Source organism: Tetrao urogallus (genome assembly GCF_951394365.1).
Source record: "Tetrao urogallus genome assembly, chromosome: 2".
NCBI lineage: Eukaryota > Metazoa > Chordata > Aves > Galliformes > Phasianidae > Tetrao > Tetrao urogallus.
This window is the reverse complement of record NC_136814.1, coordinates 12,106,639-12,237,655: the sequence shown is the minus strand read 5'-3', so window position 1 is coordinate 12,237,655 and position 131,017 is coordinate 12,106,639. Positions and strand designations below refer to the sequence as shown.

At 38.6% G+C, this 131,017-nt stretch overlaps 1 protein-coding gene across 2 annotated transcripts; it reads right to left on the bottom strand.

Annotated features, from left to right (window-relative positions):
* Positions 1-27,765: 27,765 nt before the first annotated feature.
* On the bottom strand, positions 27,766-99,858 carry TASP1 (taspase 1; the record flags this gene model as incomplete). 2 transcript variants are annotated; one of them, XM_079532506.1, is made up of 13 exons in its annotated part: positions 27,766-27,858; positions 38,895-38,968; positions 42,390-42,500; positions 49,918-50,028; positions 65,809-65,887; positions 66,632-66,751; positions 69,604-69,710; positions 81,611-81,690; positions 88,460-88,544; positions 89,943-90,063; positions 96,715-96,783; positions 98,507-98,575; positions 99,709-99,858. In XM_079532506.1, the coding sequence occupies 13 exons, from the start codon at positions 99,856-99,858 to the stop codon at positions 27,766-27,768; spliced, it is 1,269 nt and encodes a 422-aa protein (XP_079388632.1). The 2 variants fall into 2 exon arrangements, with proteins under 2 accessions (XP_079388632.1, XP_079388633.1); XM_079532507.1 differs by having other exon boundaries at positions 98,507-98,574; positions 99,714-99,858.
* Between the last annotated feature and the right edge of the window lie 31,159 nt (positions 99,859-131,017).

Genomic DNA, 131,017 nt, shown 5'->3' with positions numbered 1-131,017 from the left:
TCTTTTCTCTTTAAGTGATTTCATGACTAATCATGTTTAAGAAAGGAGATTTTTTTTTTTTTTTTTTTTAATTTACTATAAACCCTCATCAGCAACTGGAATCTTTCTGTTTCAGGCCAAGTCCTCACTATCAACCTGGGGCAGGCCTGCAGCAAAGGAAAGTTGTGGTTTTTCCAGAATCAGTCCCAGGGCAGTGGTCCCACAGCTCCACATATGTAACTACAGCTGGCAGGGCCAGTGTCTATACTGGGGAGCAGATCTTCAGGGCAACTACCTGTAAGCTAAGCATGCATGTTGGAGGACTGAAGCCCACTATTTAAATATGGAGTGTTTGTTTTTTCCATGATAGGAAAAGCGGAATACACATTTCTAAGTAAGTTCCCTCAGATAGAGCATGCACCCAGCCCTTTTCTTCCCTTTTTACCATATGCTGAGGGCACAGTATCCTACAGAAGAAGTTGTTCCTTCAAGAAGCTATCTGGGAGGAACTACATTGAGTTAAAACTTCATTTTATTTTATTTTATTTTTTTCCAAAAAAAGCTAGCATTGTTTTTGTAAAGTATTTATTGAATTATAACAATAGCTCACATATGGGATGTGTCTCTAACGTAAAAGGCTTCAGTAGGTGGAACGCAATTGCCAAGAATGACTGTTGTTAGGTAGAGATTCACTTCCAAATTTTTATAAAGCACACGTTTACAGACATGACCCTGTAAAGAAGCAGCTGATACCTGCATTTTTATGAAAGATAAAGATTACACCACAGGTAAATAAATATTTACAGTTCCATCCCATAAAAGTCTGTCTTGCTGCACATCAGTAATGCTTTCATTCGGAAAGCTAAGGGTAAACGTCACTAGAGAGATGTGTATCTTCAGATTGCATGCTCTGATGCCCAGATGAACTCTGCAGCTGGATCTGCACACAGCAGTAAAGCCAATCTTGCATTACAGTCAGTATTTCTTAACTAAAAGACTCAAGACAGCCACAAAAGACAACTCCTCTCACTCTATATGTGAACACATACATACATACTGTAAATCTCTGCACTAGCTCTGCAGGCCTTTCAGGTACAAGCTGATTGCAACTTCCTGGGCAGACACATGCATCTCCTCCCAGCATTACCTTATATGTAAGAAGTCTGCTGAGTGTGGGAAGCATCAGGATGGCGGTCATCTGCCCAGGTGTCACAACTCAAAGGGCTAAAAAGCAGCCCAGGCATCAAACACCCACACAGACCAAAGGTGCAGGGTGTGCACTGCAAAACTACTCCCAGCCTGCCAGATCTACTTTGATAAGCTGCAAAGCCATAGCACTGCACTTATGCTCCAGATATCCAGAAACACAGCAGCCCATGCAAAGCTACTGCACACACGCCACAGCTAAGGTACCAAGGGAACTACACCCGCTGGGAATCTTGGCCAAGCCATCCGATTCCCGAGATCCAGGGAGACGTGGCTATGTTTTAGCACTAACTGGTAGCAATGCAACATGGCTAGTTGAGCAAGAGGGTAAACATGGGGATTGCCCCTTAATTTTTATAGGAACCAGGTTTTTGTAAATTCTTGCAAGGATGTATGAAGGATCCCTTAGCTAACTGAGCCAGTTAAATTGATAGCAGATGGATGAAAAGCAAAAGCAACTCCAGGATCAGTCACTTGCTAGAGGGGGCAGGTATTTTCTGCAGTATGGCAGTAGATACCCTCTTTTTACTTCACTTAAGTGTGTGGGTGAACAACAGGCTCAGGTTTCTCTGGGAGGGCAATGAGAGGGCACTCACAATTCTTGAAATATAAAACATCCCTTCATTTCAGAGATTAGTAAATTATGGTGCTATTGAGAGATGTTACTGTACCATTGAAACCAAACATAACAAATAAAGTGTCAAGGAAGAGGACAAATTATTCTACTAAATGAAATGATGCACAACATTTCAAGTCTTCCCACTCCCTTTTTGCCAAGGCTGGAAGCACTAAAGGAGCTGAAACTGCTGATAAGGACATACCAGTTTTTTTTTTTTGAAGCATTAGTCTTGGAGCAGAGATCAAGAGAGGACTCACACTTCTGCAGTCTTAAGCAATAGTCTTCATTAAAAACAAAGCTAGTACTGTTTTGCAATAAATTATATCCTTTCAGGACAAGGCTGCTTTTTCCTTTTCCAATTTTTTCTCTTAATTTAGTGTCCAACAACTGACACTATACCTGGAATGACTTGGAACAGCAGAATTTAGCTAAGTGCTGGAGATTTCATGGCCAAATTTGGCTCCATCTCCTGAATTCCATGTTGAAATAAGACCTTAGGAAGACTTCACAGTCACCCATTTCCAGGTAAAGGCCAGTAGTTAACAGAAGCTGCTGTCATGTTTCTGACATAGCACAGAGCAACCACCATATTTGAAGGCCCAACCAAAGACAGGAGGGGAATTGAAACAAGCAGAACTACACAAGGCTTACGGTATCAATGAGAAATCTTCATGGCATCTACAGTGGCCATCCCAAAAAGAAGCTTAATGTACAGATTTTACATCAGTTTGCTATATCTGAACAGTTCTATTTACTTATTTCCTCTCAGCAAAACCAGAGCAAGGTATTATCTCCTGGCTACTCATTCCTCTGTGCTACCTTTCCCTTGAGCCAGCACAGTTGTTGGTGCACTAAAAAGAAAAAGGCAAGTTATCCTCATTACCTGTAATGCTGATCTACCAACAGCGAGATCACCGCATGGCCTCAGAGCCAAGCTGGCAGGAGTGCCTGAAGCTGGCACTGCTGCTGAGAAAGATGTGTGGCACAGTGCCCTGGGGCAGCCATAAATGGATCAAGTGTGTACCTTTGATGGTTAAAAGGATGAGCAGGCCTGCCTTCACATTGCCTGAACAGCTGCTGAACAGCTAAATTCCACTACCATAACCCGCAGTGATGCATATGGGTTATAGGACAATATAGCGAAAAACAAAAACACACACATTCACAGATCCCTGCAGTTCTGCATTTCTTACCAGCTGCATTTTCCCTCCCTGCTGTGCAGAATGGTTTGCACTGTCAACACAACACATTCTTCAGAAAAATGCCAGGGAGTTCATAAGACCGCCTTTTCCATTCATAGCCTTTTCATTGTGATTGTAGGATTGGTTTCAATGAATAACTGATGCACCTGACACTTCTCCTAAGTGGGGCCTGCTGACACCAGCAATGATTCTGTCACTTTTCTGCATCCCCAGCAGTGATGCCCTCCTGACTGCTTTATGGGCAAGGTGGCTCCTGCTGCCCAGGGCTGGATGAAGCTTTGGGTTTGTCACAGCTGAGGCTGGAACAACAGTGGGACAACAGCAGAAAAGGTTCTTGCCCCATGTGAGGGGCAATGGCACAGTCAGTTTCTCTCTTTCTAATCACAGAGGAAGGTACAAAGCAGAGAAGAACAAGCTCCAATCTCACCCTGCACTTGTGCAAGCACAGCCACATCCCTTCCCCTGCCCACACTTACAGCACAAGGGCAGGAGTGCACTTGAGGGGGAGACTAGCAGTAAGCACCAGCATAAGGAGGACAACTTGTCCACAAACCAGTGTGAGTGCAGTGCTGTCTGGCTGCAAGGCACTGATGTGACAGCTGACAGAGCATGTGTTTTTCTATCACCAGTTTCTCCTTCCTTTGTAACTTTTAATGGAAAAATGTGTAGGCAGTTTCCATTATGCCTGCACTGTTCCAGACAAATTAAGGGGTTGGCTAAGAAACCACTGGCTTCATATTTCATAAATAGTACAAACACATACGTATATTTTTATATGAATGTAAATGTATTTAGGATATCCTCTAGCCACACACTTTATAGCAGCACGTTGCAGCACCTGCAGGAACAGACCTTTGGAAGAGCCCTTCTTCTCTTGGAGTGTTCAGGGAATGGGGCTTTTTTGCATGAGGGAGAGCTTCCCAGGGAGAAGCCATTCCCCTGGCAGAAGCCATTCTTCAGCCCTGCCTTTTCCTTACTGAGCAATAGCTTTCTTCATTTTTCCTTCTCAGCAGCAGTGCTAAAGCCATGTGTGCCTTTTATGACTGCGCTGATTTTCTATCAGTTTAAGAAATCATGCATACTTTCCGTAGTTGCTCTCTATCACACAAAGGTTGTGGGAGGGATTTTAGCCACACAGAAGATTTTCGTTCATTAAAATGCACAATTTATACTCAGAATGTTACATTCTAGAAGCAATCGCTATATGGTACAGGTTAGATCAACCAAATCTAACAACAAATTATGGTGGCTCTAGCTTGAATATTTCCTTTTTAAGCCTGGGCAAGCAATACTACATGTGTTAAATATCAGAATTTGCTGAGAGACTAATAGCCTGTGTTAAAAAGGAGATGAGAGCAGCTAATCCGGCTGCACAAGGGGTGATCAACAAGGCCGTGGAGTGCATCCAACACTTCCAGGCTGGCAACAACACTGTAAGCTGCAGAAGTCTTTTTAACCAGAGCTTAAAAAGGAAAGAACAAAACTGATAGAAAGCAGGAGATTTTTCCTCCCAAGTATAACCACCCGTTTCTCCAAAATAACTCCTTTTGCAAATTCTCCCCAGCTTGCAGTAGGCATATAGCTGCTCTACAGCATCATCAGAGCCAGAGCCCCCAGAGAAGCTCATCACCTGGTGGTGAGGCAGAGAAAGCAAACAGCAGCAGCCATCACCACACAGGACATCCACACACCTAAGGGTGCCACGAGCTGCTCCCTATACCAGTAATCCCTGCTTTCTGCTTACAGCCCCTTTTTCAGGTAAAGCCAGAGGCCGCACTCAGAGAATACTGCTGTAACGAGCTAGGACCTCGTCTGGAAAGCTGCTCCAAAAGACACCACATCACCCTGTTTGCTGCTCACATGGGAGACAAGTAACACTTTCTCACCCTATCACTACCTTGCCACTGTATCAGCTTTGCACATCCCATCTGTAAGCTCTCTGACAGTGCAGATCAATACCACCACAACAGCCACTGCATTGCCCTGATTTATCCTGAGACACTTCTCATGCCTGATTTTTTAATTTTTTTTATTTTTTATTTTTTTAATTATTATTATTATTTTTTTTTTTTTTAAGTGGGAAGAGGCTTTACCAGACCTCGTGCTGAAACCAGTGTATCTCTTCTGGCTGAATTCCAGCACAAAGAGGGTGCTTCATACACAGGGGCTCTTTCACGTTTGATTGCTGGACTGAGACCACATTGTTGTCCAGCTCAAGGGAGGGGGAAAGCAAAATCCATACAAATCAGGAAAGCATTAGGTAAATTTAGCTAAGAATGCATCTTCTTACCCAATGGAGCACTATGCTGCTTCATTTAATTAGCCTATCCACAGGAAGTCAGAAAGAACAACCCGTGATACCCTCTGTGCTGAGAGGAGTACAGTCCCTGGGCAAGTCAAAAAAGGAGAACGTAGTTTAAGTCTCTCCAAATGCCAGCACTCGTTCAATAAAGAAACATGCATACATGAAAGTAATGTGTGAAAACAAACCCTGACTGATCAAAAAATATTTGCACACTGTCTTTGATGACACACAGCTGGGAGGAAGTTTTCATCTGATAGAGGGTAGGAAGGCCATACAGAAGGATGTGAATAAGCTGGATCAATGGGCTGAGGCCAGTTATATGAACTTCAGTAAGACCAAGGGCTGAGATCTGCACTTTGGTCACAACAACCCCATTCAAAGCTTTGGGCAGAGCTGCTGGAAAGCCATGTGGAGTACAGAAATCTGGAGGTGCTAGCTAACAGACAACTAAACATAGCCAGCAGCATGCCCAGCTGGTCAAGAAGGCCAATGTATCAGAAATAGTGCCACCAGCAGGAGCAGGAAGCTGATCATCCCTCTGCACTCAGCCCTGGTGAGGGCACACCTCAATTACTGTATTCTGTGTGTTGGGCCCCTCACTACAGGTAAGACATCACATAACAGTGATGAGAGGGATTAGACTTAAGCCATGCCAGAGGAGGTTCAGGCTGGATATTAGGAAAAATTTCATTTCTGAAAGAGTAATCAGGTATTGGAGCAGGCTGCCCAGGGAAGTGCTGGAGAAAGCACCCTGGAGGTTTTCAAGAAACACATAGCTATGGCACTGAGGTACATGGTTCAGTGGGCATGACAGTGATAGGTTGGTGGTTGGACATGATGATCTTAGTGATCTTTTCCAACCTTAATGATTGTATGATTCTAAGATTCAGATCTGCATGAAGTGAGCAAAATGGTGGTTCTGGCAGTGAAGGATTGGTGGCACAGCCAATGAAGGAACAGGTCACGTGGACCATATCACATGCTGACAGGAAGAATACTTGGCATCTAAACACAGTATGACACAGTAAGTGATCCTGTCCTTTATACAGCTACTTTTTCCATAACAGCCTTCTCCTGTAGAGGGAATGGCACAGACAGACATTGCAACACACTGATGCAGCCATGGGCATTGAAGGGCTTGACATCTACACCTCTGCTCCACGCCAGCAAGCATGAGCAGCATGGGACAGGGCCCTCATCCTCTGAAGCCAACAGCAAGGATTGATTCATCTTTATTCCACTCTGCTGTTTCGGGAATTGAACTCTTTACCAACAAGAAGCGAGTAAACATTTTCCATTCCCTTCTTTTTCTAGATGTTGAGCAAGAGTAACTTGTAAATTGCTTCCAGCGACTTCAAGACAACAAGGGAACAAACAACTATCAACAAGCATTACACTCGTTGCTTCACACGAAAACAGTTATGAGAACGAAGGGATCCTGACAGGCAATTGGAAAACATTCCTTTTTATGCTAATTTTATTGTATTTTAGACCAATTTTCCGTTATTTAATATGTGCAATGTAATGAAGACTTGGAATGCCTTCTTTTGCCATAGTATTTCACACCCAAGGCCTCAGAGCACTTTTGTGAATCAAACTCAGCAACAGTTTTGCAAAGCAAATGGTCTAGGAAGCAAAGAACTGGAAATGGCAGTTTTACAGTTGTTGGCAGTCATGAAGGAGCCCGTAACAGAACTAAAGCAGTGTATTGGTACTTGGCCTTCCTAGTCCCTTCTGAGGCATACATCAGCCCAAAATCCTCCAGGTCTCCATCTGGGTCTGCAGCGCCTCATCCGCATGCCCATGCTCAATCACTCCACAGCAAAGACAGTAAGTCAGGAAGGAAGGAGAGATGACTTCATCGCAGGAGAAAAAGCAGGGAATGGCCAATGAAATGCTCTGTACACGTTGAACCAGGGGGCTGAGAAGGGCAACTGCAGCTCCTTTATCACCCTACACCACTATTTCATATTTCATCATGGCAAGGAGACAGCTATCTTGGGGCCATTGCTCACTGGACCTAACTGGGACCATCAAGTGGCTCCATTCTCAAGGACAGTTCAGTTCCCATGGACAGGCAATCCTATTGCAAAACCAGTTGTAACTGGTGCTGTTAGACAAAGAGCTCAAAGTCTGGGCAAACATAAAGGCTGTGCTGCCTCTTGGTGATCCCACACAAACACACATGGGTGAGGCTTTGAGTACTTCCATGCACTTGTATATAACCATAGGCAATGGTAATGCAAACTTCATTGGATTATTGGCACACAACTGAAGGGCTCCAGGGAACTGCAAGCTTAACTATCCCCATAAAGCAAAACTCATACAACCCCTTCCCAAGAGCATTCCTCCACTGTGGGCATAATTTCCAGACAAAGCAGGGATGGACCTAGTGCCTGTCTGCACATACATCCTGTCTCACACAAGTGCTATGTTAAAAACACAACTGAGTATCAGCTGATGCTTTTTGCAAGCAATACAGCCAGCTCCTGCACACCTACAGGGCAACTGGCAGGCATGGGCAGCAGCAGCACAGCCAGACCCAGTATGGTTTGCCACGCTCTCTAGCCTCTGCACATTCATATGCCACAGTGCAAAGCTTCTCTTAGAAACACATCACAAGAGTTCCAGTAAGTATAAATGATCATAAGCTGAATACCTCTGCAACTTTAAAGAGTGAAAATTCACATCATCTTTGTGCGTGTGATGATACCAACAGAATTAACCTGCCCAAAGTCAGGACAGGAAAGAAGGGTTGTGGCAAAACTGGGAGCTGTCCCTGAATCACTTTTCCCATAGATATCCAGTTCAATTCTAAACACACAAGCTGTACTAGTGTTTGTGATGGTGATATTTTCTAAGATTTCAGTGATGATATTTCATTTCCACCATCACTTCAGACCAAAACTGAGCAGCTCCCACGCTGTGCAAGGCAAAGCATGTGCCTGTATTAAAAACTCCCTGAGCCTTGAAGTAGCACCTGTATGGGCCGCCCATACCTTGATTGCAAACAGGCAGGTGCACGAAGCCTGCAAAGGCACCTGTTCTAGGGGGCTCTCAGGAACATGCTTGATGATTCAGTGTGCCACATCCAGGAGGGCTTTGTTCTCTGTGGGGGAGGGGAAGAAGCTGCCTGTAGAAAGCACCAGGGAAAGGAGACAGAACAAAAACCTGCAGACGATGCTGCTGAGGCAGCAGGAATGTCTTCATCTTGCAGGGGAACCTGATCAAGCCCCTACAGGGTCTGGAGGGAAAACAAAAAGCTACGGATTAAAATCAGCTTTGGGGACAGCCATATCTGTACATTGCCATTGCTCATGTTTCTACCCAACAGCTGTGAGCTCCTCCAGCAGCATAGGTAGGCCCTCACAAAGGTGCCCAGGGGTCAGATGCGCTTTGTTCTCTCTATCCAGACTGTCTCATGTCCTCACCCCCTGCCTCTAGCTAGATATGCTCACTGTTGTGCTCCTGCCAGTCCTTGCATTGACCCTGATATTAATACATTGATTCAAGTCAGGAAGCTGATCCAGCTGAAACCCATAGCAAGAAAAAAAACAGCTTCTAGGAGAATGCAAGTATTACCTTTGAACACAAAAACCTTCTTCATACGTTTAAAAAAGAAAAACATAAAAGAAAGCAACAGAAGCATCTTCATATAAGCCTCCTTTTAACTTGAAGAAAAGTGCCACAATAGTACTGACATTGTAACACCAAAATAAATAAATAAATAAATAAAATAAAATAAAAAAATCAATTGTGCCTTTACTAAAGAAACATCAGACTGTATGGAATTCATCATTGGTTTACTCTTGAAATAAATCAGCTGGTAAAGTTATGATGTGACCTACTTTAACTTGTTGTTTTGAAACTTGATGAATATGTGAGATTGTTCCTGAAGCCTGGAAAAGGAGAAGGGGAAAAAATGCAGGCACCACATCCAAAACTCTGCATTGACACGTCATCTGCTTCTACATGCTACAGAAGGCACAGCTATAGCAGTCAGCAGTGCTACCAGTGTGAGGAAAATCAGGCTGCAGCAATCTTCATGAGGGAGCCCAGTCCATCATCCTGCTTTAGAGCTGGTCAAAGAGAGTGCTTCTGGCAGAGATTCGTTCTACATATTTGAGAAACTTCCACTGGGTTTGCTCCACACCTGAGCAAGCTATCTTCTTCTCTGGCAGGTTTTTGCATGACCCTTCTTCCTTTCTACTTCAAAGGCTGTGCACTCTTTTCTACAGTAATGGACACAGAGAGCAACACCATCCCTTCCTCCTTGCAAACACGCTCTATACAGCTAAAGGCTGTTAGTTGTATTCTCACTCCCTCAGTTCTTATTTTCCATGAAATGTAATGTTCAAACTTCCACAAATATATACTTGTTTTTTTTGTCCCCGCTCACACCTGCTCCAACAGACTCCTGGCTTGTGTTCCAGTTTCAGTGAGTGCATCTCCCCTCTACCACCCTGTCCTTTTGAGAACTTCCTTTAACTGCATTACCCGCATTTTCTCCATTTTATTATTTTTATGGCTTATTATTATACTGGCTGCCACATCCAAAACAGAAGTTAGGTAATAGCACTATGCGGCCCCATCAGAAACCCCAATTCTCTCTTCGCTCTTTCCCAGGTAAGATGTGGAAAAAGCTCCACAAGAAACATAACATTGCACAAGGAGAGAATGTTGCCCAAGGGCTCCAGAAACCCAGAAGCTTGGCAGGTGTGCCTCAGTGCTTTAATTAAAAATATTTGATAGATTTAGAAGTCTGTTGATTGATTTATTTGTTTATTTTGGAGGGAGAGAGAAGTTGATTATATCTACCTGGGTGTATTTATAGCAGCTTAATTTGTTTTTGAGATTTCATATTCTCTCTGATTTGATAAGCTTGTGGCCCTTTAATAAGCTGAAGTACTCAGATACTTATGACAATCTGGCACTCAGATTGTTTGCTTTAGCATTGCAGATTGCACAAGAGACATGAAAGGTTTCAGTGTAGCTGGAAAGTCACTTTTGATGAAATCACCCATCGCTCCAGGGAGTGCATTCTTTACAATTTGTGCATACTGATGATATGTGTCTTCAGATGCATTTTGGCATCCCTGTGCCATTTTCACAAATCCATCTGGGACTCAGGAGCAAAGCAAATGCACATGAACATGAGGAAGACAGAGCTGGCACAGCTACCAGGTGGATTTTCTTTAAGGAACCTAAATTGCTTGTTCATTTTGCTGGCAGAAAAAGATAGGAAAATGAGTGTTCCTATTCTTGATGAACTTTGTGATATTGTTAAATCCTTCAGACAACATAACTCATAGCAAAGCTGTGGCAGAATTCCTTTGCACTTATCCACAGCGTGGCTTTCCCCCAAAACACAGATCTCCGCCTTCATTCCATACATAAAAAAGTTGACCAGATGAACAATAGCCCTAACTTTAGAGACAAATCAGAACACTTGCTTCTATTTTCTTGCTTCCAATCCTGCCAGAATTTGTTGCGGCCCCCACTGGCTGTATAGCTTTCCTGCACTAAAACATATATATTTAAGAAGATTCCATGCTGTGAAACAGATCAGCAGTTGAATTCCAAGGCGAGTTGGTCAGGTCATGCATTGTGGTTTGCCATGCAAACACTGAAGAGATGACAGAAATATTGCCCTATACCTATCAATGCCCCTGGGCAGCAGCAGAAGCAATTCCAGAACTGCACCACAGCACATCTGTGACAGATCAGATCAGAACAAGGAGTGGGTAACTGAGTTCTGACCATCCACACCAGCCCCCAGCACCTTCATCAGTGTGAGCACAGATTTAGACAAGGACTGCAAAGCATCATTAGATGCTGGCTTAGCATTTATTATAGAAAAGAGCAATGAATCACTGAAGTAGCGATTTGAAGAGGAAATCCTTAGATGCAATAGAAAGATTTTGTGCTTCATCTCCCCCCTCCTCAAGTATTTCAGCAGACAGACAGAGGATTTTCCTCAGCAAAAACAATAACTATGTTCATTGAAGAAAAGAAAATGTGGAACAGGAAGACCTGCATTCCTTGCATGAAAAATAAGAGTGGTTTGTGCCAAGCACATTTTTCAGGAACAACTCATCCACATGCAGAAACGGCTTCTGTGATAGTGTCAGGATCAGAGAGGCCCATAGCAGTGCGCCATATAACTGACAGATAGGGAAAGTAGAGAAACGTGGCTTAGTCTTCATTTCTTCCAAAGGTTGCATTATCATTAAGCCTCTGACTCATATTTGAATGACTCATGCCTTCCCCAGTCCTTGCTCTCCCTTCTTTGTTGAACTATAACTTATTCCTAACTGTACCATTTCCAGAACTTCTGATACTTTCTGTTTAAGAGACCCCCTGAAATACACCCTGACATCTTCAGCTCTTCAGGGCAAGGATTTGAAGAGCTTGCCTTGCAATCTCTTAAGCACATGCTTAACTTCATATATAGGTGTCTGAGTCAATTAAGCTTAACAAAGTTAGGCTTAAATATAGTCTTGTAGTCTGGACAACCATACATTTTGGAACTTTAATATTTTTAGAAGAGCTAGAGGAGGAAAAAAAGAACCGAGAGTATTTGCTAATATCTCCTAGAGAGGAATAAAATCACAAAGATACCAGCCTCACATAGAAAGCAAGTGCCCACATTTCACCACATCGGCCAAAGATAACGTTTGCCATCTTCTAGCCGACTACTACTGTTCCCAGTGCAGAGACCAGTGGAGTTGCAAACTTTCCAAGTCCCCCCCAGCCCCAAAGGCACCAGTGCTACCACTTTTCCCACGCCCAGCAGTTTTGCTCAAGTCGTACACGGCAGCACAGGGCATTGCCTCCATTAAACAAAGGTGCCACGACTCTCTTCTTTCAATTGTGCAAGATCTACTGGACACACAGGACAAAACCAAATGCAGAATAAAGATGTCAGCACACCAAAACTTTTGGCATGACCGAACAGCAGAGCAGGCAGGCACTTGTGCATGTCAGCCTACTGCTGGCATGCGGTGAGGCTTGCTGCACTCTGGCAAGTGGAGGCGGGCATTTGGCGCCAGCCAAAAGAGCTGAGACTGAGCTTCGCCAGTCTTCCAGTGTAAAAACACTCAGCTCCCTCTCAGTGATTAAAATGAATGAAGAGCAAGACTGTTTGGATAAACATCAGCCAAAAGAAACCTTGGAGGCAGTTAGAAGGCTACTGCTTCATACAATATAGACCATGTTTCCAAATACAAATATTACACTTGGCAAAGACGCTCCTTTGCTTCATGAGTTATGTTGCATTTTTTGGTTATGTTTAAGTTTGTGCAAGAGGTATAAATAGCTGGACTGGTATTAAATGAGCTTTTCATTTTTTTTCCACAAAATATCAACAGGGTCCCAACTTCATGGAACAAACACACACTATATCCTTGTGCCTGAATTTTCATTGCTTATTACAGAAAGTACCATGTAACTGAAAAACAATGTTCAAGAGCCAGACGTGAAAAATACAACTTTCCTATATGAAGTCATTTGAGAAAACTGTCTGGAGAAGGGCATTTTGTTCTCCAAATAATTTACATATGGGCATACATGCTTATTTGCCGCACAGAATAGCAATTAGTTTCCGCTCATGCTATGCTAGGACATGACAAGCCTCATGCCAAAACTGAGAATAGCATAGACTGAGTTATCTGATTTTAGTCTCCGGACACAAGTGCTCTGGTGTGTTGCTTTGCCTGTATCATGCCTCTAGGAAACAACAGGATTTCACACCTTCCCCACTCATGTGCCAGCAAGGCAGTGGGGCAGGCAGCAGGACTTTGGGAAGAGCCTGTCACCTGGCTTGGATCCCATCCTCCCAAAAACCATTGTTAATAAGCAGTCCTCATTAGTGACCTACAACCATGACACTGCACTCTGCACCGCATGCAGCCATCTCCTTCAGCAAACCTCAGCAGCCACCCATGCTTCTCCATCTAATCATGATAAGATATTACAGCCTGGAGGCCCATAAGGCCACTGTAAATCTGCCAAAGTTAACTTGAAATAGAAGTGCACCTGGGATTGAGAAGTAATTTTTCTTCAGTGAGAGGGAGCAAGGTGTTCTAGGTGGTTTTTTCAAACCCAAACAACTGCATAGCAAGCACAAAACATGTCAATGGCCAAATGGTGCTTTTTTTTTTTTTTTTTTAAATTTGCTTTTTGATAAATCCAGAAGTACATTAACACAAGAGCCCAGCAGGGCCCTCACTACCTGAATCCCCAGCTACAGAGTTCCTGGCCATGTCCAGGACCCAACACAGAAGCTATTAACACAACAGCAATTTCTGGCTGATGTAACCAACTCATACCTGAGCAGACCAGCAAACTACTTTTAAAGATGGACATAAATTGAACTACCCAGCAATGATGTAACACTCGATGGTTATCTAAGACAATCGTTTAGAAGAGTTCAAATATACCATTAGGTTAGCATTGCAAAGGACTCCAAATAACACAAAGAGCTGGCTATTTCCACTGAAAGTCAATATTTACTTCTATTAAAAAAAAAAAAATAAAATAAACCTTCACAAGTATTTCAGAGGTGTTACAAGACCACCACACCAACAAAGCAGACATCAGCTGAAAATAGGAGTGTATGGTTAATCTTTCTGCAGTATTGCAGATTCCCAGCATATGCAAACCACATACTATATGCTTATAAGGAAATAGAAATGAGGGGCACACAAACCTATGTGTTAAAACAAAGAGAGAACAGCCTTAAGTTGTGCCAGTGCAGGTTCAGGTTGAGTGTTAGGAAAAATTTCTTCTCAGAAAGAGCAGGAAGGCATTGAAACAGGCTCCTAGAAACAGCACTGGCATAGAATGACAGCAGAGAAAGGCTGTATTTCTGTCTCATATAAGTTATGCCAGTTTGGAGTTCGAGCTATTTTAGAGTCCTGACAAAAGGCTAGCTAGAAAGCTATGACACTGTAGCCCACTTATCTTTGTATTTTCCTACCACAGCTCACTAAGAGTGTTTGCCAATGGTCCTCAGAACATCCTGTGCAGATCCGAGTTCACATTGAAGAACAAACTGAAAACAAAGCCATTTGCTCCTCTCAACCAGCGCAGCTTTGCTATAGGCAAGAACCTCTCATCAGAAGCTGATGAGTGTGCATTGTAATACAATTTATAAATAGCCAATTTATAAATAGCTCATTGAGGATTCTTCCTGTTATTTCCCCACAAACCAATACGAGAAAATATTGACCACCGCTGATACAGTGGCTGGTGGAACAGAAGGCTTTTAAAAAGCCCCACAGAAATGCTGGCAATTTTAGCTTCTGACATCACTCTATGGGAGTTGTTCAGCATTTCTGGAAGTGTCTGACCAGAAATATCCATCCTATAGCAGCGTGGCCAGTTTCAACTGAAAGGCCACCATGTATCTTGTAATCAAAGTTTTGCAACATCACTTTGAGTTCATGTTTCACTGTGAGAAGCAGTCTGTGTTTTAGCCAGCATGACGATCCCCAGAAAACATATTTAGAAAAAGTTAGACCTACCGAGCTTTGTACTCATTTTCTATGAAAACAGTAACTTCCAAAACAACGGTGTGGGACAAAGTAAACACATTATGGAAAAAACACCATTCCCTGCATTCACTTATTGCTGCTCTTCATTTGGAAAAACTTGTATTTTTAACTCTGCACAATTAGTAGAAGGTAGTGAGCCATAAGCTGTCATTAGATGTTGCCAAGCCAGCCAATGTTTCATGTCAGTAAGCAAAAAGGGGGTGGAGAAGTGCTGAACAAACAGAGTGGGCAGGGGTGTCTTCTGCACTTCAGTGCTGCTCAGTGGAGTGGAATCAGGGAAAGCCTGTGCTATTGCACCAAGTGTTGGTACTATTTCTACACAGGTGCCTTGGGCCCCTGCCTGGACTACGAGATTAGTTCAGTAATCTGTTCTAGCACAGTTAAACCCATTAAAAAGATGTTATTTTAGACAAGTCTTCCATAGCAACATCCAAGAAGTTCAACATTCAGTAAATTGAGTCTTTGTATAAATTACTTTGGCTAGTGAGGCTCTTCTACTACCCAGCCAGATACCAGCCCACACAAATCCACAAAATATACAAGCAATAACAGCAGAGCAGCAAGAGACCAGACTGCAGCAAGTAAGGATTTGCTCAAACACAACTATACAGGCACAGAGATAAAAGAGGTAGAAGGAGAAAGAAAAAAAAAAAAAAAAAAAAAACCAACAACCAAAAAAAAAAAAAAACCAACTACTTACCTTCAGAAAGCTTCAGAGATGGAGAAATCACCAGAAACCTACCCTTACCTCCCCCTGCTAGCCCTTAAATGAAGTCTGGGAAGGGGTGGAACCTAACTCGTTGCATGCACCTGTGCTCCTCTGGGTTGACCCCACCTTCCTGCCAGGTGCTCAATCACTGGTTCAAGCTGTGAATCAGCATTTCTGCAACACCTGCTGTTTTTTGCTCTTACAGCTTTGTCTTGCACAGAACTATATCCCTGTAGAAGCTGAAGTTTGGAGCCCTCCTGTCTGACTGCAGTTGAGGGAAGGGACCTAAGCCGCCTTCTGGAGGCAATACAGGCATGCAAGTGGGTCCACTGTGGTGTGCAGGAGGAAGCGTGGTCAGGCAGATTTGTGTGAGCTGCACTGATGTGGACATTACCTGTATAAACTGTACAAGCTCTGTGCTCACCCACAAGCAGTGACTTAGACATCTTCTCAATAAAGCCCTGGAAAGGTTTGTGACACCTGCCCAATGTTTGAGCTGAGTTCAGACAAACTTCCCTGCATTTGTACAGAGAAACCAAAATACTTAACCAACACTCATCTCCCCTCCTCCAAACTGCCCACAAAAAACTACCAGAACGTCTTCTAAAATTAAAATCTTATTTGTGTGCAGGGGAAAGAATAATACTGAAAAAGATTCAGGAAAATGCACAACGTTATGATGTACGCAGAAAGCCTTTGCAAACACCAGTCTTGGTTTTTGTGCAGCAGACAGGACAGCCCAATGAGGGTATGTTGCTGTTCTCTACATTCTGTCACAACTGTATTTACGGTAGTAGCAACACTACTAACAATTTTGTTTGTATTTTCCCATTCATGCTATCTTCCCCTGCTCCTTACTCCACTTTCACCCCAAGTCCAAAATTACCTATTTACTTTGAAGCCATATCGTAAGTCCTACTTTCTCTCCTCAGCTAAGACCATTCTGTTAAGGAAGAGTAAAACCTTAAATGTGCTTTGACTTTTATTTTTATGCTCACTCTAGACTGAAGAGAGTCCATCTCTTCAGAGTTTCATCTTATTTTCTTAAGTGTAAAAGTACTATTATATTAAACACATCCATCAAAAGATATTCCTCTTTCACCTGCATATTCTCATCATTTAAAATCTTTCTAAATGACCTATAGAACTGCTGACTGTGACATAGGCATAAAAGAATATGTGATACACAGAGATTTTATTTTAAGTCATCATCTAAAGATAGAAATAGAAAAAAGGTACTTCTCTAAGGAGTCAGTGGCTCCACAGACAGACCTGAGGTTTTTCTTCCCTACTTCTCTGTGTAAAATAAACAGATGAGAGCAGCCCACAGCCTCCTTCCAGCACAAGGTCAAGTCTCCGTCAAGAACTGGATGTGGGACTCATGTTCCCTTGTGTTTGTGTTGGCAGTTGTCTTTCAAAGGTGAGAAGTTTATTCTGAATGGGAAGGGACTTCTCCTTCATACAAAGATATCCGTCTGGACAGGCACCAGTGTACCATGAGCTGCCATCACTTGTGCTCCTCTAGCTGTTGCAGATTATGCATCACCTGAAGGCGATTTAGAGATTTAACCACAGGTGGCTCTGGAACAGTTTACAGTGAAGCCCTGCTGACCGTTACAGGCAGGCATGAGGTTTATTACACAGTTTGGAAGAAGTTTTCCTGCGTAACTCAAAGGCATCATTTAATCTAGGCTGAACACTTGCCCTCTTTATCCTCCTGAAAACTGTTCTTGTTTCTGCAGCAGGGACATGCTTTCATTTAGGTTACCCAGGACTAGTGGTCAAAACGCTCCCAAAGGCCTTGTGTTGTGCAGAGGCGGTCAGTGCTATGAAAAACACAGGAGCTGAGTGAGGGACAGGCATGGCCCCCAGGATGCCTGATAGCTCTCATGTTTCTGCACCTCCCACCATCCCACGGGGCCACATGGCTCCAAACTCCAACATGTTCACAGGTTAGTGGCACTTCTTACAGGACAGCATACAGAGCATTAGGCAGCTGTGATTTAGAGGGTGAGGAAGTAATGATTTATAATAACATTTGAAGCAGGTCATTAAATATGACCCCCTCATTGAAAACCCCATGCCGAGCAAGATATTTTCTTGTAAATGATTTACCAGCAAGCTTTTCATACTTCTGCCTAGTAGCTTTTCCACAACCATAGTCAGACTCGCTCACATTTCCCAAGCCACGGTAGTGCTTTTTCTTCAAAATGAGAAGACATCTCAAGCCTGCAGCAAATCAGTCTGGGTAGCTCAGCAAGCAGGCAGAATGGGGGTTGTTTCAAGGATGTAGCTGCTTTCTCTGATCTGATCTTCATTTCATTACAAATACAGCCAAAAACTTCTGAAGTGAAGTAGTTCCAATTTAGGTTTTTCTCTTTATCCCCACCTACAATGTGCTCTGTCAACTTGACTCCTCATTCTTAGTTCCCAACATATCATCCAAGCACCTACCAGAAACATGCCCACCATTAAAACCGACTGTTGTCTCTTTGCAATTCAGTTCTTTGGAAGAGATTAGTCCTCAAACATATGGCCACGATCATCACAGTCACAGCTGTAGAAGTGTAGAGCATCCTGCAAGAGGCTGGAAATTGCTCTGCAACATCAGGCAGCTGTGAAATCATGAAGGAAACCTACGGCAGTTAAAGGACAGCAGAGCCTGCCTTCCAACATGGGAATGTGGCAGTGGAATGGGGGGAAACTGTTTTCTTATTCTCTTGTCTTTTAATTCTCAAAAGGAAAGCGGGTTTCTGTAGCTTGCTAATGACTAGACCAGTGTCCTTCTTTTGATTGTTGCTGCTCCTCCTTGGGGTGGCTGTGCCTACACCCAACTCATGCCAGAGTGCAGCAACAGAATGCCCTGAGGTGTTCCCAGTTCAAGGCAGAGAAGTCTGGAAATCTGAAGTGACTGCCACATTGTTCACATCCCACTCTTTAAAGCCTGTACCATGAATAATTTATACTCATGCCCTTCTGAGAGGCATAATGTTTTGCAGCATTGCATAGTCCAACCCAAATCTTGCTGAAGTTCATGGAAGTAATCTATCTTGGGTTATGTCAGCTCTGGCCCAGGCTTCAGTCTCCAAAGGACAATCACAACTGAAGATAAGCAAACAAAGGGCACAGTGTTTTGTTTCGTTTTTTTAAGTATCATTTTTCATCCATGTAATTAGAACTGTTTGTTCGCAAATGAGGCTGGATAGTATTGCATGCTGCGTGTGACAGCATGAGAAACCAACTGTTTGTACTCATTTAGCTAGTACATTTCTTTTCCCTTCTGTGGAGGTGAAAAAAAAATCCTCTGCCAAAAATCAGAATACTCTCATCATAAAGATGTGCTGCTTTCTGATACTCTGAACATCTGATGTTCCTTACAGAAGAAAATGTTTAAAAAAAACAAACAAAACAACACCAAAGAATAAACCTGTAGAATGAGGACAGACTCATTCTTGCTTTAGGACATTGATTTAGGATCAGGATACATGTAAGAAATGTCAGTACTGAAAATACCCACACCTTGATGTCAAGCACTGGATACTCTGTGAGCCTGTTCATACCTACACACCAAGAACAGTGGAATAACAAAATATTTTCTAGAAGGCTGGTAATTATTTCTTTGAGACAGAAACCTGTATGAACAAAGCAAACCTTTTTGCTTGTGAGCATGTTTGTAATCTTATTATTTCTAATAGCTCTGACTTTGGACAATTACAAGGAAATGAAGCTGTACCAATCAATGCCAGCACAGTGCAAGCTCTGCAGCTGCTCCTGCACGGTGACAGCCTTGAGCCTGAGACAGCCACAATCACCAGAGAGATGGCTGAATTTACTGGTGCTCAGCAGTGGGCTTTAGGTCCTTAAAAACAGAAGGAAGTCTGTATTGAACTTAAACCTGAGCAGCACTTCCGGCAGAGACCATGACATGGAGGCTTAATGCTGAAGAATCATTCCCAGCATGGTAGGAGAGGAAACATGACAAGGATTTAGGTACCAGCACACAACAACGGGCTGATGCTCTGCCCTGCTCACACTTCAGCCCTCAAGCACGCTAGCAGGATGGAACATGGAGTAGCACGGTGCCATGGGATCACGTGCGTTAGCTCAGATACTGAAACGGTGCCCAAAGGACCCTGTAACCGAGTGCGGTACCGCCCTGCGGCCACGTCGGACATTGCAATCTCCGTGCGTTGTAGAATGTCTTTTTCATCTATGTATTTATTTATTTTCTATGGAGACGTGGTGCCAACAGATGGAGCTGTTCAGAGCAGAGCCTACTCTATTTGGCAGAGCACGGAGGAAGCTGTAGACAAGCATGGAATTCTAATTATTAAACATAATTAAAGATGAATCATCACCAAGCAGGAGATACACTCTATTTACTATGCTAAAGTGAAAAAATAAGCTTGTCAACAAAGCTATAGCCCAGGACGGGGAAATCCCAGCTCCTCGTGTGAGGATGTTCACTCCCATGAGGCTGGAAGGGCTCATCACACCCTTGTCAAGCAGAGGTTTGGAGCCTCGCAGGCTCAGCTTGCACAGCTCTTGGTGCAGCACTACCTCACCAGGGAGCACAATGGGAGGAAAGAGCCGCTATCAACTGTTACAGCACTTCTTCTCCTGGCAGGACAGACCGAAATCAAATGTCCTCGGTATCCTTATTTGTACATCACAAGGTAAGAACGAGGTCTTGCAGCCTTTTTTTCTGTTGAAATACAAATAACCAAAAAACAGAATGATGAGGAAATCTCAGTTCTCACTTGAAAGACACCTTTGGGGTTTTTCAGGGTGAGGAGAATTCATTTAGTTATCAGGTAGGGGAAAAAGACTTGTGTCTTCTTTCCAGACACAGGAAAGACTTCAATGAAGAAACAAAATATTTAGTCTTTCTGTTATATGTCCTGTTCCAAAGATCTATTCTATCTATATTTATACAATGGATGCAGAGTTTGTCATAGCTTTTTTTAATTACCTGAACACTGTTCTTAGCAAAAGGATCGCATGTGCAACAACGGGGAGAGAGAATTTGCCAAGCAGAAAAACTAAACTTGACCACTTCAGAAAGCAGTTGTGGTTCCTTCATCATTCTCATCATCTGCCCTGCTACCAGCAGTCTCCAGGGTTGCATTGGCTTCTTCACACACTATTCAGTGTAAGACTTGCCATATCATATAATAGATTATTGCCAATTATGAAAAGTCCGGGAAAAAAAAAAAAAAAAAAAAAGAAGCAAATTAAGAGTTTAAAATCAATTTTTGCACCAACCTAACAAGTTCTTAATCATGAGTCAAACTGCTCTGGAGCGCACAATGGCGGTTGAACGTGAGGGAACAGAGATTAGTACTTAAGTATTGAAAATCCACCCTATTTCTTCAGAGATCTGAACACATTCAGGTGCCACATCCCTGCAGGGTCCATACAGACACCCCTATCTGGGTTTGTCATCTCCCCAAAGTAGCAGCATCTTCACTTTAAATGAGTTTCTGTGCCTTTAGAGATGTTTAAAGTGAAAATAATTTTATACTAGCAAAACAAAGAAGGCATCTTTGTTTCAGAATCAAAAACAATTCCAACAAAAGAAATACCAAAGGAAGAAAACAGAACTAGTTCATACCTCAACTTCTAACTGATTCACAATTTGGCCAAGAAAACAATTCATTTGCTTTCTGCCCCTCGCATATTGTTTGTAATAGTAAAACTCCCCCTAGGTTTTTGTTTACTACTTACAGTTGGCACTTTCCTTACTTCAAGTTCTCTTCTAATTTAGGCAATTCCCTCACGCTGGTCAAGATTCTTGAAACTTACCTGAAAAAGTTCATGTGATGTGCAAAGAGCACATCTAAGAACGATGCTTTTTCTATCCTTCCGTTCTCCTCCCTGGAGAACGAAGTGATTTACAGCTTTCTAATTGTAACTTCATTTCAAATCATGTATCATAGCGCCTGCTCTGCTGTGCCTGGCATTTTCTTCTGGTTAGCTAGTTTTCTTTCACAGAAATTACACAATGCATTAATACACTAAGCATGGGGTTTCAAACCATCTCCCTCCTCTCCTCAGACACACACAAATTGTTGCTTTCAAAGGTCTTCATGTCACAGCGCTGACCGTTAATTACCTCAGGACCTGGCATGCTCTTATCTCCCCACAGAGTTCACCGCCTTTGGAAAGGATTAGAATCCAAACTTCAGAAACAGTTTCTTCATCGGATTGAGAGCTGCACTTCACTAGACTCAATTCTTGCAAAATCAGGCAAAGAATGTGATTTTATGAACATGTCAATTTTATTTTTCCCCAACAAAATTTGCAGTGCACTGTAGCAGTGATTCCCTGAGAAGGACTGGAACAGAATAAGAGCTATATCCAACAGAAGTGCTAATCACAGTGAGCACAAAGAGAGGGCAGCTTCACTCTGTAACTAATATAACAATAAAAGGGTTATCCCACCTTCTTGCAACCTACCAAGCCTGCAGCTGCCAGGCCCAAAATGCAGCTCACTGATCCAAAAGAGAACTGAGCTACCACAAGAAATGGTCACCTGCAAAACTTTGCAGGATTTGGCCCTGAGAAAGTTCTAGGTGCAATATGCATGTGCAGTGCACTGCTTTGTTTCTTGCTTCCCCTCAGCAGGGATGGAAATTCAGATGAAATTAGGAGGCGGAGATCACTTACCAAGCACCATCACCAGCAACACAGACTTGGGTAAAAGGCTTAATAACATGTGGGCAGTGAAAATATGTTTGCTAGTGAGAACAGCAGCTTCCCTCAGCCTGCTTCCTCTCCACACTTACCCAGCTCCACGTGGGTCCTTCTCGCAGGCTGCAGCTCCCCGTGCCTGGAGCACCCCATCTCCCCTCACCACATGCCTTGCTGCTTGGCGCCATTTTGTGCTTCTCTGAGCGCTGCTGAGGGAAGCATCTCACCCAAGATGGCGCCCTCAGAACTTTCCGGAAGTGACCCAAAATGTCTAACAACATTTCTATTTCAGTGGTAGTAAGCACAGACTTTACAATCCAGGCTGGTATGGTGGTTTTTGGCACTTCACCCTGAAAATGGTGGTTTTGCCACTGGTAAGCTGGATAAAGCAAAACCAAATCCTTGCTGATGTTTGTGCTGTAGCACACAGTGTATTCCATACTACTCCAATACCTCTAAAGGGAAGCAAGAATTGTAAAAATTATCCCCTTTACAAAAAATATTTAAATTATAAAAAAGTGCTGAAAGTCCTTGGCTAGCAAAGAGTTCCATCTGCAGCAAAGTTATAGCGGGACTTCCAACTGTTTAAAGGAAAGACTGCACGTTGATTCTTTCACCTCACTTCTCAAACTCTGCACACCCACTAGATATTCCCAGATAATCCAGAAAAACAAGCATCAGTCATCCAAACACCTTGCTCAATCTCATTTCTGAAGTCTCCAGCGTTAGCGTTAAGGGACTTATAATGTTCGACTCCTCCGAGAGAAACACTTCAAAGACTGACATCCTGGCTCTGCCAAAGCTGATGGCTGAGCTCCTAATGATTTCACTGGAGACACGATCTCATTTCAAACATTTGCCTTCAACTAGGGCTTTCTGAGAATTGCATTTTAGCAACTTCACAAGGCCTTTGGTTTCAGAGCTGAGGTAGCTTCTTTCTATGTAAGTACATGGATGTTTACACCAGTGTGATGGAATGTAATACACTGGGCAACACTAGCCTAAATATCTATTACAATATATTGTAATTGACTGATAGAATCCCAAAGGGGTGGGGAGATGCACCTCTGCACAAGCTGCAGAGCTCTTCTGTTAGTCTGCCTGGATGATATACTCCTGCACCGTGTGCACAGCAACAGCCAAGTGTGTCCAACACTGCAGAGTCTGACGGGGGTTAACCACACAAGGGCATGCCACCCGTAGTCCTCTGCAGGTTTATACAAACTCCAGCTGAGCATTCCTACTGTCTTCTCCGCAGGCTAGTTGGAACCTGCCCTTCCATATCACCCCCAAGGGATGGGTGATCATAGTAGCTTTTGGTGCAGGTTGGTTTGTCTCAAGCTTCTTATATGCTATTTAAGAAGCAAGATAAAGCAATTACTTCAAACTCTTTTAGCCTGGAAACCACGCTTACAGACTCATGCTATCTGTAGTATCTGAGGGCTTCCTGCCTTCCTTAGCCTATTTCTACAAATCTGAAGAGGACCACAGCTACTCATTGCCTACACGCCTGCACAACTTGCATCCTAGGAGTTACTCTCATCCTTGAAACCAGCAGCCAAGATTCAGGAGCTACTTAACCCACCACAACATGTGTGCTCTCTTGTACAGTAATGCATGTTGACACTGGGGGCAGGAGAGTTGGCTGAAGGTACTGCAGCATCTGGAAACTGAGGAGTCTGGTCAGCTGGCACTTCTGTATTGGGATGGAGAGCACGGAAAGGAGAGCATAACCTTGCAAGGAATTGTGAACTTAAAAGTTAGTAAAAGAGCGCAGGGCATAGGAGGTAAAACACATGTACTGCATTCCCATCACACAAAAGACTTCTGAGGCAATCAGAGGTGTTGTGGTCAAGATACCATAGGAAAGCAAGTCTCACCATGGCTGTTGCTTTCATGTTCACCATTTCATATGGTTTGCTTAGGCACATGATAGATGTTTATTGGGCTCAAATCACTATTAAGAGATCTAGCTAATTTTTATGGGGATTTATTGCCCAGGTTCGGTGAATGAATGATGAATACTGCATCACTATTGGTCCTTAGACAATAAAACCACTCCTTAACTCTGTACTATCCTGTAATGGAGCAAATGATCAAGCATAGGGCTATTAGAGCAGAACAGCCTCCAACCTCCTACAGTTTTCTGTTTTAAATAAATAAATAAATAAAATTTTAAAAGGAGCAAAAAGAAAACAGCTCTTATTTATCAGTTGTGCTATCTATAGAGCCATTAGAAATTATGGTGGCTGCACCTATTCCACTTCTAATACCATAATACTGAGTGGTTTCGGACTCCTTATCCAGACTCTGCTATTAACTTATATTTTAGTTAACAGCAGTTACCACAGCCTTGTTAATACCCTTGATATTTTTTAACTGTCCTCGCTTCCTCCTTCTTCATCCCCAGCATCTCCCATATCAACCTTTACAATTTCAGTGAACTGGGCTCCCACTTCCTTGCCAGTCAAATCACTTTCATCTCACACCCTTTCTAGAGATCAGTTCGTAAGCAGAGAAACACACTCTTCGTACCTACAGAATACACAAAGTGGAATTCAAATCACTACTACACTTTACTGTGAGGGGCTATTACAAGCTTTTAGAAGTAAAATTTATTATAACAGATTAGTGACTACTCTGGCACCAACTTGTCTGCTACAAAATAACCAAGGACATGTAATTGTGTGTTTGAGTACAAAATCAAGAGTATTCAAATTGTTTGTATTTATATGTGTTTCATCTGGTTATCCTTCCTTTATAATTTTAGACAGCTACTGCCACCAACTGTGTAATTTCCTCTTGGACTGTATCTGTTTGTGCCAGTGGCAATGGTTACTTGTCACGTACAAGAGTTTACAGATCACTTCATTGCTAAGTGTCTATCCTCACCACTTACTTTTCATTAAGCCCTTTTGAAGTACAAAATAGACCTGGAAGCAGAATTAGACCCACAATTAAGGTAGCTTAAGAGCTCTCATTGGCTGAAGGGGGAGTAGGATGATAGGAAGCTGTGCTCCTGCCAGTCTTCATGATTACTGATACAGAAATGCAAATGTCCTAAGACAGTTTTCTTCTCATGAGTATCAAAGGTATAAAGTCAGCTCTGTACCTGGTCTGTGCTCTGTACCTTTCTTGTGATTCTCAGGACAAGAATATCTTTTTCCTGTAGCCAGACAGAAGGAAAAGTCGGACAATGAAAAAAGACACAGCTCAAGTTCAAACAATAACACCTGCATAATTCCACAAAGAAGCCTGGCTTTTTTCCACAAAAGTTGCTTAGGAAGTAATTGATTGGAATATTACATAGAAATGAAAGCAAAAGAAAAGCTAAGCACACTGATTTTTGAGTTATGATTATATATACATACATATGCATATGTACGAATACACACAGAAATAAAATTCTGAGATAGCACATGGGAAAAAGATCATAAATTGCTATCCAGGTCTCCATAGCAAGACATTAAGCAAGTAAGTGGAAGAAACAACTTATCAATTTACACATTGCACAAGCCCTTCTGCATTCCTTGTTACATAAAAGTGAATTTATGCCAATGTTTCTACAAAGGCAATACTGAAAAGCACTTGAATGGTTATCTCCACCGCTTTAACTTCTGCAAAAAATATGCCATTTTCAAATGTGGGTACACAAACTCACAAGAATTATAACTATTCTTCACACATGATACAGTGCAGCACCCACACAATCACTTAATGTTATACATTAGAGAAATTTCAATGGCTCTGACAACTAAACTTCATTGTTAGAACATTTCTGAAGTGCTGTATTCTGCACTGCCAAACCTTAACTTGTGTAAACCACTACACTCTTTCACCCTATCAGACCAGACTCCGGCTGTACCTCCAAGGATGCAGATGGACACCTTTGCACAAACTACTTTAGACAGATGCATTCCACTTTTTGGTTTCCCAACCTGAAAAGCTTGTTTCATATTATCTACAAGAATTCATAGAAATATCTTAAATTATAGGATTACACTGATGTCATGATTAAAAAAAAAAAACAAAACAGACAAATAAGAACATATCTCAGTGTATTATTTAACATAAGAGTGAAAATGAATTCAGGCTACTAAAATAATGTATTAAGATTTTTATCCATGAAACATTGGTACTACAATCAATGCAACCATTTAATCAGCAGTCGAGTAGGTCTGTTATAGGCAGGCACAACATTACAAAAGAGGATAGTACAATGCCCAATTAAGCAAATACAGTCTGAATACCTATTCATCCACTATTTCTGAAAACAGAATTATCAAATATCCACCAGGGAAAAAGATGAACTAATTTAATTTTTCTTTGGCATACTTATCATGACAATGAATTAATTACAAAAGTCTTCTATTGCTGCCAGTGCTGTAAAGAAAGAAGTACTGAGTGGAAGATTGTATGTGAGAAGTCACTTTTAGGACGCGGGCGATCTGGCTAACATATCAGAACTGGTGACAAAAGACAGTTCAGCTCCCAACGCTTCACAAGGCAGACAAGCTTTACACTGTTTTATACTGCAGTTTTGTTGAAGGTATAAAAAATTACAGTAAATTTATGCACAGTACATATATATTACACACAGTTATATAAATACCCATGCTGTGGCTGGACTTTAGGAAGTTGCTTTATCTGTAAGAAAGCTAGTATGAGAATTCCCAGCATCCATTCAATACACATTGCACTTTGCATCCAGTAATATGCTCATTTCTGTACCTCTCTTAAAAATAGATTTAAAACAGAAGCAAAGAATAATATTGAATCTTTCCATAAACTTTGTTTTCTTATTTACATTGTAATATTCCATTATACATAAAGACTGCATTATTACGATACATTATCTTCATATAGCATTTTGTAATAGATACAGCTTGAAGCTATTAACATCTTAGTTTGGAAACAGAGATATGACTTATAAGATCATTTAGAACAATTCTAGCCTTAATTTTGCTTTAGTTTGTTTCACTGAAACCATTCTTTGACAAAAAAAAATCCTCCTTATTGGGGAGGAAAAAAAGCAATCCATGTTTAAACCACCACTGGATTTCCTTAAACCACTGAGAAACTTTGAAACCATAATCGTTTTTGCATACTTATACATCCACTTCAAAGGCCTGTTCCTTTTAAATTTAGAACATGAATGACAATTGTGACCACATATTTAAATTATTATTTCGTTTTAACTTTCAGATATTTCTCAAACATAAAACAATGAGAACGTAATCGCTAATCATATATAATCTTTGTACAACTGGGAAGAGGTCCTATTTTATCAGGGAAAAAATGAACATGCACACACTCCCATTCACAGAGTGAGAACATAAACTACAGCAGCACTTGTCTCAAGTTATGGAGCACATGGTGGCAATATGGTGTATAAAGCAAGAGTAGAATTTCCAACATTTGTTAAGACACACAAAAAAAACTTATTGTAGAAAACGTCATTCACATTCTTTGCAATGAAGTGAGGAATCAGCTGTTCAGCTTTCTGGGCTCTCCAGTCGGCAAACTCCTCCTTCTATTGCTACGGACTGTCCTGCCACCGCTCCAGGAGGAAGTCTTGAAATGTGAGTCTGTGGAAAAGTCAAGAAAGTGTTACCAAGTATGACGAGACGCAATATTATGCAGGATACAGAACAAGCTTGCAAGGATTGAACAATTCACCTGTTCAATGACTGCAGTCCAAAGGACAAATGACAAAGAAACTAGAAAAGCTGTAAACAATTTGGATTCTTTTGCATTTTGTTTGTCTTAGCGTTTAACACATGAAGAGAATGACCATGACAGATGTGTAGAAAAAGTAAACTGAATGACTCAGTTCACCAAAAATAGAAGAAAGAATTATTCTGCATCAAAACAAAAGAAAAATAACTGAAATTCCATGTTTATTAGCCCATTCCTGAGGAAGATGCAAAGAAAATCAGCGCTGAATACAAAAGTATGCTTTAGAAAAATTCTAGAAAAAAATATTTGTCAGAGATGAACTCATACTTCACAGTACATGGCAACTGCAATGATGAAAATATATATAAAACAGTACCCCAAAACCAATTGTGTTTCTGTCAAAACACTTCTGCATTTTCCATGGAGAAAACTTGCTTATGTTTTCATATGCACTGTTAATTTTGAGCTAAGCAGAGACATTTTCAGATATATTGGTTGCTTTAATATAGGTCAAGGCTAAATCAATGTTTAACCAAGGCAGTGAAAAGACTCAGAAGCATGTTTCTACAAACTTTGTTGCTTCCAAGTTTCAGAGCTGCTGAATGGGCTCTGGTAAAACATAAAAAAGAGCCTTACGAAACTCTAAAATGAAGTAGGGCTGAAAATGGCATTTATCTGGGTTTGAGGCAAAAGGTGTCACCAGCTCAAGCTATGCTACAGCCACCCCTCTCACTGAAGCAGGAGCACAAGTTATGCATTTCATTCAGGTGATTCATTAATGCTCCAACAACTTGATGCTTAGGCAATTAATAAATTAGGAAGAATGATTCCTGCTGTGATACAAAGCTCACAACAGCAAAGTTACTGGTGTGAGAAATTACAGCTTTCTCTAAGCACAGTCAACTATATATTTACATTTTTGTATGTACATTATTCCATTTAAATGGTTTAAGTGGTGAAAAATGTATAACAAGCAACAAGCAATGGGCTGTAAGGGAGTTGGAATAAATGTCCTTCAAGGACCCACTTCCAACCCAAACCATTTTATGATTCTGTGATGTTAAAAGTCCCACAAGTGTAACTTGCATCAACTGAACAGAAAGATATTTGATACTGTAACCACAATTCATTGCACCCCAGAGAGGTTTCGCCTCTTAGATACAACTTCTTTCAATTCCCTTCTTGATAAGGGTATCCTGGTTTCTGCTCGTAGGTGGTCATGTTTTCAGTTAAATTACAGAATGATATTTAATTAAAAATATTTAAAGGTTTTCATTTTACTGCTAAACATTGAGCTGTGGCCTTTGTGCTTGATATATGAACATCTTCCTTCTTTCAGAAAAATTTTGGTATTTACTATTTCAAGAAAAAAAAGATCTTTTCAAATCCCTTAGCTTCTCTTAAAGGTAATTGGCAACTTTATAATTTTGAAGATATTTTCTCATAAGTTAAAACAAAACAAAACAAAAAACAGAGAGAGAGATAAAGAAAGACAAATAAAAGAAGGGTATTTTTGATTCTTTAGGCCAAAGGACTGAAGACATTTTTCCAGGCCTACGAACATTTCTAAATGAAACGTGGGATAGGATGAAAGCGTAAAAACAACATTATTCCAGGGGCACCATAGCCATCTTTCCTCCGTGGACAAATGCCACGCATTGTTCAGCGAGATTCCGCAATCAAAGCAAGCCTGTGGTCCAGACAAAATCAAGCATCATTTGTAAGTGAGATTGCTTACACAGTGATCTATCAGAATTATCAGCAGAACACAGCATCGGAGCAACAAAAAGCGCAGAGGCACAAAGATGGGGTCAAGAGGCATAACAAGAAAACACTACCAAAATAGAAGAAATATTAGCACTAGTGGGATTATCACCAATCTTATAATTAATTTTTTCCATTATAACTACAACAGATCTTACTTTGTGTAAATTAGCTTTTTCACCAAAATGGTTGGACTCGATGATCCTTATGGGTCTCTTCCAACTTGGGATATTCTATGATTCTAGGATTATTAATTCACTTTTTGCTCGGGCTTGACTTAACCCACAAGCCAAAGTTAAACGCCTAGTAATTTTTTGAAGTTAGATATGCATAATATCTCAGTGAGATCTTGAGCAAGGAAAGGAAAAAAATCCAAGAGAGGAAAAACAGATATTTAATGTCTATCAGTGTATTATCAAGTACCTACATTTAAATAGATGTCCAAAGCATGTTTCCTATACAAAAACATATTTCGTGTAGAAGGAAAAATGAGTTATCATCTATAAAGAGTCCAGCACCATATAGTAGCACATGTACACTTCCATTTACAGGAACATCCAAGCCACACAACAAAGTCTTTCTTAAAGCCTTTAACTGAACCTTTTTATTTGCATACTTTGTATGACCAAGCAAACACAGACAGTGTTTTACACTGACTTTTTACTTTCACTATTGTCTGTCGTATGTAGTGCAAAATCCAGATAGGAGATGACAGTATTTAAAATTTGTTAATTAATAAGTAGTATCAAAGGATAAAATTAACATGTCAAGACAAATTCAGATTAACTTCCAAGTGCATTCTTACAATTATATCTCCTTTGTTCCTAGCCATAAGAATGAACTTGAGTAAATAAAAATAAACTTCAAAGAACACTGAAGACATTTAAAATGCAACCACAGAACTTATTTGTAATGTTTGTTATATTTCAATACCCCCAACATCATATTTTACATTAAGACCAGATTGCACAATGTATTAGACTAAGACTGAAAATATAAGAATATATTTTAAAATACAACAACAAAGAAACAAAAAAGAGAAACATTGGAAAGCTTTTGGTTGAATTTGATTAATACATCAGCTTTACAATCTGAATGAGCCCACATCTGGAGAAAATTGAACAAAAATAGGAAAAGAAGAATTTTTTTTCAGAACTAATCCTCCATCGAGCTTCAAGGAAGCCTCTCCTTGAGGAAAAAGGAGCATGTGGAGGAAAGGTAGGTCAAGAATGACAAGGCTATCCAGATCTTTGGCTCCATAAATAGAAATTTTACTGTCCCTGAGAAAGTGTTTTGATTTGTTTCACTAGGGAAAAAAGCGAGGTTAGTGAGGGCCTTGTAGAAGCAGAGAAGACAAATGCTAGATTAAGTACTTGATTTTTTCCCCCCCACCTACACAGCTCAACCAAACTAGGAAGCCATCAGATACCGAATCTTGGCGTGTGTGGACTTGCCATCAAAAAACTAAATAAAACTAAATAAAAAAATTAGTCCCTCTTTTCCATCTAACTAAAATAAAATGGTGGAGCAACTAAATCCCTCAGCCCTGCTTCTACAGACACTGCCTGCTGAAAGTTACTGTCTCTCAGTTCCTTTTGATGTAGGCTGGAAAGCTTCCCATTGCCCAGTAAGTCCAAAACTAATCAGTCATCCTGCCTTGGAATAAGTGTTAACTGCTACAGAGACAATATATGATTTCATCTTTTCATCAAGAACATTTGATCAATTTTTAAAGTTACACATATTTTGTATAATTTTTAAAAAATACTACAAGTTATGCCAAGACTTACTTTACTTCATGTCTCTCAAATAAATTGTCTGAAACATATTTGAGGCCAACTAATATCAAAAACTTTTCTCCTTCAGTGGTTAAAGACCTAGTTTTCTCCTTTTATTCACATTAGTTTGTTACAACAGCTTTTTTTTTTTTTTTTTTTTTTTCCATTAAAAGCATACATACAGTGTAGAATTAATATAATACATAAGCCAAAAGACAGACAACTCTGCATGAGAAAACTGAAGGCAATCAAATGCTGCCAAGAGAACAGAGTACAACTACCAGATGGCAGCACATTCAGTTCTTAAGCAAGTCAAGGGAGTACTTCATGTGTTTAGTTTTCTTATTACATGCTCGGGATGTGCTTTGGATGGAATAATTTATAAAATAAACTTTTTCCGTTCATTACACTATTGAGATGAAATATAATGAAACAGAGACTGAGGAGGTCATGTATAAGGGCTGGTCCAAAAGTAATGCCTCGTATTTAATTATGATGGCCCACAGCGTCAGAGGTGGATGTTGGTGAGATGGCACTAGAAGTTGAACCTTCCCACCAATATCCTGTTACTGTGCAAGGATGGCAGCAGAGGGGCAGTGAGACAGAATGGTGCCTGACATAGAAGCACGTATGAAGCAAAGGCGTGGAACTGAATTCCTCCATGCAGAAAAAATGGCACGCACTGACATTCTTCAATGCTTCTGAATGTTTACGGACAGCAAACAGTGAATGTGAGAACAGTGAGGTACGGGTGGTGCATTTCAGCAGTGGTGACACAAAAGTGAAGGATCACCTCTGCTGGTGCATATCTTTACAAGAGCAGAACGCAGGCTCTTGTTCATAGCTAGAAAAAATGCAGAACTCATAGAGTCTGTGTTGAAAAATAGCATCTTGTAGCTGAGCATTTGCTCTATTAAGTAGTACTATTGAGCTCTATCCATCATAGTTTCCATGAAAATACATAGGAGGCATTACTTTCAGAAAAACTTAAATATTTAATTAAATCACTTTGAATCACTTTACTCCTTAAACAAAAGGAATACGAAATCCATAAACTGTTTAGAATCTCAGAATCACTCATAGGTCTACCCACAGATTGTTTAGGAAGCTAACAGATTTCCTAGCTCAAATTCATCCCATGGATCAAATGTATTATTTCACACAAGTTGTGCATCTATAAACTTCATACTATAATGCCTTAGAAAACAATGGCAGTTCAGAAAGTTGAAAACCAAAGCATTTTAACCTCTTCATATGATTCATAGAAGTATTTTATCTGAAGCTATGTACCAACTAGTGGTCTAATCAGTTCACCACTCCTGGCTATTGTAGAGATATTCTAAAATAGTGCCATATGGTTTAAAATGGGATTTTTACTGATGTGAACTGCAGGTGCTAAGTCAGCTTGTTATATTTATATTTGCATACCTAAATATATAAAATCATCTACTCTGCTCCATCCTAAGATATGACAGTCAAATACAAAGAAAGTTCCAGAACTTTTGGCTTCATGAAAGAACTCAACCAAAAACATTGAACTTATCTTCCCATCTCAAAGCCCATAATTTCCATGATGGTCTACATGCCTAATATTTTAATTGGTATCTCAGCACTGAAGGTTTTTTCCAGCAAGTATAAATATCTTATTTTTGTGAGAGAACTGGATGTCCTGCTGTATGTGAAGTTATTTTCAAGTAAGAACCTCTGAATGATTCCCCTGTCTCCAGACAAGAGTGAAGATTAAGGGGGAAAAAAAAAGTGTAACAGTGACATATACATTTCCTCTCTCATGAAGTCTGTAGTCTGAAATGAATGACTAAACTTTTTGAATTAGTATTTCTGTTAACTAACCAGGCTTGTTAATTTTTTCCACTAATTTTCAAATTAGAATTTGGATTCTTCCAGTATGTATTTCTTCACCCAGTGAGCACTGGCTGGCTGCCTTCCTCCACAAAAAGGGCTCTCAAACCTTTTACTCACAGAATAAAATACAAATGCTCATTATCAGAAAACTCACAACAGTCTACAGACTACAATCAGTGTTTGTCATAAGTATGACTTTAAACATAGAGGAAAATAATTTTGCTAAACTTTACAGAGTTAACAAAGTTGAGCAAATCTGATTATAACACGTAATCTCAACAGGAAGAGTGAATTGGAAATGATCTCCCTGTCCACTTGTTTCTTCATATTGAAACATGAAATTAGCTGTCAAACATAAAATTTCTTTTACATATTACAACCACAACATTTGGTGAATACAGGAGTTGTTGCTGATGGATGTTTTCAAAGACAGCATGATACTCCTCACTACTGTTCCCCTCATCTGGCAAAGCAACTTGAATTTGGTTTACTAGAAAACTGAAAGAAGGGCATATATAATCTTGCAGTATGAAAACCTGCATTATAAAGCTTATTAATTCATGAACTGTATATGTGCCAAAGATTTACACTGGCAAATGAATCTGCATTACATTAAGCATCACATCCAGAGTTTTGGAAATTAGTTGTCTAGGTCATCTGGCTATTAGAAAAAATAAAACTTATGAAGCTGAATTACAATGATACCTCAAAATTATTGCAGAATTTGTATAATAGCAAGAGTAAACAGCATCTATACATTTTAATATGTGACCTATGCATATCTACTAAGAACCATACTAAGCTGACAAACTACTTCAAATATAGATAACACAGGACCAAAACTGCCCATTGTTGGTATTAAGATTAGATTTTTCACTCAGTGAAGGCACTTGTCCTTAAAACACTATTGAAAACATAGCAAGGAAGTCCTGTTTACAAGTAAAAATATCATTCACCATCAGCTATTCTAAATAACTAAGATAATACAAAAACTTGGGGAGGTCCAGAAAAATTTAAGTTCTCTGGTACATCCCGATACCTTTTACTTTTTGCACACAAAATGTGGTGAGCTCCAAGCAAGCAAATACTCTGAAGACCCTGTCAGAACTAGAAGGATTTCTGCTTGATTATGCAAAAATACACAGTGAAAAATCAAATGAAGATTGCCTGCCACCAAACAGAAATTTCAAGAGATAGTTTATACGTTCACTTACATTGCAGGCGTGCATTTACACTGTTATCTGAGATTGAGGAACCTCTTTTTCTTTGCACCATCCTCAGTTGAGCTTAGCAGACAAAGAACAAGAAGATACAGAGACTGCAACTCAGAAGTCCATCAACTTGTAATCTATCCACAAATCTCCTTTCCTTCGGTTCTGCATGTACATCTCATATCACAGTATTGTGAATTCAAGGAGTAGTCTATTTCTCCTCATTACATGGCAAAAGGTCTCAAAGCCCTTCATGCAAAGCTGCTACAGTAATCTTTAAAGAGCTTGGGCAACCTTTTTAGTTGGCACAATGATCTGCTTGGATCTATTGTAGATTCATAAAAAATATCTGTAAGGTTATTTTGAAGACTAGAGTCTCAGAAAGAGAAGAAAGTTTGGGTAAAAGAGTTAACAGATTATAAAAGATCTCAAATTTATATCAAGTAATTCACGATCCAGCGCCACAAAAACAGAAAGGAATACATCTACCTCTCCAAGTCATAACAATGTTCAAACTTTCAGGCCTTCAATCTAGAAGATAACTTTTGCTGATGCAGCAGTTACCGCTACAAAAGGAGCTAGATAAGTGCAGAGGAAACCCACAGACTATTATTTTCTATCTTTTCTCATGGCTACGGCCAGAAAGTTCCACAGTGGCCTAAAACATTCAACAGTCCCATTAAATGGCTAGAAATAGTAGAGTGTCAGATTATGTGACACAAATGTCAGTGAAAGAACTTGCTTCAGGAGACCTCAGGAGGTCCAGTCGTGTTCCTAGTGAACAGGACTAACACTGAAGTAATGTGCCACAGTACTGCTTCACGAAGAAAGACTGGGGAGGGCAACTGCTACAACTGTCCCTTAAGTTCACCATAGCTGAGGGGTCCAGGTTCCAGCTGGGATAAAGCTGTAGCAAGAGGCAGTACAGGTCAGTTCCAAGAAGCGTCTTTAAAAAGTTACAGTTGTTCAGATAAAACATTTGTTTCCTTCCACATCCAGTCTGTGAACACTGGCACCGAGTAATCATTAAACTGCTAGTGTCAAAAGGGATGGCAAAAAATAAAGAATACAATGATAAATGCTTCAAGCAGTTACTTCTGGCAATGATGTAAGGACCCAAGGGCACAAGAACCTGAAGAAAGGGAGATATCCACTAGGCAAGTAGTGAAGATGTTCAGTGTTATCCATTTTATATCCACTTTCAGCACTGAGAGAGAGCCAAAAACAAGTAATAGGACACACAATCAGAGTTGACTGCATTAGCAAAAAAAGTGTGAACTTAGTTCATCTGGGAAGCCTCGACGCTATTTTTGAAGAACGAGAACTTTCAACCAACATTTTAAAACAACACTCAACAGAAAACTGATTTTTTCAGGCAATTGGTTTTCCAAAAACAAACAAACCAACCAACTCACTGGACATATTTCCAGAAAGTATGCTTTAAATCAGTTACTAGTCAGAGTGCAAAACTGTTCTACAGCTCTTGCAGGCCCAGCCATATTTTGCATTCAGACTGGCTAGAAAGCACACGTGCAGTGTTATCTGCAGATGACTGGCCAGCTGTGTCATGCCTAATCAAAAAGAAACACAGCCTTGTTGCAAGGCTGACTACTGATCAGTACTTGGAGAGCTCACAATGCTAGAAGCCAGAAGCACCATCAGGTTAGGGTATATGGTTTTCAGTCTCTGATTCTACTTTCCTTTCTCACTTTGCTTTTAAGGCATTACTGGTAGTTAGTTGGTTGAGTATGTTTCCATCTCTTGAGCACACTAGTTTCTGTAGATGAGCTGGTATCCAGCTGATCAGAGTGAGTCTGCCTTGCAACAAAAGCTCCTGATATCTCCACAAACTTAGCAATGGATTCATAACAACCAGCTGCTAGTTACAGTGCGTTAGTCTCCAGTACAGCAAGAAACACACCCAGATAAAAGGAGGACCTCTCTTGTTTAGTGTGTATCCCTTTATATAATTATGATCCTAATTCTTAACAGTGGATGCAGAATAAAACTTGAGTCCTTGACTGATGAAAGAAATGAAAGCTGGAGTTCCTTACCTCCATAGAAAAATAGGAAAGCAACATGTTTCTGTGCAAGCTGCTGTCTGATGATTTTGCTATGGTACTCACAAGCAAGTGGTATCTTATACTTCTATTTTTATACCATTATTTTTTTCCACAGCAAGCACTCAACATTAACTGTACCAAAGCAGTTACTTTATTAAAGAAAAAAGATTATATATATATTTCTTTAACTTACATTACATTGTGTTCTATTTCAAACCCAGTTTTCCATCTATAACTTAGCCCTAGTTGTAGCAGAACAAAAATTCCAGCTTTTATGACAGAAGACTTTTTTGATCAATAGAAGTCAGCAGCAAAAGCATTTGTGGTTTTTCTCTGGAAAGCATTTGTGGCCACAGACTCAAAGGAGGAAGAAAGGGAGGGGGATTAACTCTTCAATGAAGGTCAAAAGCATAATTTAAAAGTGAACCAAGAGGAGCAGCTGTGTCTGTCAGCACAATCAAGATTACCAGCTGGAGAATTTACCAGCAGTATGAAAACAATGTGCACCAGATGTCAAATGTTGCAACTGTGAGTAGGAAAACATCTCTGGGCATGGTACTGTCATGCTAGTACTCATTACCAGATAGATTTCACATTTAGCATTTATTAATTAATAAGAATGACACTACCAGGAAGAAATAATAACATTTCCTTAGAAGCAGCTTTTGAGCCTTCCAGTGTAAGCCAGAAGCAGGTATGCACACTGTGATAATCTAACACTGTGCATTCTAGAAATTCTCCTTCTTCCACTGTGAACACAATATAACAACTTTTAAATTTACTATTGAATACTAAAACATCCACAGCTCAGCTTGCATTAGTTTTACTTAGTTCAGTCTAGTTCAGTCTTTGAGTTTGGATTCTTTTCCAATAAAATGTAAAACCAATATTAAGAGAATAAGTGAGAACACACTATATTCAACTAGAAATAACTTGACATACGTAATGAAAGAGAATACTTCACTAACACCTCTACCAACATTTCCTTTACCAGCTTTTTACCTTCATTCTCCTTCTGGGGCATTCTTATATTAAAAAAAAAAAGAAATTACCTTTCACTCCTCAAGTCAGACATCTGTTCCCAATGCTCCAGCCAGCAGTTACACCATTTCTGGTGTGTAAAATTATGATGTCAATTTTTTGTACATTTTTTTCTATTACTGTAATTATTATTTCACTCACATTCTCCATTAAAGTTATATCTCAAATGAAACACAGCATTCCCTAGCCCCCCAAAAAACCAAACAAAAACAGAGAAAGATTTGAGTTTCAGAGTCCTCTCCCCCTTTACTGCCAATGACTAAACTTTGCTCCCTAGCGACACAAGAAGTACCTACATCTGGAGAGAGCCAACAAAATCGAGGACCTCAAATTCTTCTCTCTTCCAGGCTTTAAAATTAACCCTTCTTCAAATTCTCACTTCAGAATGCTGGAAGCCTTTCTTACTCTTATCGGCTGATATCAAAGTCTTGGCAGTCATCTCCTATTTAAATACATGTAAATATTGCAGAAAATACACAAACTCTGCCATTACTTTAACATTGAGCCATCTTTTACACTGGCTCTTTCCCCACTTTTGTCACTTCCTTTAACTGGTTCTGATTGTCCACTCTCAGCCTTAAATTGTCACACGTTATAGATGACTATGAAAATGATTATGTCTCCATTTGCAGCTTCTCCCACGATGATTCTCATTGTCCAAACATCTCTCTTACATATTCTAATTACATATTATAATGGTAGTACCTGCCTTTTTTCTCCATTCAGTGCTGTATTCCAAAGAAGACTTTGCTCCTATCCTCCTTGGTTAATCTCTACTGTTTGATGTTTATGATTTTTCCAGTTTCAACAGCTAAACTCAGTTTCAATTCTCATTCAAAAAAAAAAAAAAAAAAAGGGGGAAATAGTTATAGGAACTAGCTCAAAGCCTCTTTTTAGTATCCTCTCCCTATGTTCTTAGCGGTTCAATTCCTGTATTTGGAGAATGACATGCCCACAAAAAAATGCTGTACTATCCATAAGTATAACCAAATCAGACAGATAAAATTATTCAAATATAAACTGACATAATACATACATCGTTAATTGCTGTAATTAAAAAACGGAATCACAATGCTCCAGCCATAGATACACTGAATTTCTTCTGCACCCATTACTTTTTCCTTCTCTTCAAGACAATTTTTTTTAAAAACATATTTCCTATATAGATTCTCCTTAACTTCTGCACTCATTCTTACTGTATTACAACCTATTCTTCAAGTCTTACCTTAGCTTTGCCATCCTGTGCAGACATGTATCCTACACACATGCTCTCTGTTGTATGGCTCCACAGAAATTCCACTACAATGAAAAATGCAAAGTGTCACAAAAAAGCTTACAAGCTGTAATTTAACATGACAGAATCTTCCGAAACAAGACCAAGTCTGATCACCCTGACCTCCAGCACCAGCTGTATATAGCATCAACTGCATACTCACTGCTCATTTAGAACACAATTTGAAGACCAACAATTCTGTGTTTGTAGTGATACTGATTTAGAAAACTAAACACTGGCAACATGTCCTGTTAATGCATGTTAATCCAGAAATTATTTTTCTGATCTTTGAAAGTGGCCTCATTTGCCAGTCTTCTAAACAACCCTTTACAGCAATCTTTAATTCTCTGACATATACATGCACACATACCCTAAAAAATTCCAATGGAAAGCACATTATTCATATGTTTAGGTCTCATCAACTGGAGCTTTATAAAGAAGTCTTACAAAAATTAAGTAAGATGCTTTGAAAAGCTATTTTCACATATTTTATTATAGGACTTCTGTAACCTAAAAAGTGTATTTAGATATTGTTCAAAACGTAATTCCTTAATATTCCTCACATTCCTTCAGTATGATTGATGAAGGTCACAGCATGCTGACTATGCTCATCCTTTGAGACATTTTTCCTTGCATAGTAATTAACCATTAGTAGAACATTAAATTTCTGACAATGCCAGTAGACTTGCAGATTCTGACAGACATCATTCTGTAGATATCATGACAAAAGAAAAATGAACTTCACTTAGGTATGTTATTTGCTTCCCTGTAATAGATTCACAACTGACATTACCGAAGTTTATCCAAAAATTTTCAGTGACATGTCTTCAGTGCAATGTAACTGTGTTTCACACGGTCAATTCTTCCCTAACACCCCGAAGATTCAACTGTCAATGAAAGTATTTATATTTTGCAGACAAAATTAAATTCACCTTTTAATTTTGAGAAGCTAAGCAACATTTCAGGCCAACTGCCCTCAAAGTATTTCTTTGTCTTTAGTAACTCTAGACACATTCTTCTACATTTTAAAGATTTGTTTTCCTTCTGCATTGCTCACCAAAGGTACCATACACTAGCCTGCAACATGACTAGCTATTTATTAAAAGCAATTGCATTGCAGTAAGATCCTACATTACATACTTAATTCTCTGAGAACATTTCAATCATTTTCGACTATTTAATAAATTTCTTTCTTGAAATTTATTTCAATAGTTTAAAAAATAGGAAAAAAAAATTCATGCAATGGAAACAAATTATTTCATTACTTTGTACACCAAGTTCTTAAGTATTACACAACTTATCTGCAATTAAAACAACGTAAGTAGTACATTAATTTTTGTACATTATTATATGTATATAAAATATGTATATATAATATAATATGTATATATATGTCACATATATATACACATATATGCTATATATATGTATATATAAATTATACATTTAATTATACATTAAAAGGCAGAAATTTCTGCACACCAAAAAATACCTATATATAAGCTGTAATTTGCAATGTATGGGGAATTTCCTTATAAAATTTGAGGGAAAATATTCTGTCTTCCTTAATAGGAACATCTTTTCTTACATCAAAGTCAAACATTAAATAGAAAATACTACTTTCACTTCCAAGCATAAGAAATTAAAGGCTGATTTTATTTGTTCTTGTTTAATTAGGCCTGCATTGTCATTTTCCAAACTCCTTTTTAAATGTAGAATTTATGTGGTGGGATTCTTTCCACTAGATTAATAACGGCATAATCATGTCATTCTTAAATTTGAAAACTGTAAATCAAACTTGCAACATTCTCTGCATGTTTAGCAACCCCATGTCCTGATTCAAGAGTCAGCATGAGACCATCTTTTCTTTCCAATAATTGAAAGACAATAGCAGAGCTACTTAACAGTCTACTTTTTCAAAAAGACAAGCTGTTTAAGTAATAACTCCAAAAAATTTAACATACAAAATCTATTTCCTAATTCTTTTCCCATTCAAGATTTCAAAAGTCCCTTTGCTGTTCACCACCGCTATCCCAGCAGTATTAAGTGAAAAGTAAAGATTCATCTTGCAAATCTCTGGGTTTTTGCAAAAGCCAAACAAATGTACCTGAAACTCTTGTGGAAGGCGTGTTTATTAAACACGTAAAGTGCAAATCAACGGCGATTGCTGGATTGAGAATCATGAACACTACTTGCTGTCTTGAGCAAGATTACATACTAGAGTATATGGCTGCGCTGCAGAGTTTCAGTGGGATAAAAGTAGTAATGAATTAAAACAGAGGTGTCTCTCTAGAGTATCCTATCAATTAAAAAGAAATTATGCGGTTCAAGAATTACCAGATGAGATGCAAAGACAAGCCTTAATACACAAGTGAAATTAGGTGATCAAATTTGTCATATCAGATCCTAAAAGATACGACAGCTACCTCAAAGCTGTAATGGTTCTGACAGCTATTCAGGAAGCAATTGAGGAAACAAGAGAAGAGGATTGAACTAAAGGAAAAAGGTTTCATCCTGGTTGCGTACATAATTAAATGCGTATTACCCAGGCTCACATGACCAAATACATAAACACACGGTATGGCTGGACATAGATGCCCACATTTGGGGAGCACCACAGGAAAGCACATAGTATGAGTGGCATGCCAAAATAATTCATGGACTTTACTGCTTCTGGGCTTTATTTCCACCCACCTCTGCTAGTAGTCTAACAGAGGTCAGTTTCCTAGCTATTCCTCTACTAAGGAAAACTACCTGTTTCCTACAGTACACTTGTTCCGCTGTAAAGCGGTGAGATGGGTAAGTATCTTTTTTTTTCAGGGATATATAGGGCTGAAAGGCTCAGAGCTTTTTTAACCAGTCAGCTATTAATGGAGGCAAAGCAGTTTTCTGCTCATCACCATACAAAGTAGTCTTGTTATATGTGTAAGCAAACAGAACAGCAACTTATCTGAAGAGATTTTCCTAGGCATAACAAAAAGAATTTCTAGCTATAAAACTATTTTCCTTCTGAATTTTAAATCTATTCTCTGCATATTCATGTTTCATTCAGAAAAGAGGAAGAAAAAAATAAAACTTTAGATCACATGTTTGACACTGAGCCACTGGGAAGCAATAAATGAGCATATGCATTATCCCTAGCTGAAAATAAGATTGTTTGCAGAGCATATCCTGCCACCTCAAGCAACCATTATTTCTATGCCATGGTCTTAGAGGGATTCAACTACATTAACAGATCAGACAGAGTGCTCTTCTCCACAATTTTCGAGGACAAACAAGGCATATATTATTATTTTACTTTCTAAGGTTTTACAATCTCAAACAATTTGTATGCATTTTTATTCCTGTGGCTTCTAAACAACAGCAAACATTCAACGACAGTTTTGTTTAATCTTTTACCTTGATTTAGCACCAAACCTCAAGCAACAATGAGTAAGGAAATATTACCTAGTAAAGTTGGCTTCTCCTGTGATAATTCAGGTTCTGCTGAACACCTGCAAGACCGAAGAACTATCACACCTCCAAGTACACCATCTTCACTGGCAAGGAAAGGTGAACCTGGACAAAATTGAGATCAATAATTATTTGCAGTAGGATTCGTTTCTTTCATTAGTTAATTGTTTAATCAGTTTATTTAATCTTATCACTAACGATTGAAAAGACTGTCGAGGCCAACCACTGCTTTTACAAAAGCAACTTCATTTTTTTTTAATGAGTAACTTTCTACATAGGTTTAATGGTTCACAAAAACCTAGTCTTGCATTACATAAATGCCAAAGACCCCATGGCAGCCTTAGAGTGAAAGCCTGAATATTCTTTATTTAATTCAAAGCAGAATAGAAAACACCAGATTCATGCAAGAAAGAATATCTGAAACTTAAGTAGCGATTAGCTTTGCTCACCACTTTCTGAGCAGCTTTACACTCTCTCTTATCTGTAGATGGAAACAATGCAGAACTTTGAATTACAGAAAAATTATATGCCATGAACTTTTTCTGTTGCTGCTACATTTTTCTGCAGACATTGCAAATCTGAACATCCCAAACTTGAAATCTAGAATTCAGTCTGGATTCTAGGGCAAGTCACAAATTCTCAGCACATTAACATTAATGTCAGATCAAATATCTCTCACATGAGAGGAAAGTGCGAAAGATGGCCAGGCCGTGCCATGAGACACTCCAACCTCAGGCTGCTCTGTAAGACCCAGTGAGTTCACTGAAGCCCCCCTTCCAAACCTGACATCAGTGAAACTGTATCAACGTTCTCTTTCTGGCAAACCAATCCAATGTAGATCACAATTTTTCACTTTAGCACAGGCAGTTCAAAAGCAAATAATTTACCTTTTCATGTAGGATTCAGAACAGTCGGAGGCACGTGTAGCAGACTTAGAAACTTAAGTTCAACTGTTGGGCTATAGAAATCTTCCATTAATTCTAAAGAATATCTCCCAAACTTGCTCCATTTCTCTAGTTTCAGATGCATCTATCCTCTTTAGATTTTAATTCCCAGTGACATTATCCATTTATAATCTTTAGAAATGTATTACTGACAGGAAATCGTATTCTGTGTACTGAAATCAAGGATACTGCATGTGACCCCCCACGCCTAACAGACAAAGGCACAAACAAAGCTTCATGACTTTGAAGATACATCATGGAAGCCGGCTACACATCAACAACCAGAAGTTGTTTTCTAAGACTCCAAATATAGAGAGTACCAATATGTATGGTTCATACATCACATTTTCATTGACTTTCTGGCATCATTCCAGACTCAAATTACAGTACCTGAAATCAGATACTAACACTTAGGAATTCTGCTTTATAACATTTTTTAAATAGAATGTGAAAAAACACAGTTCTTCAAAGTAAATGACGCATGGCACAATGTATCAGTGATCAGAAAGGGAAAAAAAGCTACACTGAATAAATAAAAATTGGAAGTTACATTTGTGTGCAAACCCATTTGTTCTTGGACTAAGGGAGTTATAATAACAAGAAATGGTTTGTCAAGCAGAAAAAAAAAATCATGCCTCAACTTCTATTTCTTTTTGTTCTATAATTAATATAAAGATGGCCACATGTGAAAAAAATCAAGCAAATTTGGGTTACTTTCATAATTTACTCATTTTTTCCCAATTCAAAGTACTCTGTAGAGAGATACAATCCAACTGCTACACACAATCTTTCTTACTGCTTTATAAATATTAGCAGAAATGTCTACTTTTTCAAGTGGCTTTTCTGTTGTTAATTTAAGACATAAGATATAAAAATATTCTATCAGAAGCTGGAAAAAGTTTTAAAGTTAGCTGAATCAAGTCTAAGTATTCTTTTTCTGGTTAGTAATATGAAATGAGATTCCTATAGTTTTAAATAGGAAAACAATGGCATTATTTATGCATGACTTAAAATGTCTAGAGCTGCAAAATTAACCAAGCACTTGCACTGCAGCCGAAATAGATCCTGGTCGCATATTTCCAAAAAGCAAGTTTGTACAGTGCAGTCAGAGCAAGGATGATGGGATGCATTCTTTCTCTCATACAGGTGGAAAAAAATCCCACGGCTGCTCCCTCACCCATTCCAGCTGCTTTCACCAGCAATTTCAGCTGAACCACCTCAGAGCAAAGCAACAGCAACAAGGAAGGTGCCTCCATTCCTGCACTAGCTAAGTTGTGGCCCATCAACCTCTAACTAGTAACAGCAAAAAACAGTTGCCTACAGTAATAGCATCACAGCGTTCTACACAACAGTAAATTCAGAGAGACTGCTTCTCCTCCCTTAAAATCAGATCTAAGCCAAACCAAATACATGCTGAGTTGTACATTCTTTAAAACAGAATGCATTTTATTTTCCAATTAAAGCAATTTTTTTTAAAAAGAGGGGTTCAAATATATTAATGAAAGACGTACATCCATTAGCAAGCTTCTGAAAATAATGGTAGAAATACAGTATTATACTTCACTTCTAAATACAATTAATGCAGTGTGCACAGGAAATAATTTGAGTATTCTCAAAACACTGTGAATTCAAACTTTATGAACATATGTCATTAATTCACTTCTAAAAATGATTTTATTATGGCTGAGCCTTCAAGAAACAGGACGAATAGAGCAGACTTTTGTAAAATAATAATATTAACAACAATGATGTTGATAATGGCATTTTTCATATATATATATATATATATATATGTATGTATGTATGTACGTATTAAAAAAAAAACAAATTCGTTTCTAAATAGAAAGGTGTAAGCTGAAACTGAGCAACTTTCATGTATGTGAAAGCCATCGTGGTGTCACATTAGAAGGGAAAAGTGATCTGACTTCCGTGTTTCTACATGAGTTTTTCTCTCTCTGTACTCTTAAGAATGACAGATCTTGCTAAACAATTAAAAAAATCAGTGAAAACAAAACATACCTACTACTCAAAAATATTTTTAATTGCAATGATTGATCTCATAGCTTGCTAATCACAAAGCTACAAAAACATGGGCAGTATCAGTGCAAATGAAATTCACTGTTCCTTTTTCATTTATACTGGTGTAACACTGAAGATTTTGGCAAGAAAAATCCAAAGCAAAACTTGTAGTAGGGCATTAGAAAATAATGCAAGCTCTTACTGGTCACACCTGAGAGAAGGGGTAGTAAAAACCAACCGAATAAAAATATATTTTAATTCTCACCCCCTTGAATCACAAAATTATGTTTTACAGATCAGAGCTCCTTTGAAGCTCAACTATTCTGTTATTACTGACAAATGGTGCTTTCCATGTTTTTAGTTATATATTTTGTATGTTATTAATCTGCAATAACAGTCTCTTAAAAAGAAGCAAATATCTTCACAGCAGTTCACGGATTCCATCATACTCTGGAAGAGCAACCATAGCTGAACACCAAGACCCAGTTTCAGCCTCAGAACTGGGCTGAAGCAACGCAAAGAAATTTTACACATAAGCACCTTCCAAACTGAAGAGCACTTAGTCCAAACCATACAAATGTATTTTTAGGATATGACCAACACGTGCTAATCATTTCTGACCCGGTGCTGCTTCCTGATTTGAAGCTACTAGACAGACACAGTCTAGCACAGATCTGATATTTAGAAGTAAAAGAAGTGTTTTCTTTACAGTTATCCAGCTGAAGGACTAACCAGTTGTTCATCAGATGTCTGCTATTCATAGTCTTCTATAGCACAGAAACCATGACCAGCTTCCCTGTTTACATTAGCGTTCAAAGTCTTCAGAACTTTACTGTGAACACTGAACGCGGAGTGGTGGAACCAATTAAGTGCTGTAGCATCCTCCAACTAAACAGTTCTGTATCTTCTTGTGCATCCTTCACAACATGAGTGAAATTCAGATTTTCTTAGGTCCGTATTTCACCTACATCAGTGCCCCTCGTCTGTGCTTCCGCTATGTATCACAATATGGATCAAGCTAACAACTTAAATAAAGATTAGAGGAATACATGAGCACTAAATTAAGCCAGCTTTTACTTTAATGCAGTGTCATTTGTGAAATATTCAAGCACAAGCTGTCTGAAACCATAGATTTTATATTTTATGATAATAAGAATTTAAAACTTCAGTTTAAAATTTTTAAAGCTGCTGCAAGGGAAAGCATCCCTACTTTAAACTTTACAAGCAAGATTTTAAGAAGTTAAATATAAGGAGATACTGCTATCCAAAAAAAGCCCAGCGCTCTTAATAAGGAGAAGCACAGACAGGACATAGAGCAGGACATAAACCTGAGTGTAACACAAACATGTAGTGGTAGTTTCTTAGAGGGTTTTATTGCATTGATAAGCATTGAGCAGAGCTCAATTGCATGTCTGCCATCACACACAAACTTGAAATCTTAACCTTGCAGTGGATGAAATATGCTACATGAAACTCCAGGATCACTTCATTCTTTTCTCAAAACTTTCTCCGTATCACAGACAGAAGGAATATTAATGCTTCCATAGCATGCTTCTTCTGCTTTCAGGAGGATACTACCATGCTTAGAGTGATGCAGCATCTCAGTACAAAGCAATAACAACACTGTAACAACAGTCGCTGCCACTCTAGCAACAGTTTACGCACAAACATTTTTCAGCCTGTCAGCTAAACTCGTAATTGGGAAATCTATGCTCTCTGATTCCTAACTGTCCAAGTTCCTTCTCCCAAGGGAGGCGTTTGGCTCAAGACTTCTAAAAGGGAAAGTTTCAGTGTCATCATGGTGTTATAACCTTCCTGTAGACACTGTTCATCTGAGAACTGAAGTACTGCTTATAAGTACAAGAATAGATTAGGACTTTTCTTCTAAAGGAAGAACAAATATCAGGGTCCACCCATGTATTTTAGCTCATTACTTTCCAAAACCTTATAAGAAACTTTAAAGTAGAATTCAAAACGCTGCCATTGCTAAAAGCCTAGATTTCCCGCCAGTGAGATGACACAAACATTTACTCTAAGTCTACATTCCACAAACTTGGCCATATTTGAAAGGAATGATGAGTAACAAAATCCTCTGTTCTTCTGTGTGGAAGATATTTCTGTTTACAGAGCACCATTCTTCAACGGCTTTAGCATTCTCCTACAGAAGACATCAAGCCCACTCAACTTAGAAGCAGCTGAAATTTAATTTCTCCCACCACTGTTCTAACCATCAATTGAGCATCATTCATAGCAAGTTGGCCCTGAGAAAGGATGAGACAAGCACATCTGCCATTAATTTGTTCATCACCTGCTGTTTAAACAGCACTCACTGTTTAAGCCAGGCATTCCCTAGCTGGAAGGATTCCCAGGACTCTGTGGAGATTTGAAGAGTTCTGTAAACAGGAAGCACCAATCTGATGACAACTGCCAAAATCAGCTGTTCCTCCCTCCAATACAAGTAACACACGTTCTAACTTCTGACAAAACATTCCGGCTCTGCTTTGTTAGAGCTATTAATTTTTTTTGGCCTTGGTCCATCATAATTCTGGATAAATCTTGACAATGCCACAAAATAGGGCTTTAGAAAAGACTATCAAGGAAAGAATCCATGCCATTAGCAAGCAGGCTAGTACGTTGTTTCACCTCATTTTATTGTTTAGGAATGGTAAGTAATTCTGAATCATGCCACACATCTTGAGGCAAGAAATAATACATCGACATCTATGGACATTGACAGGAAAAAAAAACAACAAAACAACAAACTTTTTACTACCCAATGTTTGATGTGCTATGTATTTTTTCAGCTCTTGCATTCTATTAGCATGATGTGACTTTGCATTACATTTTTAAAACTGCAAAGTCCCTCAAAATTGCCCAATTTGCTACAAATGTGCACGTAAACATGTTACAGACAAACAATGAATGTATATGGATTTTGAAGCCTTCTTAATCAGTCTTCATTCACAGGACAGCTGAGGGCAAACTAGATTTCTTTTTTCTAATCAGAACACAGAATTCAAGCTGAATCCCTTTTTTTCATTTCAATGCTACCCTGAAATACCACTGAGAAAAACGTAATACATATCCCTACTCATGGATAACAAAATCCTGCAGTGACAAGTTTTGAAAATAGAAATAAGACCCATAGTTAACTAGCAAAAGAAATTACAAAGAGGAATTATAAAACACTTTTCCTCAAGCTTGCCTACCACATAAAGCATGAATTTGATCCTGCCTCTCCCACTTGTCACTTCCCACAACTTCTTGTTTTGTTGTTTTAAGTCTGTTTTCCCAAGGCTACACGATATTGCACTGTTAGCCCAGTATCTCTGTCTGTCCAGCTCCTCTTTCTCTGTAATTGATAGTTTCAGGTATAGCAAAAAAGCTAAGCAACATTCAATATGTTCTAAAGTCCAGTATAAATATTTTCATCAAAGAAAATAATTCATATATCACATAACAGCCAGTTCGCATTTAAAATGAAAACATGTGCTAAGCAAACTGATGCAAAGTATATTCAAAATACATTCAAAGGGAGAAAAAAAGACTCATAGCAACTTGAAGAAAAGAACCTTGACTAAACAGTTCTCGAACTTCTCCATCTTTTATCACAATTTTTATGGAATGCTATTAAGAAGTATTTTATTAGTAGCTGTTGTTAGTGCTCACATGTCTGTGTTTGTTAAAATGAAAGGAAATTAGGATATTCTAAATGCATGTTTCATTCGGGTTTGCTATAACAGCACAGCAAGTTTAGAGAGTATGCAGACCAAAAACCTGGTTCTCCTGAAGGCAGGTCACTTGCATATAGTACCTGCAGAGTCACTAATAGGTGACACTATCAGGTCTCATTTCTGAAGACCTCTTAGTCATAAATTCCTGATATTCTGTGCTGATAGATTCCTGATTTCCTGCAGTGGAATAAGTGATCAAATTAAAAAGTTAGATTTGTGCTACTTCAATTATAATATATTTGGAAAAAAATACTATAATTCTGCATTTTCACAGCACCTAAAAATGACTGCAGTACAGCAGCAGACTGTTAAGCACAGCCTTCTAGTGTGAAGACAGCTCTTTCTCTAACAGTCAAACATAACACTGTCAGAATGAAAATTATGAAGTCAATTTCATAATGTAAATCACAAACCAGAATCTGTCTATTCAATTAGAACCTGCAGGGGTTTTGAGGTCTGCTATATTTAAAAGGGTTAACGTGATGAACAATTTTTATTAACGCTGCTGAACCACCTCTGAAGCATGCAATTGCACACCACAGCCAGTGATTCAGACAGGAAATTGTTCTTTCAAACCTCTCCGGTTATTCTCTGACTCACATATCAATTGAAAAATTTCCAAGGGCTTTCCTTTAGGTTTCCTAAGATATTCTTCTGTACTTCGATTTAACATTGTTAAAACGTAACACAATGCTAAATCTGAAGCCAACCACATAAGGTTTCAAGAGAAATCACAAAAATAAGCATGCTACCTTTATTTAATGGGGTTAATTGCATTTTGAGCAATGTTGTGAAATGCTTAGGCAATTAGTACCAGATACTTACCAATAAACTTGTTTTGCATAGTCTCTAGGAGAGCTTGGTGGGCATCTTCTGTTTGCAAAGCACAAGAACATTCTCTGGCCAGTATGGTTCGGACAAGGTGCTCTCCACAACCTAGGCAAATATAAAGTTTAGGAATAGTCAAAATATAGGTTGTACTATGAAAATACTCTATCATTATACAACATCACAGGCGAAAAAATAAAAGGTGCATATGACAGGTATCTGCAATTTTTTTATTATTTTTTAAGAGAATGATACTGAGTCACCAGAAAGTTCAATTACACCAGCAGTTTCCCCTGCAGCTTTCCTGAAGTTTCTACTGCACAAAGACACAAACCAAAAAAAGGTTAAATTCACAGAGAAGAAACAATAAAACTGCTTCTGGGATGTCATCTTCATCCGGATCCTGCAACCTCTGTCAACCCACTGACTAGTCATTCTCACAGGAATGATCCTTGGGTGTGTGCAATAAATATTTTTAAAGGATTAATCTTGTAAAAATGACATCTTTAAATCAAGAACATCTTTAGTGAATGCCACAACAACTCCTTTGCATGATCCAGTCCGTCTGATTCAGTCTTCTGTCAGCAAAGGAATAAGTGAACTTATATAACAGCGTGTTATTTTGTCAGTGTATCTCCTCATTTGAATATTAGTAAAAATCCGTATCATTTTCAAAGGCTTATCTTAAAGGAACTGAAAAATGAAACTTGCCCATGAGGAAAACTACTCAGCCATTGGTGCTACTATGTAGGAGCACTTTCATGTCTGCTGTTTTTCTGCCATGCTATTTTCCATTCCAGCAACATTCTTCAGGACAGAGAGCTGCTGTCAATGCTCAATTGGTACAGTGAATGTTTATTAGATAAAAGTCTTCCTGGATGTGGAAACACATTGGTGATACCTTCAAGATACAGACAGAAGCCATTCTACTGCTGTGCTTCCCACTCACGTTTCCTCAGTGGCAAGAAAGTAGATGAAGCAGCTAGTGCCAAGTGCCAGTTAAAATCAAACACACAATCCAGTGAGGAAAAAAAACTACCTGCTGTGATATGACAATGGTTTTAATAAACTATAATGAGGTGACTGCAGTTTGATCAGATGTGCAACATCAAAGTATATTATGACCGAAAGCCAGTTAGGTAGCAGAACATGTGAAGCAGAATACATAGAAGTCAAATACAGTCAATTCCCAATTATCCCTATATGTTTCTAGCCAATTCCTCGGTAACCACAAGGATGCAAGCACGATCTGTTTCCATAAAAAAACAAACAAACAAAAAAACAACACAGCTCTAATCTAGTTGGTCGTACTAGGTCAGGTGTAGAGCTACACAGATGCACTACTACACAGTTCCCAGAGACAATCTATGGCTGGAAGTCACCTTATTTCTTTCACGTAGCACAGAGTCAGAGCTGGTGAAGCATTGGACCTAGGCTGGCTCAAGACAAAAGCAGCTCAGTCTCCATGGGTACCTTTCGCTTTACTGGAAGCATGAACAAGCCCTGAACAGAGGAAACTGAGCGAGTCTGGATGAAGACAGCCTATATCTGGCACAAAGAAAGAACAAATAAATCCAATCCAAGCTGCCTATTCTGCAGCCAGCTGCGTGCCTCATCTCTGTGCTTCCCAATGTTCTGAGTGTGGAGTACTGATGGCTTTGGACACACCACTGCATAAACACTCACAGGCAGGTTTAGTACTGACTCTTGGAGCTCCCACTGGCTTCTTGTTCTTGCCAGTGCTTCTATGACCCAGTTAACACAGCAATCTTCTCTAGGAATCTTCCTGGTAACTTGGCACTTAATTATATCCTTCCCCTAAAGGGCAGAAGGAGTTCCTCAAAACTGCTAAAATATCAAGAAAAAAAAAAAAAAAAAAAAAAAGATTCTTTCACTCCCTCAACATTTCCATGATTAAAAAAAAAAGAACAAAAAAGGCCCTTCTGGAGCTTTATTAGATTTATTTATTATCTGGAGCATTAGAAGTCACTGAAAAAGCACAGAGATCAGACAGCAGAAAAACTTTGGCTACACATCCCAAAATCTTGCATTTTCCATCATCAAATTCCCACCTTAGACTTCAATTATGCCCTCCTTCAAATGGGCAGTGTCTCCTAGTCAACAGAATTAAATTACATTGAACTGTTTGAAGTGGGGTACTCTGGCACTGAATCTACATGAAACTGGCACTACAGAAAGACCAAAAATTCTTTGTATAGCAAACAGATTAAGTATAAGGCAGTTATAAATTCAGAGGAAAATGAAAGAGCTAAAATACTATAGCAATTACATAGCAAAGGCAATTCTTGAGAGCACAAGAGGAAAACGTTTTCACAGAGACTGCCAAACTCTCTAGTTATTGAGAAAAGTGTCCTGGCTAGGATATTATCTTCAAGAGGATCACACAATAGTGTCTTCAACACCACTTAATGGAGAGTCTGTCAGTTCATTGCCCCTGGTAAACTTTTGTCCACAACACAACTGAGAGTTATCTCATATTTATTGAAGGCAAGTTAATGCATCAAGAACATGCAAAAGCTGTTTGATGTATTTTGCCCGTAGATGACAACACAGCTCTTTTTTTTTTTTTTAAATGAATAAAACATATTATTATGAAGTTTAGCTGTAAAGAAAGAAGCTAAATAAGGATATATTCCAGCAAGTTGACTTTTTCTCAATCAACATTTGTTAACACCTTTACAGATAAGACTTACACTCAATTTAAGGTAAGAAGCATGGGGCTTGGAGTTGAATCAACCAAATGAGAAACAAAAATAAGAGCAAGATTATGCATCTCTAAGTAGTAATAAAAACAGATGTTACCACTTCAGAATTTAACTAATTCCTCATTCGGCATCAAAAAGACAATGGGCAGTTTCTAGCATGATGTATTATCTTATTTTACCCCAAGAGAATGACTTTATTGAAGAGTTCCCAAAACATCAAGTCAGCTACAAAAAAAAATTAGAGAGATGGAAAACTTCATATGGGCTAAGAACAGCTGCAGCCCACTGATGTGATCCAGGATGAACCACAAGGAAAGCAGCCTTGCAATTCTACTAACACATCACACATCTCTACATCCCCACAGACAAAGTGATTTTTTTTGTTGTTGTATTTATGTCAACCTACAAGGCAGTAAACTTACAGACTGCTGCTGGCAATGCAAGTAAAAATCTTTCAGCACATCACATGCCAGCAATCTGGAGGGACAGATAACTAATGAAAACAATATCCCCAACTCCAATTTTTAAAAGGAAAAATTTCTTCCTTCAGTTTTTAAAGTAGGAACATCTATTTTTGAACAACAGAAGTAAATAGTGTTTCCCATACTCAGAACAGATAAAGGTTAGGAAAAATAATTATCATAGTTATCACCATAGAATTGCACTTCCTCTTAAGTTAGAACCAAATACGTCAGTGTGAACTGTCTACAAGTTCAGCAGACCAAGACGTCTCTGTTGTCTTAAACTGGGAAAATACTGCAGATTACGCTATGGCTAAACACAAAATGAATGCATAAGGAATTACAGCAGTCTAAACCTGATTTATAACATACAATACAAACTGTGGGCTCACATTTATAACTTCATTCACTTGTAACCTAACCAGCACCAGTGTGAGCCAACATGAGAAAGGCTTATATTAACTTGAACCAAGACAGCGACAGAGCTTCCCAAATCATGCACATATGCTAGTGGAAATGCAAGTCTGCTTCATTTGCTTAAATATCTCACATTATGCAACCTTTAATTATGCGTCTTCCTACACTCCAGAGTTCTTCACAAAATTACACTGAAATCAAACCAACAGGGATTCTCTAAGAACTTTCAATTCTGCACCGAAGTTCAACTACGCTTGTTTTAGTAACTTCTCTGTAAACAGAGACTAAATCATTTTATTATCCCTTCCCAGTCAGGATGATGACTTCTTTGGTAACCTAAGGCTCATTGTATCTTAGAGGTAAACAATTTGTAGGACAGACTAAAGTTTCTGTAAAACTTCACACAGGAGTGAGTCAAATGGAGATGACTATCTGGAAAAATGTACTGAGTTACCCTAGTGCTTCTCAAAGAAAATCTGTTTCATGTAGTAATCAAAGTATTTTCCTAACACAGTAATATTGTTCAAACACCACGTCACCTTCTGTTGTCCATGTTTGCATGTGCAAGTTGTTATTCTTCAGGATTACTCTAGGCAAAGTGTGCAAAATTCTGTTGGGATAAATGAATAAATAAATCAAAAGACAGATAAAGAATAGTGTTTTAATGCAAGTTCCTAGCCCCTTGGGTTAAGAGGAAATGAATTTAAAAAACAGATTCCTAAAGGCACCAAAGTCATGTCAGGAACAGTCTACTACGATATAGGAATCAAAGAGGGACAGTGCACAACAGGCGTAACACTTACTTCACACTTAAACCAAAAGATCTGAAAACTCAAAGAAACAAACAAACCATATCCAACCCTGCTTCATTAAGTTATATCTCACACTTAGAAGTTTCTAATCCTGTCTGAAAATTGCTTTACCCCTGGACATGATACGAAAAGCAACAGAACTGATTTTCAGAGACAGACTATCTTGGATCGTGCCATAGAACAGCTTCTGATGTAGTGTTTCTTTCAAACTGTAAAGCTGACCAGACATTAAATATTACTTCCCTTTTCTGTGAGTATTGAAATGTGTCATCTCTGAGAACACCACTTTTCCTGCTTAGGCATTCCTCACTGATTCATACAAGATCCCTACAAGAACAATCAGAGAATCTATAGCCTCCTTTTTTCTCCACAGTATCTCTTTCTTCTGTTAACTTATTATAATTTAGCATTTGTGTATGTATCAGTAGTTCTCTCAAGTTACTACCTCAGCCAAAAAAACCACAGAAAAACACAAAGCTCCCAACAAGCCTGGAGCACAGCAAGATGGTCCTTCCTGCACTCCTTAGCCATGAAGCAGATGTTGCTGATCAGTGAATCACAGATCAAGCAAACCAGAAGTACCTGTTACATTGTACTGTGGTGTGCAACAAGTGAGATACATGCTGTTCTGCAGAAAATAAAAGATGGGAACCAATCATGGAAGCCTGTTACTACACTGACAAATGACAACAATTTTTCCACTTCATTCATAATTCCAATAGCAGGCAATTCTCTATACATGTTTTTGGTACTCAATGTCAATATATACACAAGACAAGAAATATGTCAGTTACATACTTTAGCAGGTATTATTAACCCATTTAAAGATCTGCCTTTTTTCAGTATGCTTTATGAAGTTACATAGAAGTATATACTTTGATTCACATTTTTAGTGCTTCACCAGTGATACGTCAAAATGAACAATGCTTAGCAAAGTGAAGTTTTATAAGTGTATGAATTAAGTGGTAGAACCAAGCTAAGTTTTTTTGCACTTCAAGTGCTACCTGAAGCACTTGCTTTAAGCCTCTTTGAAAGTTTCATTCTATTTAGCTTGTCAGTAAACTAAACCAATGCATTTCAATAGCATACCCTTGGATAGGTACATACAGCAGGACAGTAGCTGTGGAGATAACCCAGATGTTTGTGAAAGCATCAGTCACTGAACTGAGAAAACAGACAAGTCAGTAATACAAAAGGCAGTGCTTAAAAGTTGGTACTTTTCTTTCCTAATTGACATTTAGTAGTTAGCTGTAGTAAACCACTAGTTAGCCTACACAACTTTCACAGTCATATTAGTGATTTTCAAGGTTGTCAATTTGATACTATTTTACACCAAATAATATCTTGAAGAAAAGATTAGAAATCTGAGCTACAATATTCTAATTAGCACAGCTAACCTAGCACTAACACTTTAACTAACTCGGAGATTATAAAAATGTTAACTTGCTGTAGAATTTAGTTTTTAATTTCAGCATCATGTAAGAAATGATGGATTAAATTACTGCTTTTCCCTCAACATAGTGACTTCTCAAGTGGATTTTTAATGCTTAAAACAACCACAACAAGAGGGGAAAGAACCCAGCACAATATAAGTTGAACATCCCAGACAATGTGTGCTCTGCATCTTATAATGTCCTACCAATGGAACCAAGATGGCAATCGAAAGGAAGGCCTTCTGCGAAGCAAGGGCCTCTGAGCAGCGTGTCAGAAAGAAATTGTTTTTTTGCTTCTTTTGATGGAAGATGCTTTCAAGTCAGGAAATTAGAAACAGGTGTGCCAGAGGGCACACACACATCCATGCACCACACTGAAAAACATGCGTTTTCAATTTTCAGACATGAAAGAGACTCCTGTTGAATGGAAGGAGAAATGAAAATCTAGCTTTCTTTCTGCAAGCCATAAGCAGAGAGCTTATGGAGCTTTGACAAGCTGCCTGAGCCCGTCTAGCTATTGAAATGTGCAGTACCTCAACACAAAGTGTTGGAGCTTGTTTTAAAGGAGTACAAAATGGAAACTTGCTTTACTCACATTCAAGAATGGAAAAATTAATCTAGTACACTCTGCTGCCAAAAAATGACTCTTCTCTTTTCAGAAGCTAAAGATAGAAATTACAGGTTATTTGTGTTTCAGTTTTTCATACAGCAGAGTCTGAACCTGGCCCTTTCAAGTTGTTTCAGTTCTTATGTTATTATTTCGAGTAGTGCCTAGAAAACAAATACCAACTTACAAGTTACCAGTTACTGTTTCTGCTTTGTTTCCTGAAGTAGCTTCTTATGCCTAACAGAAACACAGTGAAACCTGTATTACAGTAAGCTCCTATTGCTACTAGTGGGATCCCTAGGAAGAGATGACAAAAATCCTATAAGACAATGATGTTAAAAACTGGAATACAATAAAATAAAAATATTTGGCTTGGAAGATACTGATAGCAGTAAATTACCTATTAAAATAGAAATTTAAGAACATTTCAGATTTTGAAATCTAATTCTGAAAAGACAGAGAATGCTATGGTCTAGCATGATACACTGCAGTACTAAATTAAAACAGCATAATTGTTAGCTTACTGTACTCCTGTCAGCTGCTTTATCTTGCCTTCATACCAGTGGGGGAAAATTTTTACTTACTGACCTGCTGCCAGGAAGAACACCTGCAAGCAAAGTTCTGTACGATTCCAAATGCATTGATCCTGGAGGGAATGTGATCAATGGATCACATTCTTGTTGTAGCCAAAAAATTCTTGGATGATTTAACTTCCAAACTAACAAACAGCTACCAAGAACATGCAAACTGAAATTTCCCAAAAGGCTGCAACTTCTATAAAATTGGGTAGGTTTCAAAGACAACAAAACACAAGTCTAGCATCAGGAAAAACTTTGTCTGAAGTGTCTGAAGAATCTTCTCTAAGTAGCTCTATCCTTTATAAGGAGCTCTATTCTTTTTACATTTTTAACTCTTTTCTATGAGCAAAAAACTAAAATCATTCTGTAGAACAAGTAGTCTTATTCTACAATTTTACAGTCAGCTTAAAAAAAAAAAAAAAAAAAAAAAAAAAAAAAGCCAATTTATGAATCCACCAGTTTCAAAAACTAGAAAATGCCAGATAACATCAACTATGGCAAATCTGCTTGTGTCAGCTGAAGTAGCATTTCAGATGCATCTCTAAGAGAAAACAGAATGAAGAGTAATTGTTGCTCCTTCAAAACAAATGTACATTTTACATTTTTATCTTTAAGGTATTTTGAAAGATTAATTTTGGTTAAACAGAAAAAGAAAGTCAAAAATGATCTTTTTGTGTTTGCCTTCATCAGAAGCTTTGTTGCTCTTGATCTCTTTGCAAAAACTAGCACACTGTTCCAAACAACAAACGGTCATCACACTGAATTTTCAGGAACAGAAATAAGGCAGTTAATGTATTAGCTAACTGTGCAATCGCTTCCTCCCAGTGACTGAATAATGTTTAAGCCAGAAACAGAGTGGTTATCTGACTGCTCCTTAGCACTACCACTTCCACAAATCACCCTCTGCCTATTACGTCCTCTCTCTTCACACAGCCTTGTGGTCATAGCATGTTAGTTCAGACTCTACATGCTACAGAACTAACACCTCCAAAAGGCATCTGGACATAAAGCATGAGCTCTTGACAGAAGTATTCACTTCAGAGGTAAATACTGATCTGTCTGGAGATAGATCTTTCCTCCTTTACTCTCTGCTTCATTGCCACAATGACGTAATTCTCCATATGCAGCTGATTCAGCCGTGATGCATTACATTATCTATTATTCCCCAAACTTTACAGGATCAGACTCATCCTGATGAGAGACAATACATACTTTTGCAAAGAGATGAGCTGTATTGTAACATAGCTTAAACAATCCACACAGCATACAAGATTTGCTTGTGAAATTACTCTGGACCTGTGAGCTCAGAAAGGACCAGGTCAAACTGACAAACTGAACCACAGTAGCCACCACTGCCATCAATGCATAGCCCCACATCTTAGATAAAAGCTTCCTTGAGAAACATCTCCTCTTCACATCAGCAGATAACTGTGATTCCTGCTGAAATGAGTTTTCAAGTAGGTTGAAGTCAATGGTTTGGTGCCTTCCAAAAGAAGAGAGGGAAACACTGGCTGTGGCATAGCTTGAGTATCAATTTAACAAACACAATCCATCTCTTTTCAGGTGGCATTTCATATTCCACAATCCCTTCTCTGCTTTGTCAACAATATCATCCACGAAGTACACAATGGACTGGAAAGAACAGAACTGAACAGTAGTAAAAGTTTTAGCAGAAATAGGCAGGAAGAGAAAGTGTGAATATGTTTGTTTCCATATTGATTATAATTTTAAAAAGGAGGGAAAGTGGGCAGCACTAACTTACATGCATGAAGTTTGGAAAGACACGTTTGATGAACTTTTATGTCAAGTAAATTCAAATTATCCAAGAGTAATTTCACAGTCTGACAGAAAATAAAGCTATACCTAAAGCTTTAGGAAAGAGGATTAGTTTGTGTATTCTTTACATAGCCACATGGTTGTTAGTGCTGGCAAAGGAACACACCCAATGTGTGTAGCTCAACTTATTGTGAAACAACACTCAACTCTCGTTTTATCAATGTGTACAAATATCTAATGGGAGCAAATAAAGATTAGTGAGTCAGACTCTTCTCAGGGGAACCCACTGGCAGAACAAGAGGCAATGGGCAAAATTACGAGACGTAAAACAACCTGAACACAAGAGAACCCTTCACTATAATAGAGCAGTCAAACACTACAGAGAAGTTGTGCAATCTCCATCTGTGGAGATAATTTCAAGTGGTTCCTTCCAACATAAGCAATTCTATGATTCTTTACAAGATAAAATGTGCTGTTTTTCACTTCACTGAATGATACATCAAAAGAAAAGTCCATCCAAAACATCTCTGGAAGTATTCTAATGCATTTACGAGAAAAGAGGATTTTGACTTCACAGTTTAACAGTCAGTTCTTTAGGATCTCTGTGAATTCACTAGCACAAAAAATAGGCGAGTCAGTCTATTTATTTACACAAAACACATACTGTCTGCATAAATATTCCTAAAACATTGCCATCATCTGAATTCTACTGAAAGTCAGAAACTTTTCATCTTTCTGCCATAGAATTTTTGTATTTCCTAAATAACGTGAGACTTTCTGCCTATCTTCAGGAATGCACTATTAAAAGGCTTGCTAGTTTCAGATTGCTACACATATCTTCCCAAAGCACAGAAGTTATGCATGAAGAAAGGGTCCTGCTGCTAGTAAGATGTTAAAAAGGAATGCAACATGTAATTCTCAGTCTGTTCATTTCCACTCAAGAATTCCACTTACAGTTTTGTTTTCAAAGCCTCCCCAATTAGCTGTTACTGTAGATTTTCTATGTAAGGCTCTGTATATCCAAAAAAAGAATTATTACTTTTCAACTTATCTCCCAGGAAAAACATAACCTGCCTCTTTTTGGCACAGTTAGTAGAGCAATATTCACAATCACCATGGATGTCCCAGCTGGGGAGATTCAGTGTCACACTTGATATTATTTTGAATGCAAAAATATACACATTTTTTTCATGAACATAATACGAATCAAAGACATAGGAAATGCTTTCTTAAAGTACAGCCAAAAGACAGGCTATTGTTTCTCCTGTGGTTGGGTTCTGTTCACAAATATTTTCCTGCCAAATAATACCCATCTTCCTGTGTTTACATTCATATACCAACAAAAGACATTTACTAAAGAGATCCAAGTGGCCCTCAGTGCATGCTTTTGTTGGGTTGGTTGTTTTTTTCTTTTTTTTTTTTTCTTTTTTTTTTTTTTTTGCGTGTGTGCATGAAAGGGAAGGTTGTATAGTGTGTATGAGTGAACATATGAACATGCATGTGCATGCATGCACACAAACAAGTAGGAACTTTTAAATCAAAAGATTTGTTTTCTACTATGTTAATCCATTAACCATCTTTCCCCTTACTTACATTAATGCTAAACAAAAGCCAGTGGTGATGTCTTTCTCATTTTACAAGCCTTCACTCAATCTCTACCATCATTCTTACACTGTTAGTTTAAGGAGGTACAGATATCTTAGCTGTGTCTGTAACAACATTCTCTGCATTTCTTGATTTTTAATACTAGTTTTTATATACTTACAGCATTCCTGTAGTGTTTATCCTTAAGTTGCCAGAAGTCTCTCAACCACATTTCTTACAGGAAAAAAAAATACATAATTCAAAGTTTGTGCTTTAAAATGTCTACCAAAAACTACGCAAAATCAGAAAGATTTTTACTTGCTTATACAGGAACTGACTGTCAGACTAACAGTTACAAAACAGACCTTGAATTCAGTGCCCTTTCCACTCAAAATCATTCCTAAATCCCAATGTCTCTCCATTCCTCTCTTCATCTTTTGATTTCATTGTTCCACCTCCTGTTAAACTATATCCATAAAATATGAGTTTTACAATATCCTGCACATTATAAACCATGAAGTATCTTTTGAAAAGCCAAAAAAAATACAGTCAAAAGACAGTGTGGCTAAACAAAAAGGCCAAGAGACTGTTAGAGGTAAGAAAATACTGTTCAAAAAGTTGAAGTCATGCCCAGACAAGTTCAGAACCACCAACTTTGGCATATTCAATAAAAAAAAAAATCATGAGAAAAATGGCCAAAATACTTGAGAAAAAAACTTGCTGAAGGCGTAACAACTAATGCTAAATCCTTTCTGAACATGTCAAAAGGAGGAAGTCTGCCAGCATCCAGAGGCCCAACAGACGATCAAGATGTAAAAGCGTATCTTCAAATAATGCATGACCATTAAAAAAAGCTACATGAATTTAGAAGTGCTTTTAATGAAGTATGTCTATGGCAACCCTTTTTTCTCCTCGTATGAGGAAGATATGCCTCAAACTGAAGCTTCAAGAGAAGGATTTTACATCAAAATTCATAAAGCTTCAAGTACAAAAACAACTGAATTATTAACTGTGGCATTCACACTAACACTTTTTCCAAGAAAGCTTCTACAGAGGTCAATCATCACAGTAAAGAAAAAGAAAAAAAAAAAAGACCAACATATTCCCGACAAAGATTAAATAACTGAGCTTCTAAATAGAAATAGAAATAAGACATCTTTAGAAAGTTGTCCTGACCTATTAAAATGAAGGACATCTCAGCTCATAAAGTCACAGTGTCACAAATCACTAGAAGGCTGGATAACACAGTGGAGGCGTCAGTTCCATTCCAGTACTTTTCCCAGCAGACCTGCAATCATCCTCTATTTGAAACAGCACAGCAAACCATCTGGAGCTCCAGTTTGGCCCACTGTGTCCATTCCTATGTTTCTGCCAATTCTGAGTAGATTTCAACTTCCAAGAGTTTCTATTTTGTACATTTTGAATTAGTATCCCAGACTCCTTTTCCCCACACCAGAGGCTTTCCCCAATCTGTTCAATCTTCTTCTTATTGCAGCCTCTAAAATCCAAAGACACGAGCACTTTCATAAGCATGATCCCAAAATAGTTAGGCTTAAAATAAATGCTGGCCCTTAAAAATTCCTTGCAGAAAACTAATGCCAAAAAACACCCTTTTTCTGTATACATAGACTGATTCAACAAACTCTCAATTTTTTCTCTGTAGCTTGTTAAAAAGTCTAAAATACCACAGATGTGCAATGTGCGATTTCACAAAGAATCTTTACAGAAGGTCTGAAACACTGGGCTTAGAATATATTAGCACTTGATAATTTAGAGTATCCTACTGACAGAACTTCAAAACAAATCAGAATTTAAACCTTCAATCAAGATTTCTTTTAAATACGATTTGATGAATTTTGCTAAGCATTTAACAGGAAATAGTAAAAGTCTGTATCTAGACTACTCAGCATATGAAATACAATAACACAAATCTAATTTACTTTTCATACAGAAGAAAAATGTCTCTGTAGAAAATACTAGCAGAAACTTCCGCCAAATTTAAAATTTTAAAGACAAATTAAAAGGAAAAGATGTGCAAAGTTACGACATACTTTATTTAGAGTTTAGAAACAATTTCCACAGATAGAAGAGATAGAAATGCAGGTGGATAGGACTGAAATAGAATATTTCATATAATCTGAGCTTAGGATAACAACAAAATCAGCCCAAGAGAAGACAGAGCAGATAAATGAGGAAACAGATTTACGTAAGCAGTGGCAAGGGCATGGTTTCGTGTGGCAGCAGCCTTCTGGCAGGAACATCATTTATTAAAAAGCTCAGAGCCTTGTAATGTTTCTTCTCTTACCAGTTTAGACGCACCACTGACCCAGCTGATGACTCAACAGCCAATCTCAGTATTCTCTTGAAAAAAAACAATGATGTTCCAAATATTAGCCTGCTACCCAGCCCATTTGCCACCTTGAGAAAACTGCAGTATGTGCACAACATCAGAACTAGTGCTGCCATACATCCAACATGAACCTGCCTTCCTTAAATCAGGCATTTGAATCCAGTTTAATATCTACTAAAAAGAAGTCAATAAATTGCATCCTAAACAATTACATAGTGACTAAAGCCAGTCTCAAAGCAAAACATCATTTTCTCTATAACTATGTATTAATCTACCCAGAACTTAAAAAAGTCTATGATGTCACCCACACAATGGGAAAATAGATAAAGTTGCCTACCTCTGAACTGCTTTAAAGAGAACAGAACGTGGCAGAACACATTCTACACTAATTTCATTTTTAGCTTCCAGTAATGACTTGCACTTACCAAAATTCTTACTCATATTTGACATAGAGATTAATTTCTTGGAAATAATATCAGTTCTGAGTGAATCATCTACTTTCCCACTTGGTATTAACATACATTGTAAAGCTTTGGGAGGGAAAATTATTTGCAAATAAGGTTTTGGTTTTTTCATTATTTAACAATGTTCTGGACCTGCATGATGAGAAGAAGCATGTCTGTATGTGATAAGGCATACCAAACCTGGTAAATAAACCCCATACAATTAAATACGTGCAGTCCCATGCATGATGCCACTGTATTTGCAAATAAAACACCATAATAAGATAAAACAAGTTGTCTTGACACATGTTGTCTCAAAATTTCACTTCTAAAATTGTCCTTCATAATGTTCAAAAGGAAATCTCAAGATCTGCAATGAACAAAACATACTGTTGCAGCAGAAGTAGATATTGAACAGTTCTATCAACTGTGATCACAACTACAAATACAACCTAGTCTGATTTTAGGTATATCAAGTGACAGCATTTATCCTCTTTTAGGAAGCACTGGCAACTCAGAGCCTTCAAAATCTTATTGAGTTTAGGCAGCACCTTTTCTTTTCTAAAACTTTCATGCAAAAATGAAATATGTTAACAATGTATTTTCTTAATCAGCCTTGGCAATTTCACCTTTTGAATATTTGCAGACATTTATGCCTCCATTCCCACTTCCTGTTGTGGTCCAACCAAGCTGTACATTTCACTCTTTCCATCTTTCCTATAGTTTAATTCTTCTATTTCTCCACCCCTCAATTAGCTTCATGGTTCACACTGTCAGATGCTTAGGCATCAATATACTTTATAACAGCAGTATAACATAAATTACAAAATAAAACATTATGAGCTTCTGAAAATGGAAAAAAGGATGGTATTGATTACAGAAGAGTTCTCACTTCCTGTAAACATTTCTATATCCCACTCTTTCTCTTCCTCTCTCTCACACACACAAGCTTTAAAGGAAAGCCAGAAACCCAGAAACAACAGTTTAATTAAACACCGCTAGTCTGAATTTCAAATCACTGGGTAAAAAGATGGTCACACTTCATGGAGTGCCAGCAGTCTATCTCAACTAACTGGGATTAGCATTAACGTAACGTCCTAGAAGCTGGAGGATCTGAAAAATATTTAGATATTTATGTGTGTATATGATAATTATAAATACTGCAGCATTATTTACCACTACACAAAATTGGTACCAGCAAAAAAGGAGATTTCTATTTAAGGCTATCATTGAACCCAGCTATCTCCTTTAAGTACACTGAGATGTTTGTACTTGCATAGACTTACATCCAGTAGACATGAAAAGATCAGTTTTAAAAAATTAAGTAAAAGTGTCCTTCTCATCTTTTCCAGAAACAATCTGCAATACTCAGCTGATGCTTGACACCTATTCTGGTGTTCCAGACTGTTCCCTGACTCTACAATATTTAAATATATTTCTAGAGGATACATATTTTTCAACACTTGTGCCGTTAGCATGAGTTCCCTTTGCTGTACTGAAAAAGATGCCTGCCTTTCATTAATACTACATCTAATGGGGAACACTGACATAAGCTTTCAACAGTGTGAGACAGACTTTAAATCAGGAGAAATTAAAAAGCTTTATTACTTGCAAAAGCAACACAGGAGATTTCTGATGCTCTTTAGCCTTTATGAAACTGTAGTTGCACACCCTGACACTTTGCTTCCACCACTAATTCTGTTACAAGATTCTCACTCTGCAGTAATCCTGAGAACCGAGTACTGAACTCCACAGATTTTCTGTTCCATCGCTCCCTACAATGAATGCAGATAACTGACCATTAAGCAAGAGTCCAAATCATAAATTTTGCATCCTGACATCAGTACTTAGAAAAAAGAGCTACATTTATTTATGTTCATACAACCAGGAACAACACTGAGATGAAATTAACTTTCTTCCACAGCTTTTACTTTACTTTACAAATCCTGTATAATTTCATCTTAAAACTCTTGTGTTCTAAATATTACCTTTTTTTTTTTTTAAACACACCACGGTTATTTTTTTCAATATCTTAACCTGACAAGTCAGAAACGTCTTAGCTTACGTTCTCCAGTCTTACACTGCACAATCAGTTATTACCCTACTTATCAATTCTTTTAATTACTCTTTTATTATTTTTATTATACTCTTCTTATCTTCCATTTGAGAGATGAAGAGACTAAGGTCAAAATCACTTTAAAAAATACTTAACTATTTTGGTGGAAAAAATTGCCATCTGCAGCATTTTTGTATCCAAGGGACCCACTTATGTTAAGGACTCCCAAATTACCTTAGTCCTCTACCAAAGACTTCCAGTTAGAGAAGCATTCTGTTTAAAACACTATTAGGCTTTTAACAATTCTTTGCCGGATCCCTTGGTGTACAACAGGTAGAACACATGCTTTCAATACAAGATGAGGTCTTATAAAGAGGACAGTTCTGATGCTTGTTGATTTTAAGTACAATGACCAATGTAAGAAACCAGTGGAAATGAATTCATGAATTTCAAGGTAATACTGACACACACATGCACACACACACTTATATATAAACTAAATGATACAAATACAGAATGTATTATGGAATTAATGTCAATGTTTTAATTCACTATTCAAATAAATATTTTATTTGGTTTTTTGTAAAGAAACTGAAAATAAATACTTGAGCAACATTTTGAAATATTTATAAAAGTAGCAAATACCTGAAGTACTCACAGCAGTGGAGTAAGGTGTATGAGCTCCTGTATTTTCAGCCCAGCAGCCACACCCATAAAGAGCTGCCTAAGAAAAGAACATCTTTCATAAATTTCAGTATTCAAGCTTTTTGGTTTAAAAAAAAAAAGCCAAGAAAAACCTAAGTATTATTACAAATTATACTAGTAAAAATTCAAATCCATTGTAACTGAGTGCTAACTTTGTGATATACTGTTGTCACTTAACCTTAACCTTTCCGAAAACGAGGTACAGATATCAAGACAAAATAGTACCAAGTGTGCCCTATTCATGTAAAGTCCCTTTCACTTTTCTATTCCAAAATGAAATTTAAAAAATTTTAAAAATTTAAAATTTAATACATTTTGTATGAGAACTGCTCTTATGACAATGGTGAGAGTGGACCAAAAATACATCTGTACAGTTAACAGAGAACTACATTTCTAAAGCACTCAAAAACTCTCTTGCTTAGTAACAACGAAGAATGCCTACATCTCATTTGTTCTTTTAATACCTTTCTCACTCCTACCAATTCATAAGATTATTTAAAAATAAAATTGCTGGAGAACCTCTGTAAATAATGCTGGAAGTCCTATTCATAAATGCTTTAAGCATTTAAGAGACAATCTGTAGTATCAAAGAGGTGTTTAAGGGTGAGAAATTAAATATTAACAGTTCTGGCAAAAGGTAAGTAAATAAAGAAAAGCTTCTTACCTATATTGCCTATAAACTATATCAGCACTATATATCACTATAACACGAGTGTTGTAAAACACAACTGTGAGACTAAAGAGCCAGAAAACATGTAATCACCTGACCAACTCTTCCAGGATGCTTTAGTGCTAAACCTCCACTGGAGACAGCAGCAGCAACATTTCCTTCTTGGTCAACAACAACTGCACCGACTGTATCCAATGTTCCTGAGTCATTCTCCTGCAGGACACACAAACAGAAACAATTAGTTAAAATTCCACATTAAAGTCAGATTATGCCTCATAGGAGTGTGCAAATTAATGTGTACAAAACAGATTGGTTACCATGCATGCAGTACTGCCGGTGCTGCCCGAAGTCTTTCCAAAACACTCACTTGTCTCAGACAAGACCTGAAGAAAACTTCCTTCTATGCATTTCAGACGTGCTACGACTTTCAGCCACAACTGAGTTCAGATATTATTAACCCAATTAGAACACTACTCAGGGAATTAAAAAGATAGCACGGAAGCAGAGCAAGCTGCTCCCTGGAGGTGCAGATTCCCATCCTTGGGTGCTTTCAAGATCAGAGTGGATAAAGCTCTTCACAAGACCATGATTTCTCCATACAGAAGAAACACTTAAAGGATGCAAGTTTTGTTGTCCACTGCTCGCCCTATTTTATCAAACTAGATTATACCTAACAGACAGCTACAGATGTGAAAATCAAGTTAGGAAATCAAAGTTAATTTCCATCAAAGTTAAAAATGCCAGACTAGAAGTCGCTGTGTTATCTTAATTCATTTTAAATCAAACACATGGGGCTCCCGTAATGAACTGAAATGTATGTTAGAAGGATCAGGCTCAGCAGAAGCTTTCCATATCATCTGACAACAATGAAAAAAATGTTTGCAGCCTTTTTTGCAGCATCTGTAGAATTATTTGCTCAATCTGCCATCTATCTTCAGATCAAGCACTCACTTGCATAAAATATTTGCCTTCAGCAGTTACACAAATATTTTTTAGAGATACTTAATCAAACATTGCAAGCATTTAAAAGCATAAGCATTGCATGAAAACTTTCTTAAGCATATCTCCTTTAAAGAAGATATATTTCATACAAGCAATTGCAGTCTCCTCAGTGGTATAACTTGCTTGCTTTTGTTTACTTTTAGATGGGAAATTTAGGAGGCTGGAAAACTTCTTTAAGGAAACATTTGTTTTAATGTGGCACACATAACTTTCTGAAGGAAATTATCACCCCTGTGGTAAAACAATTCTGAATTTTCCTTCTCAGTAACATCAGTTCTTAAACCTCAGAGACACAAAGATGACCAGCTCATAACAACTGTGCAGTATATTGGCAACAGAAGCTAAGCTGTACCAGGGTACTGCGTAGAAGATCACAGCTGTAGCTAAACTGTAAAGATTGAGATATGTGAAAGACTGAAACTAGACATAGACAATAAAATAGCTATCAAGTCCCACAGGTATAGAAAAGTTCACAGCTCCAGAGAGGAACAGCAAATAAAAGAATGAGCATTTAACAATTCAAACTTAAACTTGACAAGAATATTCATTTTTAATTATTCAAGTTCTTAAATGCTCATTAAAAAATATTCTCAAATCTTTTACATGAGGTAACTTTGACAGTACGATTTTACGACCACAGTTCATACGCTCACTCTTGTTAAATAACATCTTCTTTCTAATTGCTTAGAGAGAATTATTCTGCTTTTCCTGTAAATCTTGCTCTTGCAGAATTTGATTTTTCATTTTATTTCATTTTGAAGAATTAAACTGCCTGCAAAATTGCAGTTATCTTACGTTCTGTGCAGTAAGACAAGTAGTCCGCACGATGTGGTTTAGTTCTCAGCCCCCCTCAGGATGCACCCAGAAAACTGACAAAACCACCATGTTACTTTGCTGCATTACTTACCAATGAGTAGAGCTCTATTTGATCACCTCCTCTACTACCATCATTGGCCTTTGAGGGTCTCCCACACGTTCTGCACATGACTCTGGAGCCCTTGAAATTTCAAATTGCAGGTTGGTAAGCTCATGCATTGGCGTATGATTCAAGCATTGACTTGTCCCTTATTACAGGAACTCCAACACTGTGCAAAGACCCTCCTCCCTCAGTTATGTGTTAACACCATTAGAAAAGTAACTTTTGAAAGGAGGTACATGAAGTCCTGTAAACAAGACAAGTTCCAAACTGGTGACTATTTTCTCCTCAATCCTTACTTTCCTCACACGTCTTACCTCCTTGAAAACTGAAAAGTACCATCCTGCCAGGGAAAAGACCTAATCTGAGAAGAAAACAGCTGAATTTATCACTGGTTTGCATTTGCACAGACTACAGTGAATGCAACTTCTTCAGCAGTTTTAGGATTTGTACTTTATTTATATCAACAATTGCAACTAAATAAGGCAGCAGTCAGTCCAGTTACCAAAGCGAAGAGAAGTGGCCAATGCAAATAGACACAGGCTCCAGGTGAAGTACAAGGATTTAATTATTTAATTTAGTAAGCTATAATGTAACAGTAAATACAAATACTGTGACAGACGTTTTCTAATTGTAAGAAAGGCTCTAAGTTCAAAGGAACAGAATGAGGGAAACAGAGGGAGTCCTAGTAGTCTTCCAGTACAAGTAATATGGGCCAGGTCAATGCTAGATGATGCACAGATGCACATGTTTACCTACCTGACATTTCAAATTTCACCAATTCCAGCTCCATAATGCAGTGTGTTCAGAAAACACTAAAAAGTGGGAAACACTGACAGATATCTTATGCTAAAGAAAATGTTTCAGTGAACAGTTATCTGTTTGTGTTTACATTTGTTATATTTACACTTCAAAATATGCAAAATACATTTTCCATATCACTAACACAGAAAGGGAGAGATTGGTGTTCAAGTAGCAAGGCATAAAGTTCTAACTTCACTAAGTTATCATGATATCATCTGAACATATTGGGTGGTCAAGGAGAAGAGTCTTTGAATGCCTCATTAGTCTAATCATAAATAAAACACGATTATTCATCATCAGCTGTAAAGTTAGGATGACAATAAAACTTGAAACACAAACTAACCTTTTCATTTGATTGTCTTCTCTTCTTTAGTTGAATGAGATCAGTTTCTACCTTTTCAGCCAACTCCAGCTTCCTCTTGTTCCTCTTAAAAGCTGCTAAACTAAACCCTATAAAACATGTTGAAAGCATTTAACTAAAAAATTTACTTAAATATTGTTAAGTTTACACGGTGGAGGTCTCTTCCCACCACACTTTCAACAAAAAGCAACAATTAAAAAAGTCTACAATAAAATACTAAAGTTCGGTACAAGATGTTCATGTCTTTTCCCAAATGAAAAAATTTCTACTATTGTTCAGCAACGGTGATGGGTAAAATAACTAGTAGTAACAAATTGTAGAGCACATATGGAAGCTATATTGGTCTAAATATCTCTCTGTTTGGCAAAGATGCAGCACTACAAAGAAGAGAATGGAGTAAGTGGCTTATATTAAAAATATTGTTTCTGACTGTTGACAAGTAAATAGATACCATGTGAACTCATTCTGATATCTGTAAAGTCAGGCTACTACTTTATTACCTTAAGTGCATATCTGCATGTTTACCACATATTTTAAAGCCACACAATAATCAAGCAATAATTTTATGATCCATAATCTGACACAGTATAAACACCAACTAGGTCTTGAAAAGACAAACAGACATTTTCCACATCTAAATCCCACATTTAGAAATAATGTTATTTAAGGCTGAAATATAAATTAATACATAAATAATGCTGAAGAAACCAAAACAGCATATTCTCATTTTAGAAGTCTCACTTCATGAAAAATCTGCAGATACTGACATTTAACTTAGTTCTGACTGAATATTACATTGGCTTAACATCCTCTTTGAAAGGCTAAAAAAAAAAGAGAGGAGAAAAATGCCTTCTGTCACTTGTTCAGATGCGCAAAATCAAGGTATCTGGGGGGCAGAGGTACATAAGGATAAGTCACAAACTCAATGGAAGTTAAAAAGCACAGGCTTCCTATTTGAAGTATAAACTTCTTAAAATGTCATTTGAAATGGAATTCAGAATGTGGCTATATCACTATTATTCAGAAGACTGCAACAGCTGCAAGATCCGTCTACGAATAAAATCAATATTGCAGAGCCAACCGAACACAAAGCTTTCATTTACAGTTCTCAGTGGGCAGTGAGCATTTTATTTCTTTGAAACTTACCGTGTGGGTGCCAAAATCACCCAGAGAACTCTCCTTTAAGCCTGTTTTAAGTACATGGGCCTGGACCTTAAACTACCACATCTATTCAAGAGCATAACCTAAAAGTAATCAGAAAGCTGGCGTTTCTCTCCAAAAACACAATGAATACCAGTTTCTTAAAACTGTAAATACATATTAATCTGCCATCACCAAGAAAGGAACTCTTTCTACCATTAATATTGATTAATATACTTTGGATAAGACATTTTCATGTTTGAAACAAGGACCAAGAGGTAAAAAGCAAAACACTTGATAAGGAGGAGCAGGTGAAGAATCATTTTAGTCTCATATTAACTGGAAGACAATACACAAATAAACAACAAACCAACAAGATGAAGAACAGAATTTGTTAAACAGATGTATCCCAAAATGAACCAAGACAGAACGTTGTTTTTAACAGAATTTTTAAACAGGAAAATAAACAAATTGAGATGACTTGAGTGAATACAGCAAGCACCTATGGGCAGAGCCATCATACGTGGGTGAGAAAGAGAGGTGCCTGGACTTGGTACTCATAAAAGTAGATATTACACAGGCATAAATATGCCTAAGACTGTTATCTACTGCTGTCATTGGCTCCTGCCAGTTCAGGAAAATAAAGGCTGTGCACCCAGTGAGGAGTAAGAAATATGAGGGTACATAAGCCCCATCCATAAAAACCTGTACACAAGAAGTTTTCTTCATTCTCTGGAATTTTATGCCATTGGTATTCCGAAGCCTTCTGCAATATTTGCATGCTAATCAGTTTGAATATATGCACAAGGATAGTGTCAAAACCAAGAACACCTGGGCTAGCTCCAAGCTGACCTGTCAGGCACAAAGCACGGCTACATGGTCTCACTGAGTCATCACTCCAACTATGCCTTTGTTGCTATCTATCCAGCCACTTTTTCCCACAACATATGATGTTCTCCAAGCTGAAGAGATATGTTCCATCCACGGAACTCCTCCATCCTCTAAGCAATTAAACTATTTTCTGATTTTACCTTGTGCTTTAAGATTCTATTTGTCTTTTTGAAGCAATAAAAATGATGATCTGTTCTAAAGGACTTAATTGTCGACATTGCATTATTTGCATTAATTCAAAGAGGCATTGGTAAGCAAGGAAATACAGGGAGAAGAGAGGTCATTAAGTATGAAACTGGGCTAGAAATGTACTTTCTCCTTGTTTCAAGAAAGCATGACTCTTACATAGCACTAATTCTGGCTAACACAATTAACTCTGAGGTGGCAGAACTATTTTCAATTCATGGTTATCCCAACTGCCTTTTTAACTGTATGTTAGGATAAAGACTTGTAAAGCATTTTCTTACTTTGCTGATCTCCCATGGGAACAACGGTGCACTGCTCAATGAAGGACTTTTGCTGGATAAGCAGATATTTAGAACACCAGGAGATGGTATGATCTGTGTTTTTGAGCAGCTTAAACTATGTCAGACGTTACAGCAGACAGACAGACAGGTCAGTTTTCTAGTACCACAGAATGTCATTTGCTGGAAGGAACCTTATGAGATCAAGTAGTTCACACTTCTAGTCCAATTCAAAAGGGCTGCACAGAAGCTTACTGGTCAAATTCTGAGTATCTTCAAGGATGGAGACTGATTCTCCAACTTCTCTGGGCCCCTGCTGCAGGGGAATATGTATATATTCCTCAGACTTGTGCCAATATATATACATACGTATTAATTAGTCAGAATTTCCCATATTCACATTTACGTTAATCCTCTTTAATTCAATCCCTGTGCAGCAGACACCACCATAAGACACTTAAATGAACTAACACAGAACACTATGTTAAGGAAGTAATAATGCTTTCCAAGTTAAATAAACTACTCTTTCCCCAGCTTTCTCCACCATGATATTAACAAAACTTAAACATGAGCTCGTACCTTGAAAATTACCATGATATCTGTCACACTTGCAAGTTCATACGGTTGTACTTGAAGGAGGTGTTAGGTGGGATCTCAGTCATGGTTCTGTACTTTAGAATGGCATGAATTTTGATCAGAAAAGAATGAGGGTATTGGAAGGGAGAAGATTGTGGGTTAGTGGATTATTTGTGGGATGGAAGGAGATTTTGAGGGGTCTGGGAATAGAGAAAGGTAGTTTGTTAATGGTGTGCCTCTCTTCCCTAAGTTACTTGTAAGAATTTAGGTATTAATTCAATTCTTAAATATTATTTAATTTGGCATGAAATATCATACCTTTCCATACTGTGAGGGAAAGAAAGCCTATTCAGACTTTCCCTAGAGAAGAAGTTCTTGTGCCCAGGCTACATTCAACTCCAGCATATTTATTAGGATTAAATTTCATCCGTAAGTTGATAATGTTGTTTTAGCTAGGACAAACAGTTGCCTTTCATTATTTATGGGAAATAATAATTATTACTAGAAACTATCAATTCCTCTTGGCAGGATAAAAATCTGCAAATACCTCCAAAGTGACTTGAAAATTATGAAAAAGTAGACCAGTTTGTAAAATGAAACCTAGCAATTCCCTACTTTCCTCTGACATTTCACAGATTGATGTCAAACTTCAGATCATCAGTTAAGGGACCACCAACTAATAGCAAGCAACAGGCTATCTGTCCCCTTTTCACTCCTGCCTTTGTAAAGTTCTAGAAAGACAAAACCACTGCAAAGACAATTTAACCAGCAATAACTCTGGTTGCTTCATCTTGTTCTGTGGTGACTAAAGAAACCAGAAAATCAAATCGAGCTTTGTACTAAAGGACTGAAAGATGGAAATAAAATTTTCTGAAAATGTCCTCCATGTTTGTCATCCAAACAACATATTGTGAGGATTTTATTTCAACAAATCACAGTTTACAAACTAAAAAATTTCCCAGATTATAATGTATTTGTTTAATGGAGCACTTAAAAGATGAAGTAGAGCCCACTAGAGAATTAAAGTCACCACTACACACAGAAGGAAAATAGGAACACACAATGTAAGTTCATAATTCAAATTATAACTAAAACAAAAATTCAATTGTGCCGTGCAGATTCTAAGAAATTTCATTTGTCCTAAACAAAAAACAGTACAAAATTCACAAAAATTTCATTCGTCCTAGTACAAAAAACACTCTCACCTTCTCCAACAGCATATTCCAAGCTTGAGAAGAGGAAAAGGACACAACACAGTGTTGAAGACAGGCAAGTTTTCCTAAAACAAATGCAATATAGCTACATCAGCCTGATGTTGCACCTGAGCCAAGAAGATAGGGAAGCTTATTGACTGGGGAGGGAAGGAAGCTGGAAAAAGAGAGGTAAGGAACAGACAGGATTTTAGTTCGAAAAACTCTTGGAGTACAGCCCAGAGGTTTTGTTGGAATATATGGAAAATTATTTAGTACAGCCTCCTTTGATTTTGCACAAGAATTTTGAATTTTAAACAAAAATTTGGTACGTGCTTTGTGATAAAAGTCCTTGACAATTATTACCCTACGCAGTAACAGTGTGCACAGTCAAACTCAATCTGAAAAGACCTGCATCTCAGAAGACACAGACTACAATGGGCCCTCATGTTTTGCTTTCTCTCATGTACATACTGTCATAAATAAAACTACATCAGAGCGGCTGGGAGAAGGGGAAGAAAAAAAAAAAAAGAGTAAAAAGTCCCATGCTTTACAGAATGGTTGTCTGTTAGTATTTAAATGCCTCATCAGGCCTCATCCACATGAAAGACATGAAAAAATGACTGGCAACAAAAACATATCAGAACATCAGTAAAATCCCAGAACTTCGGTCTGTCACATTTACAACAGTGCTCACATGTCCCTGCAATAGGCTACCTATAAAAATGAATCTGCAAGGTCCTCAGAACCTTCCCCATCCACATTCTCCCTTCCATCCCACAACTTACCAAGTAGGAACTATCCACATGTACTCTGGACTTAAAAGCTCTGCATTTTGGGTCTATTCATACTCCAGCACTGGGTGAAATGTTTAGTCAAAACAGAGTTGTAGAAGTTGAACAGGGGTCTCCCTGCAGAGTAGGCTAAGTGGCAGAGCACAGAACAGGCAGACGTAGAACTTGCTCAACACCACTCACCTGCATGAGAGGTTGGTATTAGTAGAGATGGTGTCAGAATACATGCTTATTTATTATATAGAAACGTGGAAGAAAAATCTCACAAGTATATATTCCTCAAGGTTAAGGTATAGGTTTTACCATTTTGAAAAGGTTCCAGTGTTACAGGGCAGACTGATCAGAAAAAAACACAAAATCTTCAATACACCATTCGTTAGCAGAAGATATTTATCTTGCACGTGTATTACCACAGCTGCTCATAAATACAGGGGTTTTTAATGAGGTTTTTGCATCACTAACACCATTTTACAGAAAGAGATAAGAGAGTAACTTCCAGTAAGCAGATCAGTAACAGAACACAGCCTCTGAGCCAGTTCAAAGCTGTTGCGTGTGACACTCATTTGCCATAAAGTTTCCACATCATATATTCAGCTCTTGTACTAATCTTTCTGGCACTCTGGAAGTCTGATTATTCCCATAACTCCTCTAATATATATATATATATTGTACTTCAAACAAATAAACGTTTAACCCAAGTTCTCAATGGTTTATTATATAATGATGCAGTCCATAATTAATTAAAAGACAACTGTATTCCTCATTCAACACAGCACCTCAGTGATAATACACCCTGGCTACTCAGCTAAATGGTTAGCATTTAAAAGTTACTCAATTCTGTTCAGCACTACAAACTCTACAGTAAACAAGTCTCATTCACAACATCCGATTAGTTTCCTATTACTATTTCAGTTAAGTCCCTTGATCACACTTGCTCCAGAGAGCACTCAGAGCAGCAACCCTTTCTTGTAGTCCCTTTCTGGACTTCTGTCTCCTGCAGCCCTCCTTGCCCTACCTGACTCTTCTGACCCACAAATCAGAACAACTTTAATAACAAATTCTTGCACTTCACATGCCCCATTCACGTGCCTTTCACAAAGCTCCTCAAAATAAACCCGCATAAAGGAAAGCCTTAGCAATGCATTCACAGGCCTTCCCCAGTTTCATCCACGGATAGGATCAGAACTGACGTGGCATTTCTGTCTCTAAAGAATATTTCTCCTTGGGACTCAGAGCTTGGAACAAACTGATCTGTTGGAAACTAACACTACCCATGTACAAAGGCACATGGCTGCACTATGATACACGTGTACACATACATGCACACTGACAAATCCTCTGTGACAGCAGTTGTAAGCACCAGCTGGAATGAACACCAAGAATCTGAGAGCATCTGGGAACAAACAAAGCCTGTGATCTGATTTCTATACCAGCTTTCACAGGCTGCTGGAAATGATGGAAATGGTCCAGAGAACAGAGAAAAAAATATTAAAAGGAGAAAGTTACAACTGTCATATTCATAAACTGTGTGAAACTACTGAATCAAACACACAGAATAAAATGCAAGACTAAAATGCCTTTTTGTTTTTCTTTTATTTTTCTTTTGTTTTTCTTTTTTTTCTTTTTTTTGTCAACAATAGAACTGACATGTATCAATCTGTTAACTAGGTCTGTGTACTTTGAACAAGGCCACAGCAGACAGGTTGTTTAATACAGTACACTAACACTTCTTGCTCAAAGTAATGCAAAAAAAGTTTTTACTAAGAAGGCCACATTTCTGTAAAATCACCATGCTTTTATAAGCCAAATCTATTCGCTTCAATATTTTCAGGCTAAGCTAAAAGTTGATTTAAGTGGATAGTTATGTTTTCAAATTGAACTAGCAGATTCAAATTTGTAGCATCAATAAAGCACAAATCAAGGTCAAGACAATACCATAAAATATATTTACAGTACAGGATGGAACAGCAAGCCAGGAACACAAGCACAAACTCCACTGTTCCTACAGCAGTTGTTATAAACTGCTATGCAACAAAACATTAGGCAACCTGCGAGCGTTCAGCCATTCTTGTTTAAAAACAGTAACTGAAATACTAAGAAAATTCAAAGAATACTCTTAAATCTCTGGAGTACAGATGGATCAATCATATAGCACCCCCTGGCAGACACTTCTTACAGTCAACTGAAAGAACCAAACAGGAGAATTTTCTTCATTTTATCTTTTTATTCCATATTAAAGGAGGATGCAACTATTGGAAGGAAGAGAATGGCAAAGGGATATACTAGCAAACTAGTTAACCCACAGGAATTACAATGATCCAGTAAGGAATTTTGTTGAGCAGTAGCTAAAACAAGTGGCACAATTGAAGATGGATGGAACTAAATTTCATTTTAACACAGTTATTTTAAATGACAAATTAACACCATTTACGCTTCTGTTGAGACTAAAGACTGCTGGTACTACTTCCCATGTACGCCACACATTGACAGGCAGCAATACAAAAGGAAAAAAAACAACAAACCATCCATCAACAAAACGTACAAAAGTATTCACCTAGCTTTCGCAAAGCAATCTGCATACAGATTGAATGTTCATAATGTTTGTGGCAAAAACTCAGGGTAAACCCTTGCTGGGCACATCAGTCCTTACTGCTTCACGGAAGAGATCATTTTTTCTCCATCAGACAGTAAATTCACAAGCTACCTAGTAAAATCCCCCAAATCCCTGAGTTTTTCTCCTGATCCCTTTCATTCTCATCCTAAAAGCAAAGAACTAAAACACAGTCTAAGCCGCTGCCCTGAGCGAGTCACTGAACCATGTAGCTCAGTCCCAGAAACACGGCAAACACTTTTCTTACTTCAATAACAGTGAAGCAGAGGAAAGAAGAAGGAGGTGCAAGGAAGGCTGGATGAGAGACAGGCCAAACTGATGGACAGGAAGACACAGGGTGTCACTAGAAGTATGGCAACTGCATGACATCTAGAAACGGCTCTTTCATTAAAGAAATAGAGCAGTCATAGCACAAATGAGAATATCCCTGCATACACAAAATAAAAATCACTATTATGGTTAAAAAAACAGAAAATGAAGAAGGAGTAAATGGCCTGTTACAAGCCAAATGCCAAACCAACACATAGTAGCACCTACTCTATACAAAATAATGATGTGATTTTACTGATGGTACTAAGTTATTCAAGTTAATAAGGCCAAGGACTGGATAGAAGAACAGAAAGATTCAGAGTCCACGACTTGACAATAAAACAACAGATTTTATTCAGCAAGTCTCAAAATAATGAAAAAGAAGTAGTTCTTCAAATAACCCATAGTTGAGCTGCAAATGTTTTTGCAGATGCTAGAAATTAATATGGGCTCCAGAGAAAAGGACAATTTATTGGCACAAAATACCATCGATCATTTCCATGTACCAATATTGACCCAGGAGTTTAGATTCTAGGATAGCAAACGAGGCAAGAAAAAGGAGGTACATATTTGCTCTGTTCTTTTCTTCTTTCTTAAGCACTGCTTTTGGCTAGTCCTGAATTCCAGTTATTGAGCAAGGTGCTCCTGTTTGTATGTAATAGAGCTCAGTGAAGTGCTTCAGGTCCCTTTCATCTCACTAGAGTTAGGGGTACAAAAATGCTGCATGAGTTACCATCCTTCTCCTTCCCTTTAAAGATTATATACTTAAACAGCCCTATGTTAAGTCAAGTAAGACAGTACTCAGCAGCACTAGCTGTGCAGTAACTTGGTGTTTTGGCAACAAATATTTGATTAAGTCAGCCATAGCTTCAGATATTAACACCAGTGATCTAACAGAACTCCTTTGTGTTATTTCAGTCAGATTTCCTATGAAGTGCCATAACTACTGTCTGTACAAATAAAATGTCTTAAAGCTGTTAACCCTGATCTCCAGTTTGATGCCAGAGTCACGTCTTCAGCTTTCTGAGCTGCTGAAAAATTAACTCCTCCTTTCAAATCCAACTGTACAAAGTACATCTACCTTCACACAATATACAAAGTTTACACATTCATAACCAGACAGGGCTGATGGGACCAGCCATCAAAAACATCTAATGATAAGATGCTCTCTTATACCACATTATCTTTGCCAAATCACCTGCTTTTCATCTACTGTAGGCTGAAATTAAAAACTGAGATAAAAATGGCTCAGTTACTGCTACTAATAATTACTACTTAGTATTACTAGTGCAAGTAGAGATATTGACAGTTGAAGCTGTACCTAACATTTATGTTGCTGATTTAGAACAAAGCATACTTTTCACATCTACAAGAGGCTATGTGATACAGTAAGTTAGTTTCTAAGCAGCAATTACAGTGTTAGCACTTCGATTGCTTTCAAATCAGTCTTTCTTAAATAAGGTAACAAAGTGTAGCACAGGCTCTACTATGGGCAGAAATTAATGATTGCAGCCTTCTGGCAGCCTGTAGGCAATGCAAGATCACATTTTAATAAAAACAAGAAACAAAAAGCCAGTCACTACACTGGAAGCCAGCAGATTTCTACAAAGAGAAGAAATCCCATTTCCTCACACACTTGGCAAATCAAGGAAGAGGAAGCAGGTGAGCCTTGACATAACCTTGATGTAGCTCAACAAGGAACGTGGTTTAAAACTTCATTTCAGTTTGGTGCCCGAATACTTTGATAGTTATCAGAGAATTATGGAGTGTGAACACAAAGCTGATCATTGTAACTGATCATACAGACAGCTCCATCACTGCAAAACCAACCACACAATCCCACAGAATTACAGCACACAGAACATTTCTCTTGCCATCTCAGGTCCAGGAAAAGGGAGAGAGAATAATGTGCTTTCAAGAATATTTTTTCCACGTGCAGCACAAAGAAGCCAAAACATGTACACCTAGTTCTTGTTGTTAATACCTGTTCCAAGTATATGTCTAAGGTTTGGGCTAAGGTTTGTATGTGTGCTTTTTGTTGCTACTGTTAGTAAGTTACCCTGATGTTTACTAATTACTTTGGCACTGCATTTTGCAGAGCTGCTCAACAATCAAATTATTTCCAGTTAGTTTACCTCAGATTCTCCATGAAAACTTTACCAGAGCACTTGCAGCAAGCATAATCAAAAACTGTGATTATTCAGTAAAATCAAGTGCACTAAAATACTAGGGAAAAGGCCAATTTTTAAGTTGCTCAGGCAGTATATATAAACCTGACTGGAAGTGGAGTGTGTGTCTGGGTTGGAGAGGAAGAGGTAACTGGCAACTTACATACCAACATTTAATACTTTTTAAATTGATATTGCAACAGGAAAAGGCTTTTCTGCATTGGCTTTGAACAGAATTAATTTGAGAATTCCAGTAATCATTTTAGAAGGAATTGTTCTGATAAATAGATAAATGCTGAGAGTACCATAAAAACAAATTAGTAATGTTTTGAAGCTAGCTTGTGATCAGTACACATGCTGAGATTATTCTTCCGATGTTTCTCCAGTATAAACAGTCTGTACTAGGTAAAGCAAAACTGCAATGGCCATCCTTATTTTCAAGCTGTAACACATGGATTTCTTCTAAGGTACATTTTACTGACTACAAGAACATTTGTCAATTAATGTCAGCTCTAATCATCCCTATTAGAACAGCAAGGCTTTGATACTAGAAATACCATAAACTTCAGTGCATGCAAACAGAGCTAATCAAGAGACCCTCCTTTTGGAGTATTTCCTACACATAAGTAGCAAACACTTTCTAAAAAAACTCCTTTATGGGTTTTTCCTCTTTTGTAAAGTCACAGAAATAAATCTGTTCTGCTCAACTGAGCTCAAAGGTTGTGCTGCAAATGCTGTTCTGGACAGAAAATGGATGGAGCAGCACTTTCAGTCATGTCAGAGTGAAAAAATCAAAACTTTCTGTTCAAAATGAAATGCAACATGAATATGTATGAAAATTGGCATGATGTAGTATAATACTGCTACTCTTTCAGGAGTTACTTTTGAGCACTGAGTATCAGCAACTTTGAAGCACAAATTCTGGGTGTTTATCTACATTTAGAACTGCACACAATGGCAGATATAGATTTTCATGTCTCTTTTAGAGACAACTTACATATTTTATGCAGTGATGTTTATTTTGTAAAATAAAGAAATACTGTGCAATCTTCTTGGCAATGAGCTCTGACTTTTTACCTGAACAACTTCAACAGGAAATACAGGGCATGCTCTCACCTATAGCAACCTGCAGACTAATGGCAATGGCACTTTCCAACAGGGTGGGGACTGAGAAGTCCATGAGTACATGCACTAATTTTCAGTCTTGTCTGTAGAAGGTTTAACAATCACTTGATTAATTTGAAGAAAAAGAAGGTTTTTGTAAGAGATCTGGCAGCTCTAAGGATACAGTATATTTTGACTCTATGTGCAAGACTTGATTAATTCACCATATCAGATGAAACAAACTCAGTACCTAAGTTGTTTTATTTGTCTGCCTCTTTATTAAAAACAAACAAACAAACCCCAGCCTGCTTATATTATGATGGATGGAATTATAAAACCTAGCAGTCAAGTCAGCACATACTGAATTCAGATACATGGCTAGCTGGTACTTTTTGGATCCAAAAAGGTTCACAACTTGGGCTGTTAGAGAGTCTGCATGTTGGTTAAAAATAAATAAATAAATAAATAAATAAATAAATAAAACTCCTTCATTGGATTTAATCCTAGAATCACGAACGCACTTTAATTAGATGTTGCTAAAATGCAGCTAAAGTAACAGTTTTTAATTTTTACTATTTTCATACTTAATAGAAAATTATTAAACTTAATCATCCTTATATATCATAGTATCATATGTTAGTTGAACTTTAAGGAAAGTGAAGTGACGTACACCTCAGAATACGAGGCACTGTTTTAAATTATTCTGTCCTGTTCTTCCTACTCACACCACCAGATTACTCACTTGTAGCCATGATACCTGGAGGACATGCTGGTATCCCGTGATCAACTGCCCATCTGAAAGCTCCTTCACCAACTAAAAAGCTAGGAGACACAGAAGAGGGAGTTTAAATAAAACCATATAACAAATCCCCCTTTTCTTGCAATTAGTATTTTCTCTTTGGTTTGGTCATTTTAAAACTGTACACTGTCTGCATTTCACAGAAGCGTCAGCTATAATTACAATTGGCAACCTTACTTGGTTTCATTAAAACACTACATAGCTCTGACATTAAGTTCACTACTGAATAAAAACATGTGCTATTAAATTTGAAACAAATTACCAAATTGCATCAGTTCTTAACTGCAGCTAAAACAGCACGAAGCCATCCAGGAGTCTTGTAACAACTGAATAAGATTCTGAAGACTAACAACACGGGGATGAAAGAAGTGAGAATGGCAAGTTAGAGTGAAGTTAGCCAATGCCACTGGAATATCAAGAATTACTTTGAGAGATATGACAAGCTAAAAATAAGCTTAATTTAGATTCAGAAATGAAAGTCTATCTCATGGCGTTTTATTAAGCATTTCCAAATGAGACAACTCCACTGAGTATTTAACATACTTGTGGAAGAAAGAAACAAATTTGAGAAGTCATTCTGTAGTCAGTACTGAATATTTTACAGCAGTGAGACAGTATACATTGTTGTGACAGTGAATGGTGGCAAAAGATACAGATATGCAGCTTTTAGGAAAAAAGAAATGCCTCAATTATTTATACCATTTCCCTTTAGATAAATTAATCTGATTCCCCAAAAATTGAACGTGGTTGGAAATCACATGTCTTCAGAAAGTTGATGAAAAACAGCAACAGCAGTAGCAACAAAATAAAGAACAATTATTTCTAATCTCTACTTCCTATCTCCCTTTGGAAACAAGAATACCATAACTGCATAATGGTTACAAGAAGAAAAGACTGAGGACACACAGTAATTTCAAAACGCTTTAGAGGAACACCTGATCTACGAAAGTGAGACTCAAAGTTATGTAAGCTGCACAGAAGTCTCTTGGGCCACATAATACTATCAATCCCCAGAACAGTGCTGCTATAGAAAATTTGTTGGCATTACTCCTGTTGCAAGTTTTCTTGATAGCATTGTATCTGACACTTGCAGCTTTTAATATGTAGTATTTTGCAGCACTATTTTCCATCTTCCCTATGACATAACCACCATAAGAGATGTTTTCAGTCTTCGATTAAAGAAGTTTAAAAAAGAAAGCTTCTCTAGGTAAGAATTTGAATTGTTAAACACATACTTCTTACTACTGTTAGCACAGCTCCGGAGGAATATTTTTCATGCTGCAAGATACTGCAGAGCAAGTTACTGGGTACTGGGAAAATATCTCCTTTTAAATAAGGTAATTATCAAGAAACAACCTCTCACTCACAGTAGCATCCAAGAGAAACATAAGTTGTAGCCAAACTGCAGTAAATAGTAGTCTCCATTGATTAAAAAAAGTTTCCCATCAACTACACGCTCTCAAGAAGTGAACAAGTGTTTCCTGTCCAATAAAGTAATTTACACAGAGCAGAAGTGTAGGTGGAAAAAAGGAGAATCACAGAATCCTTAGAGTTGGAAGGGACCTTTAAAGCTCATCTAGTCCAACTCCCCTGCAATGAACAGGGACATCACAGCTAGGTCAGGTTGCCCAGGGCCCAATCCAGCCTCGCCTTGAAAGTCGCCAGGGATGGGGCATCAACCACATCTCCAGGCAGCCTGTTCCACTGCCTCACCACCCTCACTGTAAAAGACCTTTTCCTTATATCCAACCTAAATCTACCCTCTTGAAGCCATTTCCCCTTGCTCTGTCACCACAGACCATGCTGATGAGTCTGTCCCCTCCTCTCCTGTAGCTCCCCTTTAGATACTGAAAGGCCGTTCTCAGGTCACCTTGGAGCCTTCCCTTCTCCAGGCTGAACAGCCCCAACTCTCTCAGCCTGTCCTTGTAGGAGAGATCATTTTTGGGGCCCTCCACTGGATGTGCTCCAGTACTACCATCAGATATTATGGGTCTAATATATGATAACTTAAATAGCACAAATCAGTCAGAAACCTTTCATTTTCCTGATACCTCACGATTGCTTGCTTTACACTCAGAGATACAAAAATAGTCACAAGTATTCAGAGTACAAAAAGAAGCACCCCAGAATGTTGAAGATGCACCAACATTTAAGTAACGTGACTCTTATTCTGCTCACACTTGTGTCCATAATTCCCAGATTCATTTCCCTCATACCAGGTGGACACAAAATACTTTCCAGTTCTGATCCCAATGAATAGCTACATTAGTGAAGCAAACACTTGCTGATATCTAACTGAGGCCTCCTTTCACCACAGAAATCACCCACTCTTTATTTTAAATTTTATTTTAATCATTCAATTTCAGATGTCTTGAAAATACAACATAATCACAAGAGAGTTAGAATAATAAAAAAAATCAAGACCTCAGTAGTCGTTACCTGTGCCACCTGTACCCTATCCTCCAAACTGATAGAGACATTTGGTAAGAGAATCCTATGGGACATACGGTGTGAACTCAGATCCACCAAGTAGCCAAGTATTTATAATCAGAACAAGATTAAGCAATCTTTGTATTATCCAAACAAGCAACACAAATAATTGTAACAGACACAGATGGTAGGATGGTGTGAGGGTGGGAACCAGCAGTCACACACTAGGGAACTACTGCAGGCCCATGGGAAATGTCCATGTACTCATGGAGAAGAGCTGCAGCAGGCAAGAATGAACAGGTAATACTCACAGCTGGCATAAAAATAAAACTTAACAGCCAAGTTAATAAAACAACCAAGCTCGATTAGTTGGGGGAGAGGAAAAATCGAGAATAAATTCAGTGGGCTATACAAAGCAGCCAAAGCCCCACCAAGTCTCAAAAGCTTTTAGACTAGTTCAAAATACAATTTTCCAAAGGAAAAAAACAATCAAAAAGATGAATGACTTTGCTGCTCTGAAAGTTGGTTCTACACAAACGAGATAAAAGTTCATTTCATCCATCTGTAAGAAAGATGAATACTCTGTAGTTGTTACAAGCTCAAAACACAAAGAAGTTGAAAAAGTTCTCCCCAACAAGAAGGTGGTGTTCAGATCTGCTTTCCAAATACAGGAAAAGCAGAGCACATTAATTGAAAATAGAAAATTACTCTAAAAATGGCCCTTCTAGGCAAGTTTTCACAAGAACGTGGTTATCCTGATGCCTGTTTGATGTAAAGAGCAGCCCTTAATGTGGGCTGTATGAAGACAAGCTACACTGAGCTGAATAGAAGCAACAGTAGAAAGTCAGGTTTACTAAAGATGAAGGTGATCCTAAACGTAACAAACTCATTTTGTAATGTTTCTTCTAAAATGCAGCTATCACTCTGAAATCACTCTTACATAGAAAATACAGATCAGAAAATTGGTACAAGTCTTCAACCCTGGCACTTTCTTGACTATGCTCCTCCCTGCAAGTTACTCATATCCTGCAAGTTACACATATCCCATCTGTGGCACTACATGTGACGAGAATAAAATGATTGCAAAATGCTGCAGTAACCAAAGGGGAGAACATACAAACATGGGATTCTTTCTTGTAAAGATTAATATATTAATACTGAAAAAAGGGACACTAACACGTACTTTGAAATCAATAGTATCAAGGAGTTCTAAAAAAGTAAGATGGTTAGGTCTATTTGTACCATCTTGCAATTCTTACATAACTGAAGTATGAGCAAGCAGTTCTAAATAAGCTTTTCTGCCTTTAAGAAACATATGAAATAGAAGAAAACTTTAAAGCTGTTACTAGAAAGCAACTAATCCATTATTCTGGGACCAAAGACCACTCCCAATGATCCACCGACCACGTAACTAAGCAACTGTAATTGTGTTCTAAGTCATACAATGATCAAGAATGTCTTACAGGATAACATGTAACACTGAAGAGTTTGGTATTTTCTACTCCTTCATACAGAGGTAGAGAACATTCTGACAGCGTCAGTCTGAATAAACTGTGAGAGAAGGTTCAAGGACCTTAGAACAGCTGTAACAAATGCATGCTTACGTGTGGGAATTCTCTATGTTTGAATTTTAATTTGCACAGCAGGACTGTGTTTTAAACCAGAAGAGGAGATACTGTTCCAGAATAACCCACACTACAGAGCAATTCACAGTAAACTACATACATACAGCAATCAGGACACCTGATGACTCCTTCCCAGTGAACCTACCATCTCAGAATAAACTAGTTCACACTCATTAAAATTACTGAAAATCAGAGAAGTACCATTTCAAATTGTCCCTATACAAATGGGTGCTGAATGGTGGTAACCAGGCCAAACTAACTGTCTCCAGCTGTTCTTTTGCAGACAAGACTCTCCACAGTGCCACTGTCACTAATCTCACAGTCAGAGAATTTCTCTCACGTGGTCCCGTGCCAAACATTCTGGTGAGAAAACATTAAGCTAAGTTAGATGGTGCTACAGAAGCTGTCTATACCAACAGGTTTAATTAGCAAGACGGATTCTTAGGCTTTGCAGTTTCTTTAAGAGACTCCCCACCACAGTATTTGCCCATGAGAAAAAAGATGAAACTTTCACATGTTTACAAATAAAAATCAGTTATTAAAACCCTAACTCTTGGGAGGAATGACAATAATGCAGCTGTTTCTTGCTACTTGATGACATATTTTTTCAGCTTGCGCAGCAATGTATTTCACTCCCAGATCAAAAATATGTTACACCAAACCCTGCCAAAAAGGCAAGGCATGAAATTGTCAACAATCATCACCTACAATGAACATAAGATCCATTCCAAACTTGCGATGCCCTGAACATACAGGAGCATCTATTAAAGCATTACAGTGCTACAGACTGTTTCTAAGCTAGCTACCTTTTTTTCTATTAAGATACATATTCCAAATTCAAAACAGAGAAGAAATGAAAATACATATAGGGTAAGTAAGGCCCAAAACGTTGGCTCTGAAGTCAACAGTTCACTTCAAACTTAGAGAGCTTTAACTCCCTTGTCTTATGAAGTGCCTGTTAGCCAAGACAGTGCTAAAACAGCGTTTGAAAGATTCTGTCTCGTCCTTTGGGATGAGGGGATACAGTTTATTTTTCATTCAGTTATTTTAAAAATAATAGCTACAAACATAAACTAGGTCATGAAGTTACAGAAAACACGCTAAAATAGGACACAACTATCCTAGGTGCTCTTCCCTGCCACGATTACAGACAAAAGTAAAACACAAATGCTTGCTTCTAGTTCTGGAACACGAATGAAAGGAAAGGAAGAGAAGGGGAGAGGAGAGGAGGGAAGTAGGGAAGGGACGGAGGGAGGGTAGGGAGGGAAGCAAACAGAACCAAAACCACAACAACCTCCTTTGACACCCTCTTTAATGTAACTGGATAAGCCCTAGCTTTTTCCAGATATCTGAAGAAATAAGCCACTGGCAGCAACTAATATTTAAGTTCATATCCCTTGGTAAACTTCTCTGAAAAAGAAGTTCTCACTATGATTCCTCTTCCTTTAATAAAGAAAACAAAAATGCAAAGTCTGCTTGTTGGTGTGTTGGTTTGGGGGTACTTTTTTCACTCTATGACCTACCTTTGCAGTATTATGGACACTGCAATAGTTCTTTTCCTCAGTGTATAAACTGGAATACCAGACTATCCAGATACAGACTGACTATTGGGACACTTCTACAGAAAGAAGTATGAACAGTAAAATTTCTAAATCAAATATACATATTTCAAACAATGTAAGTGCTGATTTAATACATCTGCAAATACTGCAATCTCTCAGCAAACAGTAGCAAATTTCCCCAACAGGTATAACTGAGGCAACTGCTTAAGTTCAAGCCTCCTGCTGGTTGATCTGAACTGCTAACAAAAATAAGATGCTTCCAAGATTAGTCAGTTCCAACACAGTTCTTGGACACTTTCCAAATATGATACAACAATATTTAAAGTTCTTATGCATTTAACAGTTTCCTCTTTCAAACTTACATCAGTCTCAACAAAGCACATTTTCAGTGTTTTCATACATGCTAACAAGTTTATATTTAAAATAGTTTTTAACTAAACACTGCGTATTTCCACAATTTAGTTTCAAAATAAAGGCAAAAGCCAGTTAAGTTTATGTATTTTTTAAAGTTGTCAAAAGCAAAGGCTGCAGAACTTCATTTTAATTTTGCTGTATTTAGAGATTTTTCAAAACGATATAACAAAAACTTCAGAATTCACACAGAATCACAGAATTGCAGGGTTGGAAGGGACCTCAAGAGATCATCAAGTCCAACCCTCCTGCTAAAGCAGGTACCCTCCAACAGGTCGCACAGGAGGCATCCAGCCATGCCTTGAATATCTCCACAGATGGAGACTCCACAACCTCTCCGGGCAACCATTCCAGTGCTCTGCCACGCATGTTTGTACAGAACTTCCTGTGTCCAAGTTTTAGGTCACTGCTCCTTGTCCTATCGCCATATACTGCCAAGAAGAACCTGACCTCATCCATCTGCATCCTACCTCCCTTTAGATATTTATAAACATTAATCATTCATTCGGTATGACATAACTTTAAAAGCAGTCACCTTGACACAAAACCCCACAAGGTGATATCTCTATCTATCCACAACAGTTCTACTCACAGCTGCATCGAAGGCACACTGAGTTTCAAGATCTGAGAAGAAAACGTTGCTTCTTTTCAAAAGGATGTAATGTAAAACAGCACAAACCTCCGTTGATAAGACAAAGCCTTCAAATATTGCATGCAGTACAGATATAAGACTAAAGTAAAGTCAAGCAGAACAAAGCAATTACCAAGGTGGAATTCTGCCAGCAGAGAGTTTTCCTTTCTGCCCTTCACACAACAATCTATTTGCAACTGAAACTGGATTCTTGATTCCTGAAAAATCAGCAAAAAATGGGAACAAACCATTAAAATATTTTCCACGCAGTACTGTGGGGTTCATTTTGGCAATGGAAGTCAGCTTCCTTTCATTTCCAGTGCTTCAGTAATTCAGTAAGAGACACATTGTGATGCTATTTTTCAGCTTAATAACATTAAATCAGTTGTTCCTTCTCGTGGCCTATCAGTGGTAGCAAGACTTTCTAATCAACATTTGGTTTTGTTTTTTAAAGAAAGAAGGGTATTGAAATATTAGGAGTGACTCCCTACCACAGAAATCTCAGAATTAAAGCAGTGGTGTTCTACAGACCAAAGATGTTTTATGAGTATTAATTTTTCAAGATGGAAAAAGCTTTGTTTGGATCTATCAGGCCAGAACAGGGATTATAGGATTCAGGCTTAGCTTTTTCTCACTCCCTCATTTCCTCCTTCTCCATGGTTGGAAGGATACATTTCGTAACAAGTAAGCCTTGAAACACTTAATTTTACTATTTATTTTAGATCTATATCTACATGAGGAAGTTATTAACACAGTTTAGAACAATCCTAGGATAAAGAACAAAGGTTGAAACGTTTTCAGAAAAGCTATTCAATAGTATTCCAGAGTAACAGTTAAGGCTCTCAAGTACTTATGACAAAAGTTCAAGGATCCCTGCTTGGCACTGTTTTGTACTGAAAGGTAAAGCTTGGCAAAAGAAAAAAAAAATGAAAGGCACATTAATTCTCAGATTAAATAAGTGCTATATGCATGTTCATGTAGCCTTGTAATAGTTTCACAAATTAGAAATCCAAATGTTATTGATCCCATGAGAGGATTATAATGAAAAAAACTATACTACAGAGGAATTTTATGTCGGGGCAAACAGCTTGACAGATCAGAAGCTGCAAGAATAAAAAGCAGCCCTAGTTTAGAGGCTGTGTACCTTTGTAACACTGCAAAGGAAACTTTAGTTCCTCAGTACTTCAATTTGACCAATTAAGGTAAGAGATTCTATGACTGAATTACGTAACAGTAAATTCTTCAAGGAGCCTGGTAACAAAAACAAATACTGTCATCTGAATGCTTGTATTTTATATATATGCATTTTACTATAAGGTTACAATTCTTCAAAGCCCTCTGAGAAAACACACACCCTCTGAGTGAATGAATTCTTCATCATGCAAATTCATCATTCTGCAAAGGACTACCAGTGAACTAAGACAGAGCACTGCAACATCACTAAGCAGTATTTCAGGAAGTGAGGATGCCTCCCTCTCCCTTTTGTTTGTTTACAGAGGGAAGAATTCATGAAGTGGGGCTACAATGGCACTCCCTCCAAAAACTTCACAAAAAAGAACAAAATTAGTCTTTGCACTTCAATCAGTAGTTAGCTTTATAACACATAGTTAACATACCGCTCAGTGCACCAACTGCTCCAAAATTCAATGACTTCCCATCCATTATGCTGGCGTCGCATTCTATCTCACCCAGAAGGTTTAAGTTAGAACCCATTCCTGCATTTGTAAAAGGAGAATCCTGAAAATATAAACAAAGCACCGTGAGGCCACAATCAGATCAAATTTTATCAAAACCTCTGCATAATTAATATGATGACCGTGATGTGTTACAGTGTACATTCTTGCTGCAGTACTTTAAATATGCCACAGCAACATCAGAAAAGAGCAATTTGCTATATTTTAAATTACTACAATGGAAACCTTACAGTCTCTTCTGTGTGATACATCTCAAGAGTAATAATGTGCTAATGTAAATCACAATCACACAACAATTTCAGATAATCACTTATTTGTAAGTAAAAGCCTTGCAATACGAGCAAATATCTCTTCCACAGAGACCACAGTTTACCTCTGACACTCTCAAGTATGACACAGGAGCAAACAGAATCATATGTTTTGTTAAAATCATAAGCCTATGATTACAGCCTTGCACACAGAATCACAGAATCACCAAGGTTGGAAAAGACCTTCAAGATCATCCAGTCCAACCATCCACCTATCACCAATAGCTCTCACTAAGCCACTTCCCTCAACACAAAATCCAAACATTCCTTGAACTCCACCACCTCCCTGGGCAGCTCATTCCAGCACCTGACCACTCTTTCAGACAAGTAGTATTTCCTAACATCCAGCCTGAATCTCCCCTGGCACAGCTTGAAGCCATTCCCTCTAGTCCTATCACCAGTTACACTGGAGAAGAGGCTGACTCCCAGCTCACTACAACCTCCCTTCACATATTACAGAGAGCAATAAGGTCTCCCCTGAGCCTCCTCTTCTCCAGACTGAACAATCCCAGCTCCTTCAGCCACTCCTCATGAGGCCTGTGCTCCAGACCCCTCACTGGCTCTGTCGCCCTTCTCTGAACCCACTCCAGGGCCTCGATGTCTTGCTTGCAGTGGGGGGAAATGAGACGAACAAGGCTTCACTGTGCAAAATTTCTATTTAAACACTAACACAAGCACCATCATTACCATGGTACGAAGGTTTTTCAAACAACAAATCATACTTCCCATAGAGTACCAAGCAACTTTTAGTAAATGTCCTAGTTAAAAAGTAAGCCACCTTTTATTAGCTCTGCCTGTAGCTCTTACTGATCCAAGTTTCTCAAATAAGAAGTGCTGCATGTTGGATTTAACATTACACCTTTGTGCAGACGCGTGCTGCCCACGTGCCAAGATGCCGACCTTGGAAAGGTGGCAGACCACAAAGCAGCAGCAGGTTTAGCCGACTGCTAACTCCAGACTACAGCAGTTACACCATCACTTAGGTGTCTCAGGCTTACAACCTAAAACTGTAGTAAGGAGACGATACAAAGCATCAAGACATGGAACAAGAATTTCATTTTCAAATGTGAGTTCATCTCATAAAAACTCTTAAGCGCTACCGAGGATATCGTTTTCAACTCAGAACCCTTCTTCCTTCAAGATGTATTTTAAAATGTTCTGGCAGCAATACAGGCGTACTAAAGCTGTGGTTAATGGGGAAAGCTTGAAAAAGTTGCTCAATATGAATAATCCAGAATTACATCTAGACAAATAGTTAAACTGCTCTGTTTTTGACATGCATTAAAGAGCATCCCATCCATCTTTGATACAGTTTTGGTCAAGGTTTATTTGCAACTTCTAAAAGGATTTCAAAGCCTACTGGCATTTCTTTCTACACACTGTTATTATAAAATTCTTTTGTGGGAATTCAGTAACAAGAAGTAACAGTCTACTAGGGTGAGTCAGGTCTCTTTTAATCAAACCAGTTAAAATGTTTTTCAAGAACACTTTTGTCGTAATCTACCGTTAGTCACTCTGCTGCAAAACATCAAATAGCAAAGTCTTTAACTAGAATTAACAACTTCCAGTTCAACATTCATTTAAAGTTCATCTATGGTGACTGCCTTACTACAACAATGCTTGCGCTTTCAGCTTCAAATGCATACACTTGGGAGTAAGATTCCATATTTTGAAATCTTATTTACTCTAAAATTAACATAAAAAAAAACAACAAACGAGAGACAAATTATCTCATTGCAAATTTTGCTTTCCATTCCTTTGACTGAGACATAAAAAAAATGCAAATAGGGCAACTTTATGAGCAAGGATACCCAAACTCAAAATGCGATAACCACTTTCCATAATCACATCGATTCCCAATTTAAATGATACTCACAAAGAATGTTCCACAGAAGACAGATGGAAGAGCCAAGCAATAAACACACAGTATGAATAAACTTAGGCTGCACTAAGAGAAAGTTGAAAATTTTCATCTACAACAAACTTTGTTCTTGCTTCCAATACCTGAACATTAGAATCTCTGAAGTGCTCCGCACTCAAAGAAAAGCTTGAAACTGCACATTGTTCCTCTAGCCAGCTGTAAATTCAATCAGCATGTGGTTCTGTTGTAAACTGCAGCTTTTAAAAGAAAAGAAATATCTGCCCAAATCCCTTTATGTTTCGAGAGGAATTCAGACTTCATATGGCGGCAGACAGCAAAAGCATAAAAACAAACGGTTCTGGGATCGTGAATACAGCTCTGAGATCAAGCAGACAGTGTAAATGATGAGCCTTATGAAGCACCTTGTCCAGAACTATTTGATTATCAAAAGCTGAAAGAAACACGTTCATTTATTTCTCTGCATTGACAGAGTTCACAAACTAGCAAACATAACTGCCTTTATTCAACTTATGAAATACAGCTGATGCTCATGCAAACCAGCACCATTATTTTAACAGTATTCTGGGTCAGGCATTCAAGTTGCTTTGCACAAGTAGTCTACTTTTTCCTCTAACAACTATTAGCATTAATTATACCTTCATCTATTCCCTATTTCACTTGAGATTCATAAAGTCCAACAAAGAAAGGCTGCTCACTCTACATTTGGAGCCTGCAAAAATAAAACAAAAAACAGACAGCATACCGCAAGTAAACTGTCAGCTTGCTCATAAAAGATCAAGAGCAAGTCTTGCGCCTCTCTAAGTCTTTGAAGTGATGCCTCTTGGATTAGATGAAATTCTGTGTAATAGGAGTTGTGTAATTGAGCGGAACTGAGGGAAAAAAATCATCTTTTGCAGCATTTCCATGAAAAGATGCGTGTGTCTTTCAAAGGCTACAGAGTTTTGGAATATAGCATTAAAAATTCTAACAAAATGTAAAAGTGATTAAATATTTCAGATAAATTCACTGTACTGCGTTCTATATCAACCAAATACCACCTAGGACAATTATAAAAACAGACAGTAGAATGATGGCAGACATCACCAGAACAGTAGGCAAGACTGAAAAGGAGAAAAAGTTTGCCGATCAGATTAATTCTCTAAATATGCTTTAACTTCATCTTACAGCCATAACATCATACAGATGTCACTTCAGAATATTTAAATATACTACAGCAAAAGAAGGTTCTCTCGGGGGAAAGCAAAACCAGAAAATAATTTACCCTAGGCACAGCTGAAAGGAGACGTACAGCTGTTCAGCCAAGTTTCTTAAAATGTGTTTTCTTTTATGTAGCTCAGGAATATGATAAAAACTACAGCACAAAAGAGAAAATGTTTTCCACAGAGGTGGGAAGCCTCATCACAAAAGAATCTTGTGGAACAAGAGCAGATTCTGTTAGCTTATTCATGAATGCGATTTATAAGATTGATTTTCATGAGCAAGTCGAAAGCCTATGGGTGACATTTAAAGACTGAGGCAGCAAAGGGAGCCCTGCTACAGGCCACCCAATCAAGTGGAGCCTGTCAGTGAGGCCTTATACCTCCAGGTACAGAAGGCGTTGCGATTGCAAGCACTCATCCTACTGGGGGCCTTAATCACCCAGACATCTGCTGGAAAAGTAGCCGGGTGAGCTGTAGGCAATCCAAGAGGCTCCTGAAATGCATTGAGGATAACTTCCTGAGTCAAGTAATAGAAGCTCTCACCAGAGGGGATGCAGTACTGGACCTGTTGCTCACCAATACAAGTGAACTGACTCACACATCAGGATTGGAGGCTGGTAGTGACCATGCTATGGTTGAGTTCATGCTCCAGAGTGATATGAGACGAGTAAAAATTAGGACGTTATATTCTAGCGAAGCTGACTTCCAGCTCTTCAGAAAGCGGGTCAACAAAAAACACCCTGGGAAACTGTCCTCATGGGCAAAGATGTGTAGGAAAGCTGGCAGATTTTTAAGGAAGCTTTCCTCAGTGCGCAGGAGCTCTCCATCCGCAGGTGCAGCAAGTCAGGAAAGGAAGGCAAGAGATTGGCATGGCTGAACCAGGACCTGCTGGTCAAACTGGTGAGCAAGAAGAAAATGCACAAGCAGTGGAAAAAGGGGCAAGTACTGTAGGAAGAGTATAAAAAAGCTGCTGGGCTGCGTAAGGACAGGGTCAGGAATGTCAAGGCTTGAACTAAGCTTGGCAAGGGACGCCAAGAAGAACAAGAAAGGCTTCTACAGGTACTTCACCCAGAAACGGAAAGTCCAGGAGGGCTTACTCCCCCCAGTGAGTGATGAAGGTAGGCTGGTAACAACAGACAAGAAGACTGAGATACTTGAAAACCTTTCTTCTCAGTCATCTTCTCTGATAACTTCTTGTCACACAGCCCTCAAATGTTTGGTAGGAGGGACTGGGGAAGCAATGTTCCTCCCACTTTAAGAGAAGATCAGGTTTGTGACCACCTGAGGAAACTGAACATCCACAAATCCATGGGTCCCGAGGAAATGCATCCCAGAGTGCTGAGGGAATTAGCTGATGTAGTTGCCAAGCCACACCCAATGATACTTGAAAAGGCATGGTAATCAGGTGAAGCCTCTGGTGACTGGAAAAAAGGCAACATCATATCCATTATTAAGAAGAGGAATAAGGATGACCTTGGGAACTACCATCCTATCTGTCTCATCTCTTGTGCCAGAAAAGATTGTGGAAGCTATGCTACGGCACACGGAAGATATGGAGAGATAGAAGAACCAGCATAGTTTCACCAAGGGCAAATCCTGCTTGACCAACCTAGTGGCTTTGGATGATGGTGTCACTGCACCAATGGACAAGGGAAGAGCCACTGATGTCATCTATTGGAGCTCAGTAAGGCCTTTGACACGATACCCCACAACATCCTTCTCTCTAGATTGGAAAGATATGGATTTGATGGGTGGACTGTCCACCATAGAGTGGTGGACAATGGCTCAACGTCTGGATGGAGACTGGTGACAAGGGGCGCCTCTCAGGGGACCAATACTCCTTAACATCATCGATGATACTGACAGTGGGGTCAAGTGCACCCTCAGCAAGTTCATTGATGACACCAAGCTGTGGAGTGTGGTCAACACACCAGATGGACAGGATGCCATCCAGACGGCACCTACAGAGGCTCAAGCAGAGGGCCAGGAGAACCTCATAAGGTTCAACAAATCCAAATGCAAAATCTTGCACCTGGGTCAAGGCAATCCTCACTACCAATACTAGCTGGAGGATGAAAGGATTGAGTGCAGCCCTGCCGATAAAGACCTGGGGGTACTGACAAGCTGGACATTAGCCAGCAATGTGCCCTCACATCCCAGAAAGCCAACTGTACCCTAGGCTGCATCAAAAGAAGGGTGGCCAGCAGGCCAAGAGAGGTGATCCTGTCCCTCTACTCTGTACTGGTGAGAATTCACCTGGATTATTGCATCCAGATGTGCAGTCCTCAGCACAAGAGATGTGGACCTGCAGAAGCACATCCAGAGGAGGGCCCCAAAAATGATCCCACAGATGGAACACCTCTCCTACAAGGACAGGCTGAGAGAGTAGGGGCTGTTCAGCCTGGAGAAGAGAAGGCTCCAAGGTGACCTGAGAACGGCCTTTCAGTATCTAAAGGGGAGCTACAGGAGAGGAGGGGACAGACTCATCAGCATGGTCTGTGGTGACAGAAAAGAGGAAATGGCTTCAAGAGGGTAGATTTAGGTTGGATATAAGGAAAAGGTCTTTTACAGTGAGGGTGGTGAGGCAGTGGAACAGGCTGCCTGGAGATGTGGTTGATGCCCCATCCCTGGCGACTTTCAAGGCGAGGCTGGATTGGGCCCTGGGCAACCTGACCTAGCTGTGGTGTCCCTGTTCATTGCAGGACTAGACGACATTTAAAGGCTCCCTCCAACTCTAAGGATTCTATGATTCTATGTTTCTATAATGCATAGATATACACAGAGATATATTTTTCTCTCATCTAGATCTACTTTAATGTTTAAGATAGCACATGAAAGCATTTTTGAACAGTTCAGTGGAGACCACAATTACTGTTTAAAGCCAAGAAGCTCGCCAAGTTAAAAGTATGACTGAAGTTTTGGCACCTAGTCAGCACGCCTACCACATACTAAAGCACATACTGCCTGCCTTAAGCTAACCCTATCAAGTACATTAATTAACACTTTCCAAACATGTGTAAGCAAATCCACTGCTAATCTTCTGAGAATATGCCGATAAATTTCAACACCACATTTTTACAGCACAATGTTTACTTCGCCTTCCTTCTTTACTAGTAAAGTTGGAGAGGAAAAATGACTGCTAGCAGTTGAAAAAGAATTGCTTTTTCAGTCATTACTGCCATGTGAGATTAGCGGACCTGGAACAAGCATGAAACTAAACTTCCCCATTTACATCTCACAAATTCTTTTAGCTTTACTCCTATTTTCCTTCACAGGGACCCTTCACTAAAGTCAGAAATTCGTACCTCCAGTTCTATAAGTGCTGCAGTCACTGCATCTGTTGCAAGAGCACCAGCCTGTAGCTTTTCGATAGCCTGTAAAACAGAATTTTCAGTTGATTATTAGGAAATTCTAATATTCTGCAGCTAAGTCCTATGTTTTCCTAGATCTGTAGAAAGAGAATATTCATTAAATTAGGATTAGATCTAAAAGGACATAAAAACAAGCTGGCATGTTCCACATGAGGATAGATCTCATGCCTTTTTAAAAATCAGATATTCCAACGCTGCATTTAGTAACAGATTTTTGCAGGATCAAATCTGTAGCAAAATATGTTCTTATAACTGCATCCTTAAACATAATGATTCAGTCAGGGAGCTCCTAATTTTCCTTCCAAGATTCAACAGTCTCTAATACTATATATGGCAACTGTCAAGAAATTGAACATTATCAACCTCACCTGGAAGCCAACGCATGAAACAAATCATATAAGAGAGTGTTATCTCCAGATTTTATATGTGCATCCACATTCAAACACACACACAAATAATTCTAGAGCCTATTTTTTATATTATAGTATGTAGTATATATACTACACTATAAAAAAATTTATATATACATATATATATATTATATATATATATATATATATATATATATATATATATATATAATATATATATATAATATATATATATATATAATATATATATTATACACAGTATTGTTGCCCAGATCCAGACTGGTAAGACCTTACATTCAAGTTATCTCAGGGAATCACCTGACAACAACTGTGGCTGCATCTTTAGTAGAAAAACAAACCTGCGACTGTTTGCTCTTCATACAAGTAATTAATGTTGGCTACTGAACTTAAGGAACCAAACAGAATCTCCAATTAGACTTGCATTCAACAGCAAACAACCTCATCTCACACATAATTAGCTGGAAAATTAGTATCATCAGGGCTAGCACACAATTTTAAGGAAGCTGATGTTAAGTTTGGATGATTTTTCAAGTTTCTCATTACAAAATTACATTGGTATTAGGATTGAGACACAGAACTGCAAGATGAAGTGTTAATAATTATTAGACTCCAAGTCTGAAAAGCACTTCTGAAAGGCCTGCCAGACGCCCCAGCATGCTCTCTCTGGAGAAAGAAAAAGGCATTAGAAATTTTGGAGATAAGTCTTCCAGCTTCTCATTCAGTTCTTAGCACACAGAAGCTGCCAACTCCAAAGCTAAGTTCTCAGAAGAGATTAAAATATATATTTCAATGGAAATTAAAATCTTTTCATTGCTTCTTTTACAGTTTTGGAAACTTAATTTGTTTCTTTGGTCATTTGTTTTTTGTTGTTTCTGCCCTTCTTACCTCCCCTCCCATTAACAAGTTAAGAGCCATCAAAAAAAAGCAATTCTATAAATTCTTGTATTTATTGAGCAATTTGGATGCTAGTCAAAATAAATTCCAAAAAGACTGGACACTGACGAAGAAAGATCCGGGCACTACATTCAACTCCAGAAATCCCAGAGCCACAGGAAACTCTTATGAACACCCTGTGAATTATGAACTGTTCCCCAGTTCCTTTTTCTTTGGTGTGTGGTATTTGCCACCACAAATGACAATGTTGCTGCACCTCCATGCACTCTACCAAGTCTGAATAGTAGCCATGTTAGCTGTTGCTACTCCTTTTTTTCCTCTAGAAATACATTCAGTCACAGCAGCTAAACCAAAGTACGTCTATTCATACCAAAGAGACAGAGCTCCCAAGTACGCTTCTTACATGCCCACTGCAGGACTATGGAGATGGCAAGACATACCTTCTGGCAGGCCCTTTTGCACACATGCTTGTATTCTTTAGCTTTGGATTCAGAATGATAACCTGCACCTACAGTTAGGGAAAAGGAAAAGAGATTATACTTCTTATCAAACTATTGGCTGCAAACAGCAGCAAGAATTACGACACCGGCAGAGAAGAGACATCCTTATTTGGGATTACGTTGGCACTCCTTTTTCATATTAGAAACTGACAACATTATGCATTCAAGTAGACTCAATAAAATACAGGGGACTGAGCTCACACACACGAGTACACACATTTAAATCATATAATCTGCTCCTATGAACACTCTCCAAGAGATTACAGATTAGTGCATTCTTAGAGACCAGCGCAGCTATTTTATTTATTTGAAATCAGTGTGCAGCGAAAAAAAAAGATTTGGTTTTAAGGAAAACTCCATTTTCCTTTCCCTGCAGAATGACAAGTTGGTCAGTTACCATTGTGTTCACTTTCTCCTGTATGCACTGCATTTTCAGAGCTCTATACTCTACAGCTAGGAGAGGTTCATGAAACAAAGACCAGGTTTTTTTCATCTTATTCTATCCTGCTGCGTCCAACCACTCTGCTGCTTTTTGTCACTGTCCCCTATTTCAAATTCATCAGGCTCCTATGTGACTAAATATGTTATCAGAAAAATAGCTGACAAGTTTAGTACACTGATTTTTAGATTTCATTTTGTTTTGTTTTTTATTAAAAAAAAAATTGTATTACGTTATTTGTATTTATCTCAACTTCATTTTCTCACCTTTATTAAAAGCCAGCTACAAGAAACTGATGAAATTAGTTTAAACACTACCAGTGAAAAAAATAAGGAATTTAAACCAGTAAAATAACACAGTAAAGAGCAAGATATCGATCAATTCAATTCACTCTTAAATAGAATATGAAAATCTTTCACTATCAACCCAGATAAGTTCGACTAACTGTCAAATTTAAGGATTTTCTTTTCTATACAGAGCAAATATGCATAATGATATAGATATGCATCATTCAGAACATCCAAAATCACATTTTTAGTACTAGTTTCTCCAGCCAATGCAATCAAACTCTCCACTTATATATTTATATCCAAAGTTCATGCCACTTCATTAACATACTAATAAACGAAAGCCAATATGATACTTCAGTTGATCTTTAGCGTGTGTACAGACTATTGCAGTTCCAGCTGTTATACCTCTACACCTTACCTGCATGAACAAGCACAAATCCCACTCGTTTCCCTCTTTGGGTCTGCTTTGTTTCGGGCTCTTTGACCACCACTTTTACAGCTGTAACCTGAGATGATTTGGAAGGTAACACTTCTACGGAGCTTATCCCCTTCTCCATGATCATACATTAGGATCAACATCTTCTACTGGAAAAGAGCATGCTTCCATTCAAAAAGAAATTCTGGAGTAGAATCATCCTAAAACCAAATCACATGCATACGTTGGATACTGATTTCCAACAGACATATTTCACATAAACCAACATCAGCAAGAATTTCTGGGAGACAGGTTGGAATGAAAGAGCACACGCCTGCTAAAAGAAAGGCTTCTAAGTTCTCTCTCTTCCCTAGTCAGCAGTCTTCATGTGACTTAAGATAACCAATTCAGTTGAAAAAGTAGGTGATGCAAGTTGAACCCAAACTGCAGGCTTCTGGGAAGAGACTTAACTTCAAACTAGCCAACTTCCCAGACAACTTTAGAGATTAGCTGATCCAAAGCTTGCCCACAACAGAGAAAAAGCTGCTCTCCACGGTCTCCTTTTGTTTAACATTAAAACCTATTAAAACCCAGCAAGATTAATTAGTTCCTAACCCAGTGGTGTTTCACAGGCACAACCCATACCTCTTTAGAGCAAAGATCCCAGCTGATGCTGAAGATTCTAAGCAGCACTACTACAACGCCAGCAAAAGCCAAAACGTTTACACAAGAGTTTTATGCGTGACCTGCACGACTCGCTGCCCTGAAGCCATACACCGCATCCATGTGCGTGATGCCGTTACATTAAAAGGTAGAAACTGCGTGTTAACACAGAGCCAGCAGTCATATAAGCGGCTAGCACTATTTCCACCCAAGCGCAGCACACGAATAACAGGCAAAAGAAACTTTTATTGGGGAAAATTCCCGGAAGGACGAAGCAAGGAACCCCGGCACGACCGTCGCCTCGGGTCCCGGCCCGGTGATACCCGAGGGCCACGGGCCCGCCGTGATCCCGCCGTCGCCGTGGCAACGCGCAGGGGGGCGGGGCCGCCGCGCGGGGGTGACGTCACCGGGAAGCCCGCCCCGCCGGAGGCGCGCGGAGAGCAGCCGCCCGCGCGGCCGTTACCGCCCCGCCGCCAACAGCGGAGGATCGGGGGAACGAGGAAGGGGACGGGGGAGAGCGGGCAGGCGGGAGAGGCCGGGCCGAGAGGAGGCGGGGATCGGCGGGCTAAGGCGGGGCAGGGCGGACCCAGGCGCGCAGCACTCACCCGCCGACGCCGTCAGCCTCGCGCACACCCGGAACCGTCCGCCCGCCCGTTGCCTCGGTGAGGATGAGGCGTCCCGCCCCGCTGCCTCCCTCCCATTGGGCGCGGCGGGCCAGGCGACCGGAAGTAGCGTCGCGTAGGGGAAGCGGCCGATTGGTGGGTGGAGCGGGAAAGCCCCGCCCTCCGTCACGAGGGCGCCAACGGCGGCGCGCGGAGGTGCGGCCGGTGCTCCGGCCCCAGGCATCCTGCCGCTGCCCGCCGCACCGCTCGGAGCGGAAATGGCGGCGAGGCGCCTCGCGTTCCCCGGAGGCAGGAAGCCTTGCTCCTACCGCTCCCCCTGCCGCCTTTCCTTAGGGCTGTTTTGTCATAGCCGCCCCCTCAGGCACATCGGCCAAAGCGGCTCCTGATGGCCACCTGCAATACAATGAAATGAAATTCACTGATTCTGTGCGTTTCTGTCGACAGTCGTGCCAGGCAGCTCTCGTGCTCCTCGGCATCTCCCCCGGCCCGCCCTCGGCCTCTGCAGAGGCACGTGAGGTGCGGGCCTTGTGCTGGGACACCTCTGCCGCCTCTCTGGGCAGCCCGTTCGGAAGCATGGCCGCTTCCCGAGAACAGACTTTTCCCTGTATCCGACCTGAACCTCCCCTGGCTCAGCTTGAGGCCATTCCCTCTCATCCTATCACTGCTCCCTGGGAGAAAAGGCCGACCCCCACCTCTCCACACCCCGGCAGCTCAGTATCACATTAACGAACTTTTCATTCCTTCTCTCTTCCTCCTCCACAACAGAGAAAGGCAGAACACAATGTACTGAAAACAGCCACAAAACACAGTAAGCAGGAGAAAACAGCGACAAACCTAAGTCGTTATCCCATGACAAAAACTGTTAGTGTTATGTAGTTATGAGGAGCTGTAAGCAAGGTGCGTAACAAAATCTGGATGCTCTTTTTCAAGGGTTGGTTGTTTTGCTTTGCTTCGCTTTTTTACAGTTGGATGATTTTAGCAGCGGAATTTCAGTCTCATCAAGTGCCCTATACTAGACAGTGACGGCAAGATGCTTTTAGGTTTTACACAGTGAAATCAGTGTCATCGTGAATTGAGCAATCTCTTCCCCTTATGTGACTGATTTGGATTAGATTTGCAACATACTGCTTTTTTTTCCCCTCACAAAGCATTATTTGAAGTTAAATATCCTTCTATGTTAGCTGATCTTTAAGCGTGTGCCTTAAGGAAGCACATTACACCATGCATAATATCTGTCCTTTCTCATTATTCACTACTCACAAACAATAGCATGAAAAAGCCTGGCCTTTCTAATTACTGATACACCTGTGCCTGACAGAAAACAGACCAAAAGATGCTAAAAAAAAGCCCCATTTGGAGAAGACAACAAGTGAAGAAAGAAGCTCATGAATATTTTACCAACTGCAGTTTATATTTTTAATAGTTTCTTTGTCTGACCAGTCTTGGGTAAGTGGTGTCCTTAGTTATATAAATGCACATCTCTTGGATATAACTATAAACTATTAACACATTTTATTCTATTTTAGCCACACTTCAGCACTGAGCCAGCTGTTGGCAACCAAAAATAATTTTTCAGTCATGCTCTTCTCTCTAATTAAGCTCAACTGGACCAAAAGACATTTTATATATATATATATATATATATATATATATATATAAAATATATATATATAGTTAATTTTACAGTTAATTTTTCGCACAGTTTTGATATTCTTCTGCTGGAAACAGTAGATCCACTCATTTAATAGAAATGCTTTTGATCACAGACTGCCTGGTACTGTAGTCTGGCATAACTCCCTTAATTTCAGTGGAATTTAGCCAATTTACTCACCAATCAGATTGATCTTTCCAATTATTACTGATTATTCTGACTATTACTGATCTCAGAATTTTCCAGATGAAAGAAGAATATCTGCACGTGGCTCCAAAACAGAAGTCAATCAAAACCAAACCAAATCTAAAAGAAACCCAAACAAATACAAAGCAACAGAAAAACCATAGCCCCCAGCAACGTGGAGCCATTCTGCTAATATTCAGTACTCAGCACAAGATGTACCATTCAAAACCCTGCCAATACATCATCTGCTTTATTAGCAAAACTAAGAAAAACGCAGAGCCAAGTCAATCACACTTTTTTTTTCAATGCAACACAGCTTTACTAAATCGGTGGGAGAACACAGGGAGCTTAAAGCGTAACTGTTTTGCCCTTGCAGTTAACAGTGCAATTTAAAAGCTTTTGAAGACTAGAAACAGTGTGTAACATGAAGCAAAAGGAATTACTTTATTAGCTACAAAACTATAGCTTTATTTTCAGAAGGAAAAATCCAAAAAGTTTCTTTTTGTGTTGTTCTGAAGTCTCCAAAATAAAGCTAATAATTCCCTTATTATTTTTTTCCCAATATTTTTTGTAGCTCTTTGTCTAAGTAAAAAACAAGTACTAGCATTCAACTTGCAGGCAAAGGGCATTTTCTACCTTGGAAAGTCTAGAAGCCTTTCCTTCAAGGCCACTTCTTGTCATTGCCAATGTCCAACATACTACATATATTGTTATAGGCGTTTTTTGAGCAACAGAGAGAGATGAAGCACAAGGACTAAAAATTGCTTAAAATGTAAGGCAAGTAGATGCTTAAGAGATGGAAAAGCAAGCAAAACAGATGATCAGATTATATCACGTAATTTCCCTGGAGAGCCTGAGGAAAAAAACAAGTCAAAGCTTACACTTCAAGAGTCCCTAAGCAGACCTATATATTCATGCAATTTGGCCGTGACTATATCTATTCTGAGTAATCACTGTATCACTTGAAGGCATGTGAGGAAGAGAAGAAGGATGTTCCTTAGGCATTTGACCCTTGTATGTAGTCTTAAACCATGGGTTAATACTCATTAGGAGTGCTACCTCACACAGCGTTGACCCTGCCAAAGATGGACTTCAGGGCTAAACGAAGCTTCAATTCCACTTTAGGCATTCATCTTTACATCCTCTATAAGGTCCTATGCACCTTTTGCTTCCAGTTTTCTCCACCCAACGGTCCTTTCTTGCAGCTAAGAGGTGCCACAACACCTGGCTGATTGTGAGCTACACAGATTTTGACCTTAGTATTGTCAAATCTCCTTGAAGTTGGCCAACAGGTTCAAATTAATAAAGGTATGCTGGCAGACTGATGGATGAGCAGTGTGATCATAGAACCCTTCTTCCCTTAGAGGGGAAGCTAGAAGTGTTGTCAGTTCAGTCCTGCCTTCCTCTCCAGGAGAACAGTGTTTCAAATCCAGATGTTCACTCTGCTTGTTTTGTGATGTTTCTAGTTAGCTTAAGTTCTTCCTTGCCCCTGGTGCCTATTTCCAAACTGGCTAAATATTCCTTATTTCTTCTTTATTTCTGATCCTTGTTTTTCCTCTAGATTTTCAGTGCTACTCCAACAAGAAGGTGATCTTGTTCTATAAATCATTCCTCAGCATACATATTTGAAATGAAAGGCTTCCTTTATTCTTTTTACATTTCCACCTGTACCTGGTTTTGGTCTTGTTCATCATCTCAGATTTCTTCTTGCACTTTGAGTTTTGAAGTGTACACTTCTAGTTTTATTTCCTATCGAAAAAGATCTTATTTGCTGTGTTACTTTATTCTGAATAAGAATGTCAAACAGAGAGGTTTCAGGGCTCTGAGCACCTGATCTAGTGTAGGTGCTTCCATTCAGGGGAGGTGAATGAGATGGCCATCAGTGGTCCCTTCCAAATCAAATGATTCTGTGATACTCAGATATGTTACTAGTTTGTTACAGTGATATCAACGAAGTAAAAAGAGAAGGAACAAAGCATCTGATACCTCTGATATTTACAACCTACTTAGGAGTGATGATTTTAAACTAGAAAGAACACATAACTCCATTTAAAAATTTCAAGGCAGACTATAATTTGGAGCTGAAGATGCTAAGCTGAGGCCCCTGGGAAAAAATGAAGCAGAAATAGAAATACTTAACGGAGATAAGAAAGATAAGCTTTTCATCAGAGTTCATATTTTATTGTTAATACTTCTTTTGATATTTTTTTTTTTAATGGGGCAAGCGAAAAAATTCTCTAAACAAAGAGCTTCTGACCTAACAAACCTGTTTTATCTCCATTTTCAAACAGGAGGCATTCCAGGCAACAAATTGTTCAACCTTCACTTTGGGGTATTTTAGTGCTTTTGGAAGCATACTAAAGGACAGAAAGGCTGAGAAAAGACAGCAGAAGAGGAGGAAGAGAAAGAGGCTTGCATCCTTCTATTCCCTTTGGCCCAGATGAGAGGGCAACCTCAAACAATACATTCAAAGACAGATTTTTGGTTGGAGCGCTGAAGCTATCTGGGAAGCAGCCATGTAGAACTAATAAATACATATATATATATATATATATATAATTTCTTTTTTTAAAAAAACAGGAACATAAAAATCTAACCCTGTATCAACCATTCCAGTTCAGTTCAGGACCTTTGCAACTCTTTTCTACAGAAAAAGAAGCTGGATGAACTAGCAAGTATGAACTGAAATTGACATCTGAAATTGACATCTTGCATGCACAAGGAGAACAGGATCCGAAGGCAACTGTAGAGACTGGAATCATCTGAGTGGAGACCCACTCAGATATTAGACTATTAATCTCACTAAAATACTGTCTGATCTTTGCAGGTAGCACAAGTAAGCCCCCAGTGTTTTCCAGGCACGCTTGTTGTTTCCTCTGCAAATGAAGAGGCCCCTTCTTTGACTTCCAGACAGTAAAATAATACTTTGTCCAGATAAAGGGACACTTTACATGAGGAAAATTCTCAAGCACCCTGAACTTGTCTAAATAGCATTCCAAGTACTCCCTTCTGCTCAAGACCCACGTCACAGTTATTTCCAGTGTTGGTTCCATAGCATCTCAGGAAATGCTAACTTGGGAAGATTGCATTCCTCTCTCAGCCAGCTTTCACAGTTGTAAATAGATGGGGGCCAAATCCTAAGGCACAGGAATTATGAGAAATGATGTTTCAAATATGCATTCATCAGCCGTTGCCAAAATAACCACCAGCAGTAAATCCCCACAAGGTTTTGTCTTTGTTCCTCAAGTATGGAAAGTGATTTATATGTGTACTGAGTAAGTACTGGCCATTGCAGCAGGACAGTCAACTCTCCATCAACCACTATGGGAAACCAGCAAGCCAGGACTCAGAACAGTGGTTTTCAGAGTCAGATATCATTTCTCTTTGAGCCCACACAAAACACGGTGCAGATTCCAATATGACAATTTGTAAGTACATAGTTTGGCAAAACAGGCCAAGTTGGTGACTAAGTAAATCCTGGACTAGTTCTCTCCACGGGTTTTACCATCTCGTTATTTTTATGAGTTTAGACATGCCTGGTAGCTTTCTGCAGCTCTCCATGGATAATGATTTAGTCCAAACCAAAGTTGTTTTACTGCATTCAAGGTATGATACGGTTTCAGTAGGTCAGTCTTTGCAATAACCTCCTCTTCAAACACTGTGATACCAATCCAACTGCAATAAAGAGAGTTTGAGTCTTAAGTTCACTATGAAACCTATGAAACCTTAAGAATAATTGGCAAAGTCATTCTCTTCTGCTGGAGGCTTTCATTCTCAGGATGTCAAATGGGGAAAAAAAATTCATTCTCATCCCTCAGTCCCTGCTCTTGAGCCCTATCAGCAAAATCACATTTTGGAGAGGTAGAGATCAATTCGAAGATCTATGCAAGTTTACTTCAGGACAGAATTTGCACTTTTTATCTACAAACTTTTTAATACATGCATTTAAGTTCAGTGCTGTTAGCCTTCATATTGTACCTTCCACCTTTCCAAAAATTTGGCTTACAGCACAGTAAGGTAGCCAGTCTGTGATGAATGCATCTTTGCCATCAAGTGTAAATTTTTGTCCTCTTAAGAAAACCAGCTGCCTTTAAACTAAGTCCCACATTTGTATTCCTTTTCTATACCACTGGTTTGCTACACCTGTTTCAGTCTTAATACGAAAGCGGTGAGAGCTATTGAGCTTGTTACAACTCGTGCAGCATCCTTCCAACTGCAAACTCCATAGGTGCCCCTTATGCAGCACATTACTGTGAACAGTTACTAAGTTCACTGAAGTGGTCTGTCAGCTCCTATGGATTGAGGTGGTAAATCAGGTGAGGAAGATGTGCTTCCATGAAGAATGAAGGTGCCGGGCTTTTTATTTCCCCACTTTGGAATACATTTAAATTAGAAATCCTCAATCAAAACAGTTTATTCTGCAAAAGCCAAGCAGTAAAACATCAAGATTTAGCATAACGCTTCCCATCACGGCATTTTCCTCACAGACCACTGCTCAAAGAAAAGAATCCATTGGTAGTAACCAGAAACAAATGCCAGCTAATTTCAAAAGCTTCACTCTTGGTTTTCTCTCTGACATGGTTTGGTCTGTAAGCATTCAAATTTAGTTTCCTCACACAAAACTCGAAAAGTCACCAAATGTTTCTCATTTGACTCTTCACCTGCCAGTGGTTGAACAGACATGGAAGCTGTATATGGGGGTAGAGGAGAGGCATAAGTTGTGGTTAGTTTGGTAATTGCTGACCGTCCTTCCCACCTCTGGCAGTCAGGACACCCTTGGTCAAAACCACACACATCGTTTATCACCACACAGCTTCCCACCACTCCCCCTGCTGGTGCCATTCATTCATCACTTCCAGGAAAGGGACCGATGGCTCTGGCTGTGCCACCCAGCTCAAACCCTGCTCCGACCCAAAGCATCTAAGCCTGGGGCTCAGCCAGTCTTGTTTGGGTTGCCCAAGCATTGACCTAAGGAGAGAAGCAGATGAGGAAGGAAAGAAGTTTACGCGGAAGGATTTTGCACTTCCCAAGAATGAATCCTAGCTACATGATTTCAACTCAAATCACATGTATGCATCGCAGTCACCCTAGAACAGTCACTTTGCTATTCTTAGTCATTTTGCTAACCAATTCTGTTAAGACTTACATTTTCCACAAACAAATTGCCAACTCACTTGAGCAGTGGTTGAGCCGCACACGATGTGGACTGCAATGGACAGTTTTTCCACAGCAGCTCAGACTTACAATGCTCTTCTGACTCATGCTGTCAGAAGTCAATACAAACCATACTTCCCTCAACCATCCTTCCTTTCTCCCTTACCCTAGAAATGTAAAGAGCAGAAGGTCCAAGTGCAACAAGCAGAATTTCTGTGCAAAGCTATGGAGCTGTGCAATGCCAAGCAGTGTGTGGGATGTGATCCAAGAGCATCTGCCCAAGAAGATGTGGCAACCAGCCTTTGAATTGTGAGTCTCTTCAGGAATGGGCCAGGAGCAATGCTTGCCAGTGTGACTGCTGGAGGCTAGCAGCAAAGTTGTTTAAAACATGCATAGTCTCTTAAGGCTGAAATACAGAGCTGGAACAGTACCAAGTACAGATTACTCATACATTAGTGAAGAGGAGGATATAAAGTAATCATGACCTGAAGTGACATTTATCTAGATTGGATTCAAAGCCCAGACAAAAATATCCCCATCTGTAACACTGCCTGAAACACAGGAAAGATACAACAGGCCTTCCATCACACCTCTTCTTGCTCTTTGCAGCAACAGAGTAACATGGACCTCTGTGTGTAAATTTGCTCTTTCTTTTTTTTTTTTTTTCATTCAAAAAATAGCATATTTTCAAAGTGCTTAATAAAAATGAAAATTACGCTACCATCAGAGATAGTACTTTTAGGTACAGAACTGAAGTTGAGGTATTCAACTCCTGATTTACGACAAGTGCAAAAATGATCTAATTACTGTAGAAGTTTTAAATAGAAATATGCTTGTACCATTATTTTTGAAGAAAATAGAATTTTAGTTGGTTGATTCATTCATGTTTTGTTGTTTTTAATGTGATGGCACGACTTACTGTTATTTTTGGACATTAACTGAAATATGAAAAGAACAAAAAGCTGACTTGCTCTTGGTTGGAAAGAACACATTTTTTGAAGGTAAAATAAAAAATACACATGCCTCTTCATCTCTAGTTGTCTGATCTTTTTCAAGATCTCAAGTAAATCAAACCCTCCTGTGATTTCCACTTGTAATATTAGATATTTAAAAGCTTAGTTGACACCCCACTGTGAGTTCTAGAAGTGGCCAACTTGGAGTCAAACTGAGTTATCAGACCTGTGTTAAGTTAGTAGAAAAATTAATTCTGTCTCACTTTCGAAAGTCCCGTTTTTTATTGTGTTATTATACTTAACTACCTTCTGCTGGTTAAGCTTTAGTGAAAAGGAAAAACATTGGAAATTCAGAGTTTAGAACTTTCAGGTGCCATTTTCAAATTTGCAAATGATGAGAAGGCCAAAATCCATTCTTTGGCTTTTTTTTTTTTTTTTTTTTAATAATTATACCAAGTGTCATCTATGGATACGAGTCTGACGCATGGCTGGTTGGTGAAGCTGACTTGTTAGGTAACAAGGCTCAGAAAGGACCCCCTTACTTCTGATCTCCTCAGAGGCCACAGATGACATTCAGAATTGCTGCTGATAAATTCAGTAGCCACGTTAGAGCTAACGTCAAACTTTGCCAGTAGTTAATTATCAGTTCACCTGGGTATCATCTGAAAGTAACACAATATCTTATTGTAAAAGGAGACACAGCTAATAGGGACATTAAGAGTGACTTCTTAATTTTACAACCTATTTTATTTTTCAAATTACTCCTCTTGCACAGGCACTGTACAGGGCAAGTGCACTTCAGAAGCCCAGATTTTGCTTGAAAGCATTCTAACAGCAAATCTTTGAGCACATCTGGGGGTTCTTAAGGAGCATAAATTCAATGATGTCACCTATTATTTAGCATCAGTAAAAAGTCATAAAAGAACAGAGCCAAAAAAAGAAAAACATCAATAATTTAAATGCCTCTACTCAACTACTGCCAGGAAGTCAAACAGCAAGCTATGCCTCCCCTGAGTAGGTGCTCCTTTGTAAGAGCACATGCAACTGCATCAACACACACATTTGACAGGGCTGGAGGCTAGAGAAAAGGCAGTTAGTACCCCATCTCCCTCCAAATTTCCTTTTCCATACAAACTATGAAAAACGTATTACATCAGACTGCCTGTGACTTGGTATTAAAACACAATTTGTAAGACAGCACCAATACAGAATGAAACGTTCAGCTTTCCTACAGTTCTAAGAGGTGCTAGGGTTTTTTGGGCATTTTGCTTTTTAATCCTACCCACACTGTAGTTTTAAAAGAAAAAGTGAACACAATCATGAGCCGAGCCACCCACTGACAAGGATGGTCAAGTGTACAGAAAAGCTTCTATACAGAACTTGCATAATCTGTGGAATCCATCACCAAAGGATGTCGCAGTGGCTAAAAGTTTAGGTTCAAAAGGCAGCAGATTTGTCACTGAGTCTTCCCATTGAGGGTGATTAAATATGACACAACATCAGCTCAATAAATCAAACTGATGGAAGACAGAAGGATATCCCAAGAAGCAATATAGTAATTACAGTTATTATCTCCTGTTATTGGTCAATATCAGAAAACAGACGCTAAGTGTCCATGTGAACACTCTGAGCTCAGTTTGTGACTAAACCTTTTGTTTTTGTTCTTGGCCACACAATTTCCCAGATGCTATACATAAACAGAAGCACACGTCCAACCAACAATTTATCTGCCCAGTCTTTAAGTCATATTAAATTCATGGTGCTTTCCCTAGTGCACCTCATACCCCTACAACATGTAAGTCATACAATCAATCACATTTAGAAACGCCAGTGCAAACACACATCATATTAAATTTTACAGCTTTGTTTCGTTACAATTTCCAGGCATGAAGTATCATATATTCTTAAATGGTGGCCTTAAGAAACTGCTTTAAGAAACTGCCTTAAGAAACTGCTTTAGGTAACTTAAGTTTTCAATGCGGTAAATTTTACTGTAAAATTAATATGATTTTTATGAGATAAGTGCACCTCCTTATCCATTCTGTCACATGCATGTATAAACTTTTATCATTTTCATGTGATGCATTTTCTTACAATCGCAACCACTGGCTCTGCTGCTCAACAGAAATGGAGAGATGCTTCCCTTTGTGGAAAATGCTTTTTTCCAAAGCATCTCTCTTCTTCATAAATTCACATCTTTCTGAACATAATCATGCTGTTCTCTACCACAAGCCCATGCTCAGAGGTTTCTTGCCATTCCCAGCAGGACAGGTTATTCCTGATCACAATTACATCTGATCACTATACAGCGTTGTACAACCAACTGACACAGCGCACATTTAATAAACAAAGAAAAACTGAAGACAAAATAATTCACAGGGGAAAAAAAGGTATTTTCTACCTCTTGTACTTCACTGCACTGCTGGTACTTTTGTCACTGACACCCATAGTAACACTGCACAGCTGCAGGGTTTCTAAAATTCTATCATCTAGATCAGCTTTTGATTTTTTTTCCCCTCAATACTCGCAATTCTGAGACACTTTGAGTAAACAGAACAATATTAATGGGGAAAAACATATATATATATATATGTATGTATATATATATATATATATATATATATGTATATATATATATATATATATATATATATATATATGTATATATGTATGTATGTATGTATATTAGTAGGAGAAAGTTTAATGTAAACAAAGTTCTCCTTAGGCATTGAAGAAGAAAACACAGTTAAGTGCCCAAAACTCCTCAGGGCAAATTTTTAACCATTTATTTAATACACATACTAATGGCATTCTTCTAAACTCTATTTTTTTCTATTTGTTAGTTCTAAGGAGATCCACAAAATCTTCAATTCCTTGTAAGAGAAATGAATCGTCTAGCATGTATGGAATCATTTAAAAATACGCAGAAGAGATCAGTATACAACATTTCTTCGATTTTACATTAATACCTTCTTTAATCAATGGGTATGTTTACAGACTTCTTCAGAATTAAAAGCATCTAGACTAATGAGTCTCAGCTCTAAGCACTCTGCTGAAGTGATTTTGTTATTTTTAAATAGAAGCACAATCATGGCTAGTTTTTGTAGATACCTTCAGTACTTCTATTACCTTTACGAGATTGCCCGATACAAAAAAAAAAAACAAAAAACAAAAAACCAACCCACAGAGCTCTTAAATGAACAGTTTCTTATCTATATATTCAAGGTGCTGTTTTTCCAACAACAGTGCAAAACTATTTGGGGGCAGGAGGAAAGGGCTAATGTTACTCTAGTTTCTCCAAAACTAGCCACTAGATTTATGTGACCTTCCTGAAAATTTTAAGTGGATAGGAGGCGACTGTAGAAGCTTCAATAGAGGTTGTCAGTTAGAAGAACACGGACAAAAAAGATCAGTTACTTGATTTTATGCTTTTTCCTTTCCTGAAACTGTTCGGTTTTGTTTCTGACAGATTTTACTACCATCGATAAGGTAGGATCCATGGATTTCTCAGCAAACTCTTTTTTTTCCATCCTGTTCTCCTTCTGCTTGCTTTCCTCCATAAGATCTTGGTGGTTTTCCTCCTGTCAGCAAGATTGCTCTTCCAAGCTCCTTCTGCTTCTTGTCTTCTTGAAATTTGGACTTGAAGGAACCACATTACATAAGGGAGAAGTAAACATGGCCTGAAACCTCATGTCAGCAATATTACCTAAAGATTGTAAAAGAATCTTTATTTTAGGTAACATTTCCCATATACTGAGAGGGCTTTTAAATACAGTAAAATGAGCTGCTCAAATTGCTTCTCAATTTCTTTCTTACTTCAGTGTAAGGTGTAAGAAACCAAATATAAAAATGTACCGAATATTTGCCTGTTTCAAGGAGGCAGCAATATTCAAATGGCATAAACAAGTCAACAAAAGGAACAATCAGAACAGAAGGTTAAGCCTGTCAGCTGAGCAAGATAATATATTAGTCCAATGAAAAAACACAAATTATTTCTGAGGTGTATATGGAAGCCTGAAGCCATGCTGTACTGTCAGGTGCAAGAAAGACAGTGCAAAAAATAACAAATAGAATGAAGGGGAGAAGAATATGATAGACTCTATTCAGAATGAGTTTCATTTGATAAAGCTTTCTTACCCTCTTACAAATAACTTTAGATGCATGGTGCTGATTAGAGAGACATAATGGTTAGTAACTACATAAAACATGTCAAGGACAGCTTCTCATGAGAACAACCTTACACATAAATACTTCTAAATAAATTTTTTCTCTTTGGAATGCCTATAGAACTAGATCAAGAAGGAGCAGGAAAAATAGAAGGCTTCCTGACTCTGATCTTTGAGCCTGAAATTACATTCCTGAGCAATTCACAACAGTCCACTGGGGATACTCTTAAGGAAGATGTTTAGCTCCATTTTGTTGAGCCATATTTGCAGTCAGACTGGAAGTACAATCACACCAGAGAAATGTCAAGTTATATCACTAAGTATTCTCTGAAAAAGGACGTATTTCTTGAAGAACATTTTTTCCTCTCTTGACTACTCTCCTGACCATTTCTAAATAGATTCCAAGCTTGAAATGGATTTCTAGAAGAAACTATTGCCACAAAAAAAAAAAAAAAAAAAAAAAAATTATCCAGAGGCACAGAGGCATCAGCTCAAGAGCTGAACTGCTGGTTTAGTACTTCCAGAAAACTTGCAGGAAAATCAGATGCAGATAATATTGTTACTTAACTTACACATTTTATTTTAATGCATGGTGAGGACCAAAAGTTTACATCACATAGGCTTCAACAATTTTGAAATCTTTAATATCTTTGCAGAACTGACTATGCTAGAGCAAAGAAAAAAGGGCATGGAATACAAAATAGTTGCAATTATTCTAGAATTGGCTAAGTAAATATCTTAGCCTTTCTACCATCTCCTAAAGAAGCCCCCTCAAATTATCTTCCCTCATCTTTCATTCTGTGCAGAATCACAAGTGAAGATGGTTTATTGTTAAGCATTCAAAAGATATGTGTTGTTGCAGATGGGGATGAATCAAGAGCCAGTATCAATGCTTTTTTTCATTGAGGAAGGGGAGAACTAAAAAAGAATTAAAATATATTCGTTTCTTACTACGGTCTTATGCAGCTGAAGTTGTAATTACTCTCAGACTAAAAACTTTGCATCATAGTGAAATTAATTTGGTTTCAGAACTCACAAATGCATCTTTAATCTTGTTAAACATACTTTTGACATAGTTCCTCTCCTCAAACACATTCTGGATGTCAATCTCTTCCTCCATTCGCAGACAGATCATATGGAATATCTTGAATTGGAAGCTATCACGTTAATAAGGAATTACACAAGTCACCTTCAAGCAGTTTAAGCTAAAAGAAAACCATTTTTCCTTATGTGAGCCTTCCTGAGACTCCTCAGAAACAGACAAACTACGACTGAAAGGGGCCAAGTCAAATTAAAGGTTCATAGCACTTTCAGAAATTATAAATATATTAATATAAAAAGGAAGTGACGAGTGCTTTCCTTCCCCCTCGACAACATCTAACCAGAATCAAGCATCTGAAATACAGCATCAAGGTGTACATACAGTACTTTACATCTCGGTCCATGGTACTACTGAGGAGCCACAGGAATTATGTACACAAGAAGACTTTGTGCAAAGTCATGAATTTTCTCATGAGTTTCAAAAGTGCTAATTTGCACGTACCTGCATCCTGCATCGATACTCTTTGGGTGTACCAGGCACAGAGAAGTTGCTCTCCCTCACGTCTCCCAAGCTGAAGCGTTGCCCACAGTAAGAACTATTGCCTGTTTTACAAACAGGCTTCAGAAATAAAGACAAACCTGACAAATACGCACTTGATTAGACTTCCCAGAACTTTAAGTTTTCCTTTCACAGCACTGATGCTTAAACAGAATATGAAAAATAGCAGCCCTGTGTCTAACACCTCCTTACAGTCTTGCTTCTCTTCAAATGCCCCACTTTGTCAAAAATGAACTTATGTTACAGCCAACAAGTCAATCTAGTATGGAAGTAAATATACCACTGTGAAACACAACAGCACAACTACGTCCTCAGTTTTTGCTCCGGTCCACCTGAATCTGTAGCATACCCCCTTGTAGCCTTTTCCAGTATAACTTCAGATCACATGACTGTCAGTTTAAGAGAGCAATTTCGGTCTTTCAGGGGAATTGTGGAAGACTTATGAAAAATTACCATCATTCAGGTTATTATTGCCAGTACCCTAGACACAAAGCTGGCACAGCTACAGCCTATTTCAGAGAAGATTGTAACCCATTTTCCCCAACTGAATAAACTGGCTGTGCTTAAAAACAACCCCAGCTATGAGACAAAGGCTGTTCTGGGTAAACTTGGTGAAAGCCAGACAAAGTTATGCTGTGTAATCATGATTCAAATGTCAGCTGGATCTCAGTCAACCACTGCACTCTCCCTTTAAAACTTCTCTACGGTTAGCCACATTATACTCTTCTCTTCTTTCTCAGTAGATTATCAGTAATCCTGCAGCCAGAAGTTTCATTTTGATAACCTTTATGTTTGTAGTGGTATCTTCAAGACTTCATGCACACTAGACATCTATAATGGACAAGAACATTTAATCATCTACAGATATGATCATTCTCTGCTAAGCTCCTTTACAGCACAAAGAACTTCTTACATACAGCAGAAACTTCTTGGTTTGAAGATTTTGCATACAACACTGAAACATCAAATTTTAGTACAGGAGTACCTACATATTCTTGCTAACCAAAAAGCTGCTAGAAGAAGTGGCATCTTTCCAACAAGTTCAGAAATAACCTACATACAACTCATCAGGAGAGCATGGCAGAAAACAGCATTGCATGACAGCTTAACCTGGTACTTTCTAAGAAACGTAGATTTCTAGACTAAAATAAACATAAGTCCACTATCTCTTCAGCATAAGATCATCACAATACTGAAAGCTTGAATAGTTCTTCACCTTCTATTAAGGAAAGCTACACATTTTAAAGACCTATCTTCAAAAATATAATTTGTACTTTCCTACTGTTTTTATGTTTCATGTAGAAACACCCAAAGCTTTCCATAAATAAAAAAAAATATCACAGAAGTATTGTAAGTTTATTTTTTCACCATCTGATTTCTTAGGCAGCCACAGTATACTAGTAAAATCATGCATCAGATTAAGAGGAAACATAACTGATTGTTTACGAAAGGCAGGCAATTTTAGTGATGAAAACAATATTGTCTAATTGTCAATGGGGCCATTTGTACCCAGCTGGAAAAATGCTTCCAAGTCAACTAAGTTTTTTAATATGGAATACTTACAGGAACAGTTTGTTTGCTTGTTCTGAACAGCCATTCCTAGGAATTCGCTATATAAACGTCTCTGGTTACAGCTAGGAGAAAAATATTCACTACCATTCCATATATCATGGTATGTATTATTTTATCAGGAATATCACCTGCAATTTTAGGCAAATGACATCTACTTTATTTCATTCTGGACATGCCACCTCTGCATTTTCTAGCTTTTGTTTCTAAAGCACGTAATTTAAAAAAGCAAAGAAGTTACCTGACTTAACCCACCTAACTTCTTCAGCAAAATATGGATTTGTGAGATCAACATAAGTTGGACGTTCACCTTCACTCATTTCTCTTAGCAGTGGCCTGTAACAATGCACAGGATGTAGTACTTAAGGTCCTTCCATAGCACTGATGCTTAAATAGAATATGAAAAATAGAGGCCCAGAAAAAAAAAAAAATCAAGCTAAAAAAAAAAAATAGAGATGAAACTGCACTTTTCTCACCACACGATTGACTGATTTTATCTTTTCAAGAGGACCATAACCTGTCTGATATACAAGGAGCTATATTTGACATATAGCTCCTAAATATTTTGCATCCCTACTCAACATACAGCTAAATTCCTGAACAAAGACTATGAACTGAACTGTATGACCAGAATGGATTAAACCATGTCTTATAGAAAGGAATGGAGCAAGTAAAGATAAAGCATCCTAATACAGTGGAAAGATGCCACAATTAACAGTGTCAAAAAAGTACCATCACAAAAACAGGGTATGAAACAGCAAACATGCAAAGCCATGACAAAGTAAAGGACCCATATTGTACAGATTCACCAAAATTATGCCATGAAGAAACCCTGGTACAACCAGAGCCACAATTTAGGTTCTTTCCCCCCAATATTTCTTCATCTCCGAAGTCAACAGAAGTGGAATTCTTAGTCTTCCAGAAGCTGAACTATTACTTTGAGTTATTTTTCAGTGGTTTCGGAGAGAAAATTACTGGCCAGGTAGCAACCTTGCAGGTTCTCTCTGAAGTCCGTAAATACTGAATTAAGAAATACAACTCCAGAAGAACAGCAAAGAAAAAGGAAAAGACCCAAAATCACAAAGGACATTACAAGATTTCTGATTTATTTGCCTGGAAAATGGAATCATTTGATCCATCTGGCACAGAAGAGCTTGGAGGAAAATACAGTCCTTTCTTGTGGTATTTGGCAGTCTCATGAAAGGCATTAGTTTCTCCACAGATTAGAAAGGCTTAGAAACTACTGTCCAGACCACTTCCTGAGAATAAGAGTATACTTAAGTGGTCAAAACAGTTTTGATTGCAGAAGTGGAAAGGAATTGACTGCTTTAGGTAAAATTATTAATGAGCCATAGAAAAGATTAATTTATACCCTTATCTATTTTAAATTAATGAATCATTGGTCCTTCTTAGTCTTTACATTAAAAGAACACAAAAAGAGGTTAAAAAGGTATGTTAGCATACAACTAAATCATACTCAAACTAAAGGATTGCAAATGTGATAAGTATTTGTCTCTCACACTGCTGGAAGGATGATGCTGGAGGGAGGCTGAGACAGAATTTTTGCTTCTTTGAACAGTTAGTTTGAAAACTTCCCAAAGTTCAACAGCCTGCAACTGTCACAGCTAAGAGCTGGAGAGACACTTCTCTGTATTCAGGATATCTAAATGAGCAAGTTCATCTTACATGGAACACCTTACAAAAAAAATAACTAACTTGCATCTCAGCACACACACCTGCCATTGCAGGTAGATAAAAGGAATGGCTGACCAGAATAATCTGGTAACATTAGAATTTCCTAGCCCTAAATGTAACACATCTTATGTCCAGACAGTTTTCCTAACACAGCATAAATAATTCCCTTAATAAAAAAAAACAAAACAAAGCCTTAGCTACTAAAACATCAAGAGTAAAGAAGCACAGAGCAGAGCACTCACTTCTTTGTGCTGCATGAGGTAAGACTGCTTCAGCTACAAGAAAGAACAAGGACGCAGTGCTCTAGATTGAAACAGATTCTCCATTAGGCTTTTCTTGTTCACTGCAGTGTATAACAACATACAGGTGGGATCTGCTCTGCACTTTGGAGGGATATGACTGCCTACTAGCCTACCTCTGCTGAGAACAAACTGCAAAGTTGCCTTTAAGCCTAGCTAAATATTCACATCTCATTCTTCCCAAAGGAAGAATTTTCAAGTCCAATAAAAAAGCTGCCTGAAAACCTGGCAGAATGTCATCATGGGAGGCAACTGTGGTCTTCTTCCTCTTCACCTTCTAAAGAGAGCTTTGGGAGCTGGAGAAGGATGCATAGTCATTGTTGCTCAAATGAGATATGATTACAAAAACAGATGGATGCTTAAATCTAACATTCATTTTGTGCCTAGAAAAAACAGACCAAAGAAAGCTTGAACTATATCTGATTTGTTTTTGCTGGCACTGTGGTTTATGTAAAAGTATAATGATTCAAGAATAACTGAATCATTCACAAAGTATGCGTTCCATAATCACGCGTAAATATTTGTGCCAAAACTCAAATTTTTAAATGAATTCAAATCTGACTTTCAATTGAAAAAAACCTAGATTTAACTGTTGTAACTCTCTATATTAAACATTTGAGCACAAAAGTGATTTTGCAGTAAGTCAATCAGAATCGGAGTCTGATAATAAAAATACTTCAACAGACAAAACTACTTTAGAACTAGTTCAAGGAATCTTAAGAGATTAACACAAAACCTATTTTGGAATTCCCAGAATTCTCTATGCGGAACATAATTAATTCCCTTGGAATTTAAATAAGCACGTTTGCTCAAGGAAAAATAAGACAACTAACATACTTCTTTCCCCTAGGAAACCATAATCTCAACGGTTTGTATAGCCAGAACTATAAGCTACTGTTCAGCATGCAGTGACTACAGCCCATCCCCAAAAATCTCCCCTTCAGGTGTGCAGGATCTGCTCTCCAAGTGCTGCCTGAAATCAATGAAGGCTAAATGTTGCTGTACGTTGGACCTGTAAACAAGGCTAAGACAGTCTTCTTTGCCTTTAAAAGGGGAGAAAGCCATTCATATTAAAAGTACTAACGCACGGGGATAAGGAAGCTTGTAAAACTTGTATCATCTCACACTTCAGTGGGCATGGCGGTGATGGGCTCACAGTTGAACTAGGTATCTTAGAGGTGTTCTCCAACCTCAATGATTCTGATATAATTCATGTCAAAGGAAAAAGGAGGTACAATACAAACAGGATTTTGAAAGCAGACTGGCAGACTTAGAGCCAATAGAGGCAAGACAACTGTGTAATGACACCAGAAACTAAACTCAGGTTTCAAAAATCCAAATGCCCTTGTCCCAAGAAACTCCAAAAGCTATGGGTAAAACTGATGCAGCTGGCTACATTCCAATGGCTAATATCTAGTGGAGTTATTGACTGATCTCACAAAGCTGAATAATTTAGGATTGCCAGTGAATGCTTCTGTGATTTCCAGAACCTCTGCTTCTTTGAAAATACTTCAGTTGTTTTCAGGACAAGAAATGAGGAAAAACTAACATATGCTGCAAAATTACAGGTACAAAACTGATACCAAACATCACAAATCACCAATGTAAACTTCACTATTGTGAGTATGCATGTTCAACTCAACATGATATGAGAGCATCTGAAGCAACATGTGGGCATCCATCCAACTTACAAGGTTGATTTTTTATTTTGCCACTGCTTTGTAAAACCAAACAGTCAGCCAAAAAAACCAACAGCCCCACAACCATTTGACCTGACCGTGGCCAGAAGTATGAGGAGTATTGATACTCCTTTCCACCCCTTCTGCAAGAGAGAGGAGAATACAGCAAAAAGCCCTATGAGCTCAGCAGGCAGGTGTAATAATGAAGGGATTCACCTAAACGAGAAATAGAATAAAACTCATTTTCTAAAGTACAGTTCCACATCAAAGAGCAAACAACAACAAAAACAAAAAACAAGGGAGCACCACTGCTGGGGGCCCTTGGATTCCATACCTACTATGGTTCCTAAACAGTAAAATTCTCTTGCAATGTGTAAGACGCAGTTTTAAGAGGCAGAATGCTTCAGCAAGCTTCTTGCTTTCCCTGTGCTACCAAGTTCATTCAAAATTTTCCATTTCCTCCACTGAACATTTGCTCTAGATTCCTAATAATACGTTACCCTTTTTTTAGTGTAAGGAATTTAATTCACATGCAACTCGCAAGGTTCCTTCTCACATGGAAGGCAAAGCGTATCCAAAAAAAACCCCATTGAACAAAATACATCAGCACAAGAAAAGATAGGCATTATTTAAATAGTTATAAAAGGTTCTGTTGTTTATACAGGCCAGAACATATTCCTTGCAGTAATTGTTTCCACTGTGATTTCCAGCTTCACTGTGAAATGCTACAACAAAAGAGTCCGTGCAAAAATCTTACAGTAACTGCCCACTTATGAGAACTCAAACGCAGACTCAAACGGTCAGTGATACAAAGAATTAGAAGACATGAAGCAAGCAACTCCGGGAATGCAAATACTGACACACTGTGGGCACTTGAAGTAAAATACATCAATACAGCTTTCTTAGTAAGCACTAGCTCTATACTGCATGTCAGATGCCTTCTCTAAAGAGCTTTGGCAGAACACTTGCCAGAAGTGATTGGAATCGTGTAACCACAACAAAAACTCACAGCTATTTTAACACAACACATGCTTTCAAGTGCAGGTCTTATCAAGAATTAGGCAGGACACAAATTCATTCAATCCAATTGATTTTGCTAAATCAGTGCATGCTGGGATGAGATTTTAAAATGGAGCATTTATACACAACAGAAGTTGCCCAAATGAATTCAAAATAACAGCACAAGTGAGATATGCATTCTAGATGGAATTAACACTTCTATGAGAAGGGGCTGGATTGTAGCACAGCCTCAGTCCCACTATTTGCGATAGCAGATCAGGTGGTGTTCTTACACAGGCTGCGGTGCCACATCTGCCAAACCAATGCAACACCTTCTGCCCCAAAACAGGCACATCACATTCTCCTACTCAGTGTGTAATTAAACACCAAATCCTCCTATTTGCCTGACTCTAACCAAGAGGATGATATCCAGTTTCTTCTTTTCCAGAGGAGTTCCGCCATTTCAGCAAATGAAATGAACTTGCGAATGAATCTAAGAAGATCCAGGGCTTGTGTATGCTGTCAGAATGAGCTTAGGAACAAAAAGAAGGAGGAAAGGCCGCAGAGAAAGCTTTCCCTTTTTGGATGTAGAACATTGTTAAAATGGCTCATTACATCTCAGAGAAAGCACACACCCATAAACAAAACAATAAAAATCACCCTCAATGTGTTTTTGTTTCAAAGGAAAAAACACATTGGTTTCCAGACCTCAGCATGAGATCTGCTGGGGTGCTGTATGGTAAAATTATCTATTTAACTTTCCAGATAAAAATTGGGACATCACCAAATACAATTAAATATCCTCCAAATCCTCTTCTCGGTAGCTTTCTTTCCCACAGGAAAGCCCCACCAGAAGATCAGACTCCTTCACTTCTGTTCCCTTAAATCTTCAGCATTGTGCAAACTGGATGAGATTTTAAAAACCATCCTCCTCCAATTTTGTGCTATGTTTCCAAATCATACTGCGTTTCATTTTTAGAAGTGGAGGCATGCCTTATGACTCCATGGCAATCATGAATAGAATTCGGGAAATTCTATAAAGTGACAAATGTAAAAGAAAGCACAAGAAAAGCTGGCAAATTAGTAAGCTACACAGAGAAGCTAGCAGCTGAGGAACATAGTTCAGTTATATTTCTACTATTTTCTTCATTGTAATCCATCTGGACTTCAATTTAAGAAGAAAAAAAAGGTCAGTTTATTCTACTATCACTTGTATACCTTACACTGTAACTATATTAACAGGCCAATACTGCATATCCTCCAAGTTACTGAAAGGAAAACCTAAAGCCTACCAGGAACCCATTTGATCGCCATTATAAATTCTTCCTGCTTTTTCTTTTTCTCTTGGATACTTTGCAGAAGTATCTCTAGTTTAGCAGCAAAGCTGTGCTTCCTACAGTATCAAGTTGCATGGACAGTATAGTGTCTGGAAAGGCAGACCAGTGCTGTAAGTTCACAGTGACTTCTGGCCTGTGGCTAAAAGTTAAGTGTGACATTGTTGTTCTTTCTACCCCTAACCATAGGATGCTGGCTGTTGGCTAGGAGCAGAAATCTTGACTGCAGTTAGCTTCAGCTGCTTTTCCACTTTCCTCACAGGTAGCAGAGCTCACACAGCAAGCAAAAGACAATCAGATATTATGAGCAAGAAGGAAAAAATAAGTAAGTGATTTGGTTGCTTTTTTTCCCCTGATGTCACGTGAAATGATAAGCAGAGCTACACTGGATGGAAACTGAAAAGATCCTTGGGCTAAGAAGTACTCCCTTGAAACTGGGTAATGAAAGGGATGCTAATTTGTATTTATGAGAGTTTTGGGTAATTTTGCCGGGAGAAATTTAAGTGGTGACAATACTGCCATACTTTCCAATTTTGATAAAACATGTATTTCTTTTGTAAAAACTAATAGCTTTAAAACAAACATGCAACATTGCCATCAAAAAGTCTTAAGAGCCTTTTCATCCTATAAGCAAATAAAGAACACTTGACAACTGCTGTAAGAAAAGGGAAATGAGCTGAATACATTCTCAAAGTTTGCTCAGAATTAAAAGGACCTTGCTGCCAGCTTTCAAGTATCAAACTGCATTGTCCAACGTGAGGAACCACTTTCTGATGGATATTAAGGCAGTAATGATTTCTGCCAATAGATTTTTCAAAGACTTTTTGAAGAAAGAAAAAACAGCCACAGCAAAATGTCCTGATGCATTAACAGTTGCATCTTATATCCAGACTTTTACATTGCTTTCAGGTCAGGGTAGTCTAACCACTTCAGAGGTACACACCTGAGGCAGTTCTTAAACTCCTGTGGCAAACAGGTGAGTGTAGCTGCTGCAAACCTTGAAGCATCTTGCTCCATGAGAGGTGACAGGGCATTGCCACAGCCATGCTGCTGAGCCAACCAGATACAAGGGAGATGAACACACTGCAATCACAGTTGGCTCCTGTTGACCCTTCTGAGTAGCGACACACCGGCCTGCACCAGCACACAGAGGTATCCTTCAGTTTAAGGTACTGGACAGCCTCAAGAGCTTGTATGAATGTTCAGTTCAGTTGACCCTCATTATTGATTTTCCAATACCAGAGCATCAGTTACACCAAGCTTGTGATGCTTCATAAGAAGAAACAACTAGGTTGTGCTGCTTTTGCTCTGCCCCATGACATTCTGCCAAAGCTTGGCTAAGTCATTATGTGGTAACTCCTCTCCCTGGGTGATTTCCTTAGGAAACATTTGAGCAATACACCAGTGCTAACCCAATAGCCTATTGAGAAGTCAGATCCTTGTTAGTATTGAAGCAGTAACAATGCAGCAAAGGCTAAAGTATCTACACAGTAGTAAAGAAGTCAACCCAAATAAAGCCCTAGTCAAGGCATTTTACAAATACTCACCAGATTCAGAAACAATATCGCATGTCTTATCTTCCACTTATTAGTCTTCTATAACAGTTTCAGTTCACACATTCTTAAGAATACTGTTCATTTTTCAAACAACATGGAAGACTGTGCAGCCACATGTTAAAATATTGAAGACACATTCACATTTATATAACTAAGCAGGTGTGCAAATTAATTTCAAGACCGTGAAATCAAAACTTACTAAATCCTTTTATTTACCATTACTCACTGAAAGTTAGATCAGCAGCAGGATTAAGCCAACAATTCCTTCTTCCAACAATTGCACTTTCTCTAGACACGTGCCTCTCCAGCACTGGTGCTGCAGCATGAACTGGCTGCCTTTGTTGAATCTGGTATGAGAAACCCCATAATACAGGAGACTGCTCCCTTCTCAAACTCCTGGTGAGGAGAGACAGGTTTTATATAGAACGCCCTGCACATATTGATACCTCATCAGGAGCAACTTATCAAAAACATACTGATGAAACCGATCACAGAGTCAAGTATCTGCATGGCAGAAAAACTGAAGATATTATCATCCTTGCAAAGGATAAAAAGAACAAAAATGTAGGCATAATCACCATAGTGCTTAATTTAAAAATGTTATTTAAAACACCATTAACTAGGTAACTGGTGCTCACAGTCAAAACAGCAATTATGGTCTTGACATTGGTGCACACCACAAAGGTTTACTGAGCAGAACAAACATATCCACATAACAGAAGAACGAGTGGAAATGCGGGAGATACTTTGTACTATGAAACACTACACAGCAGATCACTGAAATACTTGACATTACAAAAATGTTATACAGCACTAATAACATTCATGACATTCTAACTCAAACAATTCCACAGAAAGATTACAATAGGGCAACCAAAAACTGTTTATAAAGTGTTTCAATAAACTAAAAACAAGTTGAAAACCTTTTTTCCTTCCTATCACACTCTGACATTCCCACTCAAACAGCTGACATTGATTTTTCTCTTTGGTCCATAGCGCCACACAATTCTGCTGGGCGGAATCCTGGCTTGCATCACACAGCCCAGTGGATAACATGTCAGGAACACATTAAAGATATGGCAACATAATTCCTCTGTTAATAACTTACTTCTCAAAACAACTATTAGAAACTAAACAATTCCAGGTCTAAAATCCATTGCACGATAAAGTAACTTTAGGTCAATTTCTCTTCCTTCTCAAAAACACCAGTTGAATTAAGAAAACAGAAATGCTTCTCTGCATCTATTGCTCCTACTGTACTTTAATAAGCATCACTGGAAAAAAAAATCTTATGGAGGTGCAGCTTATAAATATATTTTTCCTGTAAGATGAGAAACAAGGAGACATTTATCCTGCCAAGACAACGCCAAGCCTAGCTTGCTGTCAAGATTTCCCAACTCCATTACAAGAAAAATATGTCATGCTCTTTTGTGCTCTTCAGAAATGTCTTTGATTACAAAAACCCACTTTAATGCAGTGTAAACCAATTTTAACACGTTTAAAAGACCCAATTAAGGCTTAACGACATGTTTTTTCCTAGCCTTTCACACTATACATAAGATCAATTAAGAGCAGAGTGAACTTTAGAGTGAAAGCAAGTGAGGTAATTAAGGAATTCACACCATTCAGAGAAGACTCATGAAGCCAGATGAAATTCTTTCTGTATGAGAATCATCAAGCAATTAAAATCTGCTGCCACTACAGTCTTTCATAATGAAATTCCCTTAAATATTTTCTGCAGCTCATCTTTGCCTTCACTATGTAAAATTTACAAGCAAAGCTTAAGTGTATCAGAAGTCTCACGGCAGTTTTCTCCATTAATTAACTACCACAACCTCTAGAAAAAAAAAATCAGTCAAACATATAATGAAAAGCATCTTTTCTTTAAGAGAATTATCATATCAGTAATAAAGAAAAGGAACCATCATTTTGATGAACCGTGATCTTGCTATCTGAAATCACTCCAATACACCTGGCTTAACTTTTAGTTACATCAGGTAGATTTTGCATGACAAATGAGGAAAAACAGGAAGCTCTTTCAAAGCTGTCTCACTAATGAATCTTCTAAGTAATCTAACCTCCAAATCAGTTTATATGCTTCTTCAGTTATACAGCATAGAATCATACTCATAGAATCCTTAGAGTTGGAAGGGATCTTTAAATGTCACCCAGCCCAACTCCCCTGTAATGAACAGGGACAAACAGGGGCACCACTGCTAGATCAGGTTGCTCAGAGCCCCAACCAGCCTCACCTTGAAAGTCTCCTCGGACAGGGCACATCTCCAGGCAGCCTGTTCCAGTTCCTCACCACCCTCATCCAACCTAAATCTACCCTCTTGAAGCCATTTCCCCTTGCTCTGTCACCACAGACCATGCTGATGAGTCTGTCCCCTCCTCTCCTGTAGCTCCCCTTAAGATACTGAAAGGCCGTACTCAGGTCACCTTGGAGACTTCCCTTCTCCACGCTGAACAGCCCCAGCTCTCTCAGCCTGTCCTTGTAGGAGAGGTGTTCCATCCCTTGGATCATTTTTGGGGCCTTCCTCTAGGCACGCTCCAGCAGGTCCATATCTCTCCCGTACAGAGGACTACACATCTGGATGCAAAAGCAGAAGTTTCCCTTTATCTTCATAAAGAATTTGGCCATTTGGTCATACGAGTGATAGTACCTTATTTGAAGAATCAGAAATAAGTCAACATAATTAATCTCATCTGTGGCTTTAGAGACATGGTAGAAACTTCAACATGTGTTTTCTTACTGTGTACACAAAACACTGGAAAACTTTCTGAAATCTGTAGGTACCTCCCTCCCACCCCACCCCCCCCTCAGAAAAAAGAAATGAAAGGGGAAAAATTAAATGAGGGACTCTACAGCTTTCATGTTGTCAGGCCTGATTCAAATTTTTTTCATTATCTGTCAGCATTCTATCAACAACCCATTCATTTCCTAATTGAAAAAGAGTGAATCAAAGCGACCATCACGCTCACCAACACCTTTAGGTCACCATACAAAAGAGCAAGCAGATGGCTCTTTTGGAGATGCTTAGCTCTGGAGGAAGAGTTGGTTATTTTCATAGGAGAACCTGACCATAGCTTTCCAGTAATCAGAACAATATTGTCACTGTAAAGGGAGATGTTTAAAGTATTTTCTGATGACGTGGAATTTGTACATCAAACTAACTTCTATTCAAAGCACTGTAGCAAATGATTTTGTGAACAACACTTATTAATGAAGGTGCCTTACTACTGTCCTCCCTTCTTCACAAGGGAAAGCCAGATAAGCTTGAACATCCATGTCAAGAAGTTCCTTTTTTAAAAATTCTGCTAAGTGACATTACTCTTTCATGATCTGTTTCATCCCATGTGATATCTGCCTTACAAACAGGAAAGCCACTTGAAGTGAATGTGCTAAAATTAAACATTTTAAGACAGAGTTTTTAGAGGAAAATTAAATATGCCTTCCGTTTAAGAAGCAACGCAAAGCTGCCACTGATGTGCTCCACAACAATACCTAAAACAACCACTTATTAAAATCCATTCAATCACAACTTCAATTTCTTCCACCAAAAAAAAAAAAAGAAAAAAAAAGAAAAAAAAAGCAGGAGTTTCAGCTACATGAGAGAGTGAAGAAGTCTCCTTTTGCACTGAAGGGTTCTGTAACATCAGGTCACAGAACACTAAGTCTCCATAGGCAGAATTTTCCTTGTGGCAGCAGTGATACTGAAGCAGCAGCCACCAACTTGTCCCCTCTCCTCCAGCACAAACTCATTCCTGGATTCATGAGTGGATTGCAACAGGGACAATAACAGCGTTTGCACAACGGCACCTCGAAGATGAGACGTGTCTGACAAATGATCCCACAGAAATTACTCACTTCTCAACTAATCACTTCTCCAATCTGCTTCGTTTCATGGCAAGAAGAATGTTTTGGCTGTCACATGAGACAGAGCAAGAATGGATTGCTACAAGGAAGGGAAGCAACAGTTTAAGCCTGACACCACCACCAAAAGGCTCTTATTGAACTATGCCCAAATATCCATTTCCAGCAAATTACAAGATTTAATTGTGGATAACAAAGTGAGTTCATGTGCAACTTCAACAGAGGTATAATGAGGTCAAAATGTAGTTTTCAATTTGTAACCAAGAAGCTGAATCTCTTAAAAAGAAAAAACAACCAACAACAAAACTGGAGCTTATTTATGGAGTCACAACTTGCAGTTGTGTAACATGCTTACATCCTGTAGCATGTTTGATGTTTCTATTATGAAAAGGTGAAGATAAGCAGAAAGGTTTTCCCCACTACTTTCATCATTTATAAGCTGACAATAAAACTAAACAAATTAGAAAAACATTGTTAACATTATGAAAACATTGTAAGACAGCTTTGATGTTCCATTGCAGCAGACGTGAAGTACTTTGGCTTACACACACATACGTTCACTTCTGAGGCTACATCTTCTGGCTTACCATCACATGTAACTTATCTGGAATAAATCTTAAAGGCAGATAAAACATGCTTTATACAAAGACAGTGGGAAATTTCATAGCATAAACAGCCTGAGTTATTCACAAAAATGGGACGTGCACAAAAGAACGTTACAATATAGAGTCAGAAAGTCTGAAGAGGAAACAAAAGAAATGCACTACATGAGAAACTACTTGAGGTTGCATGGGTTTTTGTTTGTTTGTTTGTTTGTTCTGCGTTGTTTTTTTTTGTTTGGTTGGTTTTTTTTTTTTCAAATGTAATACGATGAATATTATTCAACATTAAAATGTAATGAAGTGGAAAATCAGAAAAAGCACTTGGGAATTTCAAACAGCCATCTGCTGTAGGATGTTATCTTTCTATGGTGAGAAGCACGAAAAGTTACACGTTCATTCAGCATGGAACTTATCTATCATGGTTTCCAAGTGTGCCCATAGCACGGCCTCCAGGAGGCAAAGGCAGCTTCTGTCAGATCTTCATGTGATTTAGTAACCTCTCCTCTGCTCAGACTAGAAGGCTTTTTCATAAGAAGAGGAAACGTTAGGAACAAAGCACAACTATAATTTTAAATTCTTTTTTTCCCCAAACGTGACTTTTGAAATATTAGAGCTTCCAGCTCATTCACAGGGACAAGCACAGTGATCTATTGCAGCTTCAGAACAACAGCAGCTATACTCTTGCTCTGTAGTAAGCAATTCAGGAAAAAAAGGGAAAAAACCCTACTTCTAGACCCTGGGCTGAGAAAATTCACAAGAGCAGTACGTAGTTCTGCATTCTCAACCAGCATCTTCACTTAATTTTCACTTAATTTTCACTTAATTTTACCAATAGGTTGAAGAGGCAATCAGAATATTTTTCCTGAGAATGCTTTCCCCATGCAGTGATGCACTCAAACTTTCCATTTCTACATAGCAATACTCCATGAATAAATAAACAATAAACACTATATTCCCAATACCTTGACAACTCAATGCATGTTGAAGTTATTAAAAAATTAAAAAAAATATATCTCATTTTGGTTGCAAAATATACAATAAATATTTTTTAGCCCATATTATTTTTGAACAGTTTTAAATTAGCAGCCTCTCCTTCCCAAGGATACATAAGAAAGCTGCCATTAGATTCGCTTCGAGTCAACAAAAGAACTACTTTCAAATTCCAATCTGCATTTCTTGTAAATTTTACCAGCTGTTTCAGAAAGTCATGTTCTACATCTGCATAGAAGAATTTCAGTCACTTCAACTGATGCTCCTTCAGTTTTCCTTATAAAGCCTGCAAAAGCAGAAAGTTGCACCACCAAGTGAGCTGGCTTAAATGAGTTTTCATCTGCAAACTGTTTTAATTCAACTCATTCAAAATGTGTGCCACTGAAACACTCTCCCCATCTTTCATTAAGATTACATGTTAAACAGCATGAAACCCTAACTATCTATTCAGTTTCACTCCAAAGATCAATTCACACAGTTTGAGTAACAGAGGTGGTGGTCAGTGCTTTTATAACAGTATTTTCCACACGAACAGCTATCATACTAGGACTGAAATTATTCAATTCTCATTGTTTTTTTAATTACTAGCAGTGCTCAAATCACTCAAACATGTGATGTAGCAATAACTCTATCTGACTCTGCCTCCTACAGGCACTGGGAGGTGAGAGTCCATGCACAAGGCATACAGATGGCATCTTCACATGCATCTATGCAGGCCACAGAAAGTGACATCTAATATTTCAAGGTGTCTGAGCCTATTTAGGTGAGCTGACCACCTGCCATCTTAACTCCTGGCAAGGACGATGAAAGACTGTTTCCATATGTAAATAAGGTTGCCTGTTAGGAGCGAGGCACTAACTGCAAGGCTGTAAGATCCTCAAGCAGGATAAAGACAGCATAGTAGTGATAAATAAGAAAGTGATATGGCTGAGGAAGAGCATCAGGATACTAACTGTGGTAGCACAGGTGGTGGTTTTGTCACTGATGGTGACAGCAAAATACCCCCCAAAAAACAAAAAGAGGTTGCTAAGTGAATGGCTCAGGGGAAAAACGGACGAGACAGATCACAAGGCTGAGGTCCTGGCTCGTGAATTTAAAGGTATGCACACAGGTATCACTCTGCAATATCTGGATTTCCAATAGTTATAACTATTCCAGCATATCCCACTGAGTTGTAAATCCAAAGCTTTGAGGCACCTCAGTGAAGCTGACTTCAGCACGAACTAAGTTCATCATACAATTCCCTGATGCACCAGAGAATTTTTCAAGATATTTACGTTTCTTTTAGAAGTATCCAGATTGCTCAAATATAGGGCAGTCCAGAGGGATGCATTATACAAAACTGGCTCCAGTTAGACTGCTAAACATCTGGAAATTCTAGAAAAATATTAAAGCGAAACTTTTTAAGTTCCATATAGAGCAGACTTGCAAGCAGAACAAAAGAAAGAAAACAAAAGACATGCCTGAAGAAGCCTGGACTACGGTAGTCCTGATGAGCTCAGCTTGACAGGGCTGCTGTTGGCAGCATTCAAGGAATCTCTGCCTGGGAATTCTTGAGCTAAGTTATACTAGGAGTGAACAACTAAGGGTTTTCCTGCATGAATGGCAATTTGTAGAGAAAAGTGCTCTCTCTGCATTCACACTGTGGTGGTTTGTTTTTTTTTGTTTTTTTTTTTTTTTTTTTTGTTTGTTTGTTTTTTACATAACAAGA